This window comes from Hyperolius riggenbachi, chromosome 3 (genome assembly GCF_040937935.1).
Source record: "Hyperolius riggenbachi isolate aHypRig1 chromosome 3, aHypRig1.pri, whole genome shotgun sequence".
NCBI classification, from domain to species: Eukaryota; Metazoa; Chordata; class Amphibia; order Anura; family Hyperoliidae; genus Hyperolius; species Hyperolius riggenbachi.
Window position 1 is genome coordinate 511,079,487 of NC_090648.1, and position 144,179 is coordinate 511,223,665.

The following is a 144,179-nucleotide window of genomic DNA, read 5'->3' on the forward strand; positions in this document are numbered from 1 at the left end:
TTCTGATTTACTGCAGTGCAGCAGGGCATCCACCTATTGTTTACTTATAGAATACAACCTCACTGCTTCCAAGGTTACATTTACAAGAATAGTTACAGCCGTAGTAAAGGCAGCAGAACACTAAAGTATCTCTCGATGCTGTTTTACAGAGAACAAAAGTAAGGAAAAAAACATAAAGAAAAGAAAACTGCCACCATCTGACAGTTTAGTAAGCTGAATGGCTAAATGCTATTTTTTATTTGAAAGTAGCAAATATGTGCCCTAAGGGTACAGTACAGATCATGTTAACCACTTCACAACTGAAGGGTTTTACACCTTCAGCATCCGAGCAATTTTCACCTTTCAGCTCTCCTTCCATTCATTTGCCAATAACCTTATCTCTACTTATCACAATGAAATGAACTATATTTAGTTTTTTTGATCACTAATTAGGCTTTCTTTGGGTAGTACATTATGCCAAGAATTATTTTATTCGAAATGTTTTTTTAATGGGAAAATAAGAAAAAAACTGGGAAAAAATCCTTATTTTTCAGTTTTCGGCCATTATAATTTTTAAATAATGCTACCGTAATTAAAATCCACGTAATTTATTTGCCCATTTGTATCGGTTATTACACCATTTAAATGATGCCCCTATCACAATGTCTGGCGCCAGTATTTTATTAGGAGATAAAGATGCATTTTTTCAGTTTTGTGGCCATCAAAAAAAAGCCCATTATTTATATAGTAACAGTATTATACCCTCTTGACATACATATTAAAAAAGTTCAGTTCCTAAGAAAACTATTTATGTATTTTTTATAATTGTAAATTTATTTTTTTTACAAAAAAAATGTTGTTAACTATTGGGGAGTGTGGGAGGTAAGGGGTTAATTTAAAATGTAAAAACAGGTCTTTGCATTTAAAAAAAATGCTTTTAGATGTAGTTTTCCTATTTGGCCACAAGATGGCCTCAGTCATTTTTTTTATGCGTCCTGTAAGCAAAATATGTATGCTTACAGGAAGTGTACTGAAGATGGGTAACTTTTATTTATTAGAATGATCGTGCAGCTTCTCATAGAAACCGCCGATCATTGCTACGGGGACTTAGATCAATGATTAGGAATTGCTTTCCCATTCATTGATCTCCTGGCGGGCAGACGGCAATGTGAACAAGCGCACAAATAAGCGGGAGCGCGTACAGCAGTGGTAGCAGCGGGAGTACGTATATTTACTCCTCTGGGCGTTTAAATGAAGTCTGCAGGGGAGTAGATATACTGTACTGAAGCTGTGAAGTGGTGTTAAAGTATACTTGAAGCGACATGTAACATAATGAGGTAAACATGTGTCTGTACAGTACAAAACAAATTAATAACCAGGCTTGTTTTATTTTGCTGCCTGGAAGAGTTTATTTCTAGGTATGGAAGTGGCAGCTTCCGTCTTGTCGGTACCTTGTCAGGGAATATATTAACCATCACTGATAAGCAAATTACAGCCATAAAAGTTTTCCTGGCAAAATACAACTTCCTTTTAATTTTTACAATTGATTTTGTCAAAAACTACAAGGTCTTTTTAAATTTCTCAATTCATTTTTTCCCTTGTTTTTTTTTAACATACCTTGGAGATGATAGCACTGTATTGGGGCTATTCTTTTAACTGCTAAAATCCCGTAAAATCACGCATCCTTATACATAATTGCAAAATTACGATTCTAGATTATGATTAAAAATACAAACAAACATTTTTTAGATTAATTGCTTTTTTCCACAAAATGTTGCCTTATGCTTTTTTGCATGGTAATAGCGAATTATGATGCAAAATTATGATTATGTGAAATTCCTATTCCTTACTATTGTACAGTGTAAGCTGCCACGCCCTGCTTATACTGACAGTAAACAAGCTGCAGTGGGTGCTGATCTCTGAATAGAATATTGTGCACAGATATTTCCCCACTGCTTCTACAAGGTTAAATTGACTCACTGTACTCATAATTATCCTTCTATTTAACTGTTGATATCAACGGAAAGGAGAACAGAATGCTGCTTTTTATTTATTTATTTTTTTGCAACGTAAACAGTAGCAGAAGATAAGTTTGTTTTGTAGAGCACTAGAAAATCAATGAAACAAGTACATTACGATATTGATTAGAATGTTCCTTACATTATTTCAAGCACATGTACAGTACAAATATGCTTATAGGCTCACAGAGGTCAGTTGCATGACTCACACCTTATAACAGGGGTAGGGAACCTATGGCTGAGGAGCCAGATGAGGCTCTTTTGATGGCTACAACTGGCTCACAGACAAATCAGTAGGGGCCAGGGGCATAGCAATAGGGGGTGCAGAGGTAGCAACCGCATTGGGGCCCTTGGGCTGGAGGGGCCCCAAAGGGCCCTCCTTCAACTACAGTATTAGCTCTCTATTGGTCATGTGCTGATAATAATCACTTCTATAGATACTTTGAATAGTGGTAATTATTAACAAACTGCTCCCCATCCCCTTCTGGCACCTCTGACACTGTAGTTGCCATTGGCAGGGATTGCTATGTATAGAGTGCTGGGGGGTAATCAGTAACAAGCTGCTCCCCATCCCCTTCTTGCACCTCTGACACTGTAGTTGCCATTGGCAGGGATTGCTATGTATAGAGTGCTGGGGGGTAATCAGTAACAAGCTGCTCCCCATCCCCTTCTTGCACCTCTGACACTGTAGTTGCCATTGGCAGGGATTGCTATGTATAGAGTGCTTGGGGGTAATCAGTAACAAGCTGCTCCCCATCCCCTTCTTGTACCTCTGACACTGTAGTTGCCATTGGCAGGGATTGCTATGTATAGAGTGCTGGGGGGTAATCAGTAACAAGCTGCTCCCCATCCCCTTCTTGCACCTCTGACACTGTAGTTGCCATTGGCAGGGATTGCTATGTATAGAGTGCTTGGGGGTAATCAGTAACAAGCTGCTCCCCATCCCCTTCTTGCACCTCTGACACTGTAGTTGCCATTGGCAGGGATTGCTATGTATAGAGTGCTTGGGGGTAATCAGTAACAAGCTGCTCCCCACCCCCTTCTTGCCCCTCTGACACTGTAGTTGCCATTGGCAGGGATTGCTATGTATAGAGTGCTTGGGGGTAATCAGTAACAAGCTGTTCCCCATCCCCTTCTTGTACCTCTGACACTGTAGTTGCCATTGGCAGGGATTGCTATGTATAGAGTGCTTGGGGGGTAATCAGTAACAAGCTGCTCCCCGCCCCCTTCTTGCACCTCTGACACTGTAGTTGCCATTGGCAGGGATTGCTATGTATAGAGTGCTTGGGGGGGTAATCAGTAACAAGCTGCTCCCCGCCCCCTTCTTGCACCTCTGACACTGTAGTTGCCATTGGCAGGGATTGCTATGTATAGAGTGCTTGGGGGGGTAATCAGTAACAAGCTGCTCCCCATCCCCTTCTTGCACCTCTGACACTGTAGCTGCCATTGGCAGGGATTGCTATGTATAGAGTGCTTGGGGGTAATCAGTAACAAGCTGTTCCCCATCCCCTTCTGGCACCTCTGACACTGTAGTTGCCATTGGCAGGGATTGCTATGTATAGAGTGCTTGGGGGTAATCAGTAACAAGCTGCTCCCCATCCCCTTCTGGCACCTCTGACACTGTAGTTGCCATTGGCAGGTTTTGGTGCACCGTATCAATTGTTATGTAGAGACTAGACAGTGCTTGGGGGGCCCCATGTAAAACTTGCATCGGGGCCCATAGCACCTTAGCTACGCCACTGGTAGGGGTTGATTCACTAAGCTACATTGCTCAAGCAGCACAGCTTAGTGTGGCAGAGAAAGTTACATTTTCAAAGTAGGCACGTTACTGCTGTAGCACGCATTACTAACGTTAACTTACTCGCGCTCCCCCCAAAACTAACAGCTGCTCCAATTGTCCCACCCTGCATCCTGTCAGGACCAGTGACTTTGCAGGACGAGATCTCCGCGCTTTGATTGGCCCAATTGGCTATCTGTATTTTGCAAAAAGGGTGTGTGCATCAGACACCAAGTGAACCCTTTTATACCTGGCTTTGCAGATAAGGCCTAATTAGCTTATTCATGAGACATGGCTCAAGCAAATCTGCATTCGCTTTCGCATGCCAGGATATGCAGGGTTTTGCCAACGAACTCACCGCAAAATATTTTTACCCTGCGGGGGATTCGTTCGCGCAGCAATTAGCACTTATCCAGGATCGCCACGTGGAGGCCCCCCGAGGATCCAGGAAAAGGGGGGCCAACAGGGCACTCCAAGCACACTCACTGCTCAGAGACTCTGCAGCCGCCCCCCTGGGGGGGGGGGGAGGTTAAGAAGTGCGGGGCGCCCCCCCCCCCCAAGCGCTGCCACCGCCAGGGGGGGCCGCCCGCACCCACCTCCCAAAGGATAGGACCTACCTTATTTCGTATTGCGTCCAAGTGCATTATTATGCCAGGCCAAATGTGTGCAACTTGGGAGCACTATGAAAGGGGGGGAGTGAAGCATAGGTCACCCCAAGCCTGATAAAGTTCAGGGGTGACTCTACAGCTCCACACCCCAATGGGGAAACAGGCTGCAGACAGCCCATATAGAAAGGGTTATCCACCACCTGTCTTCAGAAGAAAGAAGCAAACAACATTTTGCAAAAAGGGTGTGTGCATCAATCAATTGGCTATCTGTCACTTGACAGGCAGCCTATTGGCCCAAAGTGCGGGGATCTCGTCCTACAAAGTGAATCGACTCCCAAGTCAGCTAGCTAATTGTACAAGCTGTTAGGGCCTGTAAACACTGCTGAGTTTTTAAAATCACAAGCGTTTTTTAATCGCAAGGTCTTTTGAAAAATGAAAATCCTGGAGATCTGTACACACTGGTACGATGCGATTTTTCTATTTCCATTAAGTCTTTGCGCTTTAAAAATCGCATGCGATTTTAAAAACGCAGTGCAAGCGCAGCAGTGTGTACAGGCCCTTAGTCAGTATTTCTCCTCTCTGGCTCTCGGGGAATTCCCTTTTGGCACGCGGACTTTCTTTTGCCCCGACAACTAAAGGTGACCCCTTCCAAACATACAAGGATCTCACCTTCTTTCTGAGACGAATACAGCTCTCTCTCACATATGGCAATACCGATACTGAAACCAATCCCCCAGAGAAGGCCCCTCTGCTCTTTGACAACATAGGCGATAGAGAGGCGCTTATAGATCTTGAAAGCCTTTTTTGACGAAACGGGCCCACTGACCCCTGATGCAGATGACTGTAGCGGGGTACTTAACCCCCTACCGGTCGCCGTGAAAACTAAATCTAAATTTATGCCACAATTATCACATCGTTTGTCCACCTTTAAGGAACTTGTATGTAGAGATCTCAATAAATTGCACTGGGTTCCGAGTAATCGTGAGAAGAATCTCACCTTGGGGGAGGAGCAGGCTCTTGAATATTTGAGGAACCTACCTGATGTAACGGTAAAACCCAGTGACAAGGGTGGAAACGTTGTTTTACTATCCACTGGGTATTATGTTGAGGAATGTTTGCGGCTATTGAGTGATGAAAATACTTATGTGAAATTGAGATCTGATCCTTTCCCAGCCATAAAGTCTAAGGTGAATCAACTGATGGATGACGGCCGTGACCGGGGCGTAGTGTCAAAAAACGAACATGATTTTTGTTGGGTGGATACTTACCGTATACCGGTGTTTTACATAATACCCAAGGTACACAAAAATTCCACGCACCCTCCCGGCCGTCCCATCGTCTCGGGAAATGAGGGACCATTAGAAAGATTGGGGAGATACCTTGACCTCAAACTTAAAAATATGGTTGAGATGTTGCCATCATATGTGAGAGACACTGGCGATGCCCTAAGGGCATTGAGTATGGTCAAGGTACAGGCAAATGATCTCATCGCGAGTATCGATGTAGAATCGCTCTATACCTCCATCCCTAATGAAGTGGGAATTGCAGCTACGGCCTTTTTCCTCAATGAACATTTCCCGGAATCAGTCCAGCATAACCAGTTTATTTGTGATGCTTTGGAATTGGTATTGAGCTTCAACTGCTTCTCCTTCGATGGTCGGTTCTATCGCCAGATCAGGGGCACGTCGATGGGGGCGTCCTGCGCCCCAGCGTATGCCTGTCTACATCTAGGGCTTTGGGAGCGGCAGGACGTTTACCCCCTGGACCTCTTCCGGAGCCATGTTGTGCTCTGGCTGAGGTTCATTGATGACGTGCTCCTGGTCTGGCGTGGCACCGAACCCGAGTTTACTGAGTTTGTAGATAAATTACAGTGCAATTCGAGAAACATACGGTTAACCTACCAATATGATAGGGAGTCTTTGTCGTTTTTAGACCTGATGGTTAATAAACAAGATGGGATGTTGACAACGTGTACTTACCGCAAACCTACGGCGGGAAACACCTTGTTGCATTTTTCCAGCTTTCACCTTCCTTCTCAAAAAAGAGCAATACCAAAAGGACAATTTACAAGAATTAAGCGTAACTGTTCTTTGAGTAAAGACTATCTTAGAGAATCTGATGAATTAAAATCTCGGTTCCTTGAGCGGGGCTATCCTGAACCAATGATTGATGAGGCAATGGGTGCCCTGGTAGAAAGAGACAGGAACTCTTTGATTATGGCAAGGAGAAAGAAGAAGACCCCTGCCTCTAAGGACGAGATAATAAGATTTGTGTCGGACTTTGGACCTCACTGGTTTGATCTGCAGAAATCCTTCCAGAAACACTGGCACGTTCTCATGTTAGATGATGAAATAAAAAAACGTGTTGGAGAAAGACCTTTCATGACGGCACGAAAAGCAAAACATTTAAAAGACCGTTTGGTGAGATCTGAGTTCCACTCCACACAGCCTGAGACATGGTTGGACAGATATCCAGTGAGAGAGGGGATGTTCCCCTGTGGATCCTGTGTAAATTGTAAGTACGTAGAGAGGAGCAAAACCTTTACTAACCATGATGGTACAATGCTATTCGATATACGTGATAATATAAACTGTAACTCAACACGTGTAGTTTATGCTATCAGATGCCCTTGTAATCTCCTATATATAGGGAAAACCAAAAACCGCCTAAGTAAGCGCATTGGGGACCATCTAGGAAATATCCGAAACCAAGATTTGGATAGTCCCTTAGGGAAACATTTTAGGGACTACCATAACGGAAAACCTGATGGCCTGACCTTTAAAGGTATAATCAAGCAACATATACCCTTCCGAGGTGGCAATATTGAAAAAGATCTTTACAAGATTGAACAGACCTGGATCTTCCGTCTGGGAACTCTGACACCCAGAGGTCTGAATACTGACCTGAACCTTGTTTACTTCTTATAAGAGCAATAATCAGCTTCTGTAATATGGAAGCATTAATACATGCTGGCTGAACAAAGTCAAACTTCACGATATCGCCCATGAGATAAAATGTGATAACGTGGAATATTTTGAATGAGTATAAATCTAATACTTCTCTCCCAGCCATCAATCACCTCCGCCGCTACCAGGAAATATGAGTAAACAGAGGCAATTGTTGCCATGGTGAATACAAGCTGGAGGCGGAGTATGAGTGACTGAGCATAAGAGGAGGGGTGTGCAGACCTACTGTCATTCGCTACCTTGAGAAAGCCCCGTGGGCGGGGCGAAACGCGTCGGTAGGCGTGGCTACCTCCGGAGTGCTCGCGCTGGCCTTCCACGTGCAAACGCCGGCACGCTGAGCGAAACTCCATACTGCTGGGATCCCTAGTTCCACTGTTAACAGCCAAGAGGCTTGACCGCTTCAGAGGATCATGACACGAGATATGTCTGCGTGATTCAAGAGTCCCAGTGCACTGTAGGTCCGGCCAAGCGGACAGGAGTCCGCCATCTGAAAGTGCAAGTATATTAAAGCCACTAAGTGACAGTATACGCCATGCAGAGCCAGTTCTTTAGCAAACCAGTGTTACTATGAGGCAGATGACAACACGCAAATCCAAAGTCTGAACATCCTGGGCGGAACTCCGTACATAGTTACATCATGAGGATCCGTAATCTGTGCCAATAGTAGGCACTCGAGTCAGCAGAGCACAGCGTGCTGGGTGTTGTGGTGGCGGGATGAGGACCGTATAGACCAGTGTGGTGCAAAGCGTTTTCTGCATAGGCCAAGGCTGGGTGATCACGCTGCATGTATGCACAGGTCTGGTCCCCCTCGTTAAAATAGTGAGCGCTCCTGGCCAGGTAGTGATTTTAAGTGTCTGTTGTTTTAATGTGTTGTGATTTTCCATTATGCAGCTATGGCGGTAATAAAATTTTGTATATGTGCATGAGACAGCAACAAGATTTTTTTGTAAATAGGGGAAATCGCTGATGTTGCTGAAAGCAACTGCCCAAGAGAAGCTGAAGATGTGTCTGACACTTCCACTGCCCAGAGGATAAACTGTGTACACATCACCATGGCAACAGGGATGTGAGCCCTCTGCTGCACATGCATACAAACATATTGTATGGCTCTCACAGAATTAAATTTTAAAATATATGTGGTTTATTGCTCTCTCAGCCAATAAGGTTCCTGACCCCTGGCTTATAATGCGAGTGAACTGCAATGGAGGCTGGACATAGACTGTAACACAAAGCCTGCATGTAGCGAGTTAGAATAATGTGAACAGGCCCATAGGATTGTATGGGCACTGAGCTGACATGCAGAATTATTCTAAACACTGTGAACAGGGCCTCAAGCCTTGTACATACATAGTCAATAAAAGTTGTGAAAACAAACTGGGACGTAGGGGAGTAGCCTTCAGAGATGGATGAAGATGCAATGGGGCCCTTGGCAAGGTAGCAGGTTTGGGGTCCCATTGTAGTCTGTTTGGTAAGCTGGAGTAGAGAGTGGTCAGAGAAGGTGGCTGGTTGGGCCCCTTGACACCCACTAGGCCCCAAGCACCTGCCTAGGTTGCCTGGTGGATGATCCTGCTCTGCCTTCCCTTCCCCCGATACAGGGGACCATCCTTCAGAGCAGGTGTTTTGTGGCTACACTTGTTATGGGTTTGAAGATCATTATGGCTGCACTTGTTTTATGGCCATTGTGAGATGGGCCCCCAGGCTGTGAAGGGCACCAAGAGGAGGCAAGGAAAGGGGTGTGACCATTGGGGTGGGGGCATCAACGTTTCACTGGTGGGGCATGAATTGCAGTGACGCCACTGCGCAGACGCGTCCGCTTCATCAGAGATAACTAGGATGGAATCCAACGCCCTGTGGAGCCAACGTGACAAGGTGAATGGGCCCCTCGTGGGACCGTTGCATCACATTGACATTCAGTTTCAGCTTACATTATAATGCAGCGCAAAGCGCATAGTGTGAACAGACCCTTACTCTTTAAAGTGTTATGTAAGTCAAACTAAAAAAATGTGTTTAACTTACCTGGGGTCTCTTGCAGGCCCTGAAGTCCCCTTTGCCCACAACGTCCGTCTGAGTTCCTCAGGCCAGCAGTGGCAACCCCCACAAAGCTGTCTGGTCGCTGCCAGTCGGTCAGTATGCAAAAATTGCTACTGCACATACTGGGAGCGCGACCAGGGTGCGCAGGTGCAGTTGCAATTTTTGCATACTGCGCATGCACAGAACGTTTCCAGCCAAGGCAGCGAGATGCAGAGGCTGGTGGCCGTCCATCTATCAGGCGGTCGCCACTGCATGACAACAGGGCCGGTCCCAGGCAGAGGCGAGAGAGGCTCCAGCCTCAGGGCGCAGTGTAGGAGGGGGGCGCAGGGCCGAGGCAGAGGCAAGAGAGGCTCCAGCCTCAGGGCGCAGTGTAGGAGGGGTGCAGAGCTGGGCAGAGGCGAGAGAGTCTCCAGTCTCAGGGCGCAATGTAGGAAGGGGCACACATCTCACTCAGCTATCATTCCCCTGTTGTGTTTGAAGCAGAGAGAAATAATAAAAGGGGATACATGGCAGTGACTGCAAGCCAGATAACTAGAGATTAAGGTGTTGGGGAGGTTGTGGGCCCTGGGGCGCCTCTTAGTGTAATAGCAATTAGTGTGTGATGGCTGGGGTGGGAGGGATGGAGGGGCGCACTTTGGTGTCTCAGCCTTGGGTGCTGGAGGACCTTGTCACGGCTCTGTAGGAGACATCCGTCAAAGGTGTGTATGCTACGTTACTCTTTAAAGACCAAGGACACTTGCCTCTGGTGCCAAGACTTAGCACCCCTACCCTTAGATTCACTCGCCACTCTCCTTGTTCACACGCAGCACCTAATTATGCAGTGACATCAGAGCTCCGGCTCGTCCGGAATCACTCAGCAGCAAACGAGGTAATGTTCCGTTATTTCAGCATGTAAATATTACCAGGAAGCCATCATCGTCCTGATGTATCCTGCAGAGGAAAGACAAAGCAGACACCTACATTACAGCCTAATACATCCTCGCAGACGTTTGCCCTTTTATCCTGTAGTGAATCTCTTCATAGTGCCACGGGAATTTCAATATACATAAAAAATGAGCAGCTTTGGATGGAATTCAGAAAGCGATGGAGCCGGAGATTGTGTCCCGGAAGCGGATCCATTCATCTCGGCGTAGAGACACATTACGCTTCGCCAAGGTTGTAAATACAGACAGCGCTGCTAGGAGAGCTTCTCCAGCACAGATCACAGCGATAAAAAATTATATATTTACGCACGGTCGCTGATCTGTCACGCCCGCTCTATGCAGGGAGTGCGCGATAAAAAACGTTTTGGTGCTATTATGCTGTAATCTCTGGCCCTGTGGAATGCGACTAATCATACTCGCTGATCACTAGGGAGGAATGAGAAGGAAAGCATTGTGGCATGAATTAAAAAAATAAACCGGAAAGCGGTGGATTGCTACAGGGGTCTTAAACCACTTCAGCCTTTAGTGTTTTTTTCACCTTAGGCATCTGAGCAATTTTCACCTCCCATCCATTCACCAATAACTTTATCACTAATTATCACAAATGAAATAATCTATATCTTGGTTTCCCCACCACCAATCAGGCTTTCTTTGGGTGGTACATTTTGCTAAGAAATATTTTATTCTGAATGCATTTATCAGGAATATTAAGAGAAAAATGGAAAAAAATCAGGATTTGGCAGTTTTCGGCCGTTATAGCTTTAAAATAATACATGCCTCCATAATTAAAACCCACGTATTTTATTTGCCCATTTGTCCCAGTTATTACACCATTTAAATGATGTCCCTATCACAATGTATGATGTCAATATTTTATTTGGAAATAAAGGTGCATTTTTTCAGTTTTGCGTCCATCACTATTTACAAACGTATAATTTAAAAAATATTAGTAATATGCTCTCTTGACATGCATATTATAAAAGTTCAGACCCTTAGGTAACTATTTATGTTTTTTTTATTGTAAGTTTTTTCTAATTAAAAATGTTATTTAAATATTTTTGGGTGTGTGGGAGGTAAACAGTTAATTTTAAATGTAAAAATTTCTATTCATTTTAATAAAAATGTATGTAGATGTAGTTTTACTATTTGGCCACAAGATGGCCACAGTCAATTTTTTTTTTGGCTTCCTGTAATCGTACTTACTGGAAGTGAAGAGGGGATGTGTAACAGAACAATCGCGGCTTCTCCATAGAAGCCAGTGATTGTTCTAAGGGACTTAGATTAATGAGTGGGAACTGCTTTCCCATACACACTCACCTGAGTACGAGTACGTCTAAATATGAGCAGCCCCATACTTTGCACGTGCGAGTTTATGCTCACGCACTCGCTGTATGGAGTAATGATGAGCAAACATTTAGCAGTCATAATTTCACAACATAATTCGCAATTATGATACAAAATCGTAATGCAACATTTCAGATAAAATCGTAATTAGTTTCGCTTGTAAAAGTAATCAGGAACCATCATTTTACAATTTTGCATCATTTTTGCATCATTTCGTGCCAGCATTAGCAGTTAATAGCAAACCCCCCATACATGCTATCATCACAAAAATTGCTACGTATGTTAAGGAGAGGGATGGGAACAAGGCAAAACAAGAATTAAAAAAAAAAAATAACCTGTAGTTTTTGAAAAAAACGTAAGGGAAAAATATTTCTTAAACTATAATTTTTCTGAGTTTAAAACCCTTTTTTCCCTTTGCATTTGGCAGAGAGATTTGAGTAACCTAGACCCAACTGTGCTAGCCAACCCCCTCCACTCCCTCACATCCACCCTCCCAAACGTTACTTGCCCAAACCAAGCCGTGGCCAAATACAACCAGGCTCTCTCAGCAGCCCTAGACATTGCTGCACCCCCCACATTCCGCCCCAGCCGTCCCATCAACCCCCAGCCCTGGCACAATGCACACACTCGCAACCTCCAAAAACAGACACGCGCCTATGAACGCAAATGGAGGAAATCCCGCAGCAACTCCGACTTCTTGGAGTACAAGGCCAACCTGCAGCTGTTCTATTCTGCATTAACTGATGCTAAACAAAAATACTTTGCTGCCTTGATCGGATCCCAAGCCTCCAACCCTCAGCGCCTCTTCGCCACCTTCAACTCCCTCCTTAACCCCACCACTCCTCCCCCCACCTCCGCCCTCTCAGCCACTGATCTGTCCACCCACTTTACTGACAAAATAGCCAGCATCCGACGGGAAATCTCATGCCTCCACTCCACCACTTCTTCCTCTCCCACCAATACCTATTCCCCACCCCACCCACCACTCACTGCCTTTACGCCTATCACAGAGGACGAAGTCAGCCATCTCCTAGCCACTTCTCCTGCCACCTCCAGCCCCCTAGACCCTGTGCCATCCTAATGCCTCTGTCCTCACTTCCCTGTTCTGGCTCCTGTCCTCACCTCTCTGTTTAACCTCTCCCTCTCCATGGGTACCTTCCCCTCTGACTTCAAACAGGCCACTGTACTTCCCCTACTTAAAAAACCCTCACTAGACCCCTCACTTCCATCCAGCTACCGCCCTATCTCCTTACTCCCGTTTGCATCTAAACTCCTGGAGCGTCTAGTCCACCAACGCATGACCCATTACCTTGACTCCAACTCCCTGTTTGACCTCCTACAATCAGGATTTCGGCCAGGCTACTCCACCGAGACTGCCCTCACCAAGGTCGTCAATGACCTCACGCTTGCAAGGCCGAAGGAAAATACACTATCCTTCTCCTCCTAGACCTCTCATCAGCATTCGACACTGTCGATCACTCCCTGCTTCTCCAGTCCCTGCAATCTGTGGGTATCCAAGACCTTGCCCTAGCATGGTTTTCATCCTACCTCTCAAATCGCTCCTTCAAGACCTCCTTTAATGGTTCCTCCTCAACCTCCCTCCCACTTTCAGTTGGGGTCCCCCAAGGCTCTGTTCTTGGTCCCCTGCTGTTCTCCATTTACACCGCCTCCATCGGAAAACTCCTCTCCTCTCTGGGTTTCAACTATCACCTATATGCAGATGACACCCAGATTTACCTCCATACCACTGACCTCTCCACCACCACCATGGAGAAGGTATCCTCTGGCCTCTCGGCTATTTCATCTTGGATGTCTGCCAGGTTCCTAAAATTAAACCTGGATAAGACTGAACTCCTAATCTTCCCGCCACATGCTGCTTCACCCCCCACTGACCTCTATGTCACTGTCAATGGCACAATCATTCGTCCTACCACACAAGCCCGCTGCCTGGGTGTCACCCTGGACTCAGCCCTCTCCTTCACCTCCCACATCCAAACCGTAGCTAGAACCTGCTATTTCCACTTGCGCAACATCTCCAAGATCCGGCCTTTCCTGACCCCAGACACTGCCAAATTCCTTGTCCACGCCCTCATCATCTCCTGCCTGGACTACTGCAACTCCCTCTTGTCAGGCCTTCCTCAAAACGGCATGGCCCCCCTAAAATCCATCATGAACGCAGCAGCCAGACTCATCTACTCCTCCCACCGCTCTGTCTCCACGACTCCACTATGCAAATCCCTTCATCTCACACTCCCATGCACAACTCCAGGACTTCACTAGAGCTGCCCCCATCCTGTGGAACTCTCTCCCACTGCCTGTCAGGCTCGCTCCCACCTTCAACACCTTCAAAAAAGCACTCAAAACTCACTTCTTCAAGGAGGCCTACATCAACTCAACACTGCCCTAATCCTTTCTGCCAATAACTTCTTGTTGCACCCCCTCCTTCATGTCACCAACCCCTCCCTCTAGATTGTAAGCCTTTGGCAGGGCCCTCTCCCTTGTGTATCATACTTGACTGTGTGCACTGTACCCAGAATTTGGAACTGGTAATTTTTACCACTACCACTCCAGTGTATGATCTGTCATTGTACTACTATCTGCATTGTGTTGTGTATCTTATTGCTATTACCTGTATTGTTGTATCTATGGTCTGTTACCTGTATTGTTCTGTCACCCCTGTTATCATTGTCTGTAATCCTATTTATTGTACAGCGCTGCGTAATATGTTGGCGCTATATAAATCTAATAAATAATAATAATAATAAGCACCATCAGGGGGGGAGGGGGGTTCGTTTTAGGTACAACCAGGGGAGGGTTCTGTGTGAGGGTAGGGTCTAAAGTGTAGTGTTGAATTACGTAACGATTTTTAACATTAATATCTTTTCGTTATTATTTCCCGTCTGTTTTTACAATGGTATTTATCGTTAACCAAGTTTGATAACGATGTCTATCGTTATCAGATTTCTTTATCCACCATTATCCAAACAGCATTAGTCCTTCTAGGGACACTTGCACAGAGTTTTGAAAGGACTTGGCAATAGGCATGCTCATTCGGACTCTGCGGAAATGAAAGTTTCGCATTTCCGATAGGAAAATGAAGAATTTGACCTTCACCACGGTGAGTACTGCCGAAGATTTGTTCTGGTTGGTTGAGACTTCTGGTTAGTTGAGTTCTGGATAACTGGGACTCTGCTGTACTCCCATGGAAGCCCCCAGCCCTGAATCTGACCACTTGTCAGACCTGAGAGGGGTGACTCATCTTCGGTTCTATCCTTGAAAAAAGAATGAGTAAAGTTTATGAAAGTTATAGATATAATGTTCCACAGGAAACAGTGAACGAATGTTCAGACCTTTGCACAAGGCTGTGCCTGAGTGGGTTCTCTGAAGCTCCATGGATCGCGAACAGCGGCAGTTAAAGAGGAACTCCAGCCTAAACAAACATACTGTCATTAAGTTACATTAGTTATGTTAATTAAAATAGATAGGTAATATAATCTCTTACCCACCCTGTTTTAAAAGAACAGGCAAATGTTTGTGATTTCATGAGGGCAGCCATCTTTTTGGTTGAAAGGAGGCGACAGGGAGCATGAGACACAGGTTCAACTGTCCTGTGTGCTGATAACCCCTCCTAGTTGCTAGGCAACGAGAATAACAACATAGGAAATCCCATCATGCTTTGCACAGCATCAGGGGAAAAAAGCCCGGGCAGTTTTCTTTGATGGGTGGAGCTTAGCTAAAAATGCAGCTAAAAATGAGGCTTTGGTAAGAAAAACAAAGTTCTGATGCTGCGAAACTGTTAAAGAAACACCAAGCCTTTTCAGTGCTGCTGAGTAGATTTTTAGTCCGGAGGCTCACTTTAAGTGCCCTCCTCCATCATAAGCTCGTCATTCTATGACCAAAGGCAGAGACAGAAGAGCTCAGTCATGTGTGAAAAGGGCGGGATCGTGGTGCGTTCACACCGCTGGCCTGATGATGAATCCTCTCTGCCGGCCCAGTCACTTTATTGTCTGCTGGTTTTATTTATGATCTCCTCTGATTATAACAAATTATGACAAATGAGAATTGGGTCATAAATAGCTGAGCAATAAACGGAGAGGTTGCCTAGTAACAGGTCCGGGATTATGTAGAGAGAGCCGAGGAAGTAGCTGAGAGGGAAAAATAGAGAGAGAGAGCCGGGGAAAAAAACAAGCAAACTATTACAGCGTCACTTCTCTGTCAAACGCCTCACAGCTGCTAAAAGCTTTTTAATTTGCTGCAATTTGAGGAGCATTACGAGGGATACTTTTTGTGTGTTTTTTAGAGAATTGGTTGTGCTGTTTCTGGAGAGCGAACTTACGTGAGGCGCTTGGCCTAGCCTCAAACTGATTACCTCACATTGCTCAGCGTAAAGCCTGGACACTTATACATCCTGCACCCATTATACCACGCATGAGAAAAGGCCTGAACAGCGGCAAAGGGCCTGTCAGGCATGGCCAAACTACGGCCCAGCCCGGGGGCTAGCCTCAAACTGATTACCTCACATTGCTCAGCGTAAAGCCTGGACACTTATACATCCTGCACCCATTATACCACGCATGAGAAAAGGCCTGAACAGCGGCAAAGGGCCTGTCAGGCATGGCCAAACTACGGCCCAGCCCGGGGGCTAGCCTCAAACTGATTACCTCACATTGCTCAGTGTAAAGCCTGGACACTTATACATCCTGCACCCATTATACCACGCATGAGAAAAGGCCTGAACAGCGGCAAAGGGCCTGTCAGGCATGGCCAAACTACGGCCCAGCCCGGGGGCTAGCCTCAAACTGATTACCTCACATTGCTCAGCGTAAAGCCTGGACACTTATACGTCCTGCACCCATTATACCACGCGTGAGAAAAGGCCTGGACAGCAGCAAAGGGCCTGTCAGGCATGGCCAAACTACGGCCCAGCCCGGGGGCCAAATATGGCCTGCCGAGCCTTCTCTGGTGGCCCCCTACAGCTGGATAAATCATCTGGACAAGGGATTGGTAGGCAGGGAGGAAGGTCCGTGCATGCCAAGTACAACAAACCTGCTTGTGCATGGCTTTTCTGCTCCAGGAGCTAGCACTTCATTCTACTGGGCATGCACAGACCTTATTGGCTCTGACTTGCCCAGTCCAGATGGATTTGTGCACTGCTGGGAGCTAGACTAGAAGAAACCTACTTGAGAAGCTTTTGTCAGGGACAGATTTCTGGACAGGCAACCAAGGCCCGGGCCTTGGGCAGCTGTAGCCCAAGGGGGCACCTGGACATGAAAGAGGGGCTGCTACATATGGCAGAGGAGGCTAAAAATGGGAAGAAACACATGAAAAAGGGAAATTTAAAGGGAAAGAAAGGGACATGGATGATACACATGGAAGAGGAGGCTGCACATGGAATGGGAGGGGCTGCTGTACATTGATGTTACACATGGAAGAGCGGGCTGCACATGGAATGGGAGGGGCTGCTGTACATGTATGTTGCACATGGAAGAGGGGGCTGCACATGGAATGGGAGGGGTAGCTGTACATGGATGTTACACATGGAAGAGGGGGCTGCACATGGAATGGGAGGGGCTGCTGTACATGGATGTTACACATGGAAGAGGGGGCTGCACATGGAATGGGAGGGGCTGCTGTACATGGATGTTACACATGGAAGAGGGGGCTGCACATGGAATGGGAGGGGTTGCTGTACATGGATGTTACACATGGAAGAGGGGGCTGCACATGGAATGGGAGGGGGCTGCTGTACATGGATGATACACATGGAAGAGGGGGCTGCACATGGAATGGGAGGGGTTGCTGTACATGGATGACACACATGGAAGAGGAGGCTGCACATGCAGTGGGAGGGCCGCTGCTGAACAAGAAAGTGGAGCCACAACATACCTGGCGTAGGGGCACAAAAAATATAAATCCGCCTTGTTCAGGACGCCTCTCGCCTATGCAGGGACTTCCCACTACTGAGGTGAGTACCTAACTTTTTAACTTTTTTCCTTTCAGGTGATCTTTAATGCTGTCATTGATTTTATACCCACTGATCCAGTCAACAAACACCGCACTTATTCCTTGAGGCGCCGAGACTGAGAACAGCTGCTTTGGCTGTATTAAAGAGACACTGAAACGAAAAAAAATATGATATAATGAATTGGTTGTGCAGTACAGATAATTACTAGAACATTACTAGCATAGCAAATATTCCCATATTTTTATTTTCAGTTATATAGTGTTTTATAACATTGCATCATTCTCTAATATTTGCAGTTTACACACTACTCAGCATTCTAAATGATTTTACAGAGCAGGCCAATGAACTTTTGAACTGTCCTCTGCAGGGAAAAATAACACAATACAGTGATTGACACTTGAGATAATAAGCTTCAGAAGATAGAGGAGTAATGGAGCTCAATGGCTCTTCTGCATAGATAACAACTGGAGTTTATTAACCCTTCCTGTACTGGAAGCAATATTAGACTTATGTCTCTGCTCCTAATGCAGTGGTCCTCAAACTAAGGCCCGCGGGCCGAATGTGGCCCCCTGAGGCTTTTTTACTGCCCCCCCAGGCGCCCACACACAAAATGTATTACTTATAGATGTGGTCAGCTACATCTTTAAATATCAGCGACCGGCATATAGAATAGCAGTGCTGGCACCAGCCAGCCACTTGGAAGCCAGAAAGCAGTAATTCGCTGGTTTCCAATCAAATTCCACATCAGGTGACACTGCTGTCCAATTGGACTGCAGGTTGTCACCTGGGGATGCTTCACTGTCTGGCCCGCAAAGACTTCTACATCATTTTATACATACTCCGGCCCCCCAGCAGTCTGAAGTATGTTGACCCGGCCCTCCACCCAAAATGTTTGGGGACCCCTGTCCTAATTTTTTATTTCTTAGCTGTACTACACATACAAATCAGTATATCATATTTTTTTTTGCTTCAGTGTCTCTTTAACTGATCAAAGTTTCAGGACGTAGATTCTACATCCTAATTAGCCCCCTGTGTGTTCTAGGACATAGAATGTACATCCTGCATTAATGCCCACTGTCTGCCGCCGCCGCGCGTGCACGTGACCATGCATGCTCAAGTACAGTCACGTGAATGCTAAAGTGAATGATTGTTGCTGTTAACTAGCAACAATCATTCAATAAAGTTAGAATAAAAAAGTTGTAAAAGTAAAAAAAATAAAAAATTAAAGTGACAGTCGCAATAAAAAAGTATTTTTATTTTAAATTCCTCATTAATTTTTAACCCAAACTTAGCCTATTAACTCATTATTAACCCCTGCAATACCTATACCTGTTTATAAACGTTTAACGACTGCCGCCAGTAGCGATCGGATGCAATCACTAGGGAAAGTTTCAGGCCCCAATGCTCTACAGATGTAACGCTCTGCCATTGCCTAGCGATGCATCTGTACAGCTCTATGCCCCCTGAACTGTCGCCCTAGCGAACGCATTCGATCACTACAGACGCGCAGATTGGGGATAACGGTCCGCCACATGCTCAGCTAGAAGTAAAATGCGGCATGTGGGGTTTCATTTTAATTGGGAAGGGTCAAATAATTTATTTGTAAACGTTTTATAACTGTGGGATGTGTGATGTGAAAATTAGGAAGGGTGAAAAGTGAAAAAAAAGTTGTTTTCTGCATTTATGCCTAATTTTCCCCTATAAATGGACTATAAAACAAAATAGTTTTGGGTGAAAATATTACCCAAAGGAAGCCTAGATTGTACTGAAAAAAAGAAGACATGTATCACCAAGATGGCATAGGTAATTAAAAAGTTACTGCTGTATCAAAACGACACAGCTAAAGTGTCAAAAATGTCAGGAACTTTAAGGTGTACAAACTGTGGAACGCGAACCAGTTAAAGAGGAACTTCAGCCTAAACAAACATACTGTCATTAAAGGGAACCTAAACTGAAAGGGATATAGATGTTTCCTTTTAAATAATATTAGTTGTCTGGCAGTCCGGCTGTTCTCTGACTGCGATAGTGGCTTAATCCCACCCTGAAACAAGCATGCAGCTAATCCAGTCTGACTTCAGTCAGAGCACCTGATATGCATGCTTGTTCAGGGGCTGTGGCTAAAAGTATTAGAGACACAGGATCAGCAGGAGAGTCAAGGAACTGGTATTATTTTAAAAAGAAAAATCCATATCCCTCTCAGTTTAGGTTCCCTTTAAGTTACATTAGTTATGTTAATTAAAATACATAGGTAATATAATCTCTTATCCACCCTGATTTAAAAGAACAGGCAGATGTTTGTGATTTCATGAGGGCAGCCACCTTTTTGGTTGAAAGGAGGTGACAGGGAGCATGAGACACAGTTCAAACTGTCCTGTATCCTGATCACCCCTCCTAGTTGCTAGGCAATGAGAACAACAACATAGGAAATCCCATCATGCTTTGCACAGCATCAGGGAAAAAAGCCCTGGCAGTTTTCTTTGATTAGCTAAAAAGAGCTTAGCTAAAAATGCAGCTAAAAATGATGCTTTGGTAAGAAAAACAAAGTTCTGATGCTGTGAAACTGTTAAAGAAACAGCAAGCCTTTTCAGTGCTGCTGAGTAGATTTTTTGTCCGGAGGTTCACTTTAACCACTTGCCGACCGCGCACTCATACCGCGCGTCGGCAAAGTGGCAGCTGCAGGACCAGCGACGCAGTATTGCGTCGCCAGCTGCAGGCTGATTAATCAGGAAGCAGCCGCTCGTGCGAGCGGCTGCTTCCTGTCAATTCACGGCGGGGGGCTCCGTGAATAGCCTGCGGGCCGCCGATGGCGGCTCGCAGGCTAAATGTAAACACAAGCGGAAATAATCCGCTTTGTTTACATTTGTACGGCGCTGCTGCGCAGCAGCGCCGTAAGGCAGATCGGCGATCCCCGGCCAATCGGCGGCCGGGGATCGCCGCCATGTGACAGGGGACGTCCCGTCACTGGCTGCACAGGACGGATAGCGTCCTGTGCAGCCCGGATCTCCAAGGGGGGGCCAGGTAGGAGAGGGAGGGGGAGGATTTCGCCGCGGAGGGGGGCTTTGAGGTGCCCCCCCCCCCCCCCGCAACACCCGGCAGGCAGGAGCGATCAGACCCCCCCAGCACATCATCCCCCTAGTGGGGAAAAAAGGGGGGCGATCTGGTCGCTCTGCCTGCACGCTGATCTGTGCTGGGGGCTGCACAGCCCACCCAGCACAGATCAGCTAAAACAGCGCTGGTCCTTAAGGGGGGGTAAAGGGTGGGTCCTCAAGTGGTTAAGGGAACTGTCTGCCTAGAGCAGGCTTCATATTACCAGATTTATAATCTATGATCTCTCGGTTATGAAAGGCTGAGGGGGACGGATAGGCGTCTGTAAGACACCAGCTGGACATATAAAGTTTCACATTTTCTTCCACAGCAGATTGAGGCCGATAGGCTAATGCTAGGGACAGGCCTCTGTCGCCATATTATGCAGAATATGAAATGATTTTCTTATGAGATAAAATATTTTATTTTGTAATGCACGTAATGTAATGAGTGTAGAGTTGGGCCGAACGGTTCGCCGGCGAACGTGGTTCGCGCGAACGTAGGTGGTTCGCGTGTGGGTACCGCACGCGAACCTTTTGCAGAAGAAGTTCGGTTCGCCCCATAATGCACTGAGGGTCAACTTTGACCCTCTACATCACAGTCAGCAGGCCCAGTGTAGCCAATTAGGCTACACTAGCCCCTGGAGCCCCACCCCCCCTTATATAAGGCAGGCAGCGGCGGCCATTACGGCCACTCGTGTGCCTGCGTTAGTGAGAGTAGGGCGAGCTGCTGCAGTCTCTCATATAGGGAAAGATTAGTTAGGCTTAACTTCTTCCTGGCTGCATACCTGTTCTGTTCAGTGAGCCCTCAGCCCACTGCATACCTGTTCAGTGATCCTGCCACTGCATACCTGTTCAGTGATCCTGCCACTGCATACCTGTTCAGTGATCCTGCCACTGCATACCTGTTCTGTTCAGTGAGCCCTCAGCCCACTGCATACCTGTACTGTGATCCTGCCACTCCATACCTGTTCAGTGATCCTGCCACTGCATACCTGTTCTGTTCAGTGAGCCCTCAGCCCACTGCATACCTGTACTGTGATCCTGCCACTCCATACCTGTTCAGTGATCCTGCCACTGCATACCTGTTCAGTGATCCTGCCACTGCATACCTGTTCTGTGAACCCGCCACTGTATACCTGTTCTGTTCAGTGGACCCGCCACTGTATACCTGTTCTGTGAACCCGCCACTGTATACCTGTTCTGTTCAGTGGACCCGCCACTGTATACCTGTTCTGTTCAGTGGACCCGCCACTGTATACCTGTTCTGTTCAGTGGACCCGCCACTGTATACCTGTTCAGTGAACCCGCCACTGCATACCTGTTGTGTTCAGTGAACCTGCCACTGCATACCTGTTCTGTGAACCCGCCACTGTATACCTGTTCTGTTCAGTGGACCCGCCACTGTATACCTGTTCAGTGAACCCGCCACTGTATACCTGTTCTGTTCAGTGGACCCGCCACTGTATACCTGTTTAGTGAACACGCCACTGCATACCTATTGTGTTCAGTGATCCTGCCACTGCATACCTGTTCTGTGAACCCGCCACTGTATACCTGTTCTGTTCAGTGGACCCGCCACTGTATACCTGTTCTGTTCAGTGGACCCGCCACTGTATACCTGTTCTGTTCAGTGGACCCGCCACTGTATACCTGTTCTGTTCAGTGGACCCGCCACTGTATACCTGTTTAGTGAAAACGCCACTGCATACCTATTGTGTTCAGTGATCCTGCCACTGCATACCTGTTCTGTGAACCCGCCACTGTATACCTGTTCTGTTCAGTGGACCCGCCACTGTATACCTGTTCTGTTCAGTGGACCCGCCACTGTATACCTGTTCAGTGGACCCGCCACTGTATACCTGTTCTGTTCAGTGGACCCGCCACTGTATACCTGTTTAGTGAACACGCCACTGCATACCTATTGTGTTCAGTGATCCTGCCACTGCATACCTGTTCTGTGAACCCGCCACTGTATACCTGTTCTGTTCAGTGGACCCGCCACTGTATACCTGTTCTGTTCAGTGGACCCGCCACTGTATACCTGTTCTGTTCAGTGGACCCGCCACTGTATACCTGTTCTGTTCAGTGGACCCGCCACTGTATACCTGTTCTGTGAACCCGCCACTGTATACCTGTTCTGTTCAGTGGACCCGCCACTGTATACCTGTTTAGTGAACACGCCACTGCATACCTATTGTGTTCAGTGATCCTGCCACTGCATACCTGTTCTGTGAACCCGCCACTGTATACCTGTTCTGTTCAGTGGACCCGCCACTGTATACCTGTTCTGTTCAGTGGACCCGCCACTGTATACCTGTTCAGTGGACCCGCCACTGTATACCTGTTCTGTTCAGTGGACCCGCCACTGTATACCTGTTTAGTGAACACGCCACTGCATACCTATTGTGTTCAGTGATCCTGCCACTGCATACCTGTTCTGTGAACCCGCCACTGTATACCTGTTCTGTTCAGTGGACCCGCCACTGTATACCTGTTCTGTTCAGTGGACCCGCCACTGTATACCTGTTCTGTTCAGTGGACCCGCCACTGTATACCTGTTCTGTGAACCCGCCACTGTATACCTGTTCTGTTCAGTGGACCCGCCACTGTATACCTGTTTAGTGAACACGCCACTGCATACCTATTGTGTTCAGTGATCCTGCCACTGCATACCTGTTCTGTGAACCCGCCACTGTATACCTGTTCTGTTCAGTGGACCCGCCACTGTATACCTGTTCTGTTCAGTGGACCCGCCACTGTATACCTGTTCTGTTCAGTGGACCCGCCACTGTATACCTGTTCTGTTCAGTGGACCCGCCACTGTATACCTGTTTAGTGAACACGCCACTGCATACCTATTGTGTTCAGTGATCCTGCCACTGCATACCTGTTCTGTGAACCCGCCACTGTATACCTGTTCTGTTCAGTGGACCCGCCACTGTATACCTGTTCAGTGAACCCGCCACTGCATACCTGTTGTGTTCAGTGAACCTGCCACTGTATACCTGTACTGTTCAGTGAACCCACCGCATCAGTGCGCATACCTGTGCAGTTAAGTGAACCCACCTACCTACGTGAGTGCACGCAGTGTGATATACCACTCCGTGCATACCCAATATGGACAAAACAGGTAGAGGAAGAGGAAGAGGTAGTGGCAGAGGCAGAGGAAGGCCACCCGGCAGGTCTGCGCGAGGTCGTGTAAATGTAATTTCGTGTGGACCTGGCCCACAGTACAGTGCTCGGAAGAAGGCACGTCCCATCACCTCCCAAGATTGTCAGGACGTGGTTGAGTATTTAGCGACACAGAACACCTCATCTTGCTCAGCCACCAGCGCTACTACTAGCACCACTTCCGCTGCATTTTACACTTCGCAAGAATTATTTAGTGTTGAAATCACTGATGCACAGCCATTGTTGTTACAGCCAGATGAATTTTCACCAGCTAATATGTCTGAGTTACGCGGCAACACTATGGATGTAACGTGTCAGGAGGATGAAGGACCTACTGATGGTGCAAGTTTGGATTTGTCTGAGGCAAGCGAAGCTGGGCAGGATGACTACGATGATGACGGTAATAGGGATCCTCTGTATGTTCCCAATAGAGGAGATGAAGAGGGGGACAGTTCAGAGGGGGAGTCAGAGAGTAGTAGGAGGAGAGAAGTTGCTGAAAGAAGCTGGGGCAGCTCTTCGTCAGAAACAGCTGGTGGCAGAGTCCGGCACCATGTATCGCCACCTATGTACAGCCAGCCAACTTGCCCTTCAGCATCAGCTGCTGAGGTCCCCATAGTGCCCACATCCCAGGGTGGCTCAGCGGTGTGGACATTTTTTAATGTGTGTGCCTCAGATCGGACCAAAGCCATCTGTTCGCTCTGCCAACAAAAATTGAGCCGTGGAAAGGCCAACACTCACGTAGGGACAAGTGCCTTACGAAGGCACCTGGAGAAAAGGCACAAACAGCAATGGGATGGCCACCTGAGCAAAAGCAGCAGCAGCACACAAAAGAAAAGTCACCCTCCTTCTCCTCTTCCTCCTTCAGGTGCATCATCTGCTTCTGCCGCTTTCTCCCTTGCACCTTCACAGGCACCCTCCTCCACTCCGCCTCTGCCCTTGAGCGGTTCCTGCTCCTCTGCCCACAGCAGCAGTCAGGTGTCCGTGAAGGAAATGTTTGAGCGGAAGAAGCCACTTTTGGCCAGTCACCCCCTTGCCCGGCGTCTGACAGCTGGCGTGGCGGAACTGTTAGCTCGCCAGCTGTTACCATACCGGCTGGTGGACTCTGAGGCCTTCCGTAAATTTGTGGCCATCGGAACACCGCAGTGGAAGATGCCAGGCCGCACTTATTTTTCGAGAAAGGCCATACCCCAACTGCACCGTGAAGTTGAGAGGCAAGTGGTGTCATCTCTTGCGAAGAGCGTTGGGTCAAGGGTACACCTGACCACGGATGGCTGGTCTGCCAAGCACGGGCAGGGCCGCTACATTACCTACACAGCCCATTGGGTGAACCTGGTGGTGAACGATGGCAAGCAGAAAGCGGCGGACCAAATTGTGACACCTCCACGGCTTGCAGGCAGGCCTCCTGCCACCTCCTCTCCTCCTGCTACATGCTCTTCGCTGTCCTCCTCCTCCTCCTTGGCTGAGTGGCAGTTCTCCTCTCCAGCTACACAGCCCCAGCTCCGCAGGGCCTATGCTGCATGCCAGGTACGACGGTGTCACGCCATCTTAGACATGGCTTGTCTCAAAGCGGAGAGTCACACTGGAGCAGCTCTCCTGGCTGCTCTTAAGAAACAGGTGGATGAGTGGCTGACCCCGCACCACCTGGAGATAGGCAACGTGGTGTGCGACAACGGCAGCAATCTGCTTGCCGCTTTGCATATGGGGAAGCTGACACACATACCCTGCATGGCACATGTCATGAATCTAGTGGTTCAAAGATTTGTGGCAAAGTACCCTGGCTTAGCGGATGTCCTGAAGCAGGCCAGGAAGTTCTGTGGGCATTTGAGGCGCTCTTACACAGCCATGGCACGATTTGCAGAAATTCAGCGTAAAAACAACATGCCGGTGAGACGCCTCATTTGCGATAGCCCCACTCGCTGGAACTCGACCCTGCTCATGTTCTCCCGCCTGCTAGAACAGAAGAAAGCCGTCACCCAGTACCTCTACAACTGGAGTAGAACAAAACAGTCTGGGAAGATGGGGATGTTCTGGCCCGACAACTGGACACTGATGAAAAATGCATGCAGGCTCATGCGGCCGTTTGAGGAGGTGACCAACCTGGTGAGCCGCAGTGAGGGCACCATCAGCGACTTAATTCCCTACGCGTACTTCTTGGAGCGTGCTGTGCGTAGAGTGGCGGATGAAGCTGCGAATGAGCGTGACCAGGAACCGTTACGGCAGGAACAGGCATGGGACCAATTTTCATCAGACCCAGCTGTTTCCTCAACACCTACGGCAGCACAGAGGGGGGAGGAGGAGGAAGAAGAGAGGTCGTGTGCAGAAGACGAGTCAGACTCAGAGGATGATGAGCAAGGTGTTTCTTTGGGGGAGGAGGAGGGGACAGCGGCAGGAGAACAACCGCAGCAGGCGTCGCAGGGGGCTTGTGCTGCTCAACCTTCCCGTGGTATTGTTCGCGGCTGGGGGGAGGAGGTTGACTTACCTGACGTCACTGAGGAAGAGCAAGAGGAGATGGAGGGTACTGGATCCGACTTTGTGCAGATGTCGTCTTTTATGCTGTCCTGCCTGTTGAGGGACCCCCGCATAAAAAACCTCAAGGGGAATGAGCTGTACTGGGTGGCCACACTACTAGACCCTCGGTACAGGCACAAAGTGGCGGACCTGTTACCAACTCACCGGAAGGTGGAAAGGATGCAGCACATGCAGAACCAGCTGTCAACTATGCTTTACAATGCCTTTAAGGGTGATGTGACAGCACAACGCCAGCAAGGTACCACTGCCACTAATCCTCCTCCCGTGTCCACGCAGTCAAAGACAGGACGCTCCAGCGATCTCATGGTGATGTCGGACATGCGGACGTTCTTTAGTCCAACGCCTCGCCGTAGCCCTTCCGGATCCACCCTCCACCAACGCCTCGACCGGCAGGTAGCCGACTACCTGGCCTTAAGTGTGGATGTAGACACTGCTGTGAACAGCGATGAGGAACCCTTGAACTACTGGGTGCGCAGGCTTGACCTGTGGCCAGAGCTGTCCCAATTTGCCATCCAACTTCTCTCCTGCCCTGCCGCAAGCGTCCTCTCAGAAAGGACCTTCAGCGCAGCTGGAGGCATTGTCACAGAGAAGAGAAGTCGCCTAAGTCACAAAAGTGTTAAGTACCTCACCTTTATCAAAATGAATGAGGCATGGATCCCGGAGGGCTGCTGCCCGCCCCAAGACTAAGTCAGTCCCCGCACACACAGCATCTCTGCCTGCACGCCGTGTGACTGGCTGCCTGGCCTGCCCCAAAAAGACTAAGTCGCTCCCAGTCCCTCCACACAGCATGTCTGCCTGCAGGCCGCTTCACTACCTTCTCCGCCACCACCAACAGGGTCCGGGACTCCAGGCGGATTGCTGAATTTTTTAGGCCGCTGCTAGCAGCGGCCGCTGTAATAATTTTTATGGTGCGTGTACATGACTGCCTAATTTTTCTGGCTGCACTGAGGGCAGCTGCAACAACAAGAGAAAAGGCATGTACATGCGCCCATTCCCCTTCGTGATCATTACCTTGCCGTGGTGAAGGGGCTTGCGTATCACAATGAAGCAATGACCGGCGCCTAGATGAGTGTCTCGGGGGGCACACAAAAGATAATAAGGTCATTGCTTCATTGTGGTCAGACCAAATTTGATCAGCTGGACAGTCACTGTTCTGTCATTCAGCTACATCAGCCAGGCCGACCATATGGGCTGTAAAGCCACCAAAACCTGCACTCTCGCCATGGTGCGCACCAGTCCAGCACGGCCGTCACTAGTACAAACAGCTGTTTGCGGTGCGTTACACGGTGAGTTTGGTGTGTCAGTGTGAAGCAGTACCTTAATTACACTACCTGATTGATGTATACACATGCAAGATGTTTTAAAGCACTTTAGGCCTGTCATTTAGCATTCAATGTGATTTCTGCCCTTAAAACGCTGCTTTGCGTCAAATCCAGATTTTTCCAGGGGACTTTTGGCGTGTATCCCACTCCGCCATGCCCCCCTCCAGGTGTTAGACCCCTTGAAACATCTTTTCCATCACTTTTGTGGCCAGCATAATTATTTTTTTTTTTCAAAGTTCGCATCCCCATTGAAGTCTATTGCGGTTCGCGAACTTTAACGCGAACCGAACGTTCCGCGGAAGTTCGCGAACCCGGTTCGCGAACCTAAAATCGGAGGTTCGGCCCAACTCTAAATGAGTGTACAACACGTTGTGCCCAAAGATGGATTGGGAAGAAAAGGGGATGTAGGCAAGGGAGTAGCTTGAGCTCATTCATATGGTCCTTTTGATAATTTGAGGTGGGAGAGAGGTCACAGAAAATAGCAATTGGGCCCGTTGACACTGACTAGGCCCCAAGCACCTGCCTAGGTTGCCTGCATGATCCTGCTCTGGTTGTGCCTGCTTTCAGAAATGAAGGAAAAGATGTGGATGAGAGATGAGGACATACTGCTCTATTTCTTTCAAAACAATGAAGGTTGATTTAGGTTAAAAAATAAATATTTTATGACTAAGGACTCGTTTCCATAGGGACAGCAGACAGTGTATAGACTGCACTGTCTGCCATTTCAATACATGCGCTGCAATTCACCGCTGAATCACCACGCATGGTTTGCTGCATTTCTGGGCGATTCCAAACTGCGGCATATTAATATTAAAGGACCATATTGCAATAAATTGTAAAATTTTAAATAAATGTACAATAAACACCTACAAATAAGAAGAACATTTCTCCCAGAGTAAAATTTGCCATAAATGACTTTTCTCCTATGTATCTCCCCTTTTTATTGCCTGATGAAGCGGGGTCATGCCTGCGAAACGCGTTGCAAGTTTATGTGGAGTACTGAAATAAATGCCTTTGTTTAACACGTCACCTCGTGTTGTATTTGGTATCCATAGGAGAAAAGTAATTTATAGCTCATTTAACTCTGGGAGAAATGTACTTGGTTGTATTTGTTTACATGTATTTTAAATTTTTTAATTTTTGAGATAGTGGTGAACCCAGCGCTGGTCGTAATGTAAAAATCTACGCTTACGGATCATTATGCGTAATTTTACGCTATTACGCAATTACGGTTACGGCGTAGGAAATTATCTACGGTTCATCACTGTAATTACGCGTTAACTTACGCAGTTACGCGTAAGGATACCGTAATGTAGGCGCTTACACTACGATGTTACGCGTAGTGCCGTAATACCCATTAATGCGTATTTTTTGACGCATACGGACGATGTGTACGCAATAGCCGTCAATGTGACAGTTATTGCATACACATCATTCGAATGCGTCAAAACGTACGCTTATATACTGAAGGGCGGGAGAAGATACTATTGGTTGCTTAAGATTTTGACTGATTGGCTACTCTTAGAAAAGGGGAGTTTTTACGTTAGTAATTACGCGTAAAATTACGCGTAAGTCTTCGTAAAATTACGCATACCTAGCAATTACGGTAGGCAGTGTAATTACGATACCACTTAACTGCTTACGCGTAAATAAATACGCGTAAGACCGTAAGTTACGCGTAGCGCTTACGCGTAAATTTACATTGAATTACGATGCGTACTTACGCTCATGCTTAATTTCGGCCCAGCACTGGGTGAACCTGACTTGAGCTATTCAAGCTTCAAGATAACGGCCATCTGCTCTATTGAATGTCCTATAAAGATGAACTTCAAATCTTTTTCCTTTCTTTTTTTTGTGGTTTTCTTGCTCTGTCTACAGAAATTACTTTGGTCACTCAGCCCTAAAACTTTGCACTCAACAAAATCAGATCACCTGACTGCTCTTCATAGTGTCAGATATAAATTAAAAGACAAGTATCAATAAAAACAACTTTTTTTTAAGACAGTATATTAGGGTACACCTTACCACTAGTACCAGGAGCAATTTATTTCTTGTTAATGTTAAATGTTAATACATGCTCCTGCGCAGAGCACTCCAGACCACATGAGTGCGATCATGAGCGGCGCTTGCGCAGGCGCAGTAGATGCCGAGTGCCCACCTGGCGAGGTCGGCATCTGCGCAGGAGGGAACCCAGGACACCGGAGCTGCGGCGAAGGACATATTGGCTGCCAGGGGCTGGAGGAAGCCCTGAGTAAGTAGATCTAATTTTTGTTTTATTCTTCAGATTTGTCCTTTAAGCTGCAATAACTTATCACAACAATAAGAACTCACTCACAATCTGGTCCCCAAAAAACTTCTAAATCATAAGTAACAATATAGACAGGACTTTTAAGAACAGGTTCTGAACCTGCTACACATTCAGTAAGAGGTATCGCCGGTACAATAACCAGCAAGACTTCGACAAAACGTTCCTTTTCCTCCTCCGTGCCATGAGTGCTTTCAATCCATTCTCCCAAAGAACAGCAGGAGAAATGCCTTACTTACCAGGCCTGTAATTTCATTTCTGCAATTATAGCTGTCACCACTTCCGACGTGACTGCATATAAATAGCCAGCGTTATACACGCTTTCTTTTCTAGCTTTACATTTCTTGCCATCTTTCTGCTTAGCCCTTTTTTTGTTAAATCTTTTTTCTTATTTTTCTTCTTCTTTAAAAAAAAAAGTAAAAAAACAAATTCACATCGACACCTTGCAGAGTTTTCCAAAACGACTACCAAGAGTCTAAGTGGATCCGAGATGAACTTTTACACATTGCATACTTGTGTTCCTTTCCTATTGTTTATAGGGCATTCCTCAAGCCAAATATTTTTTTGTTTTTGTTTTAATACTCTAATTCCCTATAAACTAAATAAACCATGCCCACAGGTTTTCAGAGAGCCTTGGCAGTAGCAAGGGCTCATGGGAGCTCAGTCTGGGCAGGAAGAGGAGGAGGTGTTACTAGCCATTGATTTCAGAGGCAGAGGGGAGGAGGGAGGAGAAGGGGGATTAGATTTTTTCACAGGATGAGTGCTCAAGATACAGATAAGCCTGCCTCTATGTAATGTTTACAAACAACATGGCTGCTGCCATTGTATCACAGGAAGAAATAATCATTTTCTATTAACCAATAGTGGTAGGGGTGATGCTGCACCCTATGGGAAAAGACACAGGAGACAAAAACGGGAGCCCAGTAGTGCAATATGTATGATACCACAGTATGAAGAGATGGATAAAAAAGCACTACTCACAAAGGAGGGTTGCTGGGGGCAACCAACCACAGGAAGCAGGTGGAGACAATAAACCCGACTCCACTCGGGGTGGTCCTAGCCAGGACCGGACGGCTGGTCGCTCTCTTAATGAAAAAAGGTTGAGACAACCACTGTGGGACCCCACTAGTGGTGTGACACCACCCCTTGAACAGGGTCTGTCCGAGGGTATACTTAGCACAATAGAAGAAAGAGGCGCCCTGGGATATTAAAAGCGTTAAAAACAGCTAAAAACAATCGATGTTATGAGGTGGCTTACCTCAATGACGAAATCTCTGTAAGTATTACAAAAGATTTTTATTAGCACAAGCGGCTTGTGCTAATAAAAATCTTTTGTAATACTTACAGAGATTTCGTCATTGAGGTAAGCCACCTCATAACATCGATTGTTTTTAGCTGTTTTTAACGCTTTTAATATCCCAGGGCGCCTCTTTCCTCTATTGTGCATTTTCTATTAAATCTGTTTGCAGCTAGATTTGCTGTGTAAACTATCTAAACTTTAGATAAGATATATAGACAAGTTACTTGTTATAGTTAGTTTTTCATCTCGAAACCGCTTTAAACAAGTCGATGATCCTACCTACAAAAGAAAGTTCAAAGAGGGAAGCCCAAATGTCCATACACTCATCACCCTAAAAGGAAATCTGTCCTCTTTCAAACATTCTCCATTGACCAGGGCCGGTTCTAGTAACAATGGGAACCTTGGGGCCCCCAACAGACCACCCACCCCCAGCCAAAGAGTGTCATTAGAGGCCCTTTGTTGCAGCCAAAACAATGTGTAGGATTCGACCAGAATATAATTTAACTTTAAATCATATAGTATAGAAGTAATTATGTCTTACCTTCATCAATGAACATACCACATAGGTAGAAATTAATTTTAATGATGCACTCGTTATCACTGCTGACTTAGGCACTTTTTTATTGATCTGAGGAAGCGGCCAGTACCCGTGAAACGCGTTGTCTTTATTTGGTGCCATTAAAATTAATTGATTGATTGATGGAGGTAAGACATGATGGGGTTGATTCACTATAACAAATAGCATGCCTTATCAGAGTTGACATGGCTTATCCAAGTTAAAGTGTAACTGTTGGGCATACAATCAAAAATCAATTCTTTATTTGTTTTGGTAAACAAGTAATAAGGATGCTAACCAGGCAATCCAAAAGTTAAAATCTCTATTACTTTTCTTGGCTGATAAATGATCATTCCCCAGTTTACCTGACTCTTATTTGGTACGTTGCCGCACAAAGGAAGTTGCAGTGCATGCTGGGTTGTCCTTTTTTGATTCTGTACATTAGTTTAGTCTGAGGGGAAATAAAGAAGCAGAAAAAGACAACCCAGCATGCCCTGCAACTTCCTTTTTGCGGCAACGTACCAAGTAAGAGTCAGGTAAACTGGGGAATGATCATTTATAAACAAGAAAAGTAATAGTGATTTTAACTTTTGGATTGCCTGGTTAGCATGGTAGTTGAAATGAAGTATGATAGAATAATAAGCTATACTCACAAAGCAGGGTTACCTCCAAGGCAACCACTGTAAAGGCAGGTGGGGAGATTCGACCTGACCCTACTCAGGATTAAGAAGTCGCTCTCCGTAGATGAGGAAAAAAGGTCTACCACCCCTCCACCAGGCGTGGACTTAATATAGTGTAGTATGGAAAAAGAGGCGCCAAAAGGATAAAAGAATCGAAAAAGTATAAAACATGAGGAGGCAGTGGTGGACTTACCTCCTCCAAGCAGACACAAAAATTGCCAATATATTTGTCAAATACAAAAAGTTTATTTACTTTCTCCGGGGGACAATGCAACACGTTTCTGCTTCATCAGGCAATAACAACAGAGAGCAATAGCATACATCTGACCACATATGCTATTGCTCCATTGTTATTGCCTGATGAAGGGGGATCAAACCTGCGAAACGCGTTGCATTGCCCCCCGGAGTACATAAATAAACTTGTTGTATTTGACAAATACATTAGCAATTTTTGTGTCTGCTTGGAGGAGGTAAGTCCACCACTGCCTCCTCATGTTTTATACTTTTTAGATACTTTATCCTTTTGGCGCCTCTGTATCCATACTACGCTTCATTAGTGATTAGTCACAGTTGAGGGGGGGATTAGACAGGCTAAACTCTCTAAATACATACATGGTGCATTTCTTTATATTTTCCTTCTGTCCTGTGCAAGAGTTCAGGTCCACTTTAAAGCTGAATTGTCACAAATACCTTCGGCAAATTACACTGAGCTCTGTGTTGATCTGTTTCTTTTCTTTTTTTTCCCTTTTTGCTAGATATGCAGGTAGGGGAAATTCTACAAGCTTATTACTAGAATCAGAAGACTGTTTATTACAGCGTTTATTGCTGAGGAAGGAGAGACAAGACACTTGGGATGGAGGCTATACAGAACATTTAGAATCTCTGTACACAGCAGAAAAAAAACACAATAAGTAATTTGCTTGATGTACAAAATACAAAAAGCGCTCGTCAAGGTCGCTGGCAGATTGCTGCGATGACAGGAATGTTTTTGAGTCTCGTCAAGTTAATTTTAGCTGTTTCTTCCCAGCAGGGAGTGCGCAAACCTAGGCAGGGTAAGGTTCAATCGGCTTAATTAGTACTCATTAGGTAGAGATTTGCACAGGTCTCATCTTCTGTGTACAAAAATAATGCTAGACCTTGCTTCAAAATCACAACAGTAGAAACCTTTCATTAATTAAACATCACTGCAAAAAGACCAAAGTGATGATTTAAAAAAAACACAAGAGATCAGATCACACATAGAGATGGCCCGAAAACGGTTCACCCGCAAACTTATTCGCGTGAACCTAGGTGGTTCCCGTTCGCGAACTAACGCGAACTTTATGGCGGTTTGACACTCCCCCTTTACTACATCATTAGGGTCAACTTTGACCCTATGCATCACAGTCAGCAGACACAGGGTAGCCAATCAGGCTACACTCCCTCTTGGAGCCCCACCCCCCTTATAAAAAGCAGGCAGTGTTAGCCATTTCACTCACTCGTGTGGCTGCAGTAATTAGAGAAGGGAGAGCTGCTGCAGAGACATTAGGAAAGCTTACTTAGGCTCTTGTGTTAGGCTCGTTAGGTTGCTCTTTCTTGCTGATACTTATTGCTAAAAAGCACTCCTCATCCTCAACAGCTCTTTTGAGAGCTAATGTTGTTCTTGTGATCTTTTTTGTGTGTGTGTGTCCCTCAGACACTTGTGTTGCATATACAGCCCTGTCAGTTTTAGCTGCTGGACCTTGTCCCCTTGGTAATTCCTACTGTGCCACTGCCAGGTCCAGCACATTCAGTGACTACCTATGTGTGTTACAGCTGCACATTTGTAATACCCATCACTGCATATACCTACCTGTTGTTCACTGTGCACCCACCTACCTACGTGAGCGCACGCAATGTCACTGTGCCTGTTCACGGTACCTGTATGTATGTGTGACAGGTACACATTTGTAATACCCATCACTGCATATACCTACCTGTTGTTCAGTGCACCGACCTACCTACATAAGCACACGCAGTGTGATGTTTAATACAACCAGTCACTGGACCTGTTCACGGGACCTGTGTGTGTGTGTGACAGCTGCACATTTGTAATACCCATCACTGCATATACCTACCTACTGTTCAGTGCACCCACCCACCTACCTATGTGACCGCACGCAGTGTCACTGCACCTGTTCACGGTACCTGTGTGTGTGACAGCTGCACATTTGTAATACCCATCACTGCATATACCTACCTGTTGTTCACTGTGCACCCACCTACCTACGTGAGTGCACGCAATATCACTGTGCCTGTTCACGGTACCTGTGTGTGTGTGTGTGTGTGTGTGTGAGACAGGTACACATTTGTAATACCCATCACTGCATATACCTACCTGTTGTTCAGTGCACCCACCTACCTACATAAGCACACGCAGTGTGATGTTTAATACAACCAGTCACTGGACCTGTTCACGGTACCTGTGTGTGTGTGTGACAGCTGCACATTTGTAATACCCATCACTGCATATACCTACCTACTGTTCAGTGCACCCACCCACCTACCTATGTGACCGCACGCAGTGTCACTGCACCTGTTCACGGTACCTGTGTGTGTGACAGCTGCACATTTGTAATACCCATCACTACATATACCTACCTGTTGTTCAGTGCACCCACCTACCTACGTAAGCGCACGCAGTGTCACTGCACCTGTTCACGGTACCTGTGTGTGTGACAGCTGCAAATTTGTAATACCAGTCATTGCATAATTGCTCACAGTACCTGTGTGACCGCACGCTGTGTAATATACCACTCCATGCATACCTGTTAATTGCACCTGTGTGACAGCTGCACATTGTATTGTAATACCAGTCACTGCATACCTTTCACTGCACCTGTGTAACTGCACATTGTATTAGTCAAGTCAGTGCATTCCTTTAATTTCACCCCCCCCTTCCCCGATATGGACAAAACAGGCAGAGGCAGGGGCAGACCCAGAGGCAGGCCACCCGGCAGGTCTGTTCAAGGTCGTGCTGATGTGATTTCGTGCAGCCCTGGCCCAAAGTATTGTGCTCAGAAGAAGGCAAGTCTCATCAGCTCCCAAGATTGTCAGGACATGGTTGACTATTTAACACAGAACACCTCATCTTCTGCAGCCACCAGCGCTACTACAAGCACCACATCCAATGCATTTGTCACTTCGCAGGAGTTATTTGGTGGGGAATTAACTGATTCACAGACATTATTGTTACAACAAGATGAAGGCGCTAAGCAAGTTACAGCACCTCATTTGTCTGAGTTAGGTGACACTATGGACGTTACGTGTGAGGAGGAGGATGATGAAGTACCTGCTGTTGGTGCCGTTTATGAGGTGTCTGAGGCAAGCGAAGCTGGGGAGGATGATTATGATGATTATGATGACATGGATGCCACGTGGGTTCCTAAGAGACAAGATGACCAAGGGGACAGTTCAGAGGGGGAGTCAGAGAGGAGTAGGAGGAGATGAGTTGCTGAAAGAGGCAGGGGGAGCTCGTCTTCAGAAACAGCTGGTGGCAGTGTCATGCGCCATGTATTACCACCTATGGACAGCCAGCCAACATGCCCTTCAACGTCAGCTGCTGAGGCCACCATAGTGCCATCACCCCAGCGGTTTGGACATTTTTGTGTGTGTCTGCCTTAGATCAAAGCAATGCCATCTGTTCTCGCTGCTGTCAAAAATTGAGCTGTGGAAAGGCCAACAGCCACGTAGGGACAACTGCCTTGCGAAGGCACATGGAGAAAAGGCACAAACGGCAATAGGAAGAGCACCAGAGGAAAAGCAGCACACAAAAAAGCCACCCTCCTCCTCCTCCTTCAGGTGCATCATCTTCAGTCGCTTTCTCCTTTGCACCTTCACAATCACAGCCACCCTCCTCCCAGGGGTGGGCCGAGGCATAGGCTGGAAAGGCTCCAGCCTCAGGGCGCAGTGTAGGAGGGGGCGCAGAATTCATTCAGCTGTCATTCCTAATTGTGTTTGAAGCAGAAAGAAAGAAGAAAAGGGGATACATGGCAGTGACTGCAAGCCATATAACTAGATATTAAGGTGTTTGGGAGGTTGTGGGCCCTGTGGCGCCTCTTAGTCTAATAGCAATCAGTGTGTGATGGCTGGGTTGGCAGGGATGGAGGGGCGCACTTTGGTGTCTCAGCCTTGGGTGCTGGAGGACCTTGTCCCAGCTCTGCCTCCTCCACTCCACCTCTCACCTTGAGCGGTACCTGCTCCTCTGCCCACAGCAGCAGCCAGGTGTCCATGAGGGAAATCTTTGAGCGGAGGAAGACAATGTCTGCCAGTCTTGACCTGTGGCCAGAGCTGTCACAATTTGCCATCCAACTTCTGTCTTGCCCTGGCTTAAGTGTCCTGTCAGAAAGGACCTTCAGCGCAGCTGGAGGCATTGCCACTGAGAAGAGAAGTCGCCTAAGTCTAAAAAGTGTGCAGTACCTCACCTTTATCAAAATGAATGAGGCATGGATCCCGGAGGGCTACTGGCCGCCCAAAGACTAAGTCAGTCCCCACACACAGCTCTCTTCCTGCACGCCATGTGACTGCCTGCCCCAAGACTAAGTCGCTCCCCACACAGCATCTCTGCCCGCAGGCCACTTGACTGCCTTCTCCGAATTTTCTTAAGGCCACTGCTAGAAGCAGCCGCTATAATAATTTTTCTGGTGCGTGTACACGCCTGCCTAATTTTTCTGGCTGCACTGCAGCTGCAACAACAAAACAAAAGGCATGTACATGTGCCAATTCCTCTTCGTGATCGTTACCTTGCCATGGTGAAGGGGCTTGCATATCACAATGAAGCAATGACCGCCGGCTATATGAGTGTCCCGGGGGGGACACACACCCAAGATAATAAGGTCGTTGCATCATTGTGGACAGACCAAATTCGATCAACTGGTCAGTCACTGTTCTGTCATTGAGCCCGGCGACCATATGGGCTTAAAAACCGCCATGGCCTGCACTCTCGTCATGGTGCACACCAGTCCAGCACGGCTGCCACTACACAAACAGCTGTTTGCGGTGCGTTACACAGTGAGTTTGGTGTGTCAGTGTGAAGCAGTACTCTAATTACACTCCCTGATTGATGCATACACATGCAAGATGTTTTAAAGCACTTTAGGCCTCCAATTTAGCATTGAATGTGATTTCTGCCCTTAAAACACTTTTTTGCGTCCAATCCATATTTTTCCCTGGGACTTTTGGCGTGTATCCCACTCATCCATGCAAAAATTTAGATGTTAGATCCCTTGCAACATCTTTTCCATCACTTTTGTGGCCAGCATAAATGTTTCAAATTTTCAAAGTTCGCCTCCACATTGAAGTCTATTGCGGTTCGCGGAAAATCAGAGGTTCGAGCCATCTCTAATGACACACCATACTAGCATACAAGGTAAACACGCAAGCATAAACAGCGCACACACTGGGTAGTGTTGGGTCGAAATTTTGTAATTTCGCCTTTCCTTAAAGGGAAGGTTCAGGGAGGGAGGTAAAAAAATAAAAATCAACATCCACTTACCTGGGGCTTCCTCCAGCCTGTGGCAGGCAGGAGGTACCCTCGCCGCCGCTCCGCAGACTCCCGGTGGTCTCCGGTGGCCGACCCGACCTGGCCAGGCCGGCTGCCAGGTCGGGCTCTTCTGCGCTCCAAGGCCTGGCACTTCTGCGTCCCACGCGGGCGCGCTGACGTCATCGGACGTCAGCCGGGCTGTACTGCGCAGGCGCAGAACTAGGCGCAGTACAAACGTCCCTGCAACTGTTCACTTTAAATGTATCAGGAGGCTTTGGACTGGAGCACAATTTCGAGAACGGATGAATTTCCGTGTTAAACACGAAATTCTGATTTGTTTGTGTTACGTAAACAATTGGAATTACAAAAAATGTGAAATTTCGCATAATTTTGCGAAATTCACAAAATTACAATTACAATCGTATTCTTAATTTTGTGAATTACACAATTTTTTTTAGGTCATTATGCTTATCACTAACACTGCGATCTGTAAGGAAAACACTCTCCCTGAGGGATGTTTACCTCAGGAGGGGAAAGCCTCTGGATCCAAATGAGACTTCCCGTCCTCCTCAGCCTCAGGGATCCAGCGCTGCCTCTTCCGAAACCACAGCTGACAAGGATGTCAACGCGACTGTAATGCATGTGCAGTAGTGTCTTCAATATTTACATTTCCCAGATCCAGCGCAGGCACAGTAGCAGCTTTCCGATTAGGCTCAGGCTGAAATAGTCGATCCCCATCGGGTCGGCTCTGTTGCGCCGGCGCTGGTCCCCTGCACAGTAAAGCAGACCCGGTCGGGTTCAGCTATTTCCACCTGAGCCCGATCGGAAAGCCACTACTGAACCCAAGAATGTATATATATAAAGATCAGCGCTAAGAATGCATACAATGAGTCCCTATATCAAAGAAACTTAGATGTTATTCTAAGAATATTGTCCACCAGTTCATTCAGGGATCAAGATGATCACACTGTATTTGTAAGTCGTCTGCGCTCTATATGGACTTTGGTAAGTCCCCTTTGAATCTGATATTGTAAATAGACAGCGCTCCGCTTGTAACAAGATATCACTTCACTCCCAATGGAGTTACACTCACCCCGCCTGTGTGTCACACAGGCGGGGTGAGTGTAACTCCATTGGGAGTGAAGTGATATCTTGTTACAAGCGGAGCGCTGTCTATTTACAATATCAGATTCAAAGGGCACTACTGAACCCGCTTGGATCACAGTAGGTAATTATTTACCCCGCCGGTGTTCAGGGGCTGGCAGCACTGGATTCCAGAGGATGAGGAAGCCAACTTCGCTACGCTGGAAATACGCGTAGTTTTACGCAATTATGCTTCGCCAAACTACGGCTTCGAAAACAAATATTCGCTTCGTATGCATTTAGAAGAATATGCGTTAAAATACGCAATTACGCGTAGTGGGAAGCGTAGTGTATGCGGATACTTATGCCAGTATGCTGAAAATTGTACGCATTAATTTCTTTATAAATGCATATACTGGGAACCCTTCTATGCGTACATTCCCCTTTCCAATGCGTAAATTTTGTATGCATACAATCGCATGCGGAAAATTAGACGCGAGTAACGCATTCGTAGTTCACTACGCAATACACTTGTTAACTACACATAGTGGGCGTAAGCTACGCGTAACGGTACTTCGCTATGCGTAAATTCGTAAGCGAAGTTTTGAAACTTCGCCTATGAACTACGATGCATAGATGCGAACTACGATGCATAAATTCGCACTGGCGTAGTTCCTGCTCATCCCTGCTTTACACAACACAGAGTCCCTTCGATGTGGCAGATTGCATATGACATGAGAAACTGCTATGGATCAATACGTAGTCTTAGCTGTAGTTTTGTCAAAGCGCCACAATATATAGTCACAGGGCAACATAGGCCATGCAGGGGTTCAATGCAGGATCCAGAAAGCAGGTTCAGTTAACAAACCTATGCATCAGGCATTGTGCATTTAAAGGGGAACTGAAGGAGGTTGCCTTATTTATTTCCTTTTAAACAATACCAGTTGCCCGGCAGCCCTGCTGGTCTATTTAGCTGCAGTAGTATCTGAATAACACCAGAAACAAGCATGCAGCTAGTCTTGTCAGATCTGACTTATAAGTCTGAACCACTGAAACACCTGATCTGCTGCATGCTTGTTCAGGGTCTCTGGCTAATAGTATTAGAGGCAGAGGATCAGCAGGGCTGCCAGGCAACTGGTATTGTCTAAAAGGGAATAAATATGGCCGCCTCCATATCCCCCGCATTACAGTTGTCCTTTAAGAAACCAGTCCACCTTAAGGTGGCCATACATGGTACAATTTTTCAATTAGATAATTTAGTTCGATTATTCCATTAGATCGAATATAAAGATTTTTCCAGCATGTCCGATCATTTTTCCAGAAAAAACGGGATAATCGTTCGAATTTCTTGATCGAAAAAAAAAATATTTTCAACTTTCATTCAATTCGATCATTTAGATCGAATAAACGGGAAAATCGAACGTTTTTATTGTATCGTGTATGGCCACCATTACTTTTATTTGGTATTTAACCATTTCAGCCCTCAGTGTTTTTTCACCTTATGCATCTGAGCAATTTTCACGTCCCATTCATTCACCAATAACTTTATCACTAATTATCACAATGAATTGATCTATATCTTGTTTATTCCACCACTAATTAGGCTTTCTTTGGGTGGTACATTGTAGCTTTAAAATAATACATGCTACTATAATTAAAACCCACGCATTTTATTTGCCCATGTATCCCGGTTATTACACCATTTAAATTATGTTCCTATCACATTGTATAGTGGCAAAATTTTATTTGTATGCGAGCACTCTTGCTTACAGGAAGTATAAAGAGGACGTGTTTGTTTTTTGCTCAGAAAGACCGCGGCTTTTGATAAAAAGCTCCCGGTCTTTCTTTTGGGGACTTAGATCAATGAATGGAAAATATGTTACCATTCATTGATCTCCGTGATAAAGGAGGGCAACACGGGAGCATGTGGGTGCGCGCAGCAGCAGCCGCTTGGACGTGAAACGTTTTGTTAATGTTATTCAGCTCCCTTACAGATACCTTATATACTCACGAATAAGCCTAATTTTTCAACACAAAAAATGTGCTGAAAAGTTACCCCCTTGGCTTATATGCGAGGCAGTGGAGCAGAGCGGGTGGTGGAACAGGTTTTGTTACTGGCAGAGGAGAGTAAGGATTGTGCACTAGTGAGCCTGCTCTTACCAGCTGGCGCCCTGCTAAGTCTGTGCAATCCATCCCCGGCAACATGGTGTGCAGAGTGCGCTGCTCAACACTACCTGTGTCCCCGGCTTGTGGAGCGGAGCATGCAGGCAACGTGTCAGCGGTGCAATGATCTGGAATTATTCCTGTTTGGCAATAGCTGTGTCTCATATCTATGATGCCATCTAGTGGCGTCTTGAGACATGGCTGTATCTTCCTTGGGGCACATCTGGCTACTGTGGAGAGGGATATACTGGGGAGGGGGCTTATACGTGAGTCAATCACTTTTTCCTGGTTTCTGAGGGGAAAGTGGGTACCTCGGCTTATACACGGGTCGGCTTTTATGCAAGTATATACGGTACATCTTGAACTGCTAAACTTGTTATCTAGTCTCTGCACTCAGGTTTGTTTTTCCCAGCCACACAAGCGTTTTACAACCTCTGATTTGGAGAAAAGCTCTTTACAAATGTGTTTATGTTGTTTTTACCCATGCGCTACATCCCCGTGGGGCTGCATGTTTTCGATAGCAGAGCCATACATTTATGATATTTATGAGGAATTGGGAGTGTGCTTGAGCCTAGGGGCCCCATAAACATTATTTAGAGTGGGCCTCTTGAGATGTAGCTATACCACCTCCTATAAGCTGTGAAACATATAATAACCTCTTTAAAGGGAACCCGAGGTGAGAGATATCTGGGGGCTGCCATATTGAGTTCCTTGTAAACAATGCCAGTTGCTTGGCAGCCCTGTTGGTCCTCTGGGTCAGCTGAGTCAGAGGACCTGATCTGCGAAGCAGGTTGTTTTGCCGCACGGCGCTCAGAGATGAGAGCTGGAACTAGGCGGCCCATAGCAGCAATGTAATGTTGCACGTGGCGCGTAAGGGTGATTCGTGACTCCGCCGATTGCCAGACCCAGAATTACATCTCCCACTGAGTTGAGACAACTCAAAGGGCGAATAGGATCTATTGCTGCCGGGAGATTTGTGGCAGCTTGCTCTGTCATTCAGTTCGACCTGTGCCCAACTCACTAGTGATGTGTACATACGTACCCCCTCACCTGCTGCATGCTTGTTCAGAGTCTATAGCTAAAAGTATTTTATCTAGAGCTAAAAGTATTAGAGGCAAAGGGTCAGCAGGGCAGCCAGGCAACTAATATTGTTTAAAAAGAAATAAATATGGCAGCCTCCAGGTCATTCTTACCTCAGGTTCCCTTTGAAAACATGCAAAGCATCTGCTTTTCCACAACTGTAGATTTTTACCCTGAACCTCAGAGATTCACTTCATCTTCCCACCTATGGTGGTGAGGTGCAGGGATGGTCGTAGTCAGCCAACTTCGCTACGCTGGAACTACGCGTAGTTTTAAGCAATTACGCTTCGCCAAACTACGGCTTCGAAATCAAATATTCGCTTCGTATGCATTTCGTAGAATACGCGTTAAAATACGCAATTACGCGTAGTGCGAAGCGTAGTGTATGCGGATGCTTATTGCCCGTATACAGAAAATGTTATGCATTATTTCCTACTTAAATGCTAATACCGGGAACTCTTCTATGCATACATTCCCCTTTCCAAAGCGTAAATTTGTAAGCATGCAACCGCACGCGGAAAATTAGATGCCAATAACGCATTCGTAGTTCATTACACAATACACATGTGAACTACGCATAGTGGGCGTAAGCTACGCGTAGTGGTACTTCGCTACGCATAAATTCGTAAGCGTAGTTTTGAAACCACCTACAAACTACAATACGTAGATGTGAACTACGATGCATAAATTCGCACTGGCGTAGTTTCAGCTCATCCCTGGTGAGGTGATCTTCATGACTTGATGATGATGTTCAAAGCAGTTGTCGAGCACTCCTCAATTTTCAAGACGGATGTGCCACGGTATAGCCAGCTGCACCCCGGCCAATCAAACGTGTAGTACAAGAGAACTGGCACCATCCATTGTATATAGCTCTTTTATTAGCTTGTCAAAGGCATATCAGCAATCAATGCAACGTTTCAGGGCAGCCGCCCCCTTATCAAGCTATGCTGTGCAGAGAATAATCTACAAATGCATTACAGCAGACATATATACCCCAGCAGCATCCCAGAACAGCCAATCATATCCTCCCAAACCTGTCTAGCCAATCATGGGGTCTCACTATATGCGGACCTAATGGGAGACTTGTGCTCTGGTCATGCAATTGGAGGATTCAAACGGAGCTCTCAACCACCCCTGCTACATCTCCAACGGATGCCCACGTTCCGGCGCACCCCTTGCGCTGAGACCATTTGTAGATTGTTCTCTGCACAGCATAGCTTGATAAGGGGGCGGCTGCCCTGAAACGTTGCATTGATTGCTGGTATGCCTTTGACAAGCTAATAAAAGAGCTATATACAATGGATGGTGCCGGTTCTCTTGTACTGACTTGATGATGATGGCATCACCCAGAGGCTGGGGAGAGATATGAAACAGCAGTAACCGTAATGGCCGCTCTCAGAGGACAAGAAATGACACGAAAGGAAAGGCTAAATGGTTTACAAAGCTTCTGGACTTGCCTAGGCATAATGGACAAGTTAATGGTGTCTTAAAAGAGCTCTTATCCCTTTAGAGCCGGGCTACAGGAAATTATTTTTCATGTCTTTCATAACTTCTAGTTCCCGAGTTGAAAACATCACGGCGCACCCAACAGTTAGCTTTTTTTCGACCTATTATTTTCTTCTTTCAAGAAGTGTCTGCTGTCGGGAATAAATGGGCTGTTCGCAATTTTCCTGGCCCCATTTTTTTCTTTATTTGTCATAGTTATGCGCTTGATCCAGTTAAAGATTAATGATACTGGCATCGTCAGTTCGCCCAGCATAAAATCCTATGACAGCTGCTGACCCAGAACTGTACAACTCCCGGTGCCCAATCCCGCCATGGTAAACCAGCCGGGGGACTTCACATCTACCAATCACGCTAAAGACAAAGTGGCATCTTCACCACTTGAGGACCACGGTGTTAAACCCCCCTAAAGACCAGTCCATTTTTCTTCAATTGGGCTACTGCAGCTTTAAGGGCTTGCTGCAGGGCCGCACAACTCAGCACACAAGTGATCCCCCCCCCCCTTTTCTCCCCACCAACAGAACTCTCTGATCTGATCGCTCCCTAGCTGTTTATTTAATTAGTTTTTTTAATAAATATTTTTCGTATTTATTTTTAAATAAATTTACTTTTTTTTCCCCCCCTAGGTCCTGCCCTCCCCTCCCTCTGTCTGCCTATCACTGCTGATTGCTTCTGTGTCCCCCAGGGGACACCAGTACAGCGCTGCCTTAGATCACAGCGCTGTACAGCCTAATTAGACACAGCGGTTTCACCATCTAACAGTCTCCGAGTGGTGATCGAGCTGAGCTCTGCCGTCCAAGTGGAGATGCGCGCATCGCCGCACGCAATCTCTTGCTAGCCCCAAAGAAGGCCGTACACGCCAATCGGCATGGAGCAGTCTGGGGGCTTCCGGCGCGTTCGTGCCAATTGGCGTGGAGTGGTTGGCAAGTAGTTAAAGTGGTATGACGCTCGGCATATCCTCTTTGCTCTAAAAGAATGTTTACAGCATAAAATCTACTACAAAAAAAAATAGTAGCAGAACAGCATTTAACCTCTTTACCCCCGCCCGTACGAATTTCTCCGTCCCTTTTTGCATCCTTTAACCCCCAGGGACGGAGAAATCTGTACTTTCCGCGCTCCCGCCGCTGCCCGCGCTCCCGCTCGTAAACACGCCGCCGACCGCTCGTAAACACGCCGCCCGCCCGGAGATCAATGAACGGGAAAATCCATTCTCGTTCGTTGATCTGAGCCACGCAATGATCCGCTGCTCTCCAATGAGCAGCGCGATCATTGTGAAAAAAAAAAAACACTTACCCAGCCTCCTAGTACTTCCTCCAAGAGTCCGGAAGGACGCTTGGAGGTCGCATTAAACAAAAAGTTACTGTGGCCATCTTGTGGCCAAATAGTAAAACTACACCCTAAACATTTTTCACATACAAATAAATTACTTTTACACAAAAAATTAACTCATTACCTCCCACACTCCCAATTTTTTTTTTTTTTTTGTAATTAAAAAAAAAATTAAAAAACTTACAATAAAAAAAAATACATAAATAGTTACCTTAGGGACTGAACTTTTTAAATATTTATGTCAGGAGGGTACAACACTGTTACTTTATAAACTATGGGCTTGTAATTAGGGATGGACGCAAAACTGAAAAAAATGCACCTTTATTTCCAAATAAAATATTGGCGCCAAACATTGTGATAGGGACATAATTTAAACGGTTTTATAACCGGGACAAAAGTGCAAATACATTTCATGGGTTTTAATTACGGTAGCATGCATTATTTAAAAACTATAATGGCTGAAAACTGAAAAATAATGAATTTTTTCCCACATTTTTCCTATTTTCCCATTAAAACACATTTAGAATAAAATAATTCTTGGCATAATGTCCCACCTAAAGAAAGCCTAATTGGTGGTGAAAAAAACAAGATATAGTTCGTTTAATTGTGATAAGTAATGATAAAGTTATAGATGAATGAATGGAAGGAGCGCTGAAAGGTGAAAATTGCTCTGGTGGTCAGGGGGTAAAAACCCTCAGTGGTGAAGTGGTTAAACATTGAAACACAGCACTTTGTTCTCCAGTGGAAAGCTCCTTACTTCAGTGGGCAGCTTCTGAAGAGGTGATAACATTACCTTTTGTTTACGTTTCTTTGTCTGCAATCAATAGTATACATTCCTAGCTGTGCTGAAAATGAGCTCTCTGGGCTGGTGCACACCAAAACCTGCTAGCAGATCCGCAAAACGCTAGCAGATTTTTAAACGCTTTTTTTTATTTTTATGAGGCGTTTTGCTAGCGTTTTGCGGATTGCTGCTGCGGTTTTCAGTATAGTAGATTTCATATATTGTTACAGTAAAGCTGTTACTGAACAGCTTCTGTAACAAAAACGCCTGCAAAACCGCTCTGAACAGGCGTTTTTCAGAGCGGTTTGCGTTTTTCCTATACTTAACATTGGGGCAGAAACGCATCCGAAATCCAAAAAATGCCTCACCCAGGCATTTTTCGTTTCTGCAAAACGCCTGCCGCTCTGGTGTGCACCACCCCATTGAGATACATTGACCAAGCAGATCCGCAGCCGCAAGCGGATCGCAAAACGCGGAAAAAGCCGCTCGGTGTGCACCAGCCCTCTCTGCTTGAGAAGCAGAAAGCTGAGAAGTGATCACTAGACTGATTTTAATATGTATTTTAATATATAAATACGGCAGCTATGCAATAAAATGCAATGGCAGCTTTCAGAGCAGATAAACTGTATTTTGGGAATGTGTAATTTGTAAACAGACAATATTACGTGTGCACAAAAGCAAATATGATAACTGTATGGGTAATAAAAAGTAGGAAAACACATTTTTATTGAATGTTACGTCAGAGTTTCAGACCACTTTAATTAGGAAGTTCTGAGCTATAAAGATCATCAATCTGTTATCAGTGTTTTGGGCTCACATGTAGTTCCCTACAATCTGCATCTGTGAAATGTGCTGCTGATCCTCTCTGTACAAAAATGTACATTCTACGCGCACATTTTATTTAGGGTGTAGCATCCTCAAACAGGGGTGTGACTTCCAATCATAGGGCCAGGGCCGGCACTACCATAAACCTGGGCAATTGCCCTAGCAACCCCAAACACTGCCGGGTGCCTCACATGTCTTCCTAGCTTATACTACTCAGAGCCCTTGCAAAGTTTTTGACAACATAGCAACTGACCTGTAGAGATGGCCCAAAGAGTTCAACCGCGAACCTATTCGCGTGAACTTCGGCGGTTGGCGTTCGCGAACAAACTTAAACTTTATGGCGGTTCGACCCGCCTCCTATACTACATCATTAGGGTCAACTTTGACCCTCTACATCACAGACAGCAGGCACATTGTAGCCAATCAAGCTACACTCCCTCCTGGAGCCACTCCCCCCCCCCTTATAAATAGCAGGCAGCGTCACCCATTTTACTCACTCGTGTGGCTGCAGTAATTAGAGAAGGGAGAGGTGCTGCAGAAACATTAGGGAAAGTTTAGTTAGGTTTGTTAGGTTGCTCTTTCTTGCTGAACCTTATTGATAAAAAGCACTCCTCATGCTCAACAGCACTTTTGAGAGCTAATGTTGTTCTTGTGATCTATTTTTTGTGCGTGTGTGTGTCCCACAGACACTTGTGTTGCATATACAGCCCTGTCAGTCAGTCTTAGCTGCTGGACCTTGGCCCCTTGGTAATTCCTACTGTTTCCTACTGTGCCACTGCCAGGCCCAGTACATTCAGTGACTACCTGTGTGTGTGACAGGCAGCTGCACATTTGTAATACCCATCACTGCATATACCTACCTGTTGTTCAGTGCACCCACCTACCTACGTGGACGCGCGCAGTGTGATATTTACTGCCACCAGTCACTGTACCTGTTCACTGTACCTGTATGTGTGTGTGACAGCTGCACATTTGTAATACCTATCACTGCATTTACCTACCTGTTGTTGTTCAGTGCACCTACCTACCTACCTACGTGAGCACACTCAGTGTTATATACCATCAGTCACTGCACCTGTTCATGGTACCTGTGTGTGTGTGTGTGTGTGTGTGTGTGTGTGTGTGTGTGTGTGTGTGTGTGTGTGTGACAGCTGCACATTTGTAATACCAGTCACTGCATACCTATTCACTGCACCTGTGTGACCGCACATTGTTTTATATACCAGTCCGTGCATACATGTTAATTGCACCTGTGTAACCGCACATTGTTGTACCAGAAGTCACTGCAACCTGTTCACTGCACCTGCGTAACCGTACATTATATTAGCCAAGTCAGTGCATACCTTTCACTTCATCCCCCCCCCCCCCATATGGACAAAACAAGAGGCAGAGCCAGAGGCAGGCCACCTGGCAGGTTTGTTCGAGGTCGCACTATCATGATTTCGTGCGGCCCTCGACCAAAGTACAGTGTTTAGAAGAAGGAACGTGCCATCAACCCCCAATATTGTCAGGACATAGTTGACTATTTAACACAGAACACCTCATATTCCTCAGCTTCTGCACGGAAGCGTGACATATCTTTCTCCTCCTGCTCTGATTCTGGCACCCCACTTAACACTCCGTCGGCAGCCATCACCAAACTGCCATCACGACAGGGCTCAGCGGTGTGAAATGTTTTTGTGTGTCTGCCTCAGATGAGAGCAATGCCATCTGTACTCTCTGCCACCGAAAATTGAGCCATGGAAAGACCAAGACCCGCGTAGTGACAACTACCTTATGAAGGAACATGATGACAAAGCACAAACTGCAATGGGATGAACACCTGAGGAAAAGCAGCACACAAAAGCAAAGCCAAACACCGTAGTGGAAGATACCAGGCCACAATTATTTCTCAAAAAAGGCGATACCTAAACTGTACCATGATGTTGAAAGGCAAGTGGTGACATCTCTGGCACGCAGCGTTGGGTCAAGCCAGGGTCCATCTGACCACGGATGCCTGGTCTGCAAAGCACGCTCAGGCCTGCCCGAAGACTAAGTCTGTCCATACACACAGCATCTCTGCCTGCAGGCCGCTTGACTGCCTTCTCCGCCACCACCAACAGGGTCCAGGACTCCAGGCGGATTCCTGAATTTTTAAGGCCGCTGCTAGCAGCGGCCGCTATAATAATTTTTCTGGTGCGTGTACATGCCTGCCTAATTTTTCTGGCTGCACTGCAGCTGCAACAACAAAACAAAAGGCATGTGCATGTGTCAATTCCCCTTCATGATCGTTACCTTGCCGCGGTGAAGGGGCTTGCTTATCACAATGAAGCAATGACCGCTGGCTATATGAGTGTCTCGGGGGGGGGGGGCACACCCAAGATAATAAGGTCGTTGCTTCATTGTGGACAGACCAAATTTGATCAGCTGGACAGTCACTGTTGTTCTATCATTGAGCTACCTAGGCCCGGCGACCATATGGGCTTGAAAACCGATATGGCCTGCACTCTCGGCATGGTGCGCACCAGTCCAGCACATCTGTCACTACACAAACAGCTTTGTGCGGTGCGTTACACAGTGAGTTTGGTCTGTCAGTGTGAAGCAGTACTCTAATTACACTCCCTGATTGATGTATACACATGCAAGATGTTTTAAAGCACTTTAGGCCTCCAATTTAGCATTCAATGTGATTTCTGCCCTTAATACTCTGCTTTGCGTCAAATCCAGATTTTTCACCGGGACTTTTGGCATGTATCCCACTCATCCATGCAAAAACTCAAATGTTAGACCCCTTGAAACATCTTTTCCATCACTGTTTTGGCCAGCATAAATGTTTCTAGTTTTCAAAGTTCGCATCCCCATTGAAGTCTATTGCGCAAACCGAACTTTTGCTGAAGTTCGCGTTCGAGGTTCACAAACTGAAAATCGGAGGTTCGAGCCATCTCTACTGACCTGTCCTCTAGCGGCGGGTAGCGGCGGGCCGGCGGCGATCGGATGTTACACGCAGCTAGCAAAGTGCTAGCTGCATGTAACAAAAAAAAATTATGCAAATCGGCCCAGCAGGGCCAGAGCAACCTCCGCGGCGGGTTACCCCGAGCTGAGCTCGGGATAACCGGCAAGAACGTTAAGTAACAGTAGGCATATTGTAATATTATGTGATGGACAGTCGACATACAGCATAACAGTTAGTCATCCTAAGTCAAAATGGAAGGACATTTTAGATCATTTGTTTAGGGGAGTTTGCGAGCCCCTGAAGTAGTTTAACTACTCATACTTCTACCTAACCACTCCAGCACACAATAAAGCTTACAAATTCCATTTGGCACCCAAAACACCCAACAGACCTACAAGCTGTCTCTCCCTGAAGACTACACATCTCTCCCTGTTTCAGCTGCAGACTTATAGAGAATGCAAGATGGAGTTTAAAAAACTCCCCCCTCCCCACCCCCCCCCCCCCACACTTATATCTGCCTGTAGTGGGCTCTCCTGACTGCTGGGCCTTGCTGTGTATCCTGGGTTTAGATGATTCACTCAGGGATTCCCGTTAGTCAGTGCATGTATGCAGTGCAGTTTCTAGGCTAAAATGCACCCAGGGCGAGGGTGTAAAAATTGCGCCCCCCCCCCCCTAGGTTAGATAGGTAGGTGCCTCTCAGTATAGGTTAGATTAGGTAGGTGCCCCCTAGTATAGGCTAGATTAGACAGGTGCCCCCCAGAATAGGTTAGATTAGGTAGCTGCCCCCCAGTATAGGTTAGATAAGGTAGCTGCCCCCCCAGTATAGGTTAGGTAGGTGCCCCCCAGTATAGGTTAGGTAGGTGCCCCCCAGTATAGGTTAGATAGGTAGCTGCCCCCCAGTATAGGTTAGATTAGGTAGCTGCCCCCCAGTATAGGTTAGATTAGGTAGCTGCCCCCCCAGTGTTGGTTATATTAGGTAGCTGCCCCCCAGTGTAGGTTAGATAGGTAGCTGCCCCCCAGTGTAGGTTAGATAGGTAGCTGCCCCCCAGCGTAGGTTAGATTAGGTAGGTGCCCCCCAGTGTAGGTTAGATAGGTAGCTGCCCCCCAGCGTAGGTTAGATTAGGTAGCTGCCCCCAGTATAGGTTAGATAGGTAGCTGCCCCCCAGCGTAGGTTAGATTAGGTAGCTGCCCCCAGTGTAGGTTAGATAGGTAGCTGCCCCCCAGTGTAGGTTAGATTAGGTAGGTGCCCCCCAGTGTAGGTTAGATAGGTAGGTGCCCCCCAGCGTAGGTTAGATTAGCAGCTGCCCCCCAGCGTAGGTTAGATTAGGTAGGTGCCCCCAGAATAGGTTAGATAGGTAGCTGCCCCCCAGTATAGGTTAGATTAGGTAGCTGCCCCCCAGTGTAGGTTAGATAGGTAGCTGCCCCCCCAGTGTTGGTTATATTAGGTAGCTGCCCCCCAGTGTAGGTTAGATAGGTAGCTGCCCCCCAGTGTAGGTTAGATAGGTAGCTGCCCCCCAGCGTAGGTTAGATTAGGTAGGTGCCCCCCAGTGTAGGTTAGATAGGTAGCTGCCCCCCAGCGTAGGTTAGATTAGGTAGCTGCCCCCAGTATAGGTTAGATAGGTAGCTGCCCCCCAGCGTAGGTTAGATTAGGTAGCTGCCCCCAGTATAGGTTAGATAGGTAGCTGCCCCCCAGTGTAGGTTAGATTAGGTAGGTGCCCCCCAGTGTAGGTTAGATAGGTAGGTGCCCCCCAGCGTAGGTTAGAGTAGCAGCTGCCCCCCAGCGTAGGTTAGATTAGGTAGGTGCCCCCAGAATAGGTTAGATAGGTAGATGCCCCCAATAATGGAGGGGGGAGCCGCAGGGAGGGCAGCCCGACCTCTCCCTCCCTCTCCTCTCCCGGGCGCCCTCCGTGCTCCCCCCTCAGATGCAGAGTCCGTGAGCAGCAGGGAAGCGCTGTTTACAACTCACCGGCTGCCTGGCTCCAAGCGCTGCTCTCTCGCCGCTGGTCTCCTCGCTCTGTATACATACTGATACACGCTGCTTCCGGCTACAGGAAGCAGCGTGTATCAGTACGTATACAGAGAGAGAGAGAGAGGAGACCAGCGGCGAGAGAGCAGCGCTTGGAGCCAGGCAGCCGGTGAGTTGTAAACAGCGCTTCCCTGCTGCTCACGAACTCTGCATCTGAGGGGGGAGCACGGAGGGCGCCCGGGAGAGGAGAGGGAGGGAGAGGTCGGGCTGCCCTCCCCGCGGCTCCGGCTCCCCCCTCCATTATAGCGCCCCCCTCCCAACAGCGCCCCGGGCGGCGGCACGCTCCGCACGGGCAAGAAACGGGGCTGCATGTATGCCGCACCATGCTCCCGCCATTCACACACACTGTGTCGCCCATTGACTTGCATTATTGCATGATCCATGTGGTAGGCACGGTTCAAGCAGGAATGGGCTGCAGACTTTGCAACGACAAGTGCAAGTCTCCATAAACTTGCATGTTCATTGCAACAAGCTGCAGCGGGGGAGAGTACCGTAGTGCAACGCACCACGTCCAGTGTGCAAGGAGGCTGACAGTGCAGCTCTTTAGACAACTATTCATGTGGTCCTTTTTCATTTCCCAGACACATATCCACATCTGCCTTCATCTGCACTAGTGGGCAAAGGAATTACTACTGCCTCTTCAGAATGGAAACAAAAATTGGTATCCTTAAAGGGCAACTGAAGCAAGAGGGATATGGAGACTGACATATTTATTTCCTTTTAAGCAATACCAGTTGCCTGGCAGTCCTGCTGCTCCTCTGCCTCTAAGGCCCGGTTCACATTAGCGGTCGCCGTCCGGAATCGCCGTGCCGGAGCCGGACCGCATGCAGAACGGACGGAACGGACGCACGGCATAGCAATGAAAGCCTATGCGTCCGTTCACATGCGTCCGTTTCGTCCGGACCGGATCCGGACCGGATCCGGACTCCGGCATAAGACCCAACATGCGCTATTTTTTGGTCCGGCTCCTCCGGCAGCCGTATCCGGAGCGGAGCCGGACTGCACCATCCGGCCAATACAAACCAATGAGAACCGGAGAGCGCACAACACACTGGCTAAAAATCCGGATGTTCTACCCCACTTCCTATGCGTATTGTAGCGGCGATTTTGGATGGGGACACATGGGCAAGCATTTTGGAGTGGAGCAGCAGTGACTTTAAACGTGCTGGAGATGTTGGCAGTATGTCGGAGGTGGAGGTGAGTGCTAAACAGCGGAGGGCCTGATTCCACAGGTCCACCTTCTGCTGACCTCCCAGACCCCAACATTTTTATTCGCTTTCTACTATCTTTTGCCAAACGGATCCGGATCGCATCCTGATGAACACCTGATGCAACCTGACCGGATCCGGATCCGGTCCGGATCCGGTCAGGTCATCCGGTCCGTTTGGCAGAGAACCGCAAGTGTGAACGGGGCCTTATACTTTTAGCGATAGCCCCTGAACAAGCATGCAGCAGATCAGGTGTTTCTGACATTATAGTCAGATCTGACAAGACTAGCTGCATGCAAATTTCTGGTGTGATTCAGACACCACTGCAGCCAAATAGACCAGCAGGACTGCCGGGCAACTGGTATTGTATAAATGGAAATAAATATGGAAGCTTTTACATACTGTATTTCTTACATCAGTTGTCCATTGAAAATACAAAGTATTATTTTCTCAAAATCGAAAATAGCATTTTTGATGCAAAAATAACTTTGGCAAGCATGTGCAAGTTACACTGCATACGATGATATAAACCCCTTCCTAAGTGATGGAGTGTTTCTGCACTGAACCAATACTGCAATATAATATAAAACAATATAATATAATATTTGGACACAAAGTTAGATGAATATAAGAATTAAGCGGTCCGTCTCACTCGCAGATGGAGAATCGCATCAGAAGATGGATTTTTTTTCGCTCCTGGACATTCAGGTATGAAGCAGGAGCGGTAATTTGTCATTAAGAGGTCTGGGAATTATCCGGCTGTGAAATCTCCTCTGTTCCCGGGTCATCAATGGAGATTTATGTTCAAGATATGAAATGTTTTCTACACATCAGAAGCCTCCATGGAGCAGAGTAAAGGAATTGCAGAAGATGAAGGCATCTCCCGGTCTCTGCGGCGTATGCGGTTTTATTAGATAAGCACACCGAGGGTGCCAGTAAAACATTTTACATTCACTGTTGCTGTATATAAATATATCATCCTAACACATTATCTGTCATGTTTATGTATGGCTAAAGTAGAAAGTGTTCTCTTTTATCACCTGCTGATGACATCATTTGGACAAACAGACCCAGATTTGATTATGACATTCTCAGACCTTTCTCCAAGGAAAAAATAATTATCTATACAGCAGAACCCTTCCCAATTTCAGAACACAGACAGGGGCGTAACTAGAAATCACTGGGCCCCCCGGCAAAAGTTTGGATGGGGCCCCTTCCCCATACACACTGAATAGGGACTGTCTGCAAATCATTGTCTACAAAACTTTGTATGATTGATTATTATCAGTGGCTGGGCAGATGCAATCATTAGAACAAGTGTACAGAGAGTAGAAAGCTTTTTCTCTCCTTGCCCTTAGTTGTCACTCTCTCAGTACTGGGCCCCCTGTGGCTTCTTGGCCCCCCTGCAGGTGCATCCCTTGCAGGGTCTATTGTTACGCCCCTGAACACAGTAGGGACACCAAGGGCCAAACATAGTGTAGTAAGTACTGGTAGTTAAAATGAAGTATGATAGAGTAATAAGCTATACTCACAAAGCAGGGTTACCTCCAAGGCAACCACTGTATAGGCAGGTGGGGAGATTAGACCTGACCCCACTCAGGATTAAGAAATCGCTCTTCGTAGATGAGGAAAAAGGGGTGGACTTGATGTAGCGTAGTAAGGATACAGAAGCGCCAAATGAATAAAATTATCTAAAAAGTTTAAAACATGAGGACTTACCTCCTCCAAGAAGACACAAAAATTCCCAATGTGTTTGTCAAATACAACAAGTTTATTTGCATACTCCGGGGACAATGCAACGCGTTTCGCAGGTTTTGCTTCATTAGGCAATAACAACGGAGCAATAGCATATGTGGTCAGTAAAAGAGCCAGGCACCTCACCTAGACAGGTTCGCAGCGGTCTGCTGCTTCTATGGAGGCCTCCTATGCCTTCATAGAAGCAGCAGACCGCTGCGAACACGCAAGGCGATCTCCTCCTTCTCCCCCCGGCAGCTGGGACCTCTTCATTTTGGTAAGCACGGCAGGCACGCTTATACTACGTATTGTATACATGTGTTATGCACATAATCTTTGATATATCCCTGGCATTTTTGAGATAGCACTTTCTTTGTATATGCACCTTCATAAGTACACAGCACTTTTTGCATATTTTTTGCATATTTTTTGTATATTTTACACAGATATGGTTTTTTGACAACAGGGCACAACTTATATATATATATATATATTTATATATTTATTTTTGAGTGACGGTCAGGGATCTGTGCAATATTGTTGATTGTTGTTTATTACACACTGTATGTTTTTACGGTGACACTGATATGGCAACAGCACTTTCCCAGTTGCTGGAGAGATTTCCGATAACAATCGGTTTAAGAAGATGGTTTTAATTGTTTTTAATTATTGATGTTTTTTGGATAATTCCAAAATAAAAATACTGTTTTTTGCCTCATAACTGGATGTAAGTGTGATATATTACCAGGGCCTCTTTCCTATGGTATCTTCAATTGTTTGTTTAGCCTTGAGAGACGCATTATCATGTGCAAATTTGAAGCTCTATTGGTTGTGGTACTAAAGGTGGCCATACACTGGCCCGATTTGCCATTAGATCGACCAGCTGACAGATCCCTATCTGATTGAATCTGATCAGAGAGGGATCGTATGGCTGCCTTTACTGCAAACAGATTGTGAATCGATTTCAGCCTGAAACCGATCACAATCTGTGGAGCCGCCGCTGCTGCTCTCCCCCCTCCCCCCCCCCGCATACATTACCTGAAGCTGGCTCCGGGTCCTCTTCTCCGCGTTGCACCGCATCCCAGCGTACACTGTGTCACTCCGTGACCAGGAAGTTCAAATAGAGCGCCCTCTATTTGAACTTCCTGGTCACTGGAGTGACACAGGAAGTTAATGTATGCTGGGATGGAAGCAAGAGCGGTGCAGCGCGGAGAAGATGCGGAGAAGACGCGGAGAAGATGCACGGGAGCCAGCGTCAGCCGTCAGGTAATGTATAACTGTATCTGATCGGCCGCCGCTAGCGTCGCGCTCCCTACCCGCGGGCGATCGACGGAAGTAATCCGCACGGCGCGATCGGCAGACCGATCCGATTTCGGGAGGAAATCGGATCGGCGGGTGCGTTTAGCGCGAACGATTGGCAGCAGATTCGATCCCAGTGATTGAATCTGCTGTCGAATCGGCGGCAAATCGGGCCAGTGTATGGCCAGCTTAAAAGCCACAAACAGGGACAGGGTAGCGCAATGGAGAGAAGCCCATCCAAAACAGATAACAGATAAGTAACATATAACAACATCTTGTCAGTATACAGGAAGAAGGCGGCTTAGTAACAGAAAGCTTTTTCTTCTAAGTTAGCCAATAAACTATATGATCCTGATTAAAAACTTTGTGCCTTCACTGATGGCTAACATGGTACAATACTCTACTGCTACAGGTAATTACAAGGATCCTAAACTACATACAATGGCATAGATATAGGTGCCCATTAAAAAGTGACAATTTAGTGCTTAAAAGGGAAAGACAGATCTAAAAATGAGTCCGGAAAGAGTTAACTGAAGCGGGCATCACTGCTGCCATAAACATCCCTGACTAACAAGAAAGAAAGTCATAAATTTAGGGTTAGATAAGAAAGTATTTAACAGGAGTCATTCTGACAGCTTTAGGAGAGAGTGCTTGGAAGAACAAAGAGAAATCGAGAGCCCAATATGGTGTAGTATTGCTAAGTTGGTTGTGGTTTAAAGCAAAATATTAAGATATACTCACAAACATGGGTTACCCATAGGCAACCACTTCAAATGCAGGTGGGGAGTATTAGAACCTGACCCCACTCAGGTTATTAAGATGTCGCTCTCTGTAGATAGGAAACGGGGTAGCACCCCTCCACCGAGGGTGGAATCAAGATTTCAGCAAGGCTTGGTGTACAGAGGCGCCAGAGTAGAATAAAAATGTTTAAAAACCGTCTAAAAGAGGGGGATGTTCAGGTGGACTTACCTCCCTCAAAAATCTAGAACTCAATTGAGTCACAATATATCAATACAAAAAAACGTTTTATTTAACTCCACTTAGTGCAACGCGTTTCGCAGGTGTGGTCCTGCTTCATCAGGCAAACATGAGTATAACTCAATGGGTCTAGATGCAGAAGTGAGCGCCTCTGTCTAGACAGAGGCGCTCACTTCTGCATCTAGACCCGTTGAGTTATACTCCTGTTTGCCTGATGAAGCAGGACCACACCTGTGAAACGCGTTGCACTAAGTGGAGTTAAATAAAACGTTTTTTTGTATTGATATATTGTGACTCAATTGAGTTCTAGATTTTTGAGGGAGGTAAGTCCACCTGAACATCCCCCTCTTTTAGACGGTTTTTAAACATTTTTATTCTACTCTGGCGCCTCTGTACACCAAGCCTTTAGGAGAGAGGGAGAAGTAACTAGCAGAGCTGAAACTCCTCTGTAGCAGTAGAGTATTGTACCACGTACCATCCTGATTCAAAACTTCTTGCAATTCCTCTGAATGTGTGCATTAAAGCTGAATGCAGTTTTGTCTGCTTTACTGTAAACTGGCACTTTTCACACAGCAGCATGTATGTCCATCATACAGAGGACAGGATCATCATCAGACGTGCAGGGATTAGGAAAATGGTTTTAAAGGACCACTTGTGAGGAAACGCGGAGGAGCCGCCGTCTCTCACAGTGAGGCGGCTGTTTCCGCGTTCAGCAGCGCGTCACAACGCGAAAAAACCGCCGCATGCCGCTTAGGCAGAGCGGCGGAATCCGCATTGGTAACGGCGGAATCCGCATCAGAGGCGGCCCCCGCACTAGATACATTGCATGACAGTACTGGTGTGGCTGGGACTGATAGTCCACCAAGATTCAGACTTACACGCACGCGAGCACAGAGGCAGAGTTTAAATAGCTGTTAGAAGGGAGTCGGCTGACCAGCTGGGTCAGCTGACAAATTCCACTGCTCCCATTGGACCAGCAATTAGGGAGGTCCTGGAAAGGTCCTAGAGTATATATACTGCTGGTTGTTCACTTGCTCTTTGTCTGGCGTGCGATCACTTATGTGGAAGCACCCAGATCCGTAGTCAGATCCGCAAGTGTGCCGGGACCAGCTGGAGCTGTAATCCTACACTTAGCTAGATTCTGTTGATAGCTAAAGTACTAGTTTGATTGTGATTATCTGTTATGACTTCCTGCCTGCCTTGACTACCCTTTTGAACTCTGATCTTGTACCTCGATATTTCTGATACTCCGTTGCCGAACCCCGGCTCGTTCCTTGACTCTGCTTCTGCCTCCTGATTTTGTACCCCGATATTTCTGATACCCCGTTGCTGAACCCTGCCTGTACTTTGACTCCGCCTTTGCCTCCTGATCTTGTACTTTATCTGTCCGTATGTGTACGACCTGGCTTGTCCGACCTCGAGAACCGACCTTACTGTTAGAGGCGGTTCCTCGCTCTGTTAGCGACCCTTTCTCCTGAAGGTTACTTCCAGTCTGTCCTTCCTACTGTCAGTCTGACTCCTCCCGTCTTGGAGAGCTCAGGTCTGCGGAAGGAATCTGTGCAGTACTCCTTGCTGCACTGAGGCCTAGTCCTCAAAGTGTTACTGTTACACCAAACACTACACTCTACTCAAGTGAACAGAGGTTAGCTAGTATATCGGATTATCAGTGATACTGCAGATCACGTATAATCTGGTATACATCTGTAATTCCTGTGATACTGCAGATCACTGGTAATCAGATCCTCTCTGTGCTTCACCGATCGTTACACCACTGTTGCAAAAAAAATTAAAATTTAAAATACATGGAAGGTTTCATCCAGAGTGACATGAGCCATAAATTACTTTTCTCCTATGTTGCTGTCACAGTAGGTAGTAGAATTCTGACAGAAGTGACAGGTTTTGGACTAAGCCATCTCCTCATGGCAGATTCTCAGGGTTTTCTTTTTTTTCATGAGCACTTAGTGAATGGCAGTTGCTTGGTCCAACAGCCCAAAAAAATGTGCAGCGAGCGGGGAGGCTGGCCATCATCATTGTATAAATCTTCTTCAAGGAGTGTCCTTATAAAGAATAAAGGCTATTCTGAGAATCCCCCATGGAGAGATGGACTAGCCCAAAACCTGCCGGTAATGCCGTATTTCTACTACCTGTAACGATATGTGTCAGCAAGAACAGAGTTCTGATTATTAGGTGATCTGCTGTATCACCTATAATACAGATATATACCTGATTATATGGTGATCTGCAGAATCACCAATAATACTGGTATACCAGACAGCTGATGAGATAGCTAATAGCAAGTGTAGTGATTGGTGTGAAAGTAGTACTGATAGGTTTAGCTATACCTCACCAGAGGAGCTGGTTGGTACTAACAGTACAGCGCCCCTCACCAGAGTCAAGGGCCCTCTGGTGAGAGTAGAGTGGTCAGACTAATCGAGTTGGCAACAGACAGACAGATGCAGTACAAAATGGGAAGGCAGAGACAGGAAGGTATTAACAGGCAGAGTCGGCAGCAAGATCAGATGGGCAGAGGTACAGAATCACTGAGCGGAAGTGTATTCAGAACGAGCCAAAGTCATACACAGATAATAACGGAGCTGGGAAAAAAGGGCGCATGCCGCTAGTGGACAAAAAGGGCGCCGCCATTCACTCCCATAATAAATAGCGTTTAATGGGCGCCGGGTAGGAAAAAAGGGCGCCGGAGCTAAATAAAGTTTATAAACGGCGCCAGGAGCTAAATAAAGTTTACAAACGGCGCCCGGAGCTGTTTAATGATTTATAACTGAACTTGTGGTGATTTACGTTTATAAAATGCACCCGTGCCGAATAACGTTTATGAAAATACTAAACATATTTATCTTATTTAAATAATTAAAACATTATTTAAAGTTTTATCCCTTACTGTTTGTAAAACATTATTATTCACAAAATAAAGCGATCAGTACGTAACGTAAATTGCAAAATATTTTTTTAATCCATCCCTTACTGTTTGTAAAACATTATTATTCACAAAATAAAGCGATCAGTACGTAACGTAAATTGCAAAATATTTTTTTAATCCACAATTAGTAAAACATAATTATCCACATAATAAAGGGGGGTCTTAGGTTTAGGCACCAACAGGGGGGTCTTAGGTTTAGGCACCAACAGGGGGGTCTTAGGTTTAGGCACTAACAGGGGTGTCTTAGGTTTAGGCACCAACAGGGGGGTCTTAGGTTTAGGCATTAACAGGGGGGTCTTAGGTTTAGGCACCAACAGGGGGGTCTTAGGTTTAGGCATTAACAGGGGGGTCTTAGGTTTAGGCACCAACAGGGGGGTCTTAGGTTTAGGCACCAACAGGGGGGTCTTAGGTTTAGGCACCAACAGGGGGGTCTTAGGTTTAGGCACCAACAGGGGGGTCTTAGGTTTAGGCACCAACAGGGGGGTCTAGGGGTTAGGGGTAGGTACAGGGAGGGTTACTTAGGCACCAACAGGGGGGGTCTTAGGTTTAGGCACCAACAGGGGGGTCTTAGGTTTAGGCACCAACAGGGGAGTCTAGGGGTTAGGGATAGGTACAGGTAGGGTTCTGTGTAAGAGTAGGCTTAGGTATAGTTTTAGTAAAATTTTAGTAATAATTACTAATGTATTACAACACTTATTACGAACGTAGTTATATTTATATCATCTTTATAAACAATATTTTCAGATTTTATTATAAGAACAAACCATAAATGACTGTTATTCACAATAATATACAATTATAACAATTAAACATATATTATTGTTTTTTTTATAAACGTAATTATAAGTTTAACTTTTGAAACAGGGAAGATTAACGTTTTCACAATTTCCGATTTCATAAACATTATTTAATGATTTATAATTTTGTTAAACATTATTTGTAAACGAAATATAGCACACTATATTTATAAACCCTATTAATGATTAATTATTATTTAGAGTTTACACCCCGCGCCCTTTTTGTCCAGGCGCCCTTTTTGTACGTACGCGATAATAACACAGTAACGAAGTATCTTAATAGCTATCAAACAATTCCTATCTTGTGTGAAATCCCCGGTTTCCTCCCAGATCAAAGCACACCGGAACTATCTAAGGTCTGAGTGCTAGCACCAAGTATTCACAACAGCAGACAAATTGCGAGTGATTCAGCTAGGCTTATAAAGCAGAGGAGACCCCTCCGGCATGCCCCCTCCTATCAGCCAATGAGGAGCGGCGAGCGTCTCCTCTGACGTCAGCCGATGCGCCTCCTCCCCGCATAAAGGTCCTGTCTGTGCGCGTGCGGATGCGACAATGCGACCTTATGTGCGGCTGACAGACCCGTCCTCGCCGTGCTAGACGCCCGAGGCACGAATAGATTGCTAGACAGACAGGTGCGGTGGTATCGCTGTTCACCGCAGCTGACTCTCCATTGTTTGTTACACTACCTACTGTAAGTGACAGCAACATAGGAGAGAAGTAATGTATGGCTCATTTTACTCTGGGAGAAACATACTTCTTATTTGTTTGTGTTAACATATATTTTAAATTTTTAAATTGTTTGCGATAGGGTTCCTTTAAGGCTGTAGAATGCATTATAAACACAGAGCAGTAGGTAAATGCAATTTGATTTTATGGCGGACAATCCCACTTTAAGGATATGCTGCGTTGATGTATGTGAACGAACAATAACACGCAGTTCTATATGGATATTAGCATTTGTCTTGTTGTTATGCTTTATTGTTGAATAAAGTCTGATTTAAAAAAAAAATTGTGGTGAACTGATTTTAACAACAACAACAACAAATAACATTTGTAAAGCGCTTTTCTCGCGTGGGACTCAAAGCGCATAAGCATGGCTCCGACCATCGTGGTACAGAGGGGCACTATGGCGGAAAATTGTAAAATGTAAAATATGTGCAAACATATACAAATAAGAAGTACGTTTTTTTCCCAGAGTAAAATGAGCCATAAATTACTTTCTTTTACTTACAGTAGGTAGTAGAAATCTGACAGATTTGACAGGTTTTGGACTAGTCCATCTCTTCACAGGAGATTCTCAGCAAGGTTTTTATTTTTGTAAAGATATTCCCTAAAAAAGGATTTAAACAATGATGCTGGCCAGCTTCCCTGCTCACTACACAGTTTTTTGGCGGTTGGACAGAGCAACTGCCATTCACTAAGTGCTTTTGAAAATATATAAATCCCTGAGAATCCTCTATGAAGAGATGGACTAGTGCAAAGTGCAAAGTGCCACATGCAAAGTGCCACGTGCAGAGTGCAAACTGCCATGTGCAAACACGTGCAAAGTGCCACATGCAAAGAGCCACATGCAAACACGTGCAAAGTGCCATGTGCAAAGTGGCACGTGGCACTTTGCACGTGGCAGTTTGCACTTTGCACATGGCACTTTGCACGTGTTTGCACGTGTTTGCACATGTTTGCATGCTGCACTTTGCACGTGGCACTTTGCACATGTCACTTTGTACTTTGCACATGTTTGTATGTGGCACTTTGCACTTTGCACGTGGAACTTTGGCACTTTGCACGCGTTTGCACGTGGCACTTTGCGCATGGCACTTTGCACGTGGCACGTGTTTGCATTTGGCACTTTGCGCATGGCACTTTGCACGTGGCACTTTGCACTTGGCACTTTGCACATGGCACATGGCACTTTGCACGTGTTTGCACATGTTTGCATGTTGCACTTTGCACATGGCACTTTGTACTTTGCACATGTTTGTACGTGGCACTTTGCACTTTGCACGTGGAACTTTGGCACTTTGCACGTGTTTGCACATGGCACTTTGCACTTGGCACTTTGCACGTGGCACTTTGCACTTGGCTCTTTGCACGTGGCACTTTGCACGTGTTTGCACGTGGCACTTTGCACTTGGCACTTTGCACGTGTTTGCACGTGGCACTTTGCACATGTTCCTATTTCCTAATCCCTAACCTAACCGAAACTGTAGCTAGCTAAGGCTCATAGCTGGCCAGCAGGCAACAGCTAGCCTGGTCTGTGCACAGAACACAAATAGGCACATAGCAGCTGCAGCAGCCCTGAGCACACACTTTGACTGTTAAATAATGAAATCAAGCTAATTAACGATTTAACAATAGTGTAGTGATAGTGAAGGGGTTAATCACTAAACAGCTTTATCACTGTGTAAACACTTGGCCAGCAGCCCTGCAGCACAGACTCTGACTGACTAATACACGATGAAATTAAGCTAATTAACGATTGAACAATAGTGTAGTGATAGTGAAGGGGTTAATCACTGAACAGCTTTAGGTTTATCACTGTGTGCAGCCCTTTGTAGGCCAGCAGCACTGGAGCATGTCTCTCAGTGAGCACTCAGCAAGCTAGGATGATCTGTCTCATCATGGCAGCCCTCCTTGTTATACAGGGGGGCTGGCCAGTGTTCCTTTCAGTGATTGGGTGCCAAGGTTTAGGCTGGGAGCCCTCTGATTGGCTCAATGAGGTCAGGTGGTGCTGGCCAGGGTTCCCCTCTGTGATTGGTTGCTGGGGCTTCTGCTGGGAGCCCTCTGATTGGCTCCCAGGACATCCTGGACCTCTGACAGTATTTCAATAATCAGATATCCGCGGATATCCACATAGCCCAGCCAACTATCCACAGATAGCTATCCGGATTTGCCCAGGTGTCCGGCATCCGGATCAGAGGTCGGATAGCTGAAAAAAGTTTGGATATTCGGGTTACCTGGATATACAGAATCCGGATGAGCACCCCTGCTCACCAGACAAAACCAGGAGTGACCCAACAAGGTCCCCCCAAGCGCAGCCAGGTTAGTAGCAGTAACCAGCGCCCAGTCAGAAATACCAGACCAGAGGCCTTCACCAGCAGATCACTGCAGTTCCTCACCAGACCAAACCAGCAGTAACCTATAAAGGGAATCCCTAGTCCAGCACTTCAGGCTGGAAAATGGCCAGCACCTGCTCAGCTAGACCAAGGCAAACAGCCAGTCCAGTTAGTGTCCTCATCTTAGTGGGCGGTAGGACAGGCAGGACAACAAAAACAGCATTTTTTAATAAGGACACGGCAGAAAAAAAGACAAAAAAAGTTTTTTTTTTTGTTTTTTTTAAAGTTATTTTTTTGTGTACTTTCTGTAATATTTTATATTTCTTATTAGCATGGACTGCGTACATTTATGGATAGCAGTTTCTTTTTTTTTCTTCAAAAGGGCAAAAAAGGGTTAATTTAAAGATTCCAGTTTTGTTTTTTATTTATTTATTTTTTATCAGACAAGACAAACGGGGGTTAGGGCCCTTTTCCACCAGCGCGTTTGCGTTGGCTGAATCGCAAAGTCGCAAACCGCTAGCGATTTTACAATCGCTACGGCTTGCTTTTTAACATAGGAAGCGCGGTAGGTCATTTCCACTACCGCGATTCATTTTTTACCGGAACGCGAACGCGCGGCGGAGCGATAATTGCCGCGATTTTGCTATGCAGTGCATAGCATAGCAAAATCGCGGCCGCGAACGTCGGGGAATCGCCGGTAATTGCGATTCAGCAATTGCTAGCGTTCAGCGTGAACGCTAGCGACTGCTAGTGGAAAAGGGCCCTAACAGAAACCAGTTTTCTTTTTCTTTTTTTGACTAGAGAAAAAAGGCGTTCATTTAATCATTTTTTATGGACTGTATGCATTTATTTATACAGGCAACATTTATTTATGTTTTTATTTATTGTTGCTCTCAGACAAGGCAAAAAAAAGGGGTCAGTTTAATGGACTGTGTAAATTTACAATCAACAGTTTTCTTTTCTTCTTCTTTTTTCTTTTTCTCATCAAGAGGAAAAGGGGGCTCAGTTTTATGGACTGGGTACTTTTACAGACAGTCGTTTTTTTGTTTATTTTTTCTATTTGTTTTTCTTGACAAGAGAAAAAAATGGATTCTTTTTTTATAGACTGTTTAAATTTACAGATGGTGGTTTTCTTTTTTTTTGTTTTCTTGACAAGAGGGAAAAAAGGGGTTCAGTTTTATAGCCTGTGTAAATTTACAGCAATAGTTTTCTTTTTTTTATTTACTTTATTTTTTTGTTTTGTTTTGACAAGAGAAAGAAAAATGGATTCAGCTCTATGAACTGTGTACATTTACAGACATGTGTTTTCTTTTATGTTCTTGGGCAAGGTAAAAAAAAAAAGTGGTTAATTTTTATGGACCGTGTGCAAATATATGGACAGTAGGCAACATGATGGTACCGATAGCATTCCACGTTACCTTCCAAAGGCCGATGTTTATGAACATTTGATGTATAGTTGTAAATTCTTCTCCTGTAGAAGCAGGGAGAGCAGTATTTACTGAATACTCCAACCTGTGATATCTTTAAACGCTCTCCCAAAACTCACTTTTTCCAACAAGTACTGTATATACTCGCGTATAAGCCTAATTTTTCAGCATAAAAAATGTGCTGAAGAGTTACCCCCTCGGCTTATATGCGAGTCAGTGGAGCAGAACGGATGGTGGAGCAGGTTTTGTTACTGGCAGAGGAGTGTAAGGATCATGCACTAGTGATCCTGCTCTTACCAGCTGGCGCCCTGCTGTGTCCATTCCCCCCCATCCCCTGCAACACGGTGTGCAGAGTGCACTGCTCGAGACTACCTGTGCCCCCTGGATTGTGGAGCAGAGCGTGCAAGCAACGTGTCAGCGGTGCAGTTATTGGGGATTCTTCCTGAGCGGCAAGCGCTGTGTCTCATATCTATGATGACATCTAGGCCCCCTTAAGACACAGTTGTATGATCCTAGGGCACATCTGGCTATGGTGAGGGGGCTGACTTGTGAAGGGGGCTATATAGGGGAAGGGGCTTATACGCAAGTCAATAACTTATTCCTGGTTCCTGAGTGAAAAGTGGGTACCTCGGCTTATACACGGGTCAGCTTATATATATTTCGATGGCAGAAATCAGTGAGTGGATGGGTACCTTTAGGCCAGTTTCCCTTTTTCCTAAGGCCAAGTTGCACTCCTACTTGAGTAAAAAACACACTACCTCTAGGTATGTTTATTGTACAGTACCCCACCTCTTGTTCCTCCCTATTCCTTTAGATTGTAAGCTCACAGGGCCAGGGCCCCTTTTGTGTCTTGGAATTCATTATACATTTTATGCATCATGTTACTTTTATCACTGTCATTCTGCCTTTTGTTGCCAATTCTGTGTTTTGTATATTGGTGTATACCATTGTCTGTATCAGGGGCGTAACAATAGGGGATGCAACCCCTGCTCCCAGGGACGGGCCCGGGGCCCCTCTAGGACCTGCTCAGGGCCATTTTTTTTTGGGTGCCGGAGGGGTCGCAGCATGAGGGAAGAGCAAGGGGCAGTCCCCCCCTCCATCACCTCGTGCTCTCCCCTCTGCCCTCCCATCCAGCATCTATCACTGGCAGCAGGCGGGCGGGCAGGACACATACCTCCATCCACCGCTGGAGGTTCCTCTAAGTGTCTGACACTACTTCCTGTTTAAACAGGAAGTAGCGTGAAGCACTTAGAGATCGGAGACATCCACGGTGGATGGAGGTATGTGTCCTGCCCATCCGCCTGCTGCCAGTGATAGATGCTGGATGGGAGGGCAGAGGGGAGAGCACAAGGTGAGGGAGGGGGGGACTGCCCCCCTCTCACTGCCGATGTCCAATGCTCTCCCCTCATGCTGTGACCCCTCCGACCCCCCAAAACGGCCCTGAGCATCTCCGAGGGGGGGGGGGGGGGGTTAATCCAAATTTTTGCGTGGGGGCCCAGGGATTTTTAGTTACGCCCCTGTTATGTATTAATTTACTATGTACCCCATGTTCGTTTCCTGCTTTGTACAGTGTCACAGAATATGTTGGCGCTTTATAAATCAACAATAATAAAAAGTAATGAATGCTTGTGTTGGCTGTCTCTTCCCCCCCCCCCCCCACACACAGACACACACATCCAACAGTGTTACACTACAAGGCTTGGTAAATAGCAAACCATGCCAGAAAGAGCTGCCTAAGCAGAGCGTGAGCTATCAATTAAATGAAGGTTTTTCTGCTCGTTCTTCCAAGGCTGATTCACCTCCTGGTCCCTGGGTGGCCTGACTGGCTTGCTGATCTCGAGAAAAGGACCATCCCAGAGTCTCAGATCTGCTGTTTGGTATTCATCCTTCTCTGGTAGCCTTCAGTGTTAGTTCACTCATCAGGGAACAATGCTGGCAAATGTGCATTATTCAAAACAGAAAACACTTTTCCAACAAAGGAGATTTTTTTTTCTCTTTTTCTTTTCGAGCGTGTTTTTTTTTGTCTGTTGTTGTTTCCCATTTTTGAAGAAGCATTTGTCAGTTTCCTTTTGTATCTAAAGTTACTCCTACAGGCTTATTCAAGGCAGCGCGAAAAGCAATTAAGACGCATGATGTGTTATAGCTCAAAGCTATTAATTAGGATATTTCCTTTTAAAGAGAACCCCAGGTGGGTTTGAAGAATATTATCTGCATACAGAGGCTGGATCTGCCTATACAGCCCAGCCTCTGTTGCTATCCCAAACCCCCCTAAGGTCCCCCTGCACTCTGCAATCTCTCATAAATCACAGCCATGCTGCTGACAAACAGCTTGTCAGTGCTGGCTGTGTTTATCTCTATAGTGTCAGTCTGCTGCTCTCCCCGCCTCCTGCAGAACTCCAGTCCCCGCCTGCATCCCTTACCTCCCTGCTGATTGGAGGGAAGGGACGGGGGCAGGGACCGGAGCTATGCAGGAGGCGGGGGAGCAGCTGAGACTGACACTACAAATGTAAACACAGCCTCACAGCACGGCTGTGATTTATGAGAGATTGCAGAGTGAAGGGGGAACTTGGGGGGGTTTGGAATAGCAACAGAGGCTGGGCTGTATAGGCAGATCCAGCCTCTGTATGCAGATAACATTCTTTAAACACACCTCAGGTTCTCTTTAAAGCGGATGTGGTGACTTAAATGTAAAACAAAAGCAAACAAAAAAAAAAGACATATAGTGAAACACGATTTTTAAACTTTGCTTTGAAAAGAAGGGGGAAAGTTTAAAAACTCCATCAGATTATTTTAGTGTCTGGTAAAGGTGACCCATGTAGGGCCGGATTCACCATAAGGCACTGTAGGCTCATGTCTACAGGCGCCAGATGATGGAAGGCTGCTCACTCCTCTCCCTGAGTGCCTCCCTCCTTCCCTATGCAGAGTCCTGATGAGGGTGTAAATTAGAGGGGATATATATATAAAATTTGCAAGGGGTATGAATAATTATGGATATATATATATATATATATATATATATATATCCATAATTATTCATACCCCTGGCAAATTTTGACTTACAGTTACTTTTATTCAAACAGTCAAACAGCAAGTACTTTTTTTTGATGGGAAAAGACATAGGTGTCTCCCAAAAGATAATAAGACCATGCACAAGAGGCATTCTTGTGAAGGAAAACCTATCTCAGCTTTCATTTACAATTGAGCAAAAAGTGTAGCATGCCAGAGGGGGATCCATGCCAAAAGTCCCACCAAAAATTACAAAGTTGACGCAAAGTTGGGAACACAGCTCTGGGTGTCAGTGGGCTGTGGAGTGTCACACACAAACACCCAAAACACAGGAGACCAATGTGCTAGCCCTGATTAAAGCTGTTTGGGGTGCTTTCACAGCAAGTGAGGAACACAGGCCTAGCTAATGCTTTTCCTACCTATCTGCAGCAAGCCTGACCCTGCTCTCACTAACAGTCAGCAGAGAATGAATCCAATATGGCCACACCGCAACTGCTTTTTGATGGGGGTGGGTGGTCCAGGAAGGGGTGCTAGCTGATTGGCTGCCACGTGTCTGCTGACTGTGAGGTAAGGGGTCAAAGTTTAGCTCAATGATGATGTATCCCTATACATCATGTTCGCTGTTCGCTGCAAATGCAAACAGCGGAAGTTCGCAGAATACTGTTACTTAGTTAATTAATACTTAGTTAATTAATTTAGATTGTAAGCTCACAGGGGCAGGGCTCTCTCTCTCACCCTTTTGTGTCTTGGAAATCATTATACATGTTATTCATCGTGTTACTTTTATCACTGTCATTCTGCATTTTATTGCCAATTCTGTATTATGTATATTGGTGTACACCATTGTATGTATTATTATGTACCCCATCAGGGGTGTAACAATAGGCCCTGCAAGGGATGCAGTGACAGGGGGGCCCAAAAGCTGCAGGGGGCCCTGTGTGGGGAGAATTTTTTTTCCCCTGTCCTGAGAGATTGACAACTAAGGGCACAGAGAGAAAAAAACTTTCTGCACTCCATCTGATGCTTGATGTTTTTCATGGTGACGTTAGACTTATGTGCAGTTGCTTAGCTCTCCTGTTTCAGCTGAGAACAGGTTATTTTTATGTAATTGTTGTTTGAAGAACAAACAGGAAAGCCGCAGACACTAGATATGAAGTGACCTGATCAGCAGTCCATCAACTGCATACACAGCTGATACCGGTGCTGAGTTGCGATCCTCACAGATAAGAAATGAGACAAAAAGGCTTACTGTGAAGGATAGGGTCAGTGGACAAAGTGAGACGCAGCATTAGTAGTCTTTCAGTTCATCCTACAGCAAATATACAAGTGTTGGGTGGGTGGACAAGGCCCTGGCCTGACGACTGTTTCACATCAAACATGCTTCATCACAAAGCTTAGATCACAATGACACAGAAACAATTGCATTGTGCAGTTATATAGCTTATCTATGGGACAAGAGCCTTCTTCATATACCAGTCTGTTCACATTCGCCGGATTTATGTTACAATATACCATATTTTTCTGCATATGAGATGCACCTTTTCTACCTGAGGATAAAAAGTCCCTTATTTTCCCAATACATATAGTCCCCGACTTACAAATGCCTGCCAATTTGAATCAGCCAACCTGCTGCGATGTCAGGGACTCCCTGTATTGTCCCCCGTTTATCCCCCCCATGTGTCCTCCTCTGCCCCGTGTAGAACTATCAGAAGAGGCAAGCTATGAATAACTGCACTCTGAGCTCAGTCGCGGGCTACTGCGCATGCATGGTCCTGGTCACATACACCACCTGATCGCGTTTTCGTGGATATTAAGACTGCTCGTTAAGAATGTAGCTGTACAGAATGCTCCCGGCCACAGGAGTGCGATAGAGGCGGCCTGTAGCCCAGAATTGCGCATGCTCAGTGACCTGCAACCCAGCTGGATCATAGACTTCACAGGAGCACAGCTGATAGTCCCGGAAAGCACATTAACGGAGCAGACGGTCTCAGCCCTGGGCGGGTTCCTCAGGCGGCAGAAGTGGGGGGAGGCAGTGGGCACAGCGGTGGAGAGGGGCGTTGGACCCCCCTCCCTGACCTGGGTCTCCCGAACTGCCCTCCAGCTATTTGCGCAGCAGGTGGTCAGGCAGCGGGCGGGGAAACAATGACTCACTTTCTTCCATGTTCCAGCGTGCGTACCACCGCTCGTCACTTCCTTTGTTCCAGCGTGCGTACCACCGCTCGTCACTTCCTTCAGTGCCGCCCACTGTAGTACGGTGAGCGACATTGCAGGAAGTGACGGGCGGTGGTACGCATGCTGGAACGTGGAAGGAAGAGGTGAGTAATGCTTCTCCGCCCGCTACCTGACCACACGCTGCGCAATTAGCTGGAGGGGGGAGGGCAGATCGGGAGACCCAGGTGAGAGGGAGGGTCCGACCCCCCTGCCCACCGCTGTGCCTGCTGCTACCCCCTCCAGGCTAACTGGAGGCAATGATACTACCGGGGGGGGGGGGGGGGGGGTCTGCTGGAGGCTGGAGGAAGCCCCTGGTAAATTAAAATACTTTTTTCCTCCCTTTCATCTCAGGATTATTTTCATTAATCTGCATCCACAGTCCACTTTAGTGCTTGAAGGCCCTTTTATGTCAACAAGCACTTTCTGAATGAGCTGTCTCCACCCCTTCCCACTTTAAAACACCAAAAATGGTTGGATCGGTCACTTATCTGGCAGTTCAGTTTAGTCAGTCAGTTACAGGATTCCCATTGGTCTGTTAAAAGACCAATAGGGGGGCTGGAGGGAATTTTAAAGATGTTCCCGGGCTTGCTATACAGAGTACGGCAAGCACCAACACTGAGGGCTCGTTTCCACCATAGCGAATCCGCATGCGGCGACGAGATGCGGATTCGCTTGTTACACTGAAGTGGCCGGGGCTGTTTCCACATATGCGGCGTGCGGGAGCGATTTGGCGGCGGGCCAAATCTGCACGACGGGACGCACAGAATTCGCCTGCGTCGGGAATCCGTGCGAATCGCCGCTAATGTATTTAATAGTAAAAACGCATGCGTTTGTTACATGCGTTTTTACCCGCGATTTCGCGTGCGATTTCGCACCCTTTTCAATGTTATTTTGCCCTAGCAGTGTCATGGTTACAGTGGCGTTCCTTCCATTGGGCGCAAGGGGGCGGGGCGCCCCGGGTGATTGACAGGGAGGGGGGTGTCACAAAGCAGGGTTGCCAACCGTCCATCTAAACTAATCATCTGAAATTAATCTTGTCTGTGCATTGGTTTGTGAGCAATCGCATAGCTGCTGCTATTACAGCGTGGTTCAGCAAGCCTGAACAGTAACAACAGACATATCAGGGTGCTGCCGCCTCCTTCTCCTCCCTCCCTCCAATCAGAAACATTCTTTTCCGGCTGTCAGCTCTCTCCAGCCAATAGAAGTGAGAGAGACAGCCAAGCAAACTCCGCCCCCACAGCCCCGAAGTTCGAGTCTCAGCCAGCATGGAGAGAAGGTAACTAAGTGCTCTAACTGTCCTGGATCACTGTCCTGCAATCCCCTTCTTTTCCCTGCTGCTCACACAGCCTGTCAGCATACATACAGCACTCCTGGAAGCCACGAGGAAGCTGATCAGTGTGATCAGCTGGAGGAATCCTCAGTGCTCTGGACTGTGCTAGGCAGCATTTGATGGGGTCCCAGGAGGGATGGGAGCAGGGAAGCCTTTCTATAGGCAGGGCATGGGGGTTATTTACATTGAGAAGGAGTGATTCACAGCTGAAAGCTGAGCTGACCTATAAAATCACATAGAATCCTGCTCTGAAAGGTAAATTTGTATTGTTTTGCTTTATAATGGCTTGTTGTGAGCTGCTCTGATGGCAGGCAGCTTTCTCCTATATTGGCTATAGAAGCTGGGGTCTATAGATTGTGAGCTGGCCTGAGGACAATTAAAGTGTACCAAAGCTGCCTGATAATAAAAGTGTTAAACATACCTTGAGCTTCCTCCAGCCCCATGCCCACCGATCGCTCCTATGCCGCAATCCTCTGCTGCCTGCAGCTCCAGTACCTGGTCCCATAACTTCCTGCAGTCGCAGCCAGTCTGATGCAAGAGAAGTGCGCTCTATGTATCTCTCCAGCGGCTGCCAGAGAGATACATAGAGAGCGCACTTCTCTTGCACAGACTGACCGTGACTGGAGGAAGTTATGGGACCAGGTACTGGAGCTGCGGGCAGCGGAGGATTGCGGCATAGGAGCGTTCCGTGCGAATGAGGCTGGAGGAAGCCCCAGGTATGTATAACACTTTTATTATTAGGCAACTCTGAATGGGAGCTGAAGGGAGTCGGATGGGAAGCAGCGCAAGAAGGAGGGCCAGAGAAGGGGGAACCAGACCCCCCCTCACCTGGGTCCCTTCCTCCCCGCTGCAGGTATGCAGGATATACTTCACCTGACTTCTGCGTTCCAAGCGCTGGAGCGCTGTGTCACCATCATGTGCCACAGGTCTCCGCCTTCAATGTCGCTCACTGTGCTTCAGCTAATCAGGAAGCACAGTGAGCGGCATTGAAGGCGGAGACCTGTGGCAAGTGACTGTGACGCAGCACTTGGAACGCAGGAGTCAGGTGAAGTATTCCCTGCCCACTGGGCCTGCCGCATATCTGGAGGGGGGAGAGCATGGAAGGAGGGGACCCAGGTGGGGGGGGGGGGGTTGGCATTACCCACCTTGGCGCCCTTAGTATGCTGCACTCTCTCCTATTTTTTGGGTGTGGGGGGGGTGTCTTTAAATACCCAGCACCGGGTGTCAAATGCCCTAGGTACGCCACTGCATGGTTAATTTTGCATGGCACCCTGCCATGCGAAATCGCACGCGAAATCGGGGGTAAAAACGCATGCGGAAACGCATCCGCATGCGTTTTTACAAGCGTCGGAATGCCGGCGAAATCGCGTCGCAACAGTGGAAACGGGCCCTCAGGCATCTTCTACTCTCTCCATGTCCACACCCCAACTGTATGCTGCACTTCACTGGCACACACAGGCTGGGCACCAACAGCTAGTATTCAGCTGAAATTTTCATAATTTTGTGTTTCCTTAACCAGTTCAGCCTTCAGTCGTTTTCACTTTATGCATCCGAGCAATTTTCACCTCCCATTCATTAGCCTATAACTTTATCACTACTTATCACAATGAACTGATCTATATCTTGTTTTTTCCGCCACCAATTAGGCTTTCTTTGGGGGGTACATTTTGCTAAGAGCCACTTTACTGTAAATGCATTTTAACAGGAAGAATAAGAAAAAAAATGAAGAAATTAATTATTTGTCAGTTTTCGGCCATTATAGTTTTAAAATAAAACATGCCTCCATAATTAAAACCCACGTATTGTATTTGCCCATATGTCACGGTTATTTCACCGTTTAAATTATGTCCCTATCACAATGTATGGCGACAATATTTTATTTGGAAATAAAAGAGCATTTTTTCCGTTTTGCATCCATCACTATTTACAAGCTTATAAAAAAAAAAAAAATAGAGAGAAATATTTCATCTTTACATAGATATTTAAAAAGTTTAGACCCTTAGGTAAATATTTATGTGTTTTTTTTTTATAGTAATGTTTTTTGTTTTTTTTATTAAACATTTTATGTGGGCATTTTTGGGAGGGTGGGATATAAATAGTGTTTTATTTGGGGAAATATTTGTGTATTGTAATGTTTTTTTACTTTTACTTGTTGTTTTACTTTTTGGCCACAAGATGGCAATCTTGAGTTTGTTTACATGACATCACTCTAAGCGTACAATGTACGCTTAGAGGGACAGAGCTTCAGAAAAAGCGTAGCTTCCGAGAGAAGCTGTCGCTTTTTCAGCGGGGGAGAGGAATCAGTGATCGGGCACCATAGCCCGATACATTGATTCCTGGGCTACCGAATCCGCGGCCGGGAGTGCGTGTGCACGTGCACGATCGGCCGCGGGAGCGCGCGGACGCGCACGTGGCCTCCTGGACGTAGGTACTACGTCCTGGAGGCATAAATGGTTAGTTAGGGATGCAAATTTTGCCGCTACGACACAAATTCGTTCTTTCGTAATTGCCATACAAATCGTAATTAGGAATTCCATAAGCGAAATTTCAGTTTCGTAATTTTGCGTTTTGGCGCAAATTCGTGTTTAACACGAAATTTTGTAATTTCATGTTTTCTATAAAAACAAAGTAATTTTAGTTACGAAAATGGCCGTAATTTTGTTTCTAATAGTAATTATGCACATTTAGGTAATGACTAAACTCAGGAAAGTCACTTATTGATTGCAATTAATAATAATAATAATCTAAAGGTCCCTGCACATGCTGTCGCTTTAAATGTATCAGGAGGCTCTATCTGCAGCCACTTCTAAGATCAGGTGCTCTTTGTCAAGGTGTACTTAGGCCCGGTTCACACTTGCGGTTCTCTGCCAAACGGACCGGATGAGCTGACCGGATCCGGACCGGATCCGGATCGGAACCGTACGGTTCTGATCCGGATCCGATCCGGATCCGGTCAGGTTGCATTAGGTGTTCATCAGGATGCGATCCGGATCCGTTTGGCAAAAGATAGTAGAAATAAAATAAAAATGTTGGGGTCTGGGAGGTCAGCAGAAGGTGGACCTGTGGAATCAGGCCCTCCGCTGTTTAGCACTCACCTCCACCTCCGACATACTGCCAACATCTCCAGCACGTTAAACGTCACTGCTGCTCCACTCCAAAATGCTTGCCCATGTGTCCCCATCCAAAATCGCCGCTTCAATACGCATAGGAAGTGGGGTAGAACATCCGGATTTTATAGCCAGTGTGTTGTGCGCTCTCCGGTTCTCATTGGTTTGTATTGGCCGGATGGTGCAGTCCAGCTCCGCTCCGGATACGTCTGCCGGAGGAGCCGGACCAAAAAATAGCGCATGTTGGATCTTATGCCGGAGTCCGGATCCGGTCCGGCTCCGGTCCGGCCGAAACGGACGCATGTGAACGGACGCATAGACTTGCATTGCTATGCCGTGCGTCCGTTCCGTCCATTCGGCATGCGGTCCGGCTCCGGCACGGCGATTCCGGACGGAGACCGCCAATGTGAACCGGGCCTTAGCGGCCATGCATGCTGAGACACTTGGTTTTGGGCCTTGCAATATCTGATAATGCAAAGGTACCTGCAAGCGCTGTCGCTTTAAAGGGGCGCTATGGCAAAAACATGTAAAATTTAAAATATGTGCAAACATAGACAAATAAGTTATACGTTTTTTCCAGAGTAAAATGAGCCATAAATGACTTTTCTCCTATGTTGCTGTCACTTACAGTAGGTAGTAGAAATCTGACAGAAGTGACAGGTTTTGGCCTTGTCCATCTCTTCATAGGGGATTCTTAGCAAGGCTTTTATTCTTTATAAAGTTATTCCCTAAAAAGAATTTAAACAATAATGCTGGCCAGCCTTCCTGCTTGCTTCACAGTTTTTTGGCAGTTGGACAGAGCAACTGCCATTCACTAAGTGATTTTGAAAATAAATAAATCTCTGAGAATCCCCTATCAAGAGATGAACTAGTCCAAAACCTGTCGCTTCGGTTAGATTTCTACTACCTACTGTAAGTGACAACAACATAGGAGAAAAGTAATTTATCGCTCATTTTACTCTGAAAAAGACGTACTTCTTATTTGTATATGTTTGCACACATTTAAAATTTTACAATTTTTCAACATAGTGCCCCTTTAAATGTATCAGGAGGCCCTGGTCTTGAACACAATTTCAAGAACTAATTTCCAAGCCAAACACGAAATTCTGATTTGTTTGTGTTACGTAAATTATCGTAATTACGAAAAACGACCATAATCACAAAATTTCGCATAAACACAAAATTTTGCGCAATTTTGTGAAATTCGCGAAATTTCGATTACTGCCATAATTGTAATTTCGTGAATTACGCGAAGTTTCGCATCATTGTAATTAGGCCATTACGCTCATCACTACCAACAGCACCCTGCGCAGTCCCACCCCTGCAATGCCAGACATGAATCCTGGCCCAGCAGAGGTTAGCATGTAGCTCTGCCACCGGACACCCGTACAGGTCTCTCCAGCTCATAATTATGAGCTTGCAGCTTGACAAAGAAGCATTCGATACAGCGGGCTGTAGCTGCGTCTCAGCACATTTTACTGGCATGTGATTTTAATGACATGTCTGAATAAAGAGCTATTTCTTCAAGAGTCGTGCTGCTGATCTTGGTTTCTTGAATTGGCGACCCTTGGGCATCAGGGTCATATCAGCTTTCACATGGCTCTCCCCAGTACAACACTGCCTAAGGCCCTGTTCAGACTATGCGGGTTTGCAGAATGCAAAGGAGACGCAAGTTGAAAAACGCATGCGTTTGTATGCGTTTTGAATGCGTTTCAAATGAGTTTTCTATTGCGTTTTTTACGCAGGAAACAGAAAACAATTATGGGAAAAGCAGAGGGAAATGTACGCAAAAAAACGCAATAGTACACGTTTTTGATACGCGTCCATAGACTTTCATTGTGTCCGTTTCCGTGCGTAATGCACAGAACTGCGTGCAGCAATGCGGATGAGAAACGTATGTGTCGCATACGCATACATGTGAACGAGGCCATTAGAAAACATTAGTAGCCGTTTCAATGCGCAAAGTCTGCCCGTACGCGTTCTGGAAAAACAGCTAGGAACGTGCATAGTCTGAACAGGGCTTTAGATCGCAGTGTTGTAAATGATTATTAGATGGATAATTAGAGCAGTCCAGGGGCTGCCGCGCTGCTTATGCCAATCGGCGTGGAGCAGTCGTTAGGCAGTTAATAATTTGACAATCTGCCACACACCATTCAATTTTATATAAAAAATAATCAGAAAAATCCACCATTCCCAATCAACTTTTACGAATAAAAATGCTAAATCCAATCAGATTTCTTGCTCGAATGAAAAAAAAAAGCTTTTGATTTTTCGGGAAATCTGATCTTTTTTATCGAATTTCTGTAAAAATTGGATCATTTCATTGTATCGTGTGTGGCAAACCTTTAGGCCTCTTTCAGACAGGTGACTGAAGTGTGCGCTTGCCGAGCAGGTCGGTCTTCCCAACAAGTATCCAAAGAATAACGCTTGCTTCATCACCATATACACACAATCGATCACAAAACCTTGCAATTGATTGTGTGTACAGTATATGGTGATGGAACAATAAAAAGTTCCTGTTAAAGTGGTGTGTGGTCCTTCCTTGTATACTTGTGAGGACTTTGGTTACTTGGTCCAGCACCCACATCTCTACTGGACGCTGGTGTGCAATGTTTTGGAAGAGCAGTTCGGTCTCCTGTCTGCCGCCTGCCAGTGCAATTTAAAGCGGAATATAACCCTGCATTTCAACTTTGCTCTAAAACATTATTTACAGCACATTATATGCAACCAGCATTTTTTTATACTAGACCAGCATTGGAAGGGTTACACACAGAGCTTTAAAGTTCCGTGGAGAGACATGCTGCCTGCAGCCGAAGTTTAGATAGATACATTTAAGTAAACAGAATGTAACAAGTGAGGAATGTGACTCACTCTCTCTGACTGTGCAGGAGCTGGAGGACAGCCAGAGAGTGTGTAACATTCACCACTTGTTACATTCTGTTTACTTAAATGTATCTATCTAAGCTTCGGCTGTGGGCAGCATTTCTCTCCATGGAACTTTAAAGCCCTGTGTAACCCTTCCAATGCTGGTCTAGTAAAAAAAAAAATGCTGGGTGCATATAATATGCAGTAAATAATGTTTTAGAGAAAAGTTGAAATGCAGGGTTATATTCCGCTTTAAATGCAGCCGAATTGCAGCGGTAATAGTGATGATCATAATCTGCTAGTTACGATTATGCAAAATTACGCGTACATTTTCGCAATTACGCATACACATAATACATATTCTAAAAGAAAACCTGTAGCGAAAAAACCTCCCCTGGGGGGTACTCACCTTCGGTGGGGAAAGCCTCCGGATCCTATTGAGGCTTCCCCCGTCCTCCTCGGTCCCACGGCGGCGGCAATAAAGCTCCCCGGACAGCGGGGATGTAAATATTTACCTTCCCGGCTCCAGCGCAGGCGCAGTATCGGCTCTCCGCTCAGAGATAGGCGGAAATAGCTGATCACTGTCGGGCCGCTCTACTGCGCAGGCGCAAGTCTCCTGCAAGTCTCCTGCACCTGCGTAGTAGAGCGGACCAGACAGAGATCGGCTATTTCCGCCTATCTCCATGAGGAGAGCCGCAACAGCGCCCCCAGCTTGTCAGGCTTGTTGAGGGAGGATTCCGGGACACTTCGGGGGAGCCAGCGCTAGACTGCCTGCAGCTACAGGGGAGGGGGAAGCCTCATTAGGACCCAGAGGCTTTCCCTTCACGAGGTAAGTATCCCCCAGGGGGACTTTTTTTTGTTACAGGTTCTCTTTAATTCAATTGACTGTGTATAATCAGTTGCAATTACGCATGAATTTACGCATAATGTTGTGCCGACTTTGGCGGCGATTAGCAAAGCCTCCATACATGCTATTACTACGTATGTTAAAGAGAATATTGGGTAAAAGGCAACAAAAATTTTTTTTCAAAAAGATCTTTGAGATCTTTGAGATTTTTGAGAAAATAATTTTAAAAATGCAACGAAAAATGTTTTTTACACCCAGAAAAATGAGTTTAAAAACCATTTTTATTGTATTTTTAAAATTTATTTTCTCAAAAACTGCAAAGTCTTTTTGAACAATTCTTTTTGTAACTTGTACCTACTAATTACGAATGGGCACAATTAACTACGAAATTGATGACGCTATTCCCCCAACATTTCACATTATGATTACGATGCGTAATTGCGTAAATATGCATGGGCGTAATTTCTGCTCATTACTAGTAGTAACACCACGCTTGTCAAGAGCTGACAGGCGGTGGAGTTACAGGGCGACAGAGGATTGTGGCATGTCGAGTCTGAGTACGTTCAGATCTGACTCCATGGGGGCGGGGACGCCTGTCTAGTGCTGGTACCTACCACTAACAAGCACCCAGCCGGTGCAGGAGAGCAGCTGACAGGCGGTGGAGTTACAGGGCGACAGAGGATTGCGGCATGTCGAGTCTGAGTACGTTCAGATCTGACTCCATGGGGGCGGGGACGCCTGTCTAGTGCCGCTACCTAGCACTAACAAGCACCCAGCCGTTGCAGGAGAGCAGCTGAAAGGCGGTGAATTCACCGCCTGTCAGCTGCCCATGTTAAAAAGGGCCTTAGTTACAGTGGCCGCGAATTCTTTGTCATTTGCCAAGTATATTGAGTTTCAAGCAATTTTGGCAGAACACACTTCAGATTGGGGTAAATCCAAAAAGGCATTTATCCTATTTTGCACAGAAGCTTCCAAGTATATACAATATAATATATGTATATATTCTAATTCTTGGACATTTCAGCGCAGGTAAATGACTAATCAATGGCACTGTTCCCATTGTGAAATACTTGTAAGAGCCATTTGCTGTTAGCACTCCGTCCTGCATTGTGTTGCTATGGCTGCTGCCTCTATCCACGGCCATTTACTGAGTCCATTACGCGTTACAGCGGAATATTTAATTATTAGCCTGTCTAATGAATGAGATGTCCTCACCTTTAATAGGAAGGGGACAAAAGGCGGCATCACAGAATGTGCTAATGATTTAATGGGAGCTGACACAGAATAGCGGCAGCGTAGGATTATTTGGCTGTGATGAAGCAGGAGGGAGGAGGCGTATTATCTATTGATGACGAATGACATTCGAATCACCTTTGAGACTTTTATATTTTTTTAAAGATAAACCTTTAGCTGCATTCAGGCCTGTGTTTACCGTACAGGAGCCTATAGGCAGAGAAGTCCTAGCACCTTAGACTTCTCCCTCCATGAACCTAGAAACTCCTGCCGAACTGCACTGCTCACCTAGCTGTCACTTCTCGCTTACCTACCATGCCCGTCATAGGTAGCAACAGATACCCCTTATTATTAAGTAGCCATAAGTACCCTCAAAACTAAGTAGTTAGAGGTGCTCAGAAGTATTTGGTAGTTAGAGGAACCTCAATATTAAGCAGCAAGAGGTGCCCCTGACTGAAGGGAGATCTCGTCAGTGGAATGTCGAGAGCTGGGTGAGTAACATCTCACATACACTCTCATTAGGACTCTGCATAGAGAGGAAGGGAGGCGCTCAGAGAGGGGAGGAGCCGCCTTTCCATTATCAGGCGCCTGTAGGCACATGCCTACTCTGCCTTATGGTAAATCCGACCCTGGCTGCATTGATGACGATTTTGCAGATAGTGAAGCTGAAGACCACCCCTAGCTTGGTGCCCCAGTGCTAGTTTTACATGGGGCCCCAAGCACTCTGTTGATATGGAGCCTCAAAACCTACCATGGACAGCTGCAGTGTCAGAGAGGTGTAATCAGAGTAAGATTTTATCTGTGTAATTGGTTTCGGATCCAGATATCTGCAATATTCACGGATATCCGCGTCATGCGTCCAAATATCCGCAGATAGCTATCCGGATTTTTAAAGGAATCCGAATCGGATAGCGTAAAAAAGTTCAGATATCCGGGTTACCCGGATATCCGGATAAGTATCCCTGCAAACTGGCTTCCGCCCACGAATAAGGAAAAAAGGGCCCAGGAGCCCTTACAGAAAAAAGTGTGCCTCCATAGGCGCCTGTTATAAAAACCACAACTTGCGGCAAAGAAGGTAAATGCGGGCGCACTTTTATAATGGCCACAATTTAGAATAGAATTAAGATAGAATCGCAGGTACCAAGAGATGTGGATATGCAAATTGCAGCAGCACCAGGGCACCAAAATGTACCTTCTTTGCTGCAAATCGCCGCTCAGCAGTGGGAGGGCTAAGGTTTAGGCACGGGGGGGGGGGGGGAGAGTTGATCGGGGTAAGGCACAACCGGGGGGGGGTTAGGTGCCACCAGAGGGAGAGGGGTTAAGCACCACCAGGGGGTCTTAGGGTTAGGACACCTATATCGGAGGCGGTGAACCAGTAGTTGGGGCCCCCCTGGAAACAGAGCCACCCCCCTTTATTTACGCCCCTGTCCAGAGCCAATTGTCAACCCCCACAGGCGATTCATAGTGTGACTTTTTCCTAGTCAAACCCCGGTGCTAATTGACACCCCTGCACATGTTATCCGAACTCCGGTGCCCCGCCCAAATGTACCACTAAGTGCGGTATAGCCACGAAAGTGCAGTCTGTGGCAGCATCTCGTTTTTCTGTTGAGGCAAGAAATTAATTTATGCATCTCGTCGTTACACCCCACCCTTCCAGACGCATGTCAATTTCTAAAAAGTCAACATTTTTATTAAAAAAACAGCAGAGACAGCCATACTATCCCAGGAAAAATAAAACACATTAACAGTATAAGTAGATAAATGCTTGTTCTACTTATATAACATATGTATTGTACTGTTTACATTTTGATTTCAGTGAATTTTATATAGTAAATAAAGAGAAAACTGTTCCAGGCATTTTCCATCTTTACTGCCTCTGACTGAACCCAATCCTGTTGTAATTTTACTCCCTGAGGCCAGAAACCCACTAGGAGTGATTTCTAATCGCTAGTGTTTTGAAAAAGCTCTTGCTAATGCAATGCTGTGGGGGATTTTTATAAAATCACATTGCTCCAGTGGGATCACACCCATAGCATTGCATTAGCAAGAGTTTTCAAATCGCAAAGTGCTCAGAAAAGCACTCCTAGTGGGTTTCTGGCCTAACTCTATTTTTTTCCTACAAACTGCACCATATCTAACTTGCTTTAGCCTGGCTTACAGGGGCATAAAAGATCATTTGCATATTCAGTAGTGGTGCATTGTGGGTAACCATAAATGTTCACTTAACCACTTCACTCCAAAGCGGTTTTTACCCTAATGGACAAGAGCGATTTTCACCTTTCAGTGCTCATCCCTTTCATTTGCCAATAGCTTAATCACTACTAATCACAGTGAAATGATCTATAGCTTGTTTTTTTCACCACCAATTAGGCTTTTTGGAGTTGATATTTGTTTTCAGTAATTACTTTATTTTCTATGCTTCTTAAAGGGAAAAACAATGAAAAATAAAAAAATACACTATTTCTCCAATTTCATCCCCTATAGTTTTAATATAAACACTGCTACTGTACATAAAACCCACACATTTTATCTGCCTAGTTGTCCTGGTTATCACAAGATTTTAATTATGTCCCTAGTACAAAGTATGGTGACAATATAGTATTTGGGATATAGGTGTATTTTTTCTATGATGTTTTTTTTTTTCACTAAACTTACGTGCACGTGAGGTGCGGGAGTGCGCACACACGTGCATGCACGGGAACGTACACGCATGCAGGAGCGCACATGCACGCACGTGCACGCACACAGCAGCAGCAGCGCTGTTTGACTTATAAAAACGTCCTGGAGCCGTTAAGAGGCTCTAGCAGGACGTTTTTATAAGTAAGCTTAAGTGGTTAAAGCTGAATTATTGCAAGTGTCCTTCTGTTTTAAGAAGACAAATCACACAAAGCATAGCTTGCTTTGTAAACACATGTAAGCACAGCATAGGTCATATTTCAGCAGTGTCTGCAGAGGGAGTGAGGCGTATTTCCCTTCTCAGCTGCCTGTCACACTGAACTGCCCTCAGCCAATCAGTGAGGAGCAGGAATGTGGGAGGGGAGATATCAAGCTTCCCTCTCTCTGACAATGTACTGCAAAGGAGCGAGGCTGACTGAGATAAGATTCATTATAGCAGAAATATTTATGATTATATTGAAATGCTTGCAATGCAGGGTCAGGATGTAGACTGCATAATAAACACAGAACAGTGGGTAAATGAAATCAAATTTTATGGCTGACACTCCCACTTTAATAAATTGTGTTTTTTTGTTCAGGTCAGTAGAAATTAATTTGGGCAAACATGCCTACTTTGGACAAAACAAGAGAACACAAATAATTTCTAGGAAGGAATAGAAACTCTTCTAAAGTCTGACACATAAAACGTGAGGCATAGAGAGGTTAGTAGCTCCGTGCTTCAACCGCTGACTCCTCGGCATGTGCAACTCGTAGTGCAGCTGATGATCTGCCATTCGAGGAACACCTCAGCGTCTGGGTAGCTCAATGCACCTTAAAGTGAACCTCCAGACTAAAAATCTACTCAGCAGCACTGAAAAGGCTTGGTGTTTCTTTCACAGTTTCACAGCACCAGAACTTTATTTTTCTTATTCAAGCCTCTTTTTTGGCTGCACAGAAGCTAAGCTCCGCCCCATCAAATACATCTGCCTGGGCATTTTTCCCCTGATACTGTGCAACGCTTGATGGGATTTCTGATGTTGTTATTCACATTGCCTAGCAACTGGGACAGATGCTCAGGACACAGGACAGTTGGAACTGTGTCTCCTGCTCCTTGTCACCTCCTTTCAACCAAAAAGATGGCTGCCCCATGGAAAAGATGGCTGCCCCCATGAAATCACAAACATTTGCCTGTTCTTTTAAAACAGGGTGGGTAAGAGATTATATTACTTGTCTATTTTAATTAACATAAGTAATGTAACTTAATGACAGTATGTTTGTTTAGGCTGAAGTTCCTCTTTAATGCACCTATGAATCTGCATCTTCATCTGCTCATTCGCCTGGCATTTCATCTTGGCAGGAAAACCAAGGTCACATGCCTCAAGGTGAAGGAGTTAATCCTGATCCCCTGCCCAAACACCTGCTGGAATTGGTGCGGCTGTTTGCAATAATTAGAGTCATTTGGAGGTGGTGATTGCGCTCATTCCTGAACAATCAAAGCTAACGAGAGGAAGCTTCAGGCTGTATGCACAGCAGAGGACAATATGCAGAAACTATCAGAGCTCATTCAACCCATTCAATCCACAAAGCATGCTCAAGAAATTAAAAGAAAATCGCTGATGGGACTGTGGCATAAAGATTTAGTGGGATGTTTAGTCTGGGAAATGTTCTAAAGCGGCTGTGAGGTTGTTAGATTCTGTAAAGAGGACCTGTTGCCATCAGGCTTTTGTAAACCCTTGTACATGCCCTAGATGGTTCTAGAGTCTACCTTGTTTTTCGTGGCCCCTGATCCACTTCAAAGCATTGTTGAGAGACCCTATAATTCTCCTACTCCCCTCGGTCACTCTGTACTGCTCCGTTCTGTGCTGTGTCATTCCCTCCGGCTCACTCAATAGTCCCTCCGCCCCCCTCCATAGCAACAGAACATGTTGCTAGTCTCCAGGCTAGTGATGCATCAGTACAGAACTTAACTCCCAACTGTCAGCCGAGGTATCACTTCCTGATCATTGTGAGTGACAGTACTTGTGGGCGTGTGCACAACTTGAATGATACAGTACCTTAGTCCTTAATAAATCCACCAATCGATGCCCTGTGTGTGTGGGGAAGTGTGCATAGGCTTACCACATCTCCCGTGGCGCAGCATCTGCCTCAGTTCCCTCGCTATCGCTCCCGTTGTGTGAGTCCTGGTTGACGCGGTTGGCACCCTCTGACCCAGACATACTACGCTGCGCAAACATTTTTTTTTTCATTTTGATTTCAAATGTCTGACTAAAACATATAAATAAAAAAAACAATTTTTTTTCTTTCTCCGAATGCTCCCAACAAACAAAACAAACAAACAAAAACTAGTATTAAATCTAATCCAATGAAAAAAATGTTTGATTGCTTTTAAAGAAATGAATGCAACATGTTAACTTAAAGAGGAGCTGTCAGCCATACTATCTCAGAAAAAAACAACACATATATTAGTAGATAAATACTTGCTCTACTTACATAACAGATGTTTTGCACTGTCCACATTTTGATTCCAGTGAGTTTTATATAGTAAATAAAGAGAATTTTGTTTATGTGAGTTTCCATCTAAGAATCCCTGTGTCTGAAGCCAATCCTGATGTCACTTCCTCCCTTACTCTGTTTCCCTTCTCTGCCTCATTGTGTATGCATTGCCCGCCCCCCTCTCAGTCTGCAGACACTCCCACCCAGCTCTGCAGCTGTGTACATCATCACAAATCACTGTGTGACTTTGCAGACTTGGTTTATCTGTTTGGATCGGATTTCAGCTGAGTCACTTTCTCAGCTTCTCAGCACAAGAAATATTGGCCAATCAGAGAGGAACAGAGGTGTGGGCGGGGAAACTAGGAGTGAAAGAAACTTCAGCCAATCAGCCTGCATTAGTTATGTATGAGGAGAAAGGGAAAGGAAAAAACCAACAACCAGCATGCACTGCAACTTCTCTTTTTATGTAGCAAATAAGAGGCAGGAGACCTGGTAAATGATATTCTATTCAGAAGAAAAGTAAGAGAGATATTATGCTTTTGGATTGCCTGGTTAGCATCCTTATTATTTGTTTACCGGATAAAAATAGAGAATTGATTTTTTATTTTATGTCCGACCGTTACACTTTAAATGATTGCAGCACCAAGATGAAAAAAAAAAATTTCATTGCTAAGGACAGGGATTAAGGGCTCATTCACACTACACAACATGCGCAAACTTCATTTCATGCATGCGTTCCTGATACACGGCATGCGCATCACAGTGCATTATAACGCGGACGTTGGTGGCTGTACGATAAAATGTGTCGAGCCACGTTACACCACAATGCGTGAGTATGCACAGCGGTACTGGGAACAGTGAGGGCTCATTTCCACTATCGCAAATTTGCATGCGTTTTTCGCATGCGAATTCGCATAGCAATACAAGCGAATGGGACTGTTTCCACTTGTCAGGATTCCTTTGCGTTTTTCTGTGCAGAAAAAATTTGCATGGCAGAGCCATCAGAATTCGCATACCGCATACCGCTATGCATACAATGTATTTAATTGGAAATTCGCATGTGGTTTGGGTATGCGAATTTTCATGCTAATTCGCATGCGAATTCGCATAGAAACAATGGAAAATCACACCAGCACTGCCATGGTTAAATTTGCATACATTCGCATAGACCCGCATGCGAAATTCGCATCCGCGTGCAAATTTTTGCCGCGACGATTCCCACCGCACAAGTGGAAATGCAGCCTGACATGAAAGTCAATTGTAGTCAATAAAATGCCCTTTAAGTCACCAGCAACCAGGGAAATACTCAGAATAATTGTCGCAGTACTTTTTTAAACTACTTTTTGGTACTTTTTCAATTGCGTAAATGTGTAAACGTTATTTTAAACAGAAGGTGAAAAAGGTCCTTATCCAATTAACTTTCATTCATGAGTTTTCTCCTAGGAGATTTTCAACTTATTTTTTTTAGATAACTTTTCAACACTCTGCAATTGAATAAGTACCAAAAAGGAAGTTAAAGGGTATTCACAAATTTAATTTGAGTATTTTCTCGCTTGCAGGTGGTTTAAAAGGCTTTGATCCATATGCAATTAACTTTTTATCCTACATTTTCTCAAATATTATATATTCACAACTTGTCAATACAATACTTTTTAAAGGATACCTGAAGTGACGTGTGACATGATGAGATAGACGTGTGTATGTACAGTGCCTAGCACACAAATAACTATTTCCTTTTTTTCTTTCTCTGCCTGAAAGGGTTAAATATCAGGTATGTAAGTGGCTGACTCAGTCCTGACTCAGACAGGAAGTGACTGCAGTGTGACCCTCACTGATAAGAAATTCCCCTTTTTACCTCTTTCATGCTCTCGGAAGCCATTTTCCTGCTAGGAAAGTGTTTTATAGTTGACATTTCTTATCAGGGAGGGTCACACAGTAGTCACTTCCTGTCTGAGTCAGGACTGAGTCAGCCACTTACATACCTGATATTCAACTCTTTCAAGCAGAGAAAGAAAAAAAGGAACACAGCATAGTTATTAGTGTGATAGGCACTGTACATACACATGTCTATCTCTTCATGTCACATGTCACCTCGGGTATCCTTTAAGCCACCAGCAAGCAAGAACATAATTCTGAATAGTACTTTTTCACCTACTTGTTGGTACTTTTTCAGTTGCAGTGCTTAACCACTTCAGCCTACAGGGTTGAGATTTTTTTACATCCGAGCAACTTTCACCTCCCATTCATTTGCCAATAACTTTATCACTACTCATCACAATGAATTGATCTACATCTTGTTTTTTCCGCCACCAATTAGGCTTTCTGTGGGTGGTACATTTTGCTACTGTAAATGCATTTTAACAGGAAGAATAAGAAAAAACGGAAAAAATTCATTATTTCTCAGTTTTCAGCCATTATAGTTTTAAAATAATACATGCCTCCATAATTAAAACTCATGTATTGTATTTGCCCATATGTCCCGGGTATTACACCGTTAAAATTATGTCCCTATCACAATGTATGGCGACAATATTTTATTTGGAAATAAATGTGCATTTTTTCAATTTGCGTCCATCACTATTTAGAAGCCCATAATTTAATAAATCATATTGATATACTCCTTTGACATGCATATTTAAAAAGTTCAGACCCTTAGGTAACTATTTATGTTTTTTTTTTTTTTATTATTGTAATTTTTATTTTTTTTTTTAATTAAAACTTGTATGTGGGTATTTTTTGGTGTGGGAGGTAAACAGGGGATTTTTAATGTTTACAAATTTATTTATTTATTTCAGTGTGTGTTTTTGCTGTAGTTTGCTATTTGGCCACAAGATGGCCACAGTCAAAAAGTCCTGGGAGCGATCGATCTCACTCCCAGGAAGAAGAAAGAAGACCAGAGCTCAGAAAAGGCTTTTCTCCGGGGGGGTCCGATCAGTGAAAGGGATTTAAAATCTATAATTATAATTTATAATCCCTTTCACTGATTGCTGGGCTAACGGCCAGCAGCGGGGGCGCGCACGGGGGGGGGGGGGGAGGGGCGCGGGAGCGCGCGCGACCCGCGGGAGTGCGCGCAGCCTACCTGGACGAAAATTTTCGTCCAGGTAAGGTGAAGTGGTTAAAAGTTATTTTTAAAGGGAAGATGAAATATTATCTCCGAGGAGAAAGCGTTAATTGCATAAGGGCCACTATGGTGACAAGTTGTGTGAAAATATCACCTTGGAGAAACCTCAGGAGAAAAAGTTAATTGCCTATGGGCCAAAGTGCATTGGAATGGGCCAATAGCGTGAAGGCGTCCTAAACAAGCTGGTCGTGAAGCGGTTAATGTTTGTTCTACTTTTTGCAGCTGTATATTGAAAATCTCTTTCAATTAAGTCTTAAAACAAAAATGTTAGAGCAATGTCGGAGCATATGGCAAATAAAAATAAACAAATATATCAAATGTGTAAATAAAAAAAGAAAAAATAAATAAATAAATATATATGCATGTATAATTACGGTACTAAAAAAAAATACATTTTGCCATGAAATTGCCTGTTGGGATTTGATTGCTATTGCATTTACATTTTAGCGCTGCATTTGCATAAGGGCAGGAGATGACAAATAAAACATTTGGATTTGCATAAATTTGCAAACTATTGGAGCCCGTTTGAGTCAGAGATGTTTGGTCCCTTGCTAGGACAGGGATGGCTGAAGGCAATCACAGTTAATCAGGTCATGGTGACATCCGGAGCATTTTAATAACTTTAAGGCAGAGATACAGAACCAAGACTGAATCTCCGCACATTACGGCAAGGATGATGTTGAGAACTTCATCGCCTTAAAAAAAAAAAAAAAGTTTTAAATACAGCAGAGGAAGTTATTTGCTCAGGGGATAAAATGTGTGACAATTTATTTTCAAATTTTATTTATTTGCATTGAGCATTTCAGAAAAAAAATGTACTAGTCTGCAGGGGCGTAACTAGGCCCCACCGGCCCCCCTGCAGAATTGCAGAGCGCCCCCCCCCCGGGCCCGCTCGTGGCCGTTTTGTGGGGGCTGGAGGGGTGGCAGCATGAGGGGAAAGCCTTGGCCACAGTCGACGGGGAGAGGGAAAGTCCCCCCCCTCTCCCTCACCTCGGGACTCTCCCCTCTGCGCTCCCCTACAGCTAGTTACAGTGTGGGCAGCGGGCAGCGGCGGGCAGATACATACCTTCTTCCGTGCGTTCCACCGCATACTCCTCGCTCTAGCGGCTGACGTCACTTCCGGAAGTGACGTCACTTCCGGAAGTGACGTCAGCCGCTAGAGCGAGGAGTATGCGATGGAACGCACGGAAGAAGGTATGTATCTGCCCGCCGCTGCCCACACACTGTAACTAGCTGGAGGGGAGTGCAGAGGGGAGAGCCCCGAGGTGAGGGAGAGGGGGGGGGGGACTTCCCCTCTCCCAGCCGACTGTGGCCAAGGCTTTCCCCTCATGCTGCCACCCCTCCAGCGCCCACAAAACGGCCCCGAGTGGGCCCCGGGGGGGGGGCATTGTTACGCCAGTGCTTGTCTGCATAATACAGGAAATCTGTATAACTTGCCTGTCAGTAACTTTCCTTATCCCCAAAGCAGAACTGGTAATTTTGGTGCAATACATGCCTAATAAATTGGGCACCACTATAATCGCCAATGTAAATCAATTTAAATAGCCATTATTATTACTTAGTATTTATATAGCGCCAACATTTTCCACAGCGCTGTACAGAGTATATATTGTCTTATCACTTAAAGGAATACGATCAATACCCAAGTGTTCTAAAATGACATTGTACAAATTATGTCTAAGTAGCTGTGTAAACCTTTTCCTACTTTTCATGTTAAATATCAGAGGCAAAAGCTGTAATTCATTGTGTGTATGACTTAGCTCTATTGGAACAAATCATTTCCAAAATTGGTGTCTGGTTTCACACACAATTACAAATGTTTATAACAAGTTACATTTCCACTGCTTTCCTGCAGACAGCTCAGAGACACAGGCAGATGCTGAGAGCTTTCTCTTACACACAGGGTTAAAAGATGCAGTGTGAGGGATTCCCCCTCTCCTCATGGTCCATTGGACCATCAGATTTGGCCAGACTTGTGGGCAGTTAAGAGTGAAAGGAATTTGATACAGTAAACAAAAGAGATAAGTGAGTGAAAGGTATACATCATTATTTACCAGCACTTCAGGAACTCTCTCAATCTCAGGTTAAAAATGAATGTTAATCGATAGTGTTCCTTTACCTGTCCCTCAGAGGAGCTCACAATCTCGCTACCATAGTCATATGGCTATATAGGTATCGTGTAGTTTATGTATCATAGTCTAGGGCCAATTTTGGGGGGAAGCCAACTATCTTAACTATGTTAAGATATAGCCATTTGTTCCTAACTCTGGCCAACATGCTGCACTAGAAGGAGGCCTTCCCTGATTGGGAATCGAACCCAGGCCGTGGCAGTGAGAGCGCCAAATCTTAGACACTTTAGCACCAGGGAAAGATGGTTATGGTGGGTAATTAGGGTGCTGAAGACTGGCTGTAGTATAGCTCTGGCTAGCGGAGGTGAATGCAGCTGTATCACCAGAGAGCAGCTACTGGGTAGCCGGACTCTGGGTGCTGCGCTATTTGCCGGGATAGTAATGGTGGAGTTCATATACTGTGTAGCCAAACCCCAGTGTAGTGCCAGAGATCAACCCATGCCATGATGATGATGATGACAACCTACCCCATGCCATGATGATGGAGATGATGACAACCCTTGCCATGATGATGGAGATGATGACAACCCATGCCATGATGATGGAGATGATGGCAACCCATCCCTTGTCATGATGATGAAGATGACAACCCATGCCATGATGATGAAGATGATGACAACCCATCCCTTGTCATGATGATGAAGATGACAACCCAACCCATGCCATGATGATGGAGATGATGACAACCCTAGCCATGATGATGAAGATGATGATAACCCTAGCCATGATGAAGATGATGACAAGCCTAGCCATGATGAAGATGATGACAAACCATGCCATGATGATGGAGATGATGACAACCCATCCCATGCCATGATGATGAAGATGATGACAACCCATGTCATGATGATGAAGATGACAACCCATCCCATGCCATGATGATAAAGATGATGACAACCCATCCCATGCCATGATGATAAAGATGATGACAACCCTTGCCATGATGATGGAGATGATGACAACCCTTGCCATGATGATGAAGATGATGATAACCCTAGCCATGATGAAGATGATGACAAGCCTAGCCATGATGAAGATGATGACAAACCATGCCATGATGATGGAGATGATGACAACCCATCCCATGCCATGATGATGAAGATGATGACAACCCATGTCATGATGATGAAGATGACAACCCATCCCATGCCATGATGATGGAGATGAGGATAACCCTAGCCATGATGAAGATGATGATAACCCATGCCATGCCATGATGATGAAGATTATGACAACCCATCCCATGCCATGATGATAAAGATGATGACAACCCATCCCATGCCATGATGATAAAGATGATGATTGACAACCCTTGCCATGATGATGGAGATGATGACAACCCTTGCCATGATGATGGAGATGATGACAACCCTTGCCATGATGGAGATGATGACAACCCTAGCCATGATGAAGATGATGACAAACCATGCCATGATGATGAAGATGATGACAACCCATCCCTTGTCATGATGATGAAGATGACAACCCAACCCATGCCATGATGATGGAGATGATGACAACCCTAGCCATGATGATGGAGATGATGACAACCCTTGCCATGATGATGGAGATGATGACAACCCATGCCATGATGATAAAGATGACAACCCATGCCATGATGATGGAGATGATGACAACCCATGCCATGATGATGGAGATGATGACAACCCTAGCCATGATGATGGAGATGATGACAACCCTTGCCATGATGATGGAGATGATGACAACCCATGCCATGATGATAAAGATGACAACCCATGCCATGATGATGGAGAAGATGACAACCCATGCCATGATGATGGAGATGATGACAACCCTAGCCATGATGAAGATGATGACAAACCATGCCATGATGATGGAGATGATGACAACCCTTGCCATGATGATGATCATGAAAACCAGCACATGATTCTTAAGAAAAACAGAGTTGGCTCTACTTTAATACAATTTTTTAAACCAAAAAAGTTAAGATTTTGAGAGCAGCAAGGGCAAAATCCTCATCAGTTGAGCAACGAAAAGTGTAAAACACACAGATGTTTCACAATTTTTTATTTTGTTATTTAATATCTTTTTTGTTTTTTTCCACTTTTATTGGCTATGGGTTTATGCGTAACTGGCTGCCAGGGGAGCAAGCCCTGAAACTAGTAGGGAGTCTGGGCCAGAGAGAACTCCTATTTATACTAAGGCTGCCCTTCCAACACCTCCCTGGAGGCGGTCATCACAGAGGCAATGAAGCACAGGCATCTGTTCCAGCGTGTAGCCACCATCTGGTCCAGCACTATCTAATTATTATGATTGAGTATTTATAAGCCATCAACATCTTCCGCAGCGCTGTACAGAGTACACAGTCATGTCACTGTCTAAACACTCAAATCCTACCATAGTCATATGTCCATCCTTGTCTAGGGCCAATTTAGGGGGAAGCCAATTAACTTATTTGTATGATCTTGGGATGTAGGAGGAAACCAGAGTGACTGGAGGAAACCCATGCAGACAAAGGGAGAAAACACAAACCAATGGAGTTGGACATGGTGGGAGAGGTAACTCCCATTGCTAGGGGAGATATGGTGGATGGGGAGCGGCACTGCACTACTGGAAAACAGAGTGGGATATTGGTATGAGAAGTTCCTTCAAAGTCATGCTGAAAGGAGGCCGGGTTGCAAATAATTTGTAGCTATAGATATCTGAAAAATAGCAAAAATACAAAAAAGGCAACATTTTGACATACCTGACATTCTAAAAATGGAGAGAGACCAAAGAAAAATGGTGACATTTATTGGCAAGGGATATATATATTTACTCAAGCGTTATTATCTCTTATATTTGCTTGTGGTGTATTTTATTTTGCATAATGGACGGAGAACATTGAAAGAGCAAAGAAGAATAAAGCTATGCCAATAAAAAATTGTCCATCACAAAGAAGATGAATGAAGAGAAGAAATGTTCTCTTTATGAGGCAGAAAACAAACATGGCCGTTATTATTTTGTTTCATTACTTCTCCAGTCATTAGCCGGAGAAGGGAATTCCTCGCTGAACGGCTATCGGTGGGAATCACTGATGGAAATCAACTGTTTCCACGGTGACTGTGGAGCTGCGGCCCCACCAATGAGAGACGGGGGAGGACAGGTGAAGCAGAATGGGAAAAACCAATTCAGACTTTGTGCCAACAGCACCTGATCCCTCAGCGGAACCTTGAAGGCGAAGTGTCATGGAGTAATGAAGTTATACGCAGTGAGCGGAGGGGGAGGGGGGATCCCGCATTCCATCTTAGCATAATAATAATGCCTTTTTCATTATCTCTTCCCACTTCAAGTTTTATCACTGACACAGTAATCACACATTGGGGGAAGGGTTAAGTACTTTAATATGTCTGAATAACTCTAGAATCCCCAGTGTTGCTCAGAGGAGCCCAAACCATTGGGGACAAAATTGCCAAACATGTACACATGAAACCATGAATAAGATCAGGTTAAATCCTTGGTTTAGCCTACCTTGTTTTTAACCTCCTTAAAGGGACACTTAAGCCAGAAAAAAAATCAGTTTTACTCACCTGGGGCTTCTACCAGCCCCCTGCAGCAGTGCTGAGCCCTCGCAGCCACTTACTAATCCTCTGCTCCCCTGCTGCCAGCTGGTTTTGTTTTTGCCAACAGGCCCGTCAGGACTGGCCACGAGTAGCTTTCTCCGCATTCCCGACTGTAATTAGCGCTATTACGGACCACAATACTATAAGAGAAAAGATACTCCTATAAACAACACCACTGCAGACCATATGTATCAATCAAAAAAATCTTTATTACAATCTTTGCAAACACATATCAATGATACACAAAATTAAAAACATCTAAAAACAGCATAAGGCCTAGTGCACACCGAGCGGTTTTTGGAGCGATCCGCCGGCCGCATCCGCCTGTGAAAACGCTTGGCTAATGTATTGCAATGGGATGGTGCACACCGGCGGTTTGAGGTTTTTGCCAAGCCGCAAACGCGCCTCCTGCTGCGCGTTTGCGGATTTCGGAAGCGTTTCGTCCTCAATGTAAAGTATAGGAAAAACGCAAACCGCTCTGAAAAACACTACTTCAGAGCGGTTTGCCAGGCATTTTTGTTACAGAAGCTGTTCAGTAACATCTTTTACTGTAACAATATGTGTAATCTGCTACACAAAAACGCACCCAAAACCGCTAGGTATGTTTAGAAAACCTCTCTAAACATACCTAGAATCGCTCTGAAATCAGCTCCCAAAACCGCTAGCGTATTGCGGATCTGCTAGCGGTTTTGGTGTGCACTGGGCCTAATATTGTATTTCCAGCCATATTCAACATAGTGGGCCTGCTAGATATAATAATCTATTATGTTCAATCTCAGTGGATGCATAACCTGTAACCACTGGGGGCTCAGAGAATGAGCCCCCTCGTGGACGAACCCGGGTTCAGTATGAATTATAAAGTGCAAAAAACCTGTGTCTAACAGTGCATATCAGCCCTACTTAGAAACATGAAAGTGCATATAGTGCTATATTTACACAAACAACCATTAAACATATGCAATAACCTGAACTGTGCAACCTATCAGACTAAAAGTGCAATTTATATATTGTCAGAGTCCCTAATGACCAAGTGGAAGCAGCCTGCCCAGGGTCTGCAAGGAAGTGAATAAGTAGAAGATATACTTAGCCGGGTATGAAAAGAGGCAGGCGCAGACTGGCTTGGAAGGACGGAAGTATCCCCTCTGGACATAGCCCACATGCTCCGCGGTCATCACTCTGCTTTGAAAGGTGAGGTGGATAGCCGTCCTGTGTAGCCGCCATTGCAGCTTTAAATAAGGAAGAGAAGGGTGAGCCACTCCCTGCATCATCTCCAGCTGCAGTAAATGATGCAAGCCAGGAGGAAGCTATTACGGCCCGCAATGCGTACAAAAATACTCATTGGCGCATATCTATGCGTTGGTAATTCAGCAACGCGTATCTTTGTACGGGTTGCGACCCACAATAGCGCTAATTACAGTAGAGAATGCGGAGAAAGCTATGCGTGGTCAGTCCTGTCGGGCCTGTCGGCAAAAACGAAATTTGCTGGCAGCGGGGGACCAGAGGATTAGTGAGGGGCTGCGAGGGCACAGGACTGCTGCAGGGGGCTGGTAGAAGCTCCAAGTGAGTAAAACTTTTTTTTTCTGGCTTAAGTGTCCCTTATGGTAGCCCCAAGTCAGGCTCTGGGCTGGAAATCCACAGCTCAGAGAGGTAACCCCGAGCCTGACTCGTAGTAGCTGCCGGGAGGTTATTGCAGAGCATAGCGCACAGCGTTTCAACTCCCCTCCCCCGTGATTCAGACACTGGCAGTCAAGTCTCCTTTCTGTCCTTGGAGGCTCTAGATTCCTCTGGTGAGATCGCCATCTGTCATCATGACGACAGACGGCAATCTCACTATAAGATTACAGCGCCACCCAGAGGACGGAGGGAAAACTGCAGCGCTGGATCCCAGGAAGTTGAGTATGTGCGGTGGCTGCTGCAGACTCTCTGGGGGTATGTTCTTTTTCCCTTGCTTTTAGAGTCTAAAAGCGCATGAAAAATTTCACCGCTTTTTAGACCCTAAAATCATGAAGGAATTACCCGCCAGGGAGGTTAATGAGCATGACAGTAAATTAGCCATGCACAAAGTTGTATGTGCAGCACATTTGTGCTTTTTTCAAATACCCGCCTGGCTGGCTCCTGCTGACACGGCAATGTCTGTGTAGCAGCGGCATGCAAGGGGCCGAAGACTGTTATAGAGGAAACAGCCACCAAATCAGATAGGTAGGTAGGTAGGTAGGTAGGTAGGTAGATAGATAGATAGGTAGGTAGGTAGGTAGGTAGGTAGATAGATAGATAGATAGATAGATAGATAGATAGATAGATAGATAGATAGATAGGATAACGTTTGCCATGCAGGGCAGGAATTGGTTACTAGGTCGATCAGCTCAACATCTTGGGCCATAGTCTACCTGTGTATGACCAGGGCTGACCCCATCACACAACCACCTGAAATCTAGGGGTGGTGCTGGTGACATGGGAATGGCAGAGCAAAAACCTCCTCGTCTTGCACCAGGTCCTCTCTTCTTTTGCACTGCAACCTATCACCCTGCAGCAGCTTCTCTCAGTATGTTCCCAATGTCACGTGACTTGCATTGGGAGCCTATGAAGGGGAGCTGCTACATGGAGATAGGCTACAGTGGTGAAGAGGAGGCGACCCAGCAATGGACTAGGTATTTGTGACCCTGCTGCAACTTTTCTGCATATTCAAATAGGTGGGGGAGAGAAAAGCTTCTTAGGCACTTCTTAATTTGGGGGGGGGGGGGTCTTTAATTCTCACTGGAGGGGGAGCAGCAGCAGGGTATGTGGCAAATAATCTTATATCCTGCCATGTGTGCTTGTTTCTAGTTTAACATAAACTAGAAACAAACTGTAAAGCGCACCCGCGAGCTCCAGTGCCGCCCCCATTAGCCCGGAGATCAATGAATGGAAAGTTGCCGTAGTCTTTCTGAGAAAAAAAAAAGTTTTCCGTCCTCCTTATACTTCCGAGAGTGCTCGCTTCCAGGACAAAAAAAAAAAATCACCATTAGCCACCCTGAATCCCTTGCTACGCTTATCTACTCCCCACAAAACTTAATCTGAAGCTCAGGGGAGTACATATGCGTACTTGTGGTAAACAGTGTGCTGTATGCCCAATAAGCTATCTGATTATGTATATAGGGTATAATTTTAACCGTGACAAGTGAGAGAATAGTAGAAAACAGTGAGATAAGAGAAAAGTGGGTATGACCCGATTGGACACAAATCACATACAAAATATAGTTGAAGTATCAAAAAGAAGAATATTTTATTAATCCAAAAGTTATAGCATAAAAACACACAATTAAAAATGTGCCCACCCCGCACCCTCCACAATCCCCCCAGAGAGAACCCAGACCCCCACCCCCACAGCAAGTCCCACTTCTATGCCTCCACTAATGGTATCAAAGAAGGAGCCAATCTGGCCCCTATAGACAATAAGTCCAGCTGTGTGATCAGATCATTGGTTAGAAGCTGCAGTTCAGCATATGCAAATTGTAGATCAGAGGATTATAATAAGTCCATAGGGTTATCCAAGTGGAGGCACTTTGTACAGGTAAAGATCCTGCAATCCTCAGGCCAGTCACAAAGGAGAGAAAGCATCCAAGTATGTAAACAGCACCGACATCACCGACATCACCAGTCTAGTGATCAGGCATCAATTGTATTAATGTCTGTGCCAAGTGGCCTCATTTGAGCAGCAGCCAAAGACAAACAAAGCACATGTATGCAGTTGCCATGCAATAGCAAAGTTAGTGAGCAGAGACTCCGTATCAGCACATGTCCAGGAACAGCATTGCAGCCCTTGAGATGATAAACATATGCTTGGTGCACAAAGGATAACAGACAGCCGGCAAGCACATAGCAATATAATAGCTGTTGTATAAGTAGGCTTACATGCTCCAGAAAGTGTCCATGTCCGGGCAACAATGGGATGCTTTCCAGGCTCAGACGAGGTGCTGGTAATCCTCAGGAGTCTAAGGACTGCATAGGGATGAGGCCAGGTCCACGTGTAGGAGGATGATGGAGGTCGGGACGCAGCACATGCGTCCTCGACCGGTTTCGCCGGACTTCCGGCTTCCACTGGAGGTATACGTCACTACCATGATCCTCTATGCGGGAATCTTAACCCTCCGCCGGCCCGACGCCACAATTGGGCCGGCCACGCCCGCCCCCACAGGCGGCCAATGCCGGGCAAGTGGGCGGGGTGGGCAGACGCGGCGGCAGGCCGCCATAGCAACCAGCCGGCGCATCCACCAGAGCCCCGCCCACCAGCCCGAACACCGCACATGTAGCGGGCAGGGCGGGCGGACCCCGCGCAAGAGAACAGCCGGGCCAAAGTGGCACCATACATCCCCCAGATACGGAGTCCACCAGGCCCCAGCCGCACCAAGCGGCACCACCAGAGGGGGTGGGCGAGGCCGGGCCACGCAACGAGCCGGACCGGAAAGGGGAGACAAGGGCCCCACAGGTATATAACAGTTATATGGTTAGAAAAATCCTAATGCCTGAATACGGCCAATGAACTTCAAGCTCGGTCAATGGTGACAGAAATAGTTGGTGGCAAATAACAGATTAGTCATGACATATAGCGCACAGGGGACAAACAAAAAAGTAGTCCCCCAAAAAAGTGCCGATGCAAAAAGCACCATCAAAGACAGAAACAATTACACGTTATGGCCTATAGCGTTCAGCGATGTACATAGTGTGGGGGACACCCCCCTCGGTCACCCGAGGCAGAGCGAGTGCAGCAAAAGACACATATGCAGAGAATGAGTGAGAGAGTGAGGGTGAGAGTGAGAGAATAGATTTTGTGTTGTTTGACACCTGAGGGCTAAGTCATGTGATTTTTTTTACCGGAAAACTGAATGAAAAGCAATAAAACTGTTATTTTCATGTACTCTATACCCCTAAATAAATACTTATATAAAAAAAACAAAAGTGACAGCATTGAAAAGAGAATACATAGTTACCCTAGGGACTTTGCTTTTAAAATATGTATGCCATGAGAGTGTATTACTGTTAATCATGAAGATAAGGGCTTTTAATTACTGATAGAGTACAATGAGAAAACAAAAAACACAAACCAGAAACTAATATATTATCGCCATACATTGTACTAGGAACATTATTTAAATGTTGAGATAACCAGGACAAATTAGCAAATACAATGTGTGGGTTTTACTTATGGTAACATTGTTTATTTGAAAACTATAGTGGATGGAAATGGAGAAATTGTGTATTTTTTCTTTTTTTTCCTCATTTTTCCCATTAAAATGCACAGATAATAACATAATTACTAAAAGCAAATATCACCCTCACAAAGCAACATTTGTGGCAAAAAAAAACAAGATATAGATCATTTACATCTGATGAGTAGCAATAAAGTTATTGGTGAATGAATGGGAGGAGCGCTGAAATGTGAAAATTGCTCTGGTTTTTAAGCAAAAAACCCTGTGGTGCTGAAGTGGTTAAAGGGAACCAGAGACGAACAGCATTGAGAAAATGAATAAGCTTTTATACATACCTGGGGCATCCTCCAGCCCCATGAGCCTGGATCGCTCCCACGCCGCCGTCCTCCGCTGCCTCTATCGCCGCTACTGGGTCCACGCGGCCAATTGTACGAATGGGCAGGGACTCCCTCCATATCATTACGCATGCGCCTGCGTAGTATGGAGGCGCATGCATAAGGATATGGAGAGAGTCCCTGCTCTTGCGTACAATTGGCCGCGTCCGCCGGTAGTGATGCACTGCGCTTGCGTCGACTGGCTCAACAGGCCAAAAGTACGGGACCCGGACGGCTGCGTGAGAGCGATCCAGGCTTATCGGGCTGGAGGAAGCCCCAGGTATGTATAAAAGCTTTTTTGCAACGTCTCTAGTTCTCTATAAAAAATTACCCAAATACATTTTTTAATGAAAAAAAATGTTAAAAAAAATAAAAATAAAAATAGTTACCTAAGGGTCTGAACTTTTTTAATATGCATGTGAAGAGGGTATATTACAAACATTTTTTAAATTATAAGCTTGTAAATAATGATGGACGCAAAACTGAAAAAATGCACCTTTATTTCCAAATAAAATATTGGCGCCATGCATTGTGATTGGAACATAATTAAAATGGTGTAATAACCAGGACAAATGGGCAAATAAAATACATAGGTTTTAATTATGGTAGCATGTATTATTTTAAAGCTATGATGGGCGAAAACTGAGAAATAATGAATTTTTTTCAATTTTATTTTCTTAATATTCCTGTTAAAATGCATTTAGAAAAAAAATAATTCTTAGCAAAATGTACCACCCAAACAAAGCCTAATTGGTGGCGGAAAAAACAAGATATAGATCAATTCTTTGCGATAAGTAGTGATAAAATTATTGGCGAATGCATGGGAGGTGAAAATTGCTCTGATGCATAAGGTGAAAAATAAAGCAAGCTGAAATGGTTAAAGGACTGTCGCAAAAATCTTAAAAATGTTAAATAAATGTAAACATATACAGGTAAGAAGTACATTTTTTCCAGAGTAAAGTGCGCCATATATTACTTCTCTCCTATGTTGCTGTCTCTTACAGTAAGTAGTAGAAATCTAACAGAACTGACAGGTTTTGGACTACACAATCTCCTCATGGGAGGGGGGGGGGGGGGGTTCTCAGGGTTTGCTTTGTTTTCAAAAGCACTTAGTGAATGGCAGTTGCTCCGTCCAACTGCCAAAAAAGTGTACAGTGAGCAGGGAGGCTGGCCAGCATCTTTGCATAAATCTTTTTCAGGGAATGTCTTTATAAAGAATAAAGTGCATGCTGAGAATCCCCCATGAAGAGATGGACATCACCCAAAACCTGTCTGTAATGTCAGATTTCTACTACTTACTGGAAGGGACAGCAAGATTAAGAAAAAATAATAATTGGCTCATTTTACTCCAGAAGAAACATGCTTCTTATTTGTATTAGTTTACTTATATTTTACAGTTTTAAGATTTGCACGATAGAGGTCCTTTAAATAAGAGCCCTGATTTACAAATACAGCTTCCCTAAGCAACCTTTATCCCCAATTACCTTAACATTGATCAGGTGACCACCAGCACAAAAACAATTTTACTTAATTTGACTGCCAGCCTGAGCTGGTCTATAAAAGGTAGTATTGTTAAGCCATGACGGACATTTGCTAATAAGAAGTCTGTGCTCCTAATTGCTCTGTAATTATTGGCGAGTTTGGTTACAGTAAGTAAATGTGTTTTACTGCACAGTAAAGGGACGTTTATTTACTTTAGTCTAATGCTGCCTAACGCAGGTTCTGCTGACTTAGCTAATCATCACTACACAATATCTACAGCTTCTACTGCCTTTTTAGAGTGGAAAAAAATAGAAGACTTGTTTTTAAGAGTAGTGATGAATTATTACGGGTAAAATCATAATTTCGTCTGTAAACGAAATAAGAAACCATAATTTTTCATAATTTTTATATAATTGCAATGCTGACTTTTATAGCAAAGCCCCCATACATGCTATCGTCACCAAAATTGCTATGTATGTTGAGGGGAATTTTTTTTAAAAGACCTTGTAGTTTTTTGAGAAAATCGATTTTCAAAATGCAAAGGAAAAATGGTTTTTAAACTGTTATTTTTTGAGTTTAATGACCATTTTTCCTTTGCATATTTACAATTGATTTTTTTTTAAACTACAAGGTTTTTTTTTTTAAATAAAAATGTTTTCACTTGTTCCAACCCATCCCCTTAAAGAGAACCCGAGGTGGGTTTAAAGAATATTATCTGCATACAGAGGCTGGATCTGCCTATACAGCCCAGCCTCTGTTGCTATCCCAAACCCCGCTTAAGGTCCCCCTGCACTCTGCAATCCCTCCATAAATCACAGCCAAGCTGCTGACACACAGCTTGTCAGAGCTGGCTGTGTTTATCTCTATAGTGTCAGTCTGCTGCTCTCCCCGCCTCCTGCAGAACTCCAGTCCCCGCCTGCATCCCTTCCCTCCCTGCTGATTGGAGGGAAGGGACGGGGCAGGGACCGGAGCTATGCAGGAGGCGGGGGAGCAGCTGAGACTGACACTACAGATGTAAACACAGCCTCACAGCACAGCTATGATTTATGAGGGTTTACAGAGTGCAGGGGGACCTTAGTGGGGTTTGGGATAGCAACAGAGGCTGGGCTGTACAGGCAGATCCAGCCTCTATATGCAGATAACATTCTTTAAACACACCTCGAGTTCTCTTTAAAGTGGTCTGAAACTCCGACATAACAATCAATAAAAATGTGTTTTCCTACTTTTTATTACTCATACAGTTATCATATTTGCTTTTGTGCACAAGTATTAGTGTCTGTTTACACATTACAAGTTTCCAAAGTGTAGTTTATCGTGCCCTGATAGCTGTCATTGCATTTTATTCAAACTGCTTTTTATTATATATTAACATCTTCTAATAAGCTGTTCTGAGCTGTGTGTTTGTGTGTGTCTGAAGCACAGAGATGTACTTTTCACTTGTTACACTGTGTTTACACACACGTATCAACATTGGAATGTAAACAAAGATACTGTTATCTCCAGTTTGGATGCGGATTTGAAGCTGAATAGCAGGACAAAGGGCTTTGTTTAAACATGTCAGTGATGTTCTGCTAAAAAAAATAATTCTGGGATAGTAGCTTTCAAGCTATGAGGAATCTTTTAGAGCAAGGTAGAAATGCTGACTTTCAGACCACTTTAACATAGGTAGCCATTTTGGTGACGATAGCATGTATGGTGGCTTTGCTATTCATTACTAAAGTTGTCATGAAATTATGGGAAAATTATAAATGGGTTATATGAAATCAATTAAAACGCCCAAATTGTAATTGCGTAATTGTGAAAAATTTTGCAAAATGTCATGTAATTGTAATTATGAGATTGCGATCATCACTTTTTAAGAGTATCTCATGTTTGATCAATTAAAAACCTACATTTTAGCAATGTTTGTGAAATGCGTATTGTGTTTTATGCCTTGGCTATAAACTTTTTTTTGCATTGTGTTATTACCTATTATTACCAGTTTAACTGGGTTTGCAAAACTGTCATTCAGGCAGATTACCGGGCTGTAGTCTGAGAGTTTTAAGCTCCTCCCCATCTCATTATCACTCACAAATCAGAGAGGGCCTAGGCTGTGGCACCAGATTCAACTAATCGCCCAGCTCCTCCCTTTGCTGCTGAGAGATAAACTCTTTGTGGATAGTACTGCAGCTGTGACTCAGCAGATTCTTATAACAAAGAATAAACTGCAGACAGAGGAGGTGGGTGGGATAAGGCAATCTGCTCTGTGTTGTGGAAGCAATCTCCATTCTTCAGGCAGATGCTAATTTTGTGAACAGATCCAAAGTCATGTGACTGACTCTTCCAAAGGAATTATCTCTGGAATGGCTGCATCAAATATGGTTTAGTCCCATGTTTACATTTTTTTAACAATAGTTTCCCATGTTTACATTTAGTAACAATGAAAATCCAAGAGAGCCATACCACCAGTTAAGTATGGAAATTCACTGAGAGGCACATGATCAATTCTTCATCACATGATCATTTAGTGCTACTATTATTGGCTGATCCTAATCCAGGCTCACCTTTGTAGCCTAATTGTGACCAGCCGGTAAGAGAAATACAAAAAAGCATGCCATATAGGGCTCGGTTCCCACTTATTTAAAAAAAAAAATTACCTGTTTGGTATGCTTAAAAATAGCATCCGCCTACACTTGTTTAAAAAAAAATAGTTTTATCACATTGCATTGTAGAAATCCATGGCTACAATTACTAGGTAATGTCCAGTGATGTTGATCCAGGGATTTTATCTGATTGCCATCTAGAGTCGGGAAAGGGAAGGAATTTTTTCCCTTTTTGGGGCTAATTGGACCATGCCAAGGGTTCTTCACCTTCCTCTGGATCAACAGGGAAATGTGAGGTAGCAGGCTGATGTACTTTTGTTTTCTGGTTGAACTTGATGGACTTAAGTCCTTTTTCAACCCAAATAACTATGTAACTATGTAATTGCAGTAAACAGAATGCAGAGTCCGAACATGTACGCAATGAGAGATGCATGTGTATGAGAACGGACGGTCCACTTAAATCGCCGCTATCATGCAAATACTCACATGTACCCTGTTTCCGTCTGCTGATGACTTCTCTGCTTGGTCTGGTGAGTGGCGAAACAGATTGGTCCCGGGCAGAAGCATTGGGAACTCCACTGGGTTACAAAACACCGATGGGAGTCCTTAGCAACAGTAGGATTCTCATTGGTTCATAGTGGGCCAATTAAAATTGTCCTTGTTTCTAGGGAGAATCAATCTATTGTAATTTTATGGGGAGCCCCATGCCCCTACTGGCCTCCGGTCCGTGTACCGATTTTGGGAGAGATCGAGAGTAGGAATCAGCAGCGGAAGAATAGGGGACACACAAGTACCAGCAATCAAATCAGGGCGTATGGCGGAGCAGACGGCTGTGCAGATACAAAATGGACGGAGCTGCCCATTTTACATTCGCTCTAAATGGAACTGAGCCTAATATATCTCTCCATTAGGGATGATTAATGAGATGCAAATATTTCCGATTTCATGCAAATTTATGTATTTTTTAAGCAAATGTATGCAGCTTGAAAACGGACCAATCAAGTCTCACCCAGGATTAAATGGATTGGTCCATTTTCAATCTGCATTTATTTGCATAAAACTTTACATACATTTGCATGAACTGTGAACTATTTGCACCCCTACTCTCCATGGATTATAACTGTGGGAGGAACAGTTTTCTTAGCGGATTTAGTCATATCTTCGGTAATATCTGCACATTAGAATTGACGTTATTTCCGTTAAAATATTTACCTGAATGAAAATAAAATTAGATTTTATAGCAAAAGGACTGCAATTATTTATTCATGACACTACTTATGCAATTAACATAAATAGTCACTTCTAATTAGTGTATTACATCTTCCACTCCAAAATAATGTCTTAGGCTAGCTCCTGTGCCATATGCTGAAGGCTTGCTGCAGGTTGAGATCTGTGAAATACACTTTACTTTACTTATACCTCTTCAGTAATGTTTTTACTCCTTAATTAGCAGCATCTGCTCGCATTAATATGAATTATTATCATTTACTGGAGTATCTGCTAAAAGATATTCTGTGTTTTTAAGTAATAAAAATTAAAATATAAAAAAATAAAGCAAGCAGACCTACAGCAGGACTGGATTATTTTAACACTAGTAAAAAGGCTGCACGTTAAAAAACGCGCCCTAGGCCATGGCCGCCCCCCCCCCCCCCCCCCCCCCCCCCAACACAGACAGGTCTGGAAGCATGGGCACAGGAGGATGCAAGGATAGTGGTTTTATTATATCTGATATATATATATTTTTACTGATTTATAAAGCGCCAACATATTCTGTTGTGCTGTACAAAGTAAAACGCAAACATGGGGTACAGAATAAAACAGACAATTGTATACGCCAAGATACAAAGCACAGCAGTGTTATAAAATAAAGAATTGGTAATTACAGTGACAAACGTAACATGATCAATTAAATAGCATAAATTCCAAGACACAAATGGTGAGAGAGCCCAGCCCTCAATCTAAAGAAATTGTGTGTGTGTGTGTGTGTGTGTGTGTGTGTGTGTGTGTGTGTGGGGGGGGGGGACAAAAGGTGGGATAGTATACAATACTCCTACCTAGACCACTTGGCCTTAGGTCAAAGGTGGAATGGCCTAAGGTAGAGCGTATACTTGATGGAAGAAGTACGTTTTGAGGGAGCCTTTAAAGATATCAAAGGTTGGAGAGTGACAGATATGTTGTTGAAGGGCATTCCAGAGGAGGGGTGAAGGACGTGTGAAATCTTGTATACATGAATGGGTGGAGGTAATTCTAGGGGAGGACAAAAGGTCATGTGCAGATCTGAGATTGCCATTGGGTTGGTATCCGGAAACTAGTTAGGAGATGTACAGATATATATATATATATATATATATATATATATATATATATATAAATAATTTTGTATACTCAGTGACTCCAGTAGGATGCCTTGACATCCAAATGAAAAAAAAACAAAAAAAAAACACTGGAGAGTTGAAGAAATACAACAGAAACATGACCTTGTTATCTCCCGGCACTGAGACCAATTTTAATAAGAGGACAGAGAATTCTGCTCTTATTGTTACACACAAGCAAAACGCCGCGCTGACAGAGAGATTCTTCCCAGGTAACAGGGGAATTGGTCATTTAAGTTGGTTTTTATTTATTTATTTCGTTTTTTTTTCACTGTCCATGCTCCTGAAATAACTTCTTTTTTTTATTGACTGTGCGTGAATTGATCCCTGGCGTGCACAGAGCACTCTCCTATGTAATCAATATAGGCATTGCATAACAGTACCCATAGCTGACCATGCAGCTGACATGGAGAAGGCAAGTGGGGGGGGGGGGGGGCAATATTACTGATATCAGTTCTCTAGGCAGCGGGGGAGCAATAGTGATATCAATTCTTTAGGCAGCTGTGGGGGAGGGGGGAAGGGAGCTGTTATTTCCCACAATGCAACAAGTTTAACAGACAGTAGACTGTCAGGGCCATGGTCATAATGACATCACACTGTGGGAGGGGTTTCACCACAATATCAGCCATACAGAGCCCTCCTGATGATCCGTTTGTGAAAAGGAAAAGATCTCTCATGGGAAAGGGGGTATCAGCTACTGATTGGGATGAAGTTCAATTCTTGGTTAAAGTTACTCTTTAAGGAAATGGAGATGGGCCCCTTTTTGGATCTGAAACCAGACCTGCACCCTCCCATGTATTACGGTTTCTGGAATCGGAGTGGTCAGATTTTGTATTTTCTATTTTGGCTAGAAGGAAGCCTATGCATTGCTGACCGATGTATACAAAAATAACCCGGCAAACAGCCACTTCAGTTTGCCGAAAATAGACATTTCTCTAACCGCTTTCATTTGCACTCGTTTTACTTTGTGAGCTCTAAGAGGTCAACATGCACTTTTCTGTTTTTTAAAATGTTAGTATTCTTATGCTTAAAGGAAACCTTAACTCTTGTCAGTAAAAAAGCAGCGCTTAAAGAGACACTGAAGCAAGACTAAATCTTGCTTCAGGTCTTATATATAGCAGGGGCACGTGTGCCCCTGCTAAAACGCCGCTATCCCGCGGCTTAACGGGGGTCCCTTCACCCCCAACCCACCCCCCGCAAAAGTTGGTCGTAAAATGGTCGCTGGGAATCTTCTTCCTGGAGGCAGGGCTAACGGCTGCAGCCCTGCCTCCCAGCGCGTCTATCAGACGCGCATCGCCGCCTCTCCCCCGCCCCTCTTAGTGAAGGAAGACTGAGAGGGGCGGGGGAGAGGCGGAGATACGCGTCTGACAGACGCGCATGGGGCAGGGCTGCGGCGGTTAGCCCTGCCCCAACCAGGAAGCGCTCCCCCGCTGCACGGAGGGGGTTTGGGGGGACAGGGACCCCCGTTAAGCCGCGCTATAGCGGCGTTTTAGCAGGGGCACGCATGCCCCTGCTAGCTATGAGGTCTGAAGCGAGATCTATTCTCGCTTCAGACTCTCTTTAAGTGATCCATCTCAGGATGCTGGCGATACAGTTCTTCCACCTCCAGAGATCCCCATGCAAGGTCTTTATATACCTAAGGTGCAACCCAGAGCACAATACAAGCAGAAGAGGGAGTCTCTATTCCATAGACAAATGTATTTGGGTAAAAACTTTGTCACAAGTACAGCAAAGTACACTCACATTCAGAGGTTCTCACTACAGTAGAGACCCTCCAGGCTAGTGCACTTCCCACTCTATGTGGTACTATTCCAAAATACTTGCAGTATGTGCAGTGTTGCCCGCTCTCGTCCCGACTAGTTTCGGCCTTCTGCCATCATCAGAGGATACCCTGATGACGGAGGAAGGCCGAAACTAGTCGGGACGAGCGTAGTCCCACATAGAAGTGCACTAGCCTAGACGGTCTCTACTGTAGTGAGAACCTCTGAATGTGAGTGTACTTTGCTGTACTTGTGACAAAGTTTTTACCCAAATACATTTGTCTATGGAATATTCCCACTGAGAGACTCCCTCTTCTGCTTGTATTGTGCTCTGGGTTGCACTTTAGGTATATAAAGCCCTTGCATGGGGATCTCTGGAGGTGGAAGAACTGCCAGCATCCTGAGGTGGATCACTTAAGCGCTGCTATTTTACGGACAAGATTTGCTTTGGATGAAAAGGATACATCCTTGGAGTAGCTTCAGTGTGTCACCTGAAGGAACCTTATAACTGGTGTTGTGGGGCGCCTCTTGAAACATTAGTATTTGGAACCTTAACTCTGCCTCCTGAAAAAAATCAGTTTCACTTACCTGGGGCATCTACCAGCCCACTGCAGCCATCCTGTGCCCTCAACGTCAGTCATGTCTCCTCCGGTCCCCCGCTGTCAGCTAGATTTGATTTTACCCCCCCCCCCCCGTAGAGGTAATGAGAGGTGCTAGCCCCAAAGATCAGTGGCCTGTGCCCCAGATCTATTCAGGCAGAGTCAGCTGTGGTGCCTCAATTGGGGGTGCTGTGGTGCCATGCTGGACGCTGTGATGTCTTTATGGAGGTATACAGGGAGCTGTATTTCTTCTATGGGGACATGCTGGGAGTTGTGGTGGTGCCTTAATGGCAGGCCCTTGGGAGCATGGGAGGGGTCCACTAGAAGGTCAGGGAATACTATGGGAGGAACTGCCAGGCAACCTGGCAGCAGGCCAGTTTATGTAAATTTGGCTCCACCCACAGCCACACCCACATTCTGGTGCATGGCCACCCCCATTTTCCGGCTAAAGTGCACAAAAGTGCCATGGATCTCTTAGGATCCTAGCAACGCCCCTGTCCCTCAGTATAAGTAGCTGCCACCCCCCTCCTCAGTAATAGGAGGCATATCCCCAGTAAAAGTATAAATAACTCCCTTAGTATGTGATGACAAAAAGAAAAGTCGAGAGTCCCAAATAGCGTATTATTGTTGGTATACAGTATAGGTAATGGTGAATTAGAAATGTACTCACAAATATGGGTTGCCACCTCAAGCAACCACTATATGCACAGATGGAGAGATTAACCTGCCCCCACTCAGGTTAAGATGTTGCTCTCCATAGACAGGAAAAGGGGAGGTCCCCAGGAATGGTGGTGCAGCATGAGGGATGAAGGAGCAGGCGTGGTGCCCATGGCACGAGCCAGTCCTGTACCCCTCCAGATACGCCACTGCCAGAGGCTTCCCTCATCCCCCTCAACCGCACCAGTGCAGCACTGGGACCTGCTAAGCATATCTGACGGAGTTTGTAGGATATGCGGTTGTGGCTGCACTCCCTTCCGTGTACTGTGTACCGTGTACTTCTGTGTATGAGTGTGGCTGCACTGGCACATGTGCAAGTGCGGTCCGTGCTTGGGTAATAGAATGAAGCTAAACCTGCACATCGTTTTCCTCCATGCATAAACTTCGTGCTACTGACGGGTGCAGATCCTCCTCACGCATGCTCTGTACGACGCTTGTGCACAGCCAGGATTGTTGCCATGAAGAGAACGAGGGTCCAGGGCGGCCTGAAGCAGTGGGACATGGAGAAGGATATGGGAATCTTTCATAAAATCTGGGCAAGTCAATAAAAGCCATAAAACACTTTCCTGTCAGTAAATGGCTTCAGAGAGCAGGAAAGAGATAAAAAGGGTCAATAGTTCATAGATTTTAGCTGTGGCATAGTTCAATGAAAGCGTCCTTGAGCAGAGACAATGAAACAGTAAAAACTTAAAAATTAGATCTCAAACACTTGGGTGTGGTACCTCAAACAAACTAGATTGGTTTTGTCAAAAATATCTATATACAATATATATATATATATATATATATATATATATAATTAACATGTGTGGCCACCTTTAAAGGAGCACTATGGCAAAAAAGTGTACTTAAAGAGACACTGAAGCGAAAAAAAATGATGATATTATGATTTGTATGTGTACTACAGCTAAGAAATAAAACATTAAGATCAGATACATCAGTGTAATTGTTTCCAGTACAGGAAGAGTTAAGAAACTCTAGTTGTTATCTCTATGCAAAAAAAGCCATTAAGCTCTACACTTGGAGATGGCTGTTTTCTGACTTATTATCTCAACTGTTAGTGAACAATTTTCTTTTTCTCTGACAGAGAAGAGGTCATTAGTTCACAGACTGCTCTGAAAGAATCATTTTGAATGCAGAGTGTTGTGTAATCTGCACATATTATAGAATGATGCAATGTTAGAAAAAACACTATATACCTGAAAATAAAAATATGAGAATATTTTCTTTGCTGATAATCTTCTAGTAATTATTCATAGTACACAACCAATTCACTATATCATATTTTTTTCAGTAGGTAGTAGAAATCTGACAGAAGTGACTGGTTTTGGACTAGTCCATCTCTTCATGGGGGGATTCTCAGGGATTTATTTCTTTTTAAAAGCACTTAGTGAATGGCAGTTGCTCTTTCCAACTGCCATAAACTGTGTAGTGAGCAGGGAAGCTGGCCAGCATCATTGTTTAAATCCTTTTTAGGGAATATCTTTGTAAAGAATAAAAACCTTGCTGAGAATCCCCTGTGAAGAGATGGGCTAACCCAACACTGCTCGCTTCTGTCAGATTTCTATTACCTACTGTAAGTGACAGCAACATGGGAGAAAAGTAATTTATGGCTCATTTTAGTCTGGAAAAAAAACTACTTCTTATATGTCTTTTTGCACATACTTTAAATATTAAACTTTTTTGCCATAGTGCCCCTTTAAGGTGCGTACACTCATCCTATTTTGATTGGCCAATGATTGGGTAATTTTGCCACTTCCACATAGTATGAGAGCTTACCTACCATGCGGCTTATGAACAACGGTTTAGGGTAACTGAGGGCAGTTGGGCAGTGCCAGCACCTTGGTAACGTTCTTGTGTGTCAGGTATTTTTTTTAAAAAAACTTACATTTGTATCATTAATGTTCATCAATCATCTTAATAAGAAATGAGAACAGCATATCACCAAATACAGTTACATCAGTGCTGCATGATACTAATGAGGGCAAGGACGGCACAGGAGAGTGAACTGCATGTTCCCGAGAATAATGCTGTGACAGGATGACACTTCTTCTCACAGGCTAAACAATCTAAGATCTGCACAATCGGCACTGAAGAGTAGGACGCTGCCAGCCCTGTACTCCTCCAACTACAGCTGATTTATAATAATTGTCCCGGGATGGTCTCCGATCCCCATGCCAACACCTAAACCAATGCTGGAAAACCCTCATTCTTTATCTCCCAACTCACTGCCTTCTCCCCAACACCCCCCCCCCCCCCCAATCACCACCACCACCAAAAAAAATAATAATAATTTAAGCAAAGTAGTATTTATTTATTCAATCATTTATTAGGTACACAATACCCTTCCAACTTTTTGAGATCAGAAAGAGAGACACTTAAGCCACGCCCCTGAAGCTCCCCTAATTACGCATACTATAAGAATTTCATGAAAAATGTATGTTGTTTTATAATGAAAACCACACTGGTCCAAAAGAGGGACAGCTGGGAGGAGCTACGCATACACCTTGGCCCCCGAGGCCTGGCACATTTTTAGGAAAGATACCTCAAAGCAAGTGATTTTGGCACAGCACTGCTAGTCTCTACCCTGTGATACCCCTACCCACCATTACTGCTCTTTAGCGACCAGAGAATTTGAAGGACACCCAAGGCAAGAATAAACTAATGAAATAAACAAATGTATCTATCTTCCTTCTCCTAAAAAGGACTTTTTAAGATATTCCACACTTTTATTTTATGTTTAAATCTACTTTTTAAGTTGAAACTGTTACATTATTTTTGCTCAATGACACATTCATTGAAATATGCCTGAGCTAAAATGTATGAACTATTGGCCCTTTTTATCTTTTTGCTGCTCTCAGAAGCCATTTTCTGCTAGGAAAGTGAGTTATAGTTGGAATGTCTTATCAGGCAGGGTAACAAAGTAGTCACTTCCTGTCTGAGTCAGGACTGAGTCAGCCACTTACATACCTGATATTTAACTCTTTCAGGCAGAGAAAGAAAAAAAGGAATACTGCCTAGTTATTTGTGTGCTTGGCACTGTACATACACATGTCTATCTCATCATGTCACATGTCACCTCAGGTATCCTTTACAAAAAAAGAACAAGATAGGAATGAAAAAACATGATTTTTCCCACTTGACTTCAATGGAATATGTATTTTGGGAATTTCAAATAAAGAACATTTTGACCTAGTCGGCCAGGCTGTGCTGGAACTGAATAAGGAAACAGGAAATTTGAGCACCCAATAAAAAGCGGGCTCCGGGCCTGTCTAAAATGTTTTCATTTTTGAAAATTAGAAAGTTACAGGTTTTTTTTAATTTTTTTATTTTTGGGGGGTCTTTTGTATTTACACATTTTTGGTTCTTGAAAACTATTATTTTGAAATTCATGGTTTTGAAAATGGTAAGGCCAGGAAGGGGCATTTTAGGGTTAGGTGTCAGGAGGGGGGGGGGGGGGGGGGGGGGGGGTGGGGGGGGGTAGGGTTAGGCATCAAGAAGGGGGGTTTTAAGGTTAGGCATAGGTGTTGAATGGGGGAGGGTTTAACCACATAACGACCGCCCCCAGCCGATGGGCGGCGGCAAAGTCTGGGCCCAAACGACCGCAATACGCCCATCGGCGGGGGCGGCTGCGGGAGTGGCTATGCGGCGATCGCGTCATTCGTGACGCGATCAGCCGCCGGGGACTGGCTCCGCCCCCCGTTCGCCGTAACCCGCCGGCCGTTCGGAAGCGCCGGCGGGTTACTGGCATCCGGATCGCCGCTGCAACAGTGTATAATAGGCTTTGTAATGTATACAAAGCCTATTATACTGGCTGCCTCCTGCCCTGGTGGTCCCAGTGTCCGAGGGACCACCAGGGCAGGCTGCAGCCACCCTAGTCTGCACCAAACACACTGATTTCCCCCCCCCCTGCCCCCTGATCGCCCACAGCACCCCTCAGACCCCCCCCTGCCCACCCCCCAGACCACTGTTTGCACCCAGTCACCCTCCTAATCACCCATCAATCACTCCCTGTCACTATCTGTCAACGCTATTTTTTTTTTAAGTCCCTAATCTGCCCCCTACTCCCTCCTGATCACCCCCCCACCCCTCAGATTCTCCCCAGACCCCCCCCAGACCCCCCCCCCCCGTGTACTGTATGCATCTATCCCCCCTGATCACCTGTCAATCACCTGTCAATCACCTGTCAATCACCTGTCAATCACCCGTCAATCACCCCCTGTCACTGCCACCCATCAATCAGCCCTGATCTGCCCCTTGCGGGCAATCTGATCACCCCCCCACACCAATAGATCGCCCGCAGATCCGACATCAGATCACCTCCCAAATCCATTGTTTACATCTATTCTCTCCTCTAAACACCCACTAATTACCCATCAATCACCCCCTATCACCACCTGTCACTGTTACCCATCAGATTAGACCCTAATCTGCCCCTTGCGGGCACCCAATCACCTGCCCACACGCTCAGATTGCCCTCAGACCCCCCCCTTATCAATTCGCCCCGTGCAATATTTACATCTGTTCTCCCCTGTAATAACCCACTGATTACCTGTCAATCACCCATCAATCACCCCCTGTCACTGCCACCCATCAATCACCCCCTGTCACTGCCACCCATCAATCAGCCCCTAACCTGCCCCTTGCGGGCAATCTGATCACCCACCCACACCAATAGATCGCCCGCAGATCCGACATCAGATCACCTCCCAAATCCATTGTTTACATCTATTCTCTCCTCTAAACACCCACTAATTACCCATCAATCACCCCCTATCACCACCTGTCACTGTTACCCATCAGATTAGACCCTAATCTGCCCCTTGCGGGCACCCAATCACCTGCCCACACGCTCAGATTGCCCTCAGACCCCCCCCTTATCAATTCGCCCGTGCAATATTTACATCTGTTCTCCCCTGTAATAACCCACTGATTACCTGTCAATCACCCATCAATCACCCCCTGTCACTGCCACCCATCAATCACCCCCTGTCACTGCCACCCATCAATCAGCCCCTAACCTGCCCCTTGCGGGCAATCTGATCACCCACCCACACCAATAGATCGCCCGCAGATCCGACATCAGATCACCTCCCAAATCCATTGTTTACATCTATTCTCTCCTCTAAACACCCACTAATTACCCATCAATCACCCCCTATCACCACCTGTCACTGTTACCCATCAGATTAGACCCTAATCTGCCCCTTGCGGGCACCCAATCACCCGCCCACACCTCAGAACGCCCTCAGACCCCAGCCCTGATCACCTCGCCAGTGCATTGCTTGCATCTATTTCCCCCCTCTAATCACACCTTGAGACACCCATCAATCACCTCCTGTCACCCCCTAGCACACCTACCCATCAGATCAGGCCCTAATTTGCCCCGTGTGGGCTCCTGATCACTCGGCCAAACCCTCAGATCCCCCTCAGACCCCCTTCCGATCACCTCCCCAGTGCATTGATTGCATCTATTTTCCCCTCTAACCGCCCCCTGAGACACCCATCAATCACCTCCTGTCACCCCCCTAGCACTCCTATCCATCAGATCAGGCCCAATACATCCTGTCATCTAAGAGGCCACCCTGCTTATGACCGATTCCACAAAATTTGCCCCCTCATAGACCACCTGTCATCAAAATTTGCAGATGCTTATACCCCTGAACAGTCATTTTGAGAAATTTGGTTTCCAGACTACTCACAGTTTTGGGCCCGTAAAATGCCAGGGCAGTATAGGAACCCCACAAGTGACCCCATTTTAGAAAGAAGACACCCCAAGGTATTCTGTTAGGTGTATGATGAGTTCATAGAATATTTTATTTTTTGTCAAAAGTTAGCGGAAATTGGATTGTTATTGTTTTTTTCACAAAGTGTCATTTTTCACTAACTTGTGAGAAAAAATAAAATCTTCTATGAACTCACCATACCCCTAACGGAATACCTTGGGGTGTCTTCTTTCTAAAATGGGGTCACTTGTGGGGTTCCTATACTGCCCTGGCATTTTAGGGGCCCTAAACCGTGAGGAGTAGTCTAGAAAACAAATGCCTCAAAATGACCTGTGAATAGGACGTTGGGCCCCTTAGCGCACCTAGGCTGCAAAAAAGTGTCACACATGTGGTATCGCCATACTCAGGAGAAGTAGTATAATGTGTTTTGTGGTGTATTTTTACACATACCCATGCTGGGTGGGAGAAATCTCTCTGTAAATGGACAATTGTGTGTAAAAAAAATCAAAAATGTGTCATTTACAGAGATATTTCTCCCACCCAGCATGGTTATATGTAAAAATACACCACAAAACACATTATACTACTTCTTCTGAGTACGGCGATACCACATGTGTGACACTTTTTTGCAGCCTAACTGTGCTAAGGGGCCCAAAGTCCAATGAGTACCTTTAGGATTTCACAGGTCATTTTGAGACATTTGGGTTCAAGACTACTCCTCACGGTTTAGGGCCCCTAAAATGCCAGGGCAGTATAGGAACCCCACAAGTGACCCCATTTTAGAAAGAAGACACCCCAAGGTATTCTTTTAGGTGTATGATGAGTTCATAGAAGATTTTATTTTTTGTCACAAGTTAGCGGAAATTGATATGTATTGTTTTTTTTTTCACAAAGTGTCATTTTCCGCTAACTTGTGACAAAAAAAAAATCTTCTATGAACTCACCATACTCCTAACAGAATACCTTGGGGTGTCTTCTTTCTAAAATGGGGTCACTTGTGGGGTTCCTATACTGCCCTGGCATTTTAGGGGCCCTAAACCGTGAGGAGTAGTCTAGAATCCAAATGCCTCAAAATGACCTGTGAATAGGACGTTAGGCCCCTTAGCGCACCTAGGTTGCAAAAAAGTGTCACACATGTGGTATCGCCGTACTCAGAAGAAGTAGTATAATGTGTTTTGGGGTGTATTTTTATACATACCCATGCTGGGTGGGAGAAATCTCTCTGTAAATGGACAATTGTGTGTAAAAAAAATCAAATAATTGTCATTTACAGAGATATTTCTCCCACCCAGCATGGGTATGTGTAAAAATACACCCCAAAACACATTATACTACTTCTCCTGAGTACGGCGGTACCACATGTGTGGCACTTTTTTGCACCCTAAGTGCGCTAAGGGGCCCAAAGTCCAATGAGTACCTTTAGGATTTCACAGGTCATTTTGCCACATTTGGTTTCAAGACTACTCCTCACGGTTTAGGGCCCCTAAAATGCCAGGGCAGTATAGGAACCCCACAAATGACTCCATTTTAGAAAGAAGACACCCCAAGGTATTCCGTTAGGAGAATGGCGAGTTCATAGAAGATTTTATTTTTTGTCACAAGTTAGCGGAAAATGACACTTTGTGAAAAAAAACAATTACAATCAATTTCCGCTAACTTGTGACAAAAAAAAAAAATCTTCTATGAACTCACCATACATCTAACGGAATACCTTGGGGTGTCTTCTTTCTAAAATGGGGTAATTTGTGGGGTTCCTATACTGTCCTGGCATTTTAGGGGCCCTAAACCGTGAGGAGTAGTCTTGAAACGAAATTTCTCAAAATGACCTGTGAAATCCTAAAGGTACTCATTGGACTTTGGGCCCCTTAGCGCAGTTAGGGTGCAAAAAAGTGCCACACATGTGGTATCGCCGTACTCAGGAGAAGTAGTATAATGTGTTTTGGGGTGTATTTTTCCACATACCCATGCTGAGTGGGAGAAATATCTCTATAAATAGACAATTGTGTGTAAAAAAAATAAAAAAATTGTCATTTACGGAGATATTTCTCCCACCCAGCATGTGTATGTGTAAAAATACACCCCAAAACACATTATACTACTTTTCCTGAGTACGGCAATACCACATGTGTGGCACTTTTTTGCGGCCTAACTGCGCTAAGGGGCCCAAAGTCCAATGAGCATCTTTAGGCTTTACAGGGGTGCTTACAATTAGGCACCCCCCAAATGCCAGGACAGTAAACACACCCCACAAATGACCCCATTCTGGAAAGTAGACACTTCAAGGTATTCAGAGAGGAGCATAGTGAGTCCGTGGCAGATTTCATTTTTTTTTGTCGCAAGTTAGAAGAAATGGAAACTTTTTTTTTTTTTTTTTTTTGTCACAAACTGTCATTTTCCGCTAACTTGTGACAAAAAATAAAATCTTCTATGAACTCACCATGCCTCTCACTGAATACTTTGGGATGTCTTCTTTCCAAAATGGGGTCATTTGGGGGGTATTTGTACTATCCTGGAATTTTAGCCCCTCATGAAACATGACAGGTGCGCAGAAAAGTCAGAGATGCTTGAAAATGGGAAAATTCACTTTTGGCACCATAGTTTGTAAACGCTATAACTTTTACCCAATCCAATAAATATACACTGAATGTTTTTTTTTTTATCAAAGACATGTAGCAGAATAACTTTCGCGCTCAAATGTATAGGAAATTTTACTTTATTTGAAAAATGTCAGCACAGAAAGTTAAAAAAGTCATTTTTTTGACAAAATTCATGTCTTTTTTGATGAATATAATAAAAAGTAAAACTCGCAGCAGCAATCAAATAGCATCAAAAGAAAGCTGTATTAGTGACAAGAAAAGGAGGTAAAATTCATTTAGGTGGTAGGTTTTATGACCGAGCAATAAACCGTGAAAGCTGCAGTGGTCTGAATGGAGAAAAAGGCTCTGGTCCTTAAGGGGCGAAAAGACTGTGGTCCCGAAGTGGTTAAAGCAGAACTGTAGTTACGTTTTAAAGACACTGTTTCACTTACCTGGGGCTTCTGCAAGCCCCCAGCAGCCGTCCTGTACCGCGCCGGTCCTCCACGAGTCTCCGTTCCCCCACCGCCGCTCCCTTCTGTACCTCGACTAGTAAGTCAAGGCCAGCGCAGCCCTTCCAAGCGTATCTTTTCTTCATGTTCCCCTCTGCAATAGCGGGGACCGCGAAGAAAGGATATGCGTGGCCAGAGCCGTGCAGGCGCAGTGTCCCAGCGGCAAAACCGAAAGTAGCTGGCAGCAGGAGAACGGAGGCTCGTGGAGGACCGGCGCGGGACAGGACGGCTGCTGGGGGCTTGCAGAAGCCCCAGGTAAGTGAAACAGTGTCTTTAAAATGTCTACAGTTCGCTTTAAGTTGTAGTAAGATATTGGGAACATTTACCTATGGTTTACTATCGTCATTATCACTGTAAGTATTTTTTTTCATCTTCATTCACAACGGTATTTATTGATTAGACTTATATAGTCTTCACCCGGCACCCATTGTTCCTAATCCTCGCCCCTCTATTTCATGCACACCCGAATAGAGACATAGTCTAGCAACACTATTCCGGAAAGCCGTGGTTATTGTTTCTATCTGAAGTTTGGGTTATCCTTTAACTTCACTGGGTTATTATTGCCAATGTCAAGATCACTTTGTAGAGTATTGTAAATTTCTCCCGGACATCTTTCCCTGTATTTCTGTTCATTGTGACGTTGTTATGGCTGCAGGACGTGGAGACGTACGCAAATAAGACTGGACTTGCGATCACGGTGACATGAATTAAACTTGGCAACGCTTCGTATTTCATACGACGTGTTCTCTGTCTTTCAGAAATTGATTCTAGCCAAGGTGTAGGGGAACGGCGGCCTCCAATAAAACATCACAGGAACATTGCTACACTTTGAAAGTTACGAAGGACAAATCAGATTTAAAGCTGAACTGCAGACAGGGGGGAAAATTAATTTTACCGTTCACACGTAGAGGTCATTTCTAATTTAAAAACAACAGTCGTACCTCTAGGATTCCTGTAACGTTGTAAAACCCAATGCAGCTAAAATAAATAAAATGTAAAAAATAATAATAATTTAAAAAGAGAAAAGTAAGAGTTGGAGAAGCTCCTTGCTTGTGGAGCTCAGCAGAACTTGATGATGTCATCATGTTTCCTGTCCCCTGGGCTAGCTGAAAAAGGTACAGGTAGTCCCCGACTTACGAACGCCCAACTTACGAACGACCCACCGATACGAATGGCATGGATTCTGTGTTTCCATGGAAACAAGTAAAAACAATTTTTCGAATTAGACTTGTAGTTTTTGAGAAAATTGATTTTAAAAAATTCAAAGAAAAAACAGCTTTTGAACTTGTATAAGCAGGTACAGAGGGCAGATCTGACACAGAGGGGGACACTGGAGGCACAGGGGAGCACAGAGGAGGCACAGGGGACAGAGGTGACACAGAGAGGGACAATGGAGGCACAGGGGGGCACAGAGGAGGTACAAGGGGCAGAGATGTTACAATGCTCTGACTTAAGATCAAGTTCAGATTAGGAACGAACCTACAGTCCCTATCTCAATTCAATTCAATTCACTTTATTGTCATTGTGTAACACAACGAAATTACTTTTCATGACAACCCCACGGTGCATATAGGGAACATAGTGATAGTAACAAGGAAGAGAAGAAATTATACAAGTATGCCAGGTATTACAGATGTTTAAACAATTTGTACACAGTGTTAATTATTTCAGAGAGGATTCAGAGTTTATCAAGTTTATGGCGGATGGGAAAAAGCTGTCTTTCAGTCTGTTTGTGTGTGTGCGGGTTGATCTAAAACGTTTACCTGATGGAAGGAGCTCAAACAAATCTCGTTCGTTAACCGGGGACTACTTGTATTCTAATTCACATGCAGTGCATCATGGGTGGCTAGCAGAGGGGTCACTAAGTCACCCCTCTTTTACTCAATGAACCTCCAACCTCACCAGGCTAAACAAATTAGAATGGGGCTGGGAAGAGGTTATACTGGACCCATTTTCTACAGGCAGAAGGAAGACAAAGAAGTTAGGAATTGTTATACACATACCTCCCAACTTTTTGAGATGAAAAAGAGGGACACTTAAGCGACACCCCTGACCATGCCCCCATCACACCCCTAGTCACACATACCATAAAGATTTCATTACAAAAAAATTGGTTTTATAATTCAAATCACACTGGTCCTTACTTTTCTGGTTTATTTTCCTTCATATCAACATTTTACAATTAGTAATATATCTATTTAAAGGATGGGAATAAAGTTTAGAGTCAAACACATTTTTTAGTAGAGCAATATATCTATTTACATAGAAAGAGGGACAATGGCCTCAATTCACTAAGATCATGCTGGAGATAATAAGGCAAAAGAAAACTTACCTCCACATAAGAGAGAGTTATCTTATCTCTTCATTCCTTATGTTACCTCCTCTGTAGTTAATTTACCTCCTCTGTAGTTATTTTACCTCATCTGTAGTTAGTTTACCTCCTCTGTAGTTATTTTCACATGCAGTTAATAAACAGCCTGTCTTTAACTCTGGAGTTATTTTAAGGATTGAAGAGTTAACTTAAGGACACAAGAGTTAACTTTAGGTTTGCCTGAGGTAAAATGTTTCCTGAATACTACATGCCTTATCACCATGGTAACAACTCTAGAAGAGTTATTAAAGACAGGAGATAAGCTTAGTGAATTGAGGCCATAGTCCTGAAAGAGGGACAAATGAGGAGGAAAGAGGGACAGAGGGAGAGGGCTCCAAAAAGGGACTGTCCCTACAAAAGAGGAACAGTTGTGAGCAATGGTTATACAGGCCATACACTGCCATAGGGGGTCTGCTTGTGTGTGTGTGTGGGGGGGGGGGGCAGTACCACACTGGATACCCTTCCTATGGGGGAGGGAGAAGATGGGGATTGTTATATTTGTCATACTTGGTCGACCGTGTGTGGGAGGGGAAGGTTGTTGGAGAAGTACAACACTGGGCACACTTGCTATGAGGGTATATTTATACTGGCCACAGTTTGCAATACGCCAGGCATGTCTACAGGTCTTAAAGAGGAACTTCAGCCTAAACAGACATTCTATCATTAAGTCACATTAGTTATGTTAATTAAAATAGTTAGGTAGTATAATAACTTACATACCCTGTTTTTAAACAACATGCAAATGTTTGTGATTTCATGGGGCAGCCATCTTTTTGGTTGAAAGGAGGTGACAGGGAGCATGAGACACAGATCCAACTGTCCTGTGTGCTGATCACCCCTCCCAGTTGCTAGGCAACGTGAATAACAACATAGGAAATACCATCATGCTTTGCACAGCATCAGGGGAAAAATGCCCGGGCAGTTTTCTTTGATAAGGCGGAGCTTAGCTTCTGTGCAGCTAATAATAAGGCTTTGATAAGAAAAACAAAGTGCTGATGCTGTGAAACTGTTAACCTGCTGGGCGGTCTGGACGAGCTCAGCTCGTCCAGTACCGCCGGAGCCTGCCGCTCAGGCCCTGCTGGGCCGATTTGGCTCAAATAAAAAGCAGCACACGCAGCCGGCACTTTGCCAGCCGCGTGTGCTGCCTGATCGCCGCCGCTCTGCGGCGATCCGCTGCGAGCAGCGGCGAAAGAGGGTCCCCCCAGCCGCCTGAGCCCAGCGTAGCCGGAACAAAAAGATCCGGCCAGCGCTAAGGGCTGGATCGGAGGCGGCTGACGTCAGGACGTCGGCTGACGTCAATGACGTCACTCCGCTCGTCGCTATGGCGACGATGTAAGCAAAACAAGTTTATTCTGGGCGCCGGAGGCGATCGGAAGAACGCCTCCGGAGCGCCCTCTAGTGGGCTTTCATGCAGCCAACTTAAGATTAAAATCTTAATAGAACGCCAGACAGGTTAAAGAAACAACAACAAGCCTTTTCAGTGCTGCTGAGTAGATTTTTAGTCTGGAGGTTCACTTTAAGTTTTGTGACTTAAGCAATTTATAGTATTTTCAGGGCCATTTTTAAACATAGACCCACTGGTGCCCCAAACACAGAATAATATCCATGTACAGCCCGATTCCCCTCTGTCCTGAAGCTTGACTTAGGAATGCAGAAGTGTTGTCACAATCAATAAAGAATAAATCGAGAGCAATTATGCACTTAATTATTGCATTAATAGCACCTGTCATGTCATTGTTCTTCTAATCAGGTCACCGTTGTTATGCTAATGAAGAGGGGTGCTCGACTAGGTGTTGAAATTAGCATTCATTTCTTCCATCATATCACTAAGGCCGGGAGCACAGGAGGCTGTACAGAAAACCATGCGCTCTCTGCACTGTGCATTTTTTAAATATCAGGTATGTAAGTGGCTGACTCAGTCCTGACTCAGGCAGGAAGTGACTACAGTGTGACCCTCACTGATAAGAAATCCCAACGATAAAACACTTTCCTAGCAGAAAATGGCTTCTGAGAGCAGGAAAGAGATACAAAGGGAAATTTCATATCAGTGAGGGTCACACTGTAGTCTCTTCCTGTCTGAGTCAGGACTGAGTCAGCCACACACATACCTGATATTTAACTCTTTCAGACAGAGAAAGAAAAAAAGGAACACAGCATAGTTATTTGTGTGCTGGGCACTGTACATACATATGTCTATCTCATCATGTCACATGTCACTCGGGTATCCTTTAAAGGACAACTGTAGCGAGAGGTAAATAGAGGCTGCCATATTTATTCCCCCTTAACTACTTAAGGACCAAGGTGATTGAAATCTACACCCTGTTTTGGTGGGCTCCTGGCTGGCAGGGCGTAGATTTCAATCAGCCGCCGCTGCGCGCTTCCGCCATTTCCGTCGCTCACCGCCGATTGCGCCGGCTGAAACCCGCCGTCTTTCGCAGCAGCTCACTGGCTCTGCCTGCCTCTATGACGACAGAGCCCTGTGAGTCGGTCAGGAGCCAATTTTATTGGCCGTGTCTATCAATGTAAGCAACTCCCATTGGCTTACATTGATAGACAGGGTCAGGAACCAATGAAAGCCGCTCCTTACCGGCTCACATGACTGCGCCGTCATAGAAATGGCAAAGTGGGTGGCCCAGGTTCCGGATGTATGGCAGTGACGGCATTTGCGGCCGGTATGTGCGCGATTCAATCTTGTCAGATCTGACAATAATGTCAGAAACACCTGATCTGCTGCATGCTTGTTCAGGGTCTATGGCTAAAAGTATTGGAGACAGGGGATCAGCAGGACAGCCAGGCAACTGGTATTGCACAAAAGGAAAGAAAGAAAAAAACATGGCAGCCTTCCTACAGTATTCCTTTAAGGGAAGATATCAGGAGATGTTCCTTTTTAATTGGTACTTGCTCCATTCAATAAGTGTTTACTGCTCATCTCTCTGGCTGAGGAAGAGTTACTGCCCATCACTGTCCCATTCAGGCCAGATCATAAATAAGTTATTATTAAAAATTGCCAATTGCCCACATGTGCCCGGTGTGATGGCGGCAGCTCGATTCTAGAGGGGCTGCAGAGATAAAATGAACTCATTACTCACTCTCAGAGACAAGAGACCCTCCTCCTGATGATAGATGGGCCAGTCTTTGTTCCTGTGTCTTCCCTTTATAAGGCTCAAAGCTTAGTTCCAGATCTGTAGATTAAATAAAAAACAAAAAAACAGAGTGCTGTCTATATTTGTCTCATTTTAATTAGAATCAGTGATTAAAAAAAAAAATAAACTCTGTAAACTTGTAGTCTACTTTCCCAGAAGACTAATCATAGTCTAATGTCCTACCATTATTATATATGTATTTATATAGCACTTACATCTTCTGCAGCACTTTACAGAGTACATAGTTATGTCACTGACTGTCCTTTAGAGGAGCTGAGAATATAATCCTACCATAGTCATAGTCTAATGTCCTACTATATTATTATTATTATTATTATTATGTATTTATATAGCACTGACATCTTCTGCAGCACTTTACAGAGTATATAGTCATGTCACTGACTGTCCTCAGAGGGGCTCACAATCTAATCCTATCATAGTCATAGTCTAATGTCCTACCATATTATTATTATGTATTTGTATAGCACTGACATCTTCTGCAGCACATTACCGAGTACATAGTCATGTCACTGACTGTCCTCAGAGGAGCTCACAATCTAATCCTCCCATAGTCATAGTCTAATGTCCTATCATATTATTATTATGTATTTGTATAGCACTGACATCTTCTGCAGCACATTACAGAGTGCATAGTCATATCACTGACTGTCCTCAGAGGAGCTCACACTCTTATCCTACCATAGTCATAGTCTAATGTCCTACCATATTATTATTATTATTATGTATATAGCACTGACATCTTCTGCAGTACATTACAGAGTACATAGTCATGTCACTGACTGTCCTCAGAGGAGCTCACAATCTAATCCATACCATAGTCATAATCTAATGTCCTACCATATTATTATTATGTATTTATATAGCACTGACATCTCTTGCAGCACAATGCAGAGTACATAGTCATGTCACTGGCTGTCCTCAGAGGAGCTCACACTCTAATCCTACCATAGTCATAGTCTAATGTCCTACCAGATTATTATTTATTTATATAGCACTGGCATCTTCTGCAGCACTTTACAGAGTATATAGTCATGTCACTGACTGTCCTCAGAGGAGCTGACACTCTAATCCTGCCATAGTCATAGTCTAATGTCCTACCATATTATTATTATGTATTTATATAGCACTGACATCTTCTGCAGCACAGTCCTCCGGGCTGTACTGCGCAGGCTCAGTAGTTCTGAGCCTGCGCAGTACAGCCCGGAGGACGTCCGATGACGTCATCGCGCCGGCGTGAAACGCACCATGGAGCGCAGAAGAAGCCCGACCTGGCCGCCGGCCTGGCCAGGTCGGGTCGGCCACCGGAGACCACCAGGAGCCTGCGGAGCGGCGCCTAGGGCACCTCCTGCCTGCCACGGGCTGGAGGAAGCCCCAGGTAAGTGGAAATGGATTTTTATTTTTTTTAATTAGTCCCTGAACCTTCCCTTTAAGGGCTCTGCCTCTGACACAGGCGACCAGGGTTCGAATCTCGGCTCTGCCTGCTCAGTAAGCCAGCACCTATTCAGTGAGGAGACCTTAGGCAAGTCCTCCTAACACTGCTATTGCCTATAGAGCGCGTCCTAGTGGCTGCAGCTCTGGCGCTTTGAGTCCGCCAGGAGAAAAGCGTGATATAAATGTTTTCTGGCTTGTCCTTTAAAGCAAACCTGAAGTGAAAATAAATGTATGACATAATGAATTGTATGAGTGGAACAGCTAAGAAATACTGTAGAACATTAGTAGCAAAGAAAAAAAAAGTCTCATGTTGTTTTCCGACACAGGATGAGTTATAAAATAAAAACCCTGCATTTGTTGTCTATGAAAAAGAGCTTATCTCAGCTCTCTGACCCAGCTGGTTGGAATACAGTCCTGTTGTCTGAAGCACTTATATAGAAAAGAAAAAGTGAGAGACAGCTTGTGATAAGGTTTTACTGCAGGAAGGTTCAAAGGGTCATTATTTCTGCTTTGTTGTATAGCTTAAAAGACCGAGTGTTGTTTCTATACTGCAAATATAGCAGAATGATGCAACGTTATAAAACCAGAGCTATATAACTGAAAATAAAGATAGACTCTCTTATGTTACTAATGTTCTATTACTTAGCTGTACTACACATACAATTTATTATATCATAAGGTGTTTTTTTTTTTTTTACTTCAGGGCTGCTGATGGTTAGCAAACTGAATATCCGAAGGTGTCTTTGGACTTGAAATTTCTTTTTTTTTCTTTTTTTTTTTTTACAAGCCTTGGATGAAACTTTGTAGCAATCCTTTTTTTTTTACCACTTTCAAGTACATCTGAGAAAATCACCTGTGTGAACTCTCTTAGAAAGATGTCTACAGGCAGAAATAAGCTGACTGGCCTGACGTATCGTAAAATCCTTACAATTTATGCGAGAGTAAAATCCGTCCGAAAAAAGACGAGAGAAGAGGATATCAAAGAGCCGAGAATCCCAACATGGTGCCGTACATCGCTATGTGGGAAGGAACAGGAAGACAGCGCAGGTTTACTTACATGTTCCAGGCTTGCAATCACTAGGCAACCACTTAAAGAACGCGGATGGTAAAATATATAGGATCGGCCCCCCGGGGACTGGGAATCGATAATGGCCACATTCTGGCGAAAAAAGAACAATCTAGGATTACCGGGGCCTCGGGGGGAATCTGCCGGAAGACAGAGTTCAGTGGGGGGAGAGCAACGGCATGAGAGGACAGGATTCAATTTCTCAAAGGAAATATGGTAATTTAATGGGATTTCGGTGAAAACTCAGTGCTTACAGGGCAGCTCTATAGACAGCAAGGATTCAAGGCAAACATCTCAGCTTGTTGACATTGCTGTATTGTGTTATAGAAACCAGTATACAGTGGCGTAGCTAAGAAGCTGTGGGCCCCAGTGCAAGTTTTGCTTTGGGGCCCCCAAGCACTCTATACATAACAATTGACACCAAAACCTGCCAATGGCAACCACAGTGTCAGAGGTGCAAGAACAGGATGGGGAACAGCTTGTTACTGATTACCCCCAAGCACTCTATACATAGCAATCCTTGCCAATGGCAACTACAGTGTCAGAGGTACAAGAAGGGGATGGGGAGCAGCTTGTTACTGATTACCCCCAAGCACTCTATACATAGCAATCCCTGCCAATGGCAACTACAGTGTCAGAGGTACAAGAAGGGAATGGGGAGCAGCTTGTTACTGATTACCCCCAAGCACTCTATACATAGCAATCCCTGCCAATGGCAACTACAGTGTCAGAGGTGCAAGAAGGGGATGGGGAACAGCTTGTTACTGATTACCCCCAAGCACTCTATACATAGCAATCCCTGCCAATGGCAACTACAGTGTCAGAGGAGCAAGAAGGGGATGGGGAGCAGCTTGTTACTGATTACCCCCAAGCACTCTATACATAGCAATCCCTGCCAATGGCAACTACAGTGTCAGAGGGGCAAGAAGGGGATGGGGAACAGTTTGTTAATGATTACTACTATTCAAAGTATCTACAGAAATGATTATTATGAACACAGGACCAATAGAGAGCTAATATTGTGCTTGAGGAACGGCCCCTTGTGGCCCCTCTGGCTTAAGGGCCCAGATGTGGTCGCAAACCTCTGCACTCCCTATTGCTATGCCCCTGAAAATGAGGGAGAAAGAGGGACAGGGCTCCAAAAGAGGGACAGTTGGGAGCTATGATACTACTAAAAATGTAGGGCTAGCTGGTGGGTTATTACCTTATGCTGAGTATCTTAATGCTGCTCACGGTCCTCAGGATGCCCCCATTCCGCTCTACGTATTCAACATGATCCTCCAGTCCAATTCTTAGCCAGGAAGTTCCCTCAAGCATTGAGGCACGATTGAGAACCACGCAGGTGCAGTTCCGAACCGAGAGTGCACAGCGAAAGCATGTGCTCGTCCATGAGTGCTTCCCATCACTGCGCAGGGGCAGTCCAAAACTCATACCTGCGCAAATCCTTCCCTATGCACCAATCAGAGCAACATAGCATAAGGCGGTAGAGATAAGAGAACTTGGAAACAGGGGCACCCCAGGGACAACGAGGTGCGTCACAAAAGGTAATCTAGCCCACCATGGGCTTCATTCAACAGATTTTCCTAGTTTGGGGGTACTTTATAAATAGTGCTTAAAGTGAACCAGAGATGGAGCACCCTCGTGTATGTTACCATATATATCAGTGGGAACATTAGAGAAAACATCTACCATGCTCTCTGTTTCATCTTTCACTGCTCAGCCTGCTTGTTATCAGCCCTGATAAAATCCCCAACTGAGCATTCAGTCTGGCTTTGCTCAGGAATCATTATAGCAGAGCCATAAGGGGGCAGGCTTGGGCTTGAATAGACATCAGAGAAGATAGAATCAGCTATAATGATTCCTGAGCAAAGCCAGACTGAATGCTCAATGGGGGATTTTATCAGGGCTGATAACAAGCAGGCTGAGCAGTGAAGGATGAAACAGAGAGCGGGGTAGGTGTTTTCTCTAATGTTCCCACTGATATACATGGTAAAATACATGAGGTTGCTTCATATCTGGTTCACTTTAAGCATCATGGCCTCTTCCACTTTAACTATGCAGGTTGCACTAAAAGTCTTTCTCCTTCAGTCCACAACACCCCCTCCTTCCATTTTTTGTTATTATTATTAAAACAGGTTTAAGCATTATGTCTCCCACCACCCCATTCACCTTTTATATGCACACAACATGTCCATCTCCCTCAGCACCTCTCCCAGGAGATCAGGGGACATCTGCAGGCTGACGCTGGCTGGAAGATACGATGCAGTGCAGTGAGTTACACTCACTGCTGCTTCACTGCCCCCCCCCCCCCCCTGCTTACACACACAGACATAACCACTATACTCACTGATCAGCAGCCACGGGGACTTCTTACAACTTCACGTGACTGCTGATTGCCTGGGGGTGGGCAGCCGAACGTCCTAAAGTCTGTGTGTGCTTGTAGACGGGGCAGCCTGCATACACTGGGCTTAAAGAGACACTAAAGCGAAAAAAAATATGATATAGTGAATTGGTTGTGTACTATGAATAATTACTAGAAGATTAGCAGCAAAGAAAATATTCTCATACTTTTATTTTCAGGTATATAGTGTTTTTTTCTAACATTGCATCATTCTATAATATGTGCAGATTGCACAACACTCTGCATTCAAAATGATTCTTTCAGAGCAGTCTGTGAAGTAATGACCTCTCCTCTAGCAGAGGAAAAGTAAATAGTCCAGGAACAGTTGAGATAATAAAAGTCAGATAACAGCCCTCTCCACGACTAACTTAGTCGTAGAGCTTAATGGCTTGTTTGCATAGAGATAACAACTGGAGTTTCTCAACTCTTCCTGTACTGGAAACAATTACACTGATGTATCTGATCTTAATGTTTTATTTCTTAGCTGTACTACACATACAAATCATAATATCATAATTTTTTTTTCGCTTCAGTGTCTCTTTAAAGAGAAACTCTGACCAAGAATTTAACTTTATCCCAATCAGTAGCGGATACCCCCCTTTACATGACAAATCTATTCATTTTCACAAACAGAACATCAGGGGGCGCTGTATGACTGATAGTGTGGCGAAACCCCTCCCACAAGAAACTCTGAGGACCGCGGTACTCCTGGCAGTTTCCTGTCTGTGAACTTTGTTACATTGTGGGAAATAGCTGTTTACAGCTGTTTCCAACTGCCAAAGCAGCAAGCAGCAGCTGCATCACAGCAGTAAAAATGTCACCATGTAATAAATGTCCGAATATAAATCAGGGATTTAAAATATTTTACAATGGACAAAACACTGACTAAATCATTTATACATAATTATTGTAAAAAAATGAAGTACTTTTTTTATTACATTATTTTCACTGGAGTTCCTCTTTGAAGGGGTTCTGTGGGGAGGGGTTAAAAAAACAAAAACGGACACTTACCTGGGGCTTCTATCAGCCCCCTGCAGCTGTCATGTCCCGTGCTGTCCTCCTACGATCCTCGGTTCCCCACCGCCGGCCCCGGTCTAATATTCATCGAACTAGATGAATAGTACTCACTCCCGAGCGCATCGTTCGGAGCTTACTGCACAGGCGCAGTATTACGTTTTCTTGTACTGCGCCTGCGCAGTAAGCTCCCGATGATGCGCGCAGGAGTGAGCACACACCCAGCCGCGCAGCCATAGTCTAGTTAGACTGGGACCAGCGGCGGGGAACGGAGGGGAAAAAGACGACTCAGTTGGCTTGAGGGCCCCTGCAGCGGTCAATTGCCCCCTTTGCCTGAATGGTAGCGTCGGCCCTGCTTGTGAGAGAGTGATGTTATCTGTAGTAATGGTCCAACTTGCATGCAAATATCATGCATGTTGTATGCATCACTCACCCACTCTCTGCAGATTAGCGATGGGATCACCAGCCACACGTGATGTCCTGCTTCCTTTCTGACTACAGCAGTGCCTCATGTGACCCGACAGCATGTAACAGGTCACATGAGGCACCGCTGTAGCCATAGATACAGAATGCTGGACGGGCAGAGGGCGATCCTATCGCTGGAACACTGAGAGCAGGTGAGTAAAGTGGCGCCATGCATCTAGGGAGGGGGAGATGGGGTGTGCGAGGAGGGGGACATTTGGGAAGGGGAGCCGTCTTGCCATCCTCTTATTGCTGCTGCCCTGAAGCATGCGATTCACGTTGCTACATGGTAGAACTGTACCTGCTGCCAGGTTCCCCCCCAACATCTCCATACAAACCTCACATTCCGCTTCCAGCCATGCCCCCATTATGTCTCCAGTCACACCCCATGAGATCTCCAGCCACGCCCTTATTACATCTCCAGCCACACCCCCATCGCCTCTTCAACCACGCTCACATCATATTTTCTGCCATGCCCCCATTAGACTTTCAGCCACATCCCCATCACACATCCTCACCATGCTCATCAGATTTCCTGCCATGCTCCGATCACCCCTCAAGCCACACCCACATTACATCTCCAGCCACACCCAATCAGATCCCCAGCCTTGACCCCATCAGATCCCCAGCAATGCCCCCATTATATCTCCAGCCACGCCCTTATTACATCTCCAGCCAGGGGAGGACTGAGACCATTTGGCCAGGAGGGAAACCACAAACTAGAGGCCCATTTTCATGGCAGCCCCAGCCCAAATGATGTCACACACGCGCCCCATGTGCTATATGCCGGTAGTCACGTGGGGTGCCAATGCAGAAATACAGCAAGGACATCTGAGGGACAGCATGACGGGTAAAGTTTAATACACTGGCAACGGGGAGCTTATAATACATTTTGAGAGACAACGGCTGGGGTTTCCTTCGCGTTCATCATTCATGATTATTGTACTTGATCGTCCACATCAACCTGAGATTTCCCAGCATCTCAGATCAATACATTCAACTAATTTCCACCCCAAATCAGTCAAAACGTTATTATTATTATTTATTAGATTTATATAGCGCCAACATATTACGCAGCGCTGTACAATAAATAGGATTACAGACAATGATAACAGGGGTGACAGAACAATACAGGTAACAGACCATAGATACAACAATACAGGTAATGGCAATAAGATACGCAACACAATGCAGATAATAGTACAATGCCAGATCATACACTGGAGTGGTAAAAAAATTACCAGTTCCAAATTCTGGGTAAAGTGCACACAGTCATGTATGATACACAAGGGGAGAGGGCCCTGCCAAAGGCTTACAATCTAGAGGGAGGGGCTGGTGACACAAAAGGAGGGGGTGCATCAAGAAGTTATTGGCAGAAAGGATTAGGGTAGTGTTGAGTTGATGTAGGCCTCCTTGAAGAAGTGAGTTTGAGTGCTTTTTTGAAGGTGTTGAAGGTGGGAGCGAGCCTGATGGGCAGCGGGAGAGAGTTCCACCGGATAGGGGCAGCTCTAGTGAAGTCCTGCAGTCTGGCATGGGAGTGCGAGATGCGTGGGGTGGTTAAGAGGAGGTCGTTGGAGGAGCGAAGTGGGCGGCCAGGTGTATATCTGCTGACCAGGTCAGAGATGTAGCTTGGGCAGGACTTGTGTAAGGATTTGTAGGCCAGACATAGGATCTTGAAGCTGATTCTGAAGTGAATTGGAAGCCAATGAAGGGATTTGCGTAGGGGAGTTGTGGAGACAGAGAAAACAAGAGAAAAGTTAATAGCCTAGATCAGTGTTCCTGAAATGCAGCATAACTGTTTATTTTTGTAATAAAGACTCCTTTTTTCACCAGTGTGAGTCCTCTTACGAGGTAAGAGACCTTCTTTATTTACCTATTACAGTACTGTGATACTTTTAATAAGTTTTAAGGGCGCCTCCACCAACGTGCTACCATACAGATGCTGGAGAGGCAGTTTACTATACCTGAGTTTATTATAACGTGATTATACTGTACCTGGAGCCACTAGAAGTGATGACATCATAGGCTCATATGGCCCAAGTCTACTGAGCACACAAAAACACCACATTACTGTACTGCAAACTCACACCTGATAAGTGTGCTGAATGGCTGGTTGCTGGTCAAACCAAAAATACTCATAGGGAAATAGTTTCTCCCTATAAACATAATACAAGGAAGTAAATGATTTCCAATTCACATTTTCTTGTTTTACATCTTTATTGCACATTCTGGATTGGCTTCATATAGTAACATAGTTAAAACATGGACACTGCGACCAACGGTGCCACTGTTCAGTGAGATGAAACAAAAAACAAAAAGAAAAAACATAGTACAAGTTAAATTACAAGCTATACAAAAATGGGACTGGATGTCCCTGAAGGCAGCCCATTACTGTAGGGCTAGCCACATACTTAGGATCCTACCAGGTGGGAGATGTTGATGCCAGCATTGTTACAAGAGATATGTGGGTACAGCCACTGATACAAAGGTATGAAAATACTACAGTAATCACCTGGCTGTGCTGATGATTAGGGATGGTCAATGAGGTGCAAATAATTTAGAGTTGATGTATGATTATGCAAATTATGCATCTTGAAAATGTACTAACTGAATTATACCTTAGCAGGATTAGATTGGTTCATTTTCAAGCTGCAAATATTTGCATACAAAATTTGCATAATCATGTATAAATTTGAAATAATTTGCATCTCATTGACTGATCCTAGCCATGATCCTCTGGCTGCAAGGTTGGAACAAGTATGTAACATAAGCATGCCTGCCAGGTAACTGGTATTGTTTAAAAGGAAATAAATATGGCAGCCTCCATATAAAAGGTACCTCTCGCTTTAGCTGTCCTTCAAAAAAAAAAAGCATCATGTTCAAATGTGATGCTCACGATTAATGCTAGGTACGTACGGTAGGAACGTTGATTGGGCATGCTTGTGGCGCCACAGATTTTCATCTGATTCGATAATAATTATCAAAATGGTTTGGTTGGTAGATAGGCCAGCCCTAAATCATTAAATTAGAGGCAGCCTGGGGAGAAATATCCCCCCTTCCCCCCTGGCCAGTCCTCCCCTGTCTCCAGCCACACCCCCATCGCATCTTCAACCAAGCTCACATCATATTTTCTGCCATGCCCCTATTACACTTCCTCACCATGCTCCATCATATTTCCTGCCATGCTCCCATCACCCCTCAAGCCACACCCCCATTACATCTCCAGCCACACCCCATCAGATCCCCAGCCTTGACACCATCACATCTCCTGCCACACCCCATCACATCTCCAGCCATGCCCATATCACACCTCCAGCTGCACCCCCATCATAACCTCCAGCCACACCTTCATCACACCTCCAGCCCCAACCCCATCATATTTCCAACCACACCCTTTTCACACCTCCAGCCACACCCCTATCATATGTCCAGCCACACCTCTACTCACACCTTCACCACACAGAACACACAGTGCTGTTGCCATGGTTGCAAAAAGGAACAATTTCAACTTGCTGTCAGTTTTGAAAGTGAATAGCTGGCTGTAGATTTAAATGGAATTATAATTTTTAATAATTTTCAACACTTTAGCAGAAAAAAATGTATTTTCCCCTTTAATTCCATTTACCAGGCTACAGTAACTTAACACCAGCTCCAAATGTTCTAGAATCATGAGATGATAACATAATAATTATTATGTCTTAATAATGCACATAATTTTTTTTCACAGATAAAAAAAGATGATTCAATTTTCAACAGATCCCACTAATGAAGGAGTGCAGTTCTGTAAAAGTTAACCAAACCCTTCGCCTTGAAGAGCGCTGCCTGTAAAATATTTTATTACACTAATTAGTTCTGCTGCTAAAGAACCTTTTCCCCGGCGAACAGAGATGTGTGAGAGCGCGGTATGAAGGGTTAACTGCACAATCCTACTCTAAATTAGGGACACATTAGAATTGGCGATGGGGGAGGGACCTGCTGAGAAATAACGATACTGAGCACAGAGGCGATCGGATAACGGTCGCCCGATAGAAAGGGTACAAAGTGTGTAATCAAATATTCCCTAGAGATGCATTTTAATAAATTCATGTATATATACAGTGGGATGCGAAAGTTTGGGCAACCTTGTTAATGGTCATGATTTTCCTGTATAAATCGTTGGTTGTTACGATAAAAAATGTCAGTTAAATATATCATACTAGTGGACCTAAGCCCGTTTAAAAACGGGCTAGGTCTGTCACTGCGCATGCGCCCACCACGCAAGCACATTTCCGCCGCGTGCGCGTGGCAGGTGCATAAATGTGGGCACTGTTGTGATTTTATTGTTTCCAAAACCTTTAGAACAAATTATTGGAACTCAAATTGGCTTGGTAAGCTCAGTGACCCCTGACCTACATACACAGGTGAATCCAATTAAAGAGACTCCGTAACAAAAATTGCATCCTGTTTTTTATCATCCTACAAGTTCCAAAAGCTATTCTAATGTGTTCTGGCTTACTGCAGCAATTTCTACTATCACAGTCTCTGTAATAAATCAATGTATCTTTCCCCTGTCAGACTTGCCGGCCTGTGTCTGGAAGGCTGCCAAGTTCTTCAGTGTTGTGGTTCTACTATGAACTCCCCCGTCCAGGCCCCTCTCTGCACACTGCCTGTGTATTATTTAGATTAGTGCAGCTTCTCTCTTCTCTCTTATCTTTTACAAGCTGGATAAATCTTCCTCTGAGCTGGCTGGGCTTTCACATACTGAAGAATTACAGACAAGGGCAAAGCTGTTTGCAGGAAGAAACGAGCAGCCTGAAACTTCAGTGCATGAGAGATCCAGGGGGAAAGAAACACACAAATGATCTCTTGAGATTCAAAAGGAAGGCTGTATACAGCCTGCTTGTGTATGGATGTATTTTCTATGTGTGGACATACTGTACATCAACCTACTTCCTGTTTTGGTGGCCATTTTGTTTGTTTATAAAAAACTTTTTAAAACTGTTTTTAACCACTTTTAATGCAGCGAGGAGCGGCAAAATTGTGTCAGAGGGTAATAGGAGATGTCCCTTAACGCACTGGTATGTTTACTTTTGTGCGATTTTAACAATACAGATTCTCTTTAAGAGAAACAGTATTTAAGGGGGTCATTTGGAAGTTTCCCTACTCTTTAACATGTATCTGAAGAGCAGCAACATGGGGGTCTCAAAACAACTCTCAAATGACCTGAAGACAAAGATTGTTCACCATCATGGTTTAGGGGAAGGATACAGAAAGCTGTCTCAGAGATTTCAGCTGTCTGTTTCCCAGTTAGGAACATATTGAGGAAATGGAAGACCACAGGCTCAGTTCAAGTTAAGGATCGAAGTGGCAGACCAAGAAATATCTCGGATAAACAGAAGCGATGAATGGTGAGAACAGTCAGAGTCAACCCACAGACCAGCACCAAAGACCTACAATATCATCTTGCTGCAGATGGAGTCACCGTGCATCGTTCAACCATTCGGCACATTTTACACAAGGAGATGCTGTATGCGAGAGTGATGCAGAGGAAGCCTTTTCTCCGCCCACAGCACAGACAGAGCCGCTTGAAGTATGATAAAGCACATTTGGACAAGTCAGCTTCATTTTGGAATAAGATGCTGTGGACTGATGAAGCTAAAAGAGTTATTTGGGCATAACAAGGGCGTTATGTATGGTGGAAAAACAACACAGCATTCCAAGAAAAACACCTGCTACTTACAGTAAAATATGGTGGTGGTTCCATCATGCTTTGGGGCTGTGTGGCCAGTGCAGGGACTGGGAATCTTGTCAAAGTTGAGGGACGCATGGATTCCACTCAGTATTAGCAGATTCTGGAGACCAATGTCCAGGAATCAGTGACAAAGCTGAAGCTGGGCCGGGGCTAGATCTTTCAACAAGACAACGACCCTTACCACTGCTCAAAATCCACTCAAAATATAATTGAAAATCTGTGGTTTGAGTTAAAGCCATGAAACCTGAATGAACTAGAAATGTTTTCTACAGAGGAATGGTCCAAAATACCTTCAACCAGAATCCAGACTCTCATTGGAATCTACAGGAAGAATTTAGAGGCTGTAATTTCTGCAAAAGGAGGATCTACTAAATATTGATTTCATTTCTTTTTGTGGTGCCCAAATGTATGCACCTGCCTGATTTTGTTTAAACAATTATTGCACACTTTCTATAAATCCAATGAAGTTAATTTCACTTCTCAAATATCACTGTGTTTGTCTCCTATATGATATACTAGCTGATTGCCCGGCGTTGCCCGTGTATGTATTTGGCTGGTGTTGGTTCCGCCCACTTTTCCTAACCCTAACACACAACAGTGCAAGAATGGTAGCAATTAAATATTCCCCTTGAAAAGCAATAGGTGAAGTTTGATTCACTTTTGTAGGCTCCACCCACTTTTCTGAATATTAATCCCAGTCACAGAGTGACCAACTGTGCAAAGTTTGGGAACCCTACCATTAACAGTGTAAGAATGGCTGCAGTTTACATTTTCCCAGTGAAATTTGTTTTTGGCTCCACCCACTTTTTGTAACCTGGACACACAGTCACTACTCAATGACCAATTTTGTGAGCTTTGGGGTCCTTGGCATCAATAATTTTTATTTCCCTGTGAAATTTGTATTTGTCTCCACCCACTGATGACCCGGCATTGCCCGTGTATGTATTTGACTGGTGTTGGCTCCGCCCACTTTTTGTAACCCTAACGCACAAACACTCAATGACAAAGTTTGTGAGCTTTGGGGTGCTTGGCATCAATAATTTGTATGTTCCCAAATCAGATAGGCTGTTTGTGACTCCACCCCTTTCCAGCATTTGAACCCCAGTCACCCAATGACCAACTGTAGCAGGTTTGAGGCATCTGCTATTAACAGTGTAAAATTGGCAGCAATTTAAATATTTCCCTTGAAAATCAACAGGTGAATTTTGATTGGCTTTTATAGGCTCCACCCACTTCCCTGAATATTAATCTCAGTCACCCAGTGACCATCTGGGCAAAGTTTGGGAACCCTGCCATAAACAGTGTAAGAAGGGCTGCAGTGTACACTTTCCCAGTGAAATTTGTTTTTGGCTCCGCCCACTTTTTGTAACCTGGACACAAAGTCACTACTCAATGACCAAGCTTGTGAGCTTTGGGGTCCATGGCATCAATAATTTGTATTTTCCCATGAAATGAAACAAATCTGACTGTTTGTGGCTCTGTCCCCTTTTCTGAATTTGAACCCCACTGACCCAATGACCAACTGTACCAGGTTTGAGGCTTGTGCCATTAACAGTGCAAGAATGCCAGCAATTTGAATATTCCCTTTGAAAAGCAACATGTGATTTTTGATTGGCTTTTTTAGGCTCCACCCACTTTTCTGAATATTAATCCCTGTCACCCAGTAACCAGCTATGCTAAGTTTGAGAACCCTGCCATTAACAGTGAAGAAAGGCTGCAGTGTACAATTTCCCAGAAAAATCTGTTTTCGACTCCACCCACTTTTTGTAACCTTGACACACAGTCACTACTCAATGACCAAGTTTGTGAGCTTTTGGGTTCCTGGCATCAAAATTGTGCTAATGGAAGCAGTTTATCCAGCAAAGAAATCTGGCTGTTTTTGGCACCTCCCCCCTTACTGAATGTGAACCCCAGACACTTAATGACCAACCGTAGCAGGTTTAGGCCTCTGCCATTAACAGTGTAAGAATGGCTGCAGTTTCAATATTCCCCTTGAAAATCAATAGGTGAATTTTTATTGGCTCTTGTAGGCTCCACCTAATTTTCCAAGTATTAATCCTAGTCAAAAACTTAAGTTGTTGGTGCCGCCCACTTTTTCTAACCTTGACATACAGTCACTCAATTATCAAGTTTATCAGCTTTGGGGTCCTTGGTATCAATACATTGTATATTCCCATTGAAAAATAAAAAAAATCTGATTGGCTCTTTGTGGCTCCACCCCCTTTCTGAATTTAAACCCTAGTCACCCAGTGACCAACTGTACCAGGTTTGAGGCATCTGCTATTAACACTATAAGAATGGTAGCAGCTTAAATATTCCCTTTGAAAACCAAAAGGTGAATTTTTATTGGCTGTTGTAGGCTCCACCCACCTTCCAAAATATTAATCTCAGTTACCCAATGACCAACTGTGCAAAGTTTGAGAACACTGCCATTAACGGTGTAAGAATGGCTGCTGTTTACATTTTCCCAGTACAATTTGTTTTTGGCTCCGCCCACTTTTTGTAAACTGAACACACAGTCACTCAATGACCAAGTTTGTGAGGTTTCAGGTTCCTGGCAAACATGTGTGAGTGGAAGCAGTTTATCCACCAAGGAAATCTGATTGGCTGTTTGTGGCCCCGCCCCTTTAGTGAATTTGGACCCCAGTCACCCAATGACCGACGGTAGCAAGTTTGAAGCCTCTTCCATTAACAGTGTAAGAATAGCAGCAGTTTAAATCTTCCCCTTGAAAATCAATAGGTGAATTTTGATTGGCTGATGTAGGCTCCACCCACTTTCTTGAATCTTAATTTCATTCACCCAGTGACCAAGTGTAGCAAGTTTGAGAACCCTGCGATTAACAGTCTTAGGGTTCGTATACATGTCCGATAAAGATCGTTCGTTACGAACGATTCGTGACGTTTACACGATATTCAAATTAGACCGAAAAGATCGTTCGTAATGAACGATTGTGTACACACGTGAACGATATAAGTATAAAGTACTGAACGACGAACGATAAAAAAAATGCGTGCGCAAACGGAAGTGACGTTATGACAGTCAATAAGAACATGCGTTATCGGACGATCTTTGTACACACTGCAACGATTGAACGATTATCTTTCGAAAAAATCCGCCGGGTTGGATCGGTCGGATTGAACGATAACGGTCGTTATCGTCCAAAAAAACGATCGTTGGAAAATTTGGAGCGCACGATTATCGGTCCGATTGTCGTTATCGTTCGTTTTCGAACGATCGTTATCGTACGTGTGTACTCAGCTTAAGAATGGCTGCAGTTTACATTTTCCCATTTAAAATGAACGGCTGAAATTTGATTGGCTGTTTTATGCTCCGCCCACTTTTCCTGGATTTGTAGCCTCAGTCACCAATTGACCAACATTGCCAAGTGTGGGGACTCTGGCTTGATTACTGTGAGAATGGCAGCCTTTTACATTTTTTCCATTGACATGAATGGGTGGAATCTGATTTGCTGTTTGTAGCTCCGCCCATGTGTGCAGGGGGATGCGAGACCCCCAGAACATATCATCCCAGGTAGTAAGGGATCTGCATACCAAGTTTCGTTCAAATCGGTCAAGCGGTTTTCGAGTGATCGCAGCACACACACACACACACACACACACACACACACACACACACACACACACACACACACACACACACACACACTGTACACACACACACACACACACACACACACACACACACACACACATACATACACACATCCGATTTTATATATATATAGATGAAGCAATACCAGTTGCCTGGCTGTCCTGCTGATCCTCTGCCTCTAATACTTTTAGCCACAGCCCCTGAACAAGCATGCAGCAGATCAGGTGTTTCTGACACTATTGTCAGATCTGACAAGATTAGCTGCATGCTTGTTTCTGGTGTGATTCGGACACTACTGCAGCTAAATAGACCAGCAGGGCTGCCAGGCAACTGGTATTGTTTAAAACAGAGGTGCCCACACTTTTTCGGGAGGTGAGCTACTTTAAAAAATTGGCAAGTCAAAAAGATCTACCTATGTACAATTTTAGGAGCACACTTGTATATAAAGAATGGAAAATGTAGTGAGGTCGGGATCTACCATAAAGTCCTTCGCGATCTACCTAATGGGCACCCCTGCTTTAAAAGGAAATAAATATGGCAGCCTTCATATCTCTCTCGCTGCAGTTGTCATTTAATCATTTTGACACAATGCTATTTTGTAAAGTGAAATAAATAAATATGGTATACCCCTTTAAATATATTTTCTCGTTACCCCAAAAAAAAAAACCAAAGAACAGAGTTGTATTATTGTTCTCTTATAATATATTATTTTATGCAAAATAAGCAATTTATGTTAAAGTGTCCCTTTAACAAAAAAAACAAAAAAACAAAAAAAAATCAGATAAAACTCTTAATGATAATAAATAGAAACAAAGATTGGCCTCCTCAAAGGCCCTGAAGCTCAGATGAATAAAATATGTCTTGTATGGAAGCTTAAGAACTTCCATAAAAAAAAAAACAGCATGAATCACAGGTATACAATGCCTCTAACTGTATAATCAATGGAGCTTTCAGCATGATGGGTAGTGGTACCAGTCAACAGATCTCCCAACGCTTAATACAAGAGATATACAGGGAGTCACGCTTCATAGACTGGTGGTATACAGCGAATAGGACGGACGGGGCCATTTATCACATATAGCCACACATCTCTTACTGCCCTTCTACAGTACACTTGTGTCCCATCCTCAACTGAAGAGGGAATCCGTAAGCAAATACACAGAGCAGGGACGTAACAATAGGGGGTGCAGCTCAGGGCTGTTTTGGGGGAGGGGGGGAGCCACATGAGGGGAGAGCTTGGCCACACATGGGCGGGGAGGGGGGATGGTCCACCCCTTCCTCACCTTGGGCTCTTCCCCCTGCGCTCCCTTCCAGCATCAATTAGTGTCTGTGCAGGCGGCGGGCAGCAGCAAATACACATACTGTACCTTCCTTGCGTTCCAACGTGGATGTTCCTCTCTCTAGCGTCTGACGCAACTTCCTGTATAAACAGAAGTACAAATACAGCGCACGGGAGAGTAAATATACTGCACACATCCCGGATGAACGCATGTAGGCCGCCATTAGGCAAATACAGCGCACGGGAGAGTAAATATACTGCACACATCCCGGATGAACGCATGTAGGCCGCCATTAGGCAAATACAGCGCACGGGAGAGTAAATATACTGCACACATCCCGGATGTACGCATGTAGGCTCGCCATTAGGCAAATACAGCACACGGGAGAGTAAATATGCTGCACACATCCCGGATAACCGCATGTAGGCTCGCCATTAGGCAGATACAGCGCATGGGAGAGTAAATATACTGCACACTTCCTGGATGAATGCATGTAGGCCGTCATTAGGCAAATACAGCGCACAGGAGAGTAAATATATTGCACACATCCCGGATAAACGCATGTAGGCTCGCCATTAGGCAAATACAGCGCATGGGAGAGTAAATATCCTGCACACATCCCGGATGAACGCATGTAGGCTCGCCATTAGGCAAATACAGCGCATGGGAGAGTAAATATACTGCACACATCCCGGATGAACGCATGTAGGCCGCCATTAGGCAAATACAGCACACGGGAGAGTAAATATACTGCACACATTGTGAATGAACGCATGTAGGCCGCCATTAGGCCAATACAGCGCACGGGAGAGTAAGTATACTGCACACATCCCAGATGAACGCATGTAGGCTCGCCATTAGGCAAATACAGCACATGGGAGAGTAAATATACTGCACACATCCCAGATGAACGCATGTAGGCTCGCCATTAGGCAAATACAGCACATGGGAGAGTAAATATACTGCACACATCCCGGATGAACGCATGTAGGCCGCCATTAGGCAAATACAGTGCACGGGAGAGTAAATATACTGCACACATCCCGGATGAACGCATGTAGGCTCGCCATTAGGCCAATACAGCGCACGGTAGAGTAAATATACTGCACACATCCCGGATGAACGCATGTAGGCCGCCATTAGGCAAATACAGTGCACGGGAGAGTAAATATACTGCACACATCCCAGATGAACGTATGTAGGCCGCCATTAGGCAAATACAGTGCACGGGAGAGTAAATATACTGCACACATCCCAGATGAACGTATGTAGGCCGCCATTAGACAAATACAGCGCATGGGAGAGTAAATATACTGCACACATCCCGGATGAACGCATGTAGGCCGCCACTAGGCCAATACAGCGCACGGTAGAGTAAATATACTGCACACATCCCGGATGAACGCATGTAGGCTCGCCATTAGGCAAATACAGCACACGGGAGAGTAAATATACTGCACACATCCCAGATGAACGCATGTAGGCCGCCATTAGGCAAATACAGTGCACGGGAGAGTAAATATACTGCACACATCCCAGATGAACGTATGTAGGCCGCCATTAGACAAATACAGCGCATGGGAGAGTAAATATACTGCACACATCCCGGATGAACGCATGTAGGCCGCCACTAGGCCAATACAGCGCACGGTAGAGTAAATATACTGCACACATCCCGGATGAACGCATGTAGGCTCGCCATTAGGCAAATACAGCACACGGGAGAGTAAATATACTGCACACATCCCGGATGAACGCATGTAGGCCGCCATTAGGCCAATACAGCGCACGGTAGAGTAAATATACTGCACACATCCCAGATGAACGCATGTAGGCCGCCATTAGGCCAATACAGCGCACGGTAGAGTAAATATACTGCACACATCCCGGATGAACGCATGTAGGCTCGCCATTAGGCAAATACAGAACACGGGAGAGTAAATATACTGCACACTTCCCGGATGAACGCATGTAGGTCGCCATTAGGCAAATACAGCGCACGGGAGAGTAAATATACTGCACACATCCCGGATGAACGCATGTAGGCCGCCATTAGGCCAATACAGCGCACGGTACAGTAAATATACTGCACACATCCCGGATGAACGCATGTAGGCTCGCCATTAGGCAAATACAGAACACGGGAGAGTAAATATACTGCACACATCCCGGATGAACGCATGTAGGTCGCCATTAGGCAAATACAGCGCACGGGAGAGTAAATATACTGCACACATCCCAGATGAACGCATGTAGGCTCGCCACTAGGCAAATACAGCGCACGGGAGAGTAAATATACTGGACACATCCCGGATGAACGCATGTAGGCCGCCATTAGGCAAATACAGCACACGGGAGAGTAAATATACTGCACACATCCCGGATGAACGCATGTAGGCCGCCATTAGGCCAATACAGCGCACAGGAGAGTAAATATACTGCACACATCCCGGATGAACGCATGTAGGCCGCCATTAGGCCAATACAGCGCACAGGAGAGTAAATATACTGCACACATCCCGGATGAACGCATGTAGGCTCGCCATTAGGCAAATACAGCACACGGGTAGTGTTGGGCGAACAGTGTTCGCCACTGTTCGGGTTCTGCAGAACATCACCCTGTTCGGGTGATGTTCGAGTTCGGCCGAACACCTGACGGTGCTCGGCCAAACCGTTCGGCCATATGGCCGAACTAAGAGCGCATGGCCGAACGTTCCCCGAACGTTCGGCTAGCGCTGTGATTGGCCGAACGGGTCACGTGGTTCGGACCCGAACGCGCTCTGATTGGCCGAACGGTCACGTGGTTCGGGTAAATAAATACCCGAACCACGTCATATCTCCGCCATTTGTCTGTGGGTTTAGCTTTGGGTAGGCAGGCAGGGTAGTTCGCGCTCCAGCCACGCTAGCCAGGGTCCCCCCTGTCATTGTGTCACTGCTGGGAACAGTAGTACACCGCTTGCTCAGCCACACTATATAGCATTCTGTTTACTGCCACTCTGTGTACCTCGCTCAGCCACACTATATAGCATTCTGTTTACTGCCACTCTGTGTCTGCTGGGAATAGTAGTACACCGCTTGCTCAGCCACACTATATAGCATTCTGTTTACTGCCACTCTGTGTCTGCTGGGAATAGTGGTACACCGCTCGCTCAGCCACACTATATAGCATTCTGTTCACTGTTCTGTGTCTGCTTGGAATAGTGGTACACCGCTCGCTCAGCCACACTATATAGCATTCTGTTTACTGTTCTGTGTCTGCTGGGAATAGTGGTACACCGCTCGCTCAGCCACACTATATAGCATTCTGTTTACTGTTCTGTGTCTGCTGGGAATAGTGGTACACCGCTCGCTCAGCCACACTATATAGCATTCTGTTCACTGTTCTGTGTCTGCTTGGAATAGTGGTACACCGCTCGCTCAGCCACACTATATAGCATTCTGTTTACTGTTCTGTGTCTGCTGGGAATAGTGGTACACCGCTCGCTCAGCCACACTATATAGCATTCTGTTTACTGTTCTGTGTCTGCTGGGAATAGTGGTACACCGCTCGCTCAGCCACACTATATAGCATTCTGTGCACTGTTCTGTGTCTGCTGGGAATAGTGGTACACCGCTCGCTCAGCCACACTATATAGCATTCTGTTCACTGTTCTGTGTCTGCTGGGAATAGTGGTACACCGCTCGCTCAGCCACACTATATAGCATTCTGTTTACTGTTCTGTGTCTGCTGGGAATAGTGGTACACCGCTCGCTCATCCACACTATATAGCATTCTGTTCACTGTTCTGTGTCTGCTGGGAATAGTGGTACACCGCCCGCTCAGCCACACTATATAGCATTCTGTTCACTGTTCTGTGTCTGCTGGGAATAGTGGTACACCGCTCGCTCAGCCACACTATATAGCATTCTGTTCACTGTTCTGTGTCTGCTGGGAACAGTAGTACACCGCTCGCTCAGCCAGAG